The sequence below is a fragment of the Pelodiscus sinensis genome, chromosome 21 (assembly GCF_052426305.1).
Source record: "Pelodiscus sinensis isolate ZL-2025 chromosome 21, ASM5242630v1, whole genome shotgun sequence".
Taxonomy (NCBI): Eukaryota; Metazoa; Chordata; order Testudines; family Trionychidae; genus Pelodiscus; species Pelodiscus sinensis.
This window is the reverse complement of record NC_143072.1, coordinates 15,303,610-15,447,788: the sequence shown is the minus strand read 5'-3', so window position 1 is coordinate 15,447,788 and position 144,179 is coordinate 15,303,610. Positions and strand designations below refer to the sequence as shown.

The following is a 144,179-nucleotide window of genomic DNA, read 5'->3' as shown; positions in this document are numbered from 1 at the left end:
GAATGAGCTGGATCAAATATTGTGAAAACTTACCCGAAACCTGCCTCTTCTCCCATTCCCAGAAAGAAGGTTTTGCAGGGGCTTGGAAAAGTTGATTGTATTGATGCATCTACTGGTTCCAGCACAAGAGCCCAAAGTCATAGGAGGCCAAGTTCCATGAAAAAGACTACTCCTGTGACATTGCTAGCCCAGTTAGGGTACATCTACACTAGCCCCCTAGTTTGAACTAGGGAGGCTAATGAGGGCAACTGAAATTGCAAATGAAGCGCAGGATTTAAATATCCCATGCTTCATTAGCATGTTCCTGGGCAGTTGCCATTTTGGAAATTGACTAGCCCAGAGTAACTGCCCACATCAACACGCGGCACTGAAACGGGAGGTCGAAGTAAAGCCCTAACTCGAATTAGCTGTTATTCCTCCTGGAATGAGGTTTACCAGATAATTTGAGTTAAGGGCTTTACTTCGACTTCCCATTTCACTGCCGCGTGTAGACGCGGGCAGTTACTCCAGGCTAGTCAATTTCCAAAATGGCGACCGCCCAGGAACATGCTAATGAAGTGCGGGATATTTAAATCCTGCGCTTCATTTGCAATTTCGGTTGCCCTCATTAGCCTCCCTAGTTCGAACTAGGGGGCTAGTGTAGACATACCCTTACAGACAAGAGGTCCAGGTTAAAAAAAAAATGTTTGTCCCAGTGAAAATCCAATGTATTCCACAGACTCTGGTTTATCTAAACCACTAGGTTCTTATTCTAAATCTGTGCATCCAAGATCATCTAGCACTTACACAAATTCACTTAGGTTGCAGTTATATAGGCTGCTTTAGAAAGTCTCACAGTTGTACAACATTGTTTTATGCTTCATTTATCTGTTTTCCACTGTAGGGCATGAATAAATGAACCATGCGGATTGTTCTGTACTGGAACAGTGAAAACAAATAAATGAATTATATATTCTCATGGGAATGACTCCTAAAAACTCACAAGGCAACAAAGATAAATTATTGTAAAGCTAGTGCTTGTTTCTCTAGCGTACACCTCCAACACCCATAACTGAGCAAACTGTAAGTTTTTTGTTTGCATTGAACCACCACCAACTCCCCCCCACCCACACTTTAATTAACTAGCTAATGGTGTCTAAGTGTACGCTTGAATGATGAGACCCAGGAGAACAATCAATCGTTTGCTTAATCAGTCAGCGATGCTCTACTGGGCAGGTTTCACAGAGACACCTTGCAGCATCATACAATCATTCCAGTCAAGCACTTAAACACCAAGGTTAAAGAAATTGGCCTTTGAGATAGATTCACTCTGCTGTCCCCAACAACAAAAACATCATCTTCAGAGAGCTGAGGTGCATGAAACTTCCTCTCCACCCAGGGACTCAGACTAGTTAATGCAGCCTCCAAAGTGCATACCACCATAGCCGGATCCTATGTTTCAGGAGGCAGCCTTTATCTTGGGAGCTCTTGTAAGTATTAAAGGTGCCGACTATCTTTTATTAAATATCTGAGCACCTCACAATCATAACACTAGCCAGGGAAGTGTTATCATCACCATTACACAGACAGAGAATTGGAGCAGAGTAGCTAAGTAACTTGTAAGAGATCACACAGGAGAACTGGCTGAGCAGGCAATTGAATCCTGATCTCCTCTGTCCCATGTGAGGAATCTAACTCACAGGTAATCCTTCCTCCCAGGCCAACCAGGCACCCTAAGAGCTGGCATGTCCCTTGGTCCGTATCTTAAGTCAGTGACTATCCATGGAACACAGCACTCCAGAGTGGGACCAACTTTCAGATGAGAGACATGGATGAGGGCATGATCCATACTCTGATGACACTGCACCCTAAGACAGACAAGGCAATAATAGGCTAAGGCAACACTCTGGAAAACACTTCTGATAAAGGAAGTGTTTAGGCATTTTTGTTGTTAGAACAGAAAAACATAAGAACAGCCTTACAGACCAAAGGTCCATCTCTCCTGTCTTCCAGCAGTGGCCAGTGTTAGGTGCCCCCAGAGGGAATAATCAAGTGATGTTACCCATTCTCAGCCTCTGACAAGCAGAGGCTAAGAACACCATTTCTACCCATCCTGGCTAATAACCATTGATGGACTTATCCTCCATGAACTTATCTAGCTCTTTTTTTTAACCTTGTTAAAGGCTTGCCCTTCACAACATCCTGGGTGTGTCTAGACTACAGAGTTTTGTCGACAAAAGTGGACTTTTGTCGACAAAACTATACCTGCGTCCACACTACCGCTGAGTTCTGTCGACATAACGTCGACAGAACTCAGCAGTTTTGTCGATGTTGGTAAACCTCATTTTACGAGGCATAACACCTTCTGTCGACAGGAATAAGAGATCCTCCGGAAAAGGGCTTATTTTCCGGAGAATCACGTCTAGACTGGCGCTTTTCTCCGGCTTATCCCCAAGCCGGAAAAAAGCGGCAGCCATGTAAATGCAAATGCCACGGGGGATATTTAAATCCCCCGCGGATTTTGCTATTCTGATGTGTCTAATCCGGAAAAGGGGTGCAGTGTAGACACAGCCAACTTGTTTACACCATTCATTGAGCATTACTTGACTGGTGCTTTTGTATTTCTCAAATGACTATAGCTGGTCTGGCACACAAATGTTAACCATTTAAGCATATTTTGCAAAGAGATAACCACTCAAGTGGAGGTCACTGCCTGTTGTATGTACTGATCATGATTCTGCTTTCATATTAGTCTGACATTCATGTAACCTCATATGCATCTTTCACTCTTAAACCTGAGCACTTCAACGTCTGTACTGAATCCTCACAACTCTTTTGAGGGAGACAAGCATTATTATTATCTAGAGTTATCGGAAGACGAAAAGATTTGATTATGATCAAAGAAAATCTGTATCTGAGTTGGGATTTACACTCAGGGTGTGTCTAAACTACATGGCTCCGTAGCCGGAGCCATGTAGATTAGGCTGATCGGCAGAGGGAAACGAAGCCACGATTTAAATAATCGCGGCTTCATTTAAATTTAAATGGCTGCCGCGCTCTGCCTACCAACTGATGTTCAGCTGTTTGCTGGCAGATCGGGGAAGTCTGGACGCGCCGCAGTCGACAAAGAAGCCTTTGTCGACCGGCGCAGGTAAACCTGGTTTCATGAGGCATACCTGTGCCCGTCGACAAAGACTTCCTTGTTGACTGTGGCCCGTCCAGACTGCCCCGATCTGCCGACAAACAGTTGATCATCAGCTGGTCGGCAGAGGGTGGCAGCCATTTAAATTTAAATGAAGCCGTGATTATTTAAATCGTGGCTTCGTTTCCCTCTGCCGATCAGCCTAATCTACATGGCTCCGTCAATGGAGCCATGTAGTTTAGACACACCCTCAGTTTGAGCCCTAGGCTATGGAACCAACTACTGGAACACCCTTCTTCTCCCTCACCTATGCCTTTTTTATTACTTGTATAACTACATTCATAATCTTGTATAGTGTCATTTTGATGTCATGCCCAGGATATGGCTGACTTGAGTCTATAAGCACAACAGAGACTGGATTATGCAAAATACAATGTTTTCTGCCAAAAATCATTCCTTAAATTATTGAGTGTTATGCTACACTGAAATACAATGCTACCATTTTAGCTAGGAATAAATTAAAAATCATATCGAAGTAATTATTTCTGCTTTTGTAATTCACAAACCCCAGGGAATTTGTCAGCAGAACTGGTTTAGGGTACGTCTAGACTACCACGTTTTGTCGACAGAAGTTTTGTCGACAGTATCTGTCGACAAAACTTCTGTCGACAAAGAGCGTCCAGACACACTGAGTTCTGTCGACAAAGCAAGCTGCTTTGTCGACAGAACCCTGTAGTCTAGACGCAATGTTACAGGCAATAACACCTTCTGTCGACAGAGTTCTGTCGACAGAAGGTGTTATGCCTCGTAAAATGAGGTATACCAGCGTCGACAAAACTGCTGAGTTCTGTCAACGTTATGTCGACAGAACTCAGCGGTAGTGTAGACGCTGGTATAGTTTTGTCGACAAAAGTCCACTTTTGTTGACAAAACTCAGTAGTCTAGACACACCCTTAGTCAAAAGACACGTGTAGTCTGATATATTGTCAGATTATCAAGAAACAGGCTCAGATTTGATGGACAAATTCCATTGTCTTTAGGAATCAGAACCATAGAATGCTAGAACTGGAAGGGACCTCAAAAGGTCATCAAGTCCACTCACGGCAGGACCAAGCACCATTCCAATTAACGATGGGGCGAGTGGGACACTTGAATGGCTCTCCTTCATCTCAGTGGGCCTCAAGAGTGTCTTAACCAAGATGGACTTCCAGAATAGGGTAGTTTTGTAAGCTGTGCTTTCATACATAGAATTTGTGGAGTGTGCTGATTGAACTATAGCAGCGCTACCATTGGGTGCAGAGGCTCTTCTAGTCAATGTTATGTGCAATCAGCATGCACCTCATTTTATGTGCATGTCACTTTAGTAATACTGGTAGGGAAAAAAACTACATGGACAGAAACCAGTGGAATCTGGCAACCTTGTGCTTCGGCAATAGTAAACAAAATGTCTCACGGGCCACACCTAGAACCCTGATGGGCTGCATGTGACCCTTGGACTTCTAGTTGCGTATTACTGATCTAGATCACTCCTGAGAGATGTCTGTCTAACCTGCTCTTAAAAATCACCAAGGATGGAGATTCACAACCTCCCTTGGTTCTCTAACATATTTCCCCTCGCCTCTTCCTTTGGCTGAGATTGTATGTGAATATGAACAGTCAAGCCCACAGTCAGCCAGAAAGATGCAAAATAGGTGGTGGTGGGGGGGGGGGGGATTTGAATTGGAAAAGAATTTAAATAGATGATAACAAAACTTGGGTTATTTTCCCTTGACTTGAGCAATTACCACAGGATGAGTGCAGCAGAGACTGTCAGTATCTCAAGGGTAAGCTACTGCTGCATATAGTATTAAACGCACACAGAAAGCCTGCTTTCAGCATTTCCCACAAGGCAATCAGGCTTGCAGGAAGCAGGCATTTTTAGAAACACTTCCAATACTTCCCTTTTCTATATCACCTCATTTCTCTTCTAGAATGAAATTTATGTTCCTAACAGTGAAACTTCCTTGTCAAAGAATGCAGGTGTTAAAACATCATAGAAACTGTAGTGTAAGGATGACTCAAAGAGAGGTGTCAATGCGACTGAGACAGGCTGCTCTGAGAATGGAAGGACTCTACAGGCAGGCGAGGAGAAGGTTGGTTTTTTGAGTCGTGTGAAGGGATAGTCTGGGACACAGATGATGCAGTTTCCAATGCTGGCTTTCTCAGAGAGTTCCCGCATTACCTTTTCATCATTTTCATTCTCTGTGCTTCGCTCCAGCATTTGTATAATGAGGATGGTAATACTTACTTTATCTGTTTTGTCTGTTTAGCTTATAAGCACTGCAGGTCAGGGACTTTCTCTTGTAATGTGTGCAGTGTCTTACACAACACGGCCCTGATCTCCGTTGGAGGCTACTGCGCGTTGTCATATTAACTTCAGCTTTTCTGCCAAATAGCCAGTACATTGGAAAATTGTTCTCCCCATTTACAGGCTAAACAAACATACAGAGTACGTCTTGACTATAGGCTTTTGTCAACAGAAGTTTTGTCGACAGATAGGGTATGTCTAAACTACAGGGTTTTGTCAACAAAAGTGGACTTTTGTTGACAAAACTATATCTGCATCTACACTACCGCTGAGTTCTGTCGACATAACGTCGGCAGAACTCGGTTGTTTTGTCGACAGCAGTAAACCTCATTCTACAAGTAATAATGCCTTTTGACGACAGAGTTCTGTTGACAGAAGGCGTTATTGCATCTACACTGTCCTTTGCGTCTACACTGTCATGTCGACAAAGCGGCTTGCTTTGTTGACAGAACTGGAGGTAGTCTAGACGCTATTTGTCGACAGAAGCTTTGTTGACAGTATCTGTCGACAAAGCCTCTGTCAACAAAAGCCCGTAGTCTAGACGTACTCCATGCTGTCGACAAAGCTTCTGTCGACAAAGAGCATCTAGACTATATCCAGTTCTGTTGACAAAGCAAGCCGCTTTGTCGACATGACAGTGTCAACGCAAGGGACAGGGTAGATGCAATAACACTTTCTGTTGACAGAACTCTATCTACAAAAGGCGTTATTCCTCATCAAATGAGGTTTACAGCCGTCGACAAAACTGCTGAGTTCTGTCGACGTTATGTCAACAGAACTCAGCGGCAGTGTAGACACAGGTATAGTTTTGTTGACAAAAGTCCACTTTTGTCGACAAAACCCTGTAGTCTGGACACACCCACAGAGTGGGGCTGACAGACTCACTGGGACCCCAAGCAAGGGGTGTGCGTGGGAGCTGGCTCCACACCCTCCACAAGGAGCAGAGCTTCAGGTAGAAGGGGCGGTGCTGGAGCTAGATTCCCTGAGGCAGCTTCAGTGCCACCCAGAGTGTGCCACGTGGGGCTCTGGTTGCAATTTAAAAGGCCCAGGGTTCCGGTCGCGAAACGCCACAGTAGCAGTGGCCAGGAGCCCTGGGCCCTTTTCAATCACTGAGCCCCAGAGCAGTTGCCCTCTTTGCCCCCCACCTCCACCCCTACTGTCAGCGGGCCTGCACACACATGTACACACAAACACACATGTACACACATACACACACACCTGACTTTCCCTCAACCAAAGACAAAGGTAATGTCTAAAGCATCATTCAGTCAGGTTCTACAGAGCCAGAGCTCCGGCCTCAAAACCAACTTCCTCAGCTCTCCCAGCAAGTGTTAAGCCCAGCTCTTCCCCACACAATTCCCTTATCGCATGATCTGGAGTAGAATCCTCACCCTTGAAACCTTGCAGGGGAGAACCTGATCATGCAGGCTGTGCCACGGAGAAAGACAGATGCGGTGCTGTTCTAGATGTTAAAGGGGCTCTGTGTGCAATGTCCTGAGCTCAGCTCCTGAGACGAACAAGAGGTGGACAGGACGATGCGGGGGGAATGAGGGTTGTACAAGGTTGAGGACATTGTGGGTGTGTAGTCACTTGGGATGATAAAGCAGGTGTCTCGATGAATGTGATGATTCTTTGATTCAGTCAGTGTATGTGAACCTATGATTTTAAGCCTTTTAAGTGGTTGTAGGAACTCAGCACTACACTCGCTGGAAAGTGAAGTGTATTCTGACCTGATTTATGTGTGTTTTTTGTTTTGACTTGTGTGGTTTGCTCGAGGCCAGGACTTTCTTAGCCTTCCTTCCAATCCCAGAGCCCCAGTATCCGTAGGGACAGCCGGCATGCCTGTTAGTATCATTTTTCACATTAGAATTGTGACACCTCTGACACAGCATAGAGTTAAGTAATACAATCTCAGTGACATCATGAAATTACCATTCCCTCTGGCTTGTTAGGTAGCCCCGAGAAACCCTAAAGATCAAGATGGACAGAAGAACAGATTATCAGGTCCAATTCTGGCAAGCAGAATTGTCCCCAAAGGGGCCCCAAAACCCAGTCTAGGATTTTATGACCAAAATGTATTGATGTCTAAATTATTCCAAGAGAATTAGGAGACTATGAGATCCATACACCTGTCTTAAATGACAGGAGATTTTCTTGTTTGTTCAACCATAGATTCCCAGGCCAGATGGTATTATAGTAATCATCCAGTCTGACTTCCCCACAACACCGGTTAGAGAAGTTCCCCCAAATAACTTATAGGGCAAACTTGTTAGAAAAGCATCCCATCTTGATTTAAAAATGATCAGTGATGGATATTCCACCACAGTTCTTTGGTAAATAGCTCCAATAGTTAGTGGCTAGTGCTCTTCAGTGGTGGCAATCACTGTAAAGATGAAAATCAGCTTTTGTCCCCTTTTAAAAATACTTTGTGCCAGTTCCTGAGGTGCTATAATATGACCAGGCACCACTAACTTGCTACGAGTGGCACCAAATCATTTCAATAGGGAATCTGGCCCTCATTTGAATCAGAAGGGAAAAGGTTTAGGGATGAAAGGGGACATAAGAGTACTAAGCTAGTAGTACAGGTTGAACCTCTCTAGTATGGCAACATCCGTGGTCCAGCATGATTTTAAGTCAGCTGGATGTTCACTTATCATGGGCATGGTCCACTTTGCTGGGGTCCCATAAAGTTTATTTACAGCCACCAGTCCTGGCTCAGTGTTCTGTACTTCGATTTAGCTCTAATTAACCCCTAACTGTCTTCTAAGAGCCCAGAAAGCAGTAGAAGAGTTGGTAATCCTGCTAGACAATATTAGCCTCCCGTGGTTGGGCAAATTCTCTGGTTCAGCACCAGTCAGGTCCCAATGATTCCGGACTAGAGAGGTTCAACCTATAGTATTTATGGTTTGCATTACAGCAGCACTCTTAGAAGCCAATCAGAATAAAGACCTCATTGTGCTGCGAGACTTCCAAACACATTGTTTCTGCTTAAAGTGCTTTAAGTGTAGAGAAAAGGTGCACAACTGAGGGAGTAGGGGGAAGCTGAGGGTAACACATGTTTACATCCATAGGGCAGATCTAAAACCCAGTGAAGTCAGTGCAAAGCTTCCCATGGAATTTAGTGGCCTGCAGATTAGACTATACGTGCATTTCCTAACAACTACATACTAAGTTACGGGGCATTAGAAAATATACATTAAAATCGGGGGGGTTACTCTTGCACAAAATTGGTCTCAGAAGTCATCCCACTGACAGCTGCACAGATGAAGATGAATTTGTTGGTGCAGGCCCTGAAGTATCATGGAACACTAGAACTGGAAGGGACCTCAAGAGGTCATCAAGTCCAATCCCCTGCCCTCATAGCAGAACCAAGCGCCATCTAGATCAAGCCTGACAGGTGTCTGTCTAACCTGCTCTTAAATATCTCCAGTGATGGAGATTCCACAACCTCCGTAGGCAATAGATTCCAGTGCTTAACCACCCTGACAGTTAGGAAGTTTTTCCTAATGACCAACGTAAATAGTATTCTCAAAATATGCAATGGCCACTATTTAGGTCTGTGGGAACGAGATGCCTAATACCAACAGAAATCTGATTCTTAGGATTTGTCTGTCATCCAGTTGCTCAAAGAAGACCCTTGTCTTCTTAGCCTCCTCGTTCCTCTTCCCTAAAGATATTTCCTATCTGTAGCAGACTTGCCATTTCATTCATTCAGTCTCCCCAGCAAATTCCTTCTGACAGCCCTTTGGGCTGTTGTTCTTCTCATCCACTTCGGTTATAGGGATGGTTTCCGTTGAGATCATTGATGCCAAATGGAGTTGCACTCAATTCCCTGGAGATTTTCATCCACTGGACCTGGCTCTCTACTGTCTTTTACACCTATACTAAGTGGCTTATAAAACTGATTGGGGAATATTTCCCCATCAATTTCACATTGGATTTGCACACGTAAGGGAGAAAACAGACTTGCTGGGCCCTTGGACAAGGTGGGGGGAGCAGCTTCACACTTCCAGAAGGGGCGGGACTAGGAAGCCAGCTGTTAGCACCACCCAGAGTGCAGCACACTGCACTGGCACTTACCCACCCCCAGCCAGCCCTGAGCACTGACCAGAGCATGTCATGCAGTGCTTTGGCGGCAGCTTAAAGGGTCCAGGCCTCTGTCTGCCATTCCTTCTTCAGGAGTGGCAGCAGCAGCTGGGAGCCCCGGGACCTTTTGAATCAACGGGCCTTGGGACAACTGATCCATTTCCCCCCATCAGCAGGCCTGTGCACAAGTGCAGTCACCCACACTGGGTGCCAAGCAGTGGAGAACGAGCCCCGCTATTTGTTATACAGTTGTAAATGAGCAACCCAACCTACTTGCTCATTTTTTTTTAAAATCTGCATGTGACAAGTCCCCGTGCTGGCTAGTTCTGAAATGCTTTCATTTTAATGCCCAAGGAATTCAGTCTGAGATTTTCCAGCGTGGAACCATGAAGTACTGGAATCGTGTCCTTTCCCATTTGCATCACAGGAAAATGTACAGAAGGAACTGCTGAAGCAGTGGTTGAGCTTCAGGGAGGGAAAAATAATTCATGTGCAGTACGCCCGGATCCAGAGCCCACTGACTTTGGTGGAAAGCTCAGAAGGCAAGTGAAGTCCCACACAAAAAGACAGAGTCCAGCAATGCAACTATCAGCTAGATTTCTCCAGGTTAGCCCGAGTCAAAACGATTTGTGTTTCCTGGGCTGAGTAGGATTGGTGGTTGATAGGCCCTGCAATTGCCTTCTGACCTCCCCCTAGCTGTCGCTTTCATCCTTTCATCAAGTTTTGACTGTTTCTTCCTATGAGCTGGTCGTTGAAATGTGTTATTCTGTGGCCTGACTTTCCATCCGAGAGAAGATAAAGGAGATGAAAGGGGGTCTGACACTCAGCTGATCATGACTGTTGTCACTGTGCCTATGGCAACTGTCCCTGAGGAATGATGGAGATCCTTAGCATTTGAAACTTGAAAAAAAAATCCCTTTGTTTTCCCAGGATCACATCAGAACAAAAGAATAATGGGGAGAATTAATAGGAAATGTAACTGTTACACCAGAACAAAAGGTTTTATTTTTATTTATCTTCTGTGCTCTAGTCCTCATTAAAGGCGCAATATAAAATTGTACACAGCTCCTTCCAAAACTCATTAATGGCTTTTCTGTTAAAAGGCAGCAGCATCTGTATTAATCTGAGCGGGGCCGATGTTCCCTTGTTTCCTGAGGCTTGGATCTTGAAATAATGCCTAATTAAGGCAGCTGTGCTTGCTGGAATGTTGGCAGCTGAGTTACGGCCCACGGAGGCCAGGCCGGTGGGAGATGTTCTTCAACCATTGAAGCCAGTGATGGAAGGACCAGGCAGGAGTGCTGAGGGAGGCAGGGAAATTCACTGCAACAAAATGGCAACCATCAGGTCATTTAGGAGAGTTCTGAGGTGAACTTTATTGGCTATGGGAGACATCCTGCCTCCCACATTAAACACCATCGTAATCCACAAGTAGCCTCAGTGAAGGAGGGCAGAGGTCTCCTCCTAAAAGAGATGCTCTAGCCCAGGAGTCTCAAACTCCCGGCCCACGGGCCAGTCCTGGCCAGAGCAATTGCACAACCTAGCCCAGGACTCCTGGTGGGTTGGGGGATCCTGTCCATTACCGGCCCCCAAGCTCTGCCTCTTCCTGCCATTGCTCTGCCCTCCCCCCTATGGCACTCCATCCCCTGAGCATACAGCTTTGGGGACCCCCAGGAGGGTCTGGTGCCATGTGATGGTAGCGCTCGCACTCCTCCCCCTGTCATGGAGAAAGTGGAGCACAGCAGAGAGAGTTCGCGCACCCAGGATGTTCCGCTTCCCTTGCGACTCCTACCGCTGCAGGGAGTGCAGGGGGCGTGACTGCTGCCACCGTGTTTCACCAGGCCCCCTGGTGATCCCAAAGATGCATGCTCGGGGCACAGGGTACCACAGGGGAGAGATGGGGTGAAGGCAAAAAGGGGCAGGGCTTCAGGGGCCAGGCTGAATTGCGCAATTGCTCTAGCTGGGCCTGGCTCATAGACCAGGAGTCTGAGACCTCTGCTCTAGCACAACCATAAGTTACAGGCTCACTGCGGGAATTGCTTTGTGAAATTCCCTGGCAGTGATATGTGGGGGGGGGGGGGGGGTCAGACTACAGCATCATCATGGAACCTGCTGTACTTTAAGTCTCTGAATCTATGAAATCAGTGAGGTCTGATTCCATACTCCTTTACTCCAGTTTTACACAGAGTTGTTGGGACTCCCTCTCAGATCTTGACCTCTGCAAGGCCAAGAACTCAGCTTGACTCTGAATCCATCACTCATAAGAACACAAAAATGGCCATACTAGGTCAGACCAACGTCCATCTAGCTCAGGGTCCCGTCTGCTGACAGTGGCCAATGCCAGGTGCTCCAGAGGGACATTCAGGTTTCTTTATTGGCACACAATCAGACTAGTCTGCACTCAAAGGGTATGTCTACACTACCCCGCTAGTTCGAACTAGCGGGGTAGTGTAGACATACCCAAAGATACTTATATTCATGGGTGGGTGCCTTGATGCCAACATGATCGTTTCTACTTTTCAGTCCTGGAGAAAAATCTGTAGTTCACTGAAGACTAAAAATGTAGGGTCAGAGTAAGCTAAAATGAATTCAGTATCAGAACGATAACATAGGGAAGGCTGTCCTGAGTATTTGTTTTATTTTTTTATTTAACTAATAGAACCGAGTGTTTAAAGCCAGAGGAGACCATTAAACTCATCTCTCTTGACCTTCTGTATAACACCCCCAGAAATTCCTACTTTGAGCCTATAACTCAGTAATTCAATAAAAGCCTCTTACATGAAACTGCTGCAAAATCCATGAGACCTTGCCACAGAAATTGTCCATCTTTTCTGAGCAATCTAAGCATCCTTTAAGTCTGTCATCCTCTGCCACCATCTCTATAAAGTCAGTGGAAATGACGGGGTTTGGGGATTGCAGACAGATCTGCAGTTAGGTTTTTTAGAGCAGGAGACGCTGATACTTTGGGAAGCCAAACCCCTGAAGGGATGTAACCAAACAACCAACTGGGAAATAAGATGGACTATGAAAAAAGTACTTACACCACAGAATGATCTGCATTATACACTGCAGTCTGCCACTAGGCAGACAGCACACCATTATTCAAGGAAAACAAACAGGTGCTGATGATTAAAACTGACCATCCTTTAACAGGACAGACTCAACAGCTCGAAGTGCCAAAAAGAAATCCTTAAGTGCCAAGGGCAGAAAATATACAACTGCAGGACTAGCTCCTTAGCCAATGTAAATTGGCATCGCTCTATGGAAATCAGAATAGCATTGTTGATTTACACAAAGGCTACGTCTAGACTGCATTGCTTTTCCGGGATACCAGATGTATTCCAGAAAAGTAATGCCGCCTCCAAGGAACACGTACACTTTTTCGAAATTTTTTTTTGAAAAAGCAGCCATGCTCTTTCGCCATGTCTGTAAACCTCAGTGTGTCAAAAGAGCACTTTTTTGGCACCGTGTAGACGTGAGAAATTTTGGAAAAGCCTCTTTCTAAAGTAAATCGGAAAAAGATACGCAATGTGCGTACTATTGTGTATCTTTTTCTGATTTACCAGTGCAGTCTAGATGTAGCCAGCCTGCAATTTTGTATGGATTGCGCCTGACCAAAATGAGGGTTTTCCAGTGCTGCTTACATTTCCCTGTGTAAATCCTTCTAAAAATCTTATAGGGTGATGCTAGAATGAAATAATGGATAGACCAGGGCCTGTGAAAACTACCTGAATAATGAAAAAAAGGTCTTGCTGCCAATTACATTAAAGGAACTGTGGGAGGGATAAACACAGCTAGAGCACTTCAGTAAAGCCAGTGCTTGCTAGGTGGTGTCACAGGTTTTGTACGGCAGCTTCTTTTTACCAGTCTCTTCAGCAGCACATCTGGAGAACAGTGATTAAGCAGAACAGCAATTAAGCCCCCTGGTGCACATTAATGGTCCATATAGTAGCACTATAAATGCTCTTTCCCTTTTCAGTGTGTCAGGATTTTAGCTGTCCCTTCGAGCATTTGACCTGGGTTTTCATGAATCCAAAGACAAGCTGCTCTGCCACTTGAGCTAGAGCCGAATCTCTGGTAATTGTCAGCATTAGAAATTTGTAGACATTTTTATTCCAGTCCTCTTAGCTACTAGAAGCAAGAGTGTCACAATTTGCTGCTAAGTGAAGCCTTAGCAGTGCATTTTCCCACCACTTCAAATCTTAAATATTTCTTTTCCTCGGCACTTCAACTTAGGTACATAAGAGCCCCAGTGTAGATCTGTGTCCCATTCTTTGCATCTTCTCAGATGCTCTCAATGCAATGGTGACCCATTTCACTTATGTTGGTTCAGCGATTCAAAAGATTTTTCAGAATGCAAATTGTGCTGGGTCTACAGGCAGCTCAGGGGAAACATCCTTGGGTATCATTGTTTTTGGTTTCCAGCAGTGCCCACTATGTGCTAAGTGCTGTTCATTTTCACACCCTGGGGCTCACACTGTTCCTGCCATCATGGGAAAATCAATCAATGCATCTGAGTAGTGAGAGTTCAGAAGAGAGAACAGGAGGACAATTATCTCTAACTGGAAGACTTTCCTCTTGAAAAACTTCTCCTGCTTTAGGCAAAATCTCTATGACCTCTGTTGTGAACAGAAAGGTGAGCATCTAGGCTCTTTAGCAAGGGACCTCAACACATGGACTAACAGAATCATAGATGACTTGGAGAGGTCATCTAGTCCAGCCCCCTGTGCAGAGGTGGGATCAAAGTATACCTAGGTCATCTCTGATAGTTGTTTGTCTAGCCCAGGGGTCTCAAACTCATGGCTCACAGGCCACCTACAGCCCGAGAATTTTTGCAATCTGGTCTGTGAATCCCTGTGGCCTGTGTGTGTGTGTATCCATCCATAAACATCCACCAAGCCCCGTGATAGGATGCAATGGAGGAGGAGGGGGAGAAGGTGAAGTGGTAGAGGGACGGGGTAGAGCTTGGAGAACAGGTATGGACACACCCACCCTAGGCCACAGCAATACCCAGGCCAGATTGTGAAAATGTTCAGGCCATAGATGAGCCATGAGCTGTGAATCCTGGTCTGGCCCATTCTTAAAAACCTCTGATGATGGGGATTTCACAACCCCTTGGTAGTCTACCCCCAGTGCTTAAGTCTCCTTAAAGTTACAACATTTCTCCTAATATCTAACTTAAATCTTTCTTGTTGTAGATTAACTGATTATTTTTGTCCTACTCTTAATGGACATGGAGAAAAATGGATCATCGTCCTCTTTGTAACGGCTCTTAACATAACGGAAGTGTGTTATCAGGTTCCTCCTCAGTCTGCTTTTCTTAACATTAGGGGTATGTCTAGACTGCATGCCTCTGCTGACCGAAGCATGTAAATTAGACATACCGACATAGTCAATGAAGTGGAGATTTAAATATCCCCCGCTTCATTACAATAAAAATGGCTGCTGCGTTGTGCCGGCTCAGCTGTTTGTCGGCACAAAGCAGCAGTCAAGACGGGGATCGTCAGCAAGGAAAGCCTTTGCCGACCGATCCTGTAAACCTTGTTGCACGAGGCATAACGGATCGGTCGGCAAAGGCTTTCCTTGCTGACCGATTCTCGTCTTGACTGCCGCTTTGTGCTGACAAACAGCTGAGCCGGCACAACGCAGCAGCCATTTTTATTGTAATGAAGTGGGGGATATTTAAATCCCCGCTTCATTGACTATGTCGGTATGTCTAATGTACATACCTCAGTCGGCAGAGGCATGTAGTCTAGACATGGCATAGCTACAGGTGGGCCTGAGTGGGCCATGGACCATCCACATTCTATCCAGTCCTACCAGTACTGGGGCTGGGGAGTGAGGCCGGCACTTACCCCGATCCACACTGGTGCTCTGGTTGAGGAGTGGGGTCAGGGATTACTTCCTCCTGTCCTGCTCCTACACCTACACCATTCTTGCCCACCCATCTGAAGTTGAGGCCCTTTCTGGCTACATTACTGACCCTTTTTTTAACCTTTCATCATAGGTCAGGTTTTCTAAACCTCTTATTATTTTTGTTGCCTTCCTCTGGACTTTCTGCAGTCTGTGCACATCTTACTTGCCAGAACTGGCCACATTGCTCCTTCAGAGGTTTGACCATTGCTGAGTAGAACAAGACATTCGCTTCCTGTGCGTAGATACTGGAACCAGAGGTGCTGCAACACCCCTAGTAGGAAGTAGTGTTCCTTAGATACATGGTTTACAGTTTGGTGCAATAGCTTTCAGCACCCCTCCCCCCGCTATAAAAATTGTTCCAGCACCCCTGCTGCTGCATCTTACGTACAATACTTCTATTAATACACCCCAGCGTGATAGTAGCCTTTTCCACAACTGCCTCACATGTCTGACTTGTATTCGATTTCTGATCCATTATAACATCAGTATTAGCATCTAGCTAGTGAGTCCCTATTTTGTACTCGGGCACGTGATTTCTCCTTCCAAAGTGAAGTACTTTGCATTTGTCTTTATTGAATTGCCTCTTGTTGATTTCTGACCAGTTCTCCACTTGGCCAGGGTCATTATAAATTCCAGTCTTCTTCACGGGGCCTGCAGCCCTGCCCAATTTACTGTCTCCTGAAAATGTTATAAGCATACGCTCCAGTCCATTATCCAAGTCATTAATGATAGTGTGGAGTACTGGACCCACATACCACTAAAGTCATCAAGTCTTAAGCATATGCTTTAAATTAAGCACATATTTAAAAGCTTTGCTGGATAGGAATGGATTTAAGCGCCTGCATAAGTGATTTGCTGGATCAGGGCCATAAATACGGGAACACCATGGGCTACATACTAAGTGGGTGTAACCCTGTTAATTCATTAGCCTTAGGAGTGAAGTCAATGCATCAGTTTACGCCAGCTGAAGATATGCCCACATTTACAGAACCACTATAAAACATATTGTGGTTTAATTGCACTGAATTGCACTGCAATCATTCAGGTAAGGGGGAAATTAACCCTTTTGCAGAGGGCGAGTCCAAGATTTATGCACCACTTAAGTCCCACTTCAGCCCTCGGAAGTTAAGTGGTGCATAACTCTGGTGTTAATTTCACATTAGCGACTTAATCTTTCAATTGGGAACCGGAAAAACCGGAGTTAGGGCTACTGTGATGAAGTGGGATTTTTTGGTAATTTTTTTATGATGCCTGAGTTACCCTGTGTGCTGCCGACCCGAGACTGGGCCTGCACTGCAATTGGAGCCAGACTAGAGCTCCAGCTGAGACAAGAACCACAGCCAAGGCCAGGGACAAGACTAGAAGCTGAGAGTGGGAGATGCAGGCGGGAGTTGGCCCAGGACTAAGAGATAGGCCCCAGCTGGGTAGAGGGTGAGGGCCCAGGACTGAGAGCGATGCCCCAGTCGGGTTAAGGGTGAGGCCTGGAGACAAAATCAGTGCCTTAGCAGGGGGAGAGGCTGAGGTAGGAGTGGTAGCAGAGCTACCTCCCTCCTTTCAGGGTTAGGCTGGACTGTGTCCCTCCAGGCCCCCTGAATATTCCTCTGTGCCCCCAGTTTGGGGACCACTTCTCTAGAGGGGCTGTCCTCAGAGACCACTTCAAGACTGGCAGAACAGATCCTGGGGATCCATGACAGCTGCTCTCTCTGAAGAATCCATATGACTGCATCCCCGGAGGCTTTTATGTCCTGGCTCGACAAAGCTCTGGCTGGGATGATTTAGTTGGGATTGGTCCTGCTATTACATCCAGGGGCTGGACTTGATGACCTCCCCACTCCAGTTGAGATCCCAGACAAGCCCCAACTTGTAATCACCTGCAAGCAGAACCAAACCTGGGACCTCTGGGCTACGTCTACACTGGCACCCTTTTCCGGAAATGCTTAAAACGGAACAGTTTTCCGTTATAAGTATTTCCAGAAAAAACACGTCTACATTGGCAGGATGCTTTTCTGGAAAAGCACTTTTTCCGGAAAAGCGTCCGTGGCCAATGTAGACGCGCTTTTCCGGAAAAAAGCCCCGATCGTCATTTTCGCGATCGGGGCTTTTTTGCCGAAAAGACTACTGTGCTGTCTACACTGGCCCTTTTCCGGAACAGTTTTTCTGGAAAAGGACTTTTGCCCTAGCGGGAGCAGCATAGTTTTTCTGGAAAAACACTGACAATTTTACAGTAGATCATCATTGCTTTTCCGGAAAAGCAAGTGGCCAGTGTAGACAGCTGGCAAATTATTCCGGAAAAGCGACTGCTTTTCTGGAATAAGTGGCCCAGTGTAGACACAGCCCTGGAGCTTAGTGTAGGAGCCTCTACAGCTTGAGGTATAAAGCCAGCTGCTTTGGACTTGATGATTTCCTGAGGGCTCTTCCAATCCTATGATTCTGAGACTGCTAGTCAGGCAATGCATTGAGTACTTTGCAAATGCAATGTGTGTTATGTCATGCATCAGTAAGTAAGCCTAAAACAGAAGAGAATGTTACTTTGAATTATTTTTAGCAAGTATTGCACCATTTTAATTAGCCCCCTGATGAATACTGGACTGAGAGCAGGGACAATTAATTCTTTCACCCTGTGAATTCAGCAATTCAACAGTAAAAAAATACATTCTCTCAGGTCACGACGGGAGTTGACAATGTGCTGTGTCTATCAACAACTCTTCAAATATCCTGTCAGCTACACAGATGCAATACTCAAGCAGCCCTTAAAGGCTCACATAGTGAAATGGATTTGTTTATCATTCTGTTTTTGAAAGGATAGACCTAATGAGCAAGAGGTAATTAAATTCAAGTATTTTGAGTGCCTGGGTTTAGATGAAAATTCTCAGCTCACAACTACGCTAAAGGACCTTTGCATCAAGTTAAGTCACCAAAACAGCAAGTTTTATTTTCCAGTTTTCAGGAGCAAAGACATTCAACTTAACCTGTTTGTGTTTGGAGGTGGGGGTCCTGAAAAAGAAGCATGCTTGGGCCTGGATTGCCACAGCCTTTAGCAAAGCCTGGGCTGAACTTGGAGAGAAATTGAGTTGATTCATAATTTGAATGGAATTCATTCATGACTTCAGCTGGGATAATCTTGTATTGAAATCAATGGCACTGCCCATAGTGTTAAATTTAGACACACATTACATTCTCTTGCTGAATGGGATCATACAGGAAAAGTTATACACATGAGTATGTGATTGCATGATCAGACCCCTTAAGGACAATCCAAAATGAACTAAAATCAGTGAAAAGATAACCTCCTCCTACCCCTTCTCATGATGACTTCAATGGGCTTTGGATCAAGCCCTTGACCTCGATTCAGGAAAAAACTTAAGTACATTCTTAACTTGAAGTCCATGAGCGATCCCATGGATGAAACATGGCTAAGTGTTTCACTGAATTAGAACCTTAGGGTTCCCTTTGTATAATATATAGCTATAAAAAGAGAGTTAATAGTGACATGAATACTTATAAAACCACAAACCTTTTATAGATAGTGATACCCCCCCCTCAAAAAAATGCCCCACCCTAATGGCCTTTAGGCAAGTCTTTTGGATCAGAGCTTCTGCTGATGTAAATTTCCATAGATCCGCTGAAATAAATAGAGGTTAATTGATTAATACCAATGGAGGATCTATCTCAGAATTATGACTGATATCTTGCCTAACCCTAACCTACTATGGCTCTCAGCTTTCAACATGCAATTTTCCAAAATAAAAATTGATGGACTGGACTCTCATTTTAGAATTTTGAAAAGTGCTTGGTATTCACAACAGATTTCCAAGAGTTCTGCACTCTCGGTGCATGATAGGTGCTGAAGAGTCCTATGGAAAATCTAGCCATAAGTCTCACAATGGAAGCTGGTAGGTGCTAACTTTATTTGAAAATCTGGTCCCAGTTGCAGGTTCTGATCAACTTGAAAATCTGTCCTTAATCAGCTTTGAAATTTGGCCCCCAGTGAACTGTGGTGTTGTACCACAATTGTGCTTCTTTTAACCAGCTTTCTTTCTTCAGCAGCAGCTCACACTGAAGTATGTTCCACTGTGTTTGCAACCAACTCCAGTATATTTGGATCAATTTATATAGTACTGCAGTTATTCAATGAAGCAGCTATAATAATCTCCTTGACATTATGAGATCATCACAGTGTGGTTTGCTTGAGCTAAAACTGTTCTAAGAGGTGTTCAGGATTCATAATGCTAGATAGTGGTAAATGTAGAATAGCTTGAGACTTATTTAGATGTATGGTATTCTTCTCCTTTCATCACCGTGTCCCAATTTTACTGAATATGCAATATTTAGTTTGAGGATTTATCTTGCTTTCTGCACTAGTATTTTGTTCTCCCAGTAAATTGTACTTTATACAACATTATTAAAGAAGCAGAGTGAAACATTTACAAGTCAAAATTCAAAAGCATGCTGCAAACACAAAGGTCCCAGCAGAACCTAAGCTAATGGCCGTAAGAAAGCACAAGCTGTAGAAACAGAAATGCTGCTTAATTATTTAATTTACTCCTGTGGCCCACATATTTAAAAATCTATGTTTACCCCAAAGATAACTGAATTTCAGCAGGACTGGTCTTAATTTAACTCACTACCATAGCAGATTTACAATGTTACAAAAAGTGCTTAATGTATACTAAAACCACAATTTTCTGATTACTGTACTTTGCTGTGGGCATTACCTTGGCTTGTGAATTGATCTGACAAGTAATAGAATCACCATTGTATGATTGCATTTGTGAGATGATCAGTAAACCTAGGTTATACCCTGCCTAGAGGAACGCATTGATACCAAATGTTGTTGACAAATCAAAGCTCCTTCTTTATCTCTAACTTAAAATACTTAAATTTGACAGTTCTATGGGTGTGTCTAAACTACATGGCTCGGAGCCATGTAGATGAGGCAGGACAATAAAGGGAAATGAGGTGGCGATTTAAATAATCGCCGCTTCATTTAAATCAAAATGGCCACCGCGCTGTGCCAATCAGCTGTTTGTCAGCACAGCGCGGCAGTCTAGATGGGGATCTGTCGAACCCAGAACCCTTCATCGGCAGATCCTTGCTTACAGGATCCTTGCTTACAGGATATGCCAACGAAGGGTTCTGGGGTCGGCAGATCCCCGTCTAGACTGCCACGCTGTGCTGACAAACAGCTGATTGGCACAATGCGGCGACCATTTTGATTTAAACGAAGCGGCGATTATTTAAATCGCTTCTTCATTTCCCTTTGTCGTCCTGCCTTATCTACATGGCTCTGTCGATGGAGACATGTAGTTTAGACATACCCTATGATCCCACTTTTGTGTTCTGCACTTTCTCTTCTGTATTTTCTCACAGTCAGTTTACAAATACATTGGAAGCCATAGCCATTTGACTTGATGAATGTCTTTAAAAATAAGCACAAACAACAAAAAAGCAAGACAACATTCGATTTTGAATACAAAAATATAGATGAGTATTCTCAAGGAAAGATATTCCAGAAAAAAATGGATAAATGTCAGCAGAAATATCAAATGCTTCTGGGATGTCCATCAAAACTGATATCCAGGTGGGCCATTTTAGATTTTGGGAGGGGGAGAAATATTAATCATGATTCCAGGGGCTACTCTAGTTTTCTGGCAGATAATTTACCAGTTAGCTTCTAATTCCTATATAAAAGAAAGGCAAATAAATATTAGACCCATTCAGCTTTAATAATAGCATTTTCTGACATCTTGTGGTAAGTCACTTAAGGGAAAACTCTTAGATTTAGAATTGTAATATATATACTTACTTTGTTACTAACTTTGTGGACAGAGAGAGAGAGAGAGCCCATTAGAACACTTGGACTCTGTCTCAGATCTGGGAGGAGACTGGGATTACAGCTGAGGAGCAGATATTTCTGGGTTCTATGTAAGAACATCAGAATAGCCATTCTGGGTCAGACCAAAGATCCATCTAGCCCAGTATCTTATCTTCTGAAAGTAGCCAATGACAGGTGGTTCAGAGGGAATGAACACAACAGGCAAACACTGAGGGCACATCTACACAGCAGCATTATTTTGGAATAACGTTCGTTATTCCAAAATAACATAGTCCGTGTCCACATAGCAAGCAGTTATTTCGACATAATGTCGACATAATGTCTAGCTGAGGATTTCTTACTCGGAGTCCTGTAACGCTCATTGTACGAGGAGTAAGGGAAGTTGGAGGAAGAGTGCTCTTTCTCGGACTTCCTGCTGTGTAGAGTCGCACCAAAAGCTGAAATAAACTATTTCGATTTAAGCTACACAATTGACATAGCTCAAGTTGCGTAGCTTATTTCAGCTTTAGCCCTGCTCTGTAGACATGCCCCAAATGATTCATCCCATCACCCATTCCCAGTTTCAGGCAAAAAGAGTCAAGGAACATGCAGAACACAGTGCTGAATCTCTGCCCACCATGGCTAATAGCCTTTCAGCCGTTCATTCTCCATGAACTGATGTAGTTCTTTTTTGAAGCCTATTATAGTCTTAGTCTTCTGGCAAACATTTCCACAGGTTGACTGTGAAGAAATACTATATATTTTCTGTTTTATATCTGCTGCCTATTAATTTCATTGAGTGACTTCTAGTTCTTTTGTTATTTGGAAGAATAAATAATTTTTTCCACACCATTCATGATTTTATAGATCTCTGACATATCTCGCCTTTACTCATCTATTTTTCAAACTGAAGAGTCCCAGTCACTGTAATATCTTCTCTTATGGAATGTGGTCAGTACTCCTAATAATTTTTTTTGCTTTTCTCTATATCTCTTCCAAATCCAATATATCTTGATAACCCCTGGAAGTTGCTTTTAGTCCTGTTTTTATTATCTATTTAACAGATGGGAGGTTGAGGCAGAGAGAAACAAAGGGCCACTTTTTAAAAAAAGGTAATTATGCAACTAAAGATGAAGTGCTAGCACTTTGTGTGAGCACGTTTTCCAAACACTGTTTTGGTAAGTATTGTATGGCAAAACTGCAAAGCACTATTATGAAGAGCAGCAGAGAATGAATGAATTTGCACTTACTATAGTCAGAATAGGCCAAATCCTCTGCGCTGGTAAATCAGCAGAACTCCTGGGACTGGCCTGATATTCATGATGACAACTAAGGGTTATCATCATTTACCATGGAAACATAGAATTCTAGTCCCTTGCCCTCATGATAGAACCAAGCACCATCTATTATCCCTGATAGATGTTTATCCAACCTGCTCTTAAATATCTCCAGTGATGGAGATTCCACAATCTCCCTAGGGCATATGAAATATTGTACAGCGGTTTAAAGAAATTGCACTGAATTTTGTTATGGATTCTGTATTCTCTCTCTGGGAACAGGGTCAAAATCTTGTGGCATGGTCATATATAGGAACATAACCATACGTCATGTAAATAGCCTTAGCCCAGGCAGCGGAGCAAAGATGCACAAAACATTTTTCATTTTAAGGACCAAGCATGTTCCCAATTAGAGCTCCAAAAGGAAGCCTGAGTCCTTGATTCATCAACCGAAACAAATTGGAAGACTTCTGAGACAAAATATCTTAAGAAGAGCAAACACCCGGGTTAAAAACCAGGAGACAGAAAGATAAAAGAGAAGTAGACAGAATGATATTGCACAATGGACTTAAGGGCACTGTGGAACTATTTGTGTACTTAAAGCAAGTGTTTGCAGGAGTGTAATGGAGATGTAGGACAGGTGAATCCCAGAAGTTTAACACAGGTAAGGTCAACAAGATTTGACCCTCTAGGGCTCCTTTTTATTTGGGATTAGAAAATGTGTATACATAAGTCTTTTATACTGTCACATCATGTTTATTTTCAAAGGTAAATGTTTCTACTCCCTACTCTCCAGCTTGTTGCACTGTGATGGTCCTGCTTTTCTTGTTCTCTTCCCCCCTTTTTTCATATTTTATTCTTTTCTGCTCTTTTAACTCCAAATCCCCAGAAGTTTTAAATAACTTTGCCATAGAGAGTATGAAAGCTCACACTTTTCATTTGGTCAGGCATTATGTTTACATTTTTAACAAATGCCTCCAATATTTGCACTCAGAACTCTAAGTTCATGAGCCAATATGCCCTGGGATTTTTCAAGTTGGTCATCTGTGGGGAAACCAAATGCTACAATAAGATTAGTACAGTAGCATTACAATTATATTTCCCCCTATCTAACAAGTACAGCTATCTCTATGTATCTAGCGCCATAAGAACATAAATTGGCCTTGGTGGTTTTTGTTTACAAATGACAGTACAATTATCTTAAATCCTGATTCCATTGAAGTCAACAGTAAAATGCATAGTGACTTCAGTAGCACCAGGTCACATTTTCAGCCAATCTGGATGTAGCACCACTGTAAATTTGACCCAAAACTGATTGACATCATTGAGAATATTTCCACTGATTCCAATGGATGTAAGACCAGGTCCAAAGGGAAAGACTATGAAATGCCAGGCAAAAGGTAGAGAAAAAAGGAGACTTTTCATTGTCAGGGAGCAAGAGCAAGGTGCACAGATTGTCTGCCCCCTGCACTCCCCAACCAGAGTGAGGAATGCAGCAAACTGTGCACTTTCCCCTCCTTCCCTGACAAAGGGGAAAAGCCAGCAATGTCCTTGTATAGATTGGAGGGAGGGGGGTGAGATGGAACAGGGAGAGGGGAGCTTCAGCCCCCTTTGCCCTCCATAAAGGGAGTCTGGGGGTGGTAGGCTCGGGGCTGGGGCTGTCCCGGATGGGGGAGAGGTACACCCCTAGCCAGCCTGAATTCACACATTCACCTGACTTTCTTCTGTATGGTTTGATGAGAAGCAGTCCCATTCCAGGCACATCCCATTGCCCTATCATAATCAAGCCCTGATCTTGCTTTAGGTTATGGTAAGAGGAAGCAGTATACCCAATTTGGTGGCCCTAACTCTTGGCGCTTAGGAGGAGCTCTTGAACAGACCGACAGGCAAACAGCCCAACTCTCTAAAATATAAAAGCGGCGAGGAGTCCTGTGGCACCTTATAGACTAACTGAAGTGTAGGAGCATAAGCTTTCGTGGGCAAAGACCCACTTCATCAGATGCAAAGTGGGTCTTTGCCCACGAAAGCTTATGCTCCAACACTTCAGTTAGTCAATAAGGTGCCACAGGACTCCTCGCCGCTTTTGCAGATTTAGACTAACACGGCTACCCCTCTGATATCTCTCCAATATAGCGTAGATTACATCAGATACTTGTGTCTAGCCGAGTTTGTACAAACATTTCCAAAATTTGAAATTTTGATGAAATTTTTGAGGTGAAAGAAATGGGGCAAAATGTCTGTGAAACCCTAAACTCTACCTTGATAGGGTCAAGAATGATTAATTCTTACTTGCTGAGATAAATTGCTCTGCATCACTCGTATTTCAGTCCGAGTGGCATGATCATAAAGAAGCAGGAGTGGACCGCAAGGCATGTTCAGGAAAGGGTATTCATTATTATTATTATTATTATTATTATTATTATTATTATTATTTTATTTATGCCTAAATATCCAGCTAAGCTCAGACCCCCACTGAGCTACACACTATGAACACATAATAAGTGGCTGTTGCTGCCTCAAAGAGTTTATAGCCTAAATAGACAAGGCAGACAAAGGATTGGAGGAGAAACAGAAACACAGAGGGGTGACTAGCTCCAGGTCACACAGCAGGTCAGTGGAAGTGATTTCCACTGCACAAACTTTGTATATTAAACTTACAGCCTTTCCTAGCCACCACCTTGAGTGTTACCCTTTCTTAAAGCCAGAAGTAGACTTCCTCTAACAATGAAATCTTAAATACTACTTTTTCATTGCCCTTTTACTGAGTTTGATTTTCTAATCCCCTATTGTAACTGTAATAAAAATGCAGAATTATTTTATCGGCAAAGGAAGCTTTTGTATCTGGCCATGGTCATTTTCAGGGTTTCTTGCTCTCAGCACAGTTTAAAACTCTTGAAACAGATTAAAACCCCCCTATGGCAAAGCAATATTTAAACAGAAATACACTTGATTCTACGTCTGCATATTTGTCTCACTTTTTTCTGTGTATGTGTTTTATACCAATGGACATTTCAAATTGCCCTTCCAGGAAGGCAACAGGTAGCTTAAGCATCTATATATTGCAACTAGTTCCCTCAATGTCATCATTCAGTACACATTGAACCTCATTAGTGTGGCACCCTAGGTGTATGACCAGTGCCGAAGCAGAAAATTTGCCGAACCACAGGAGTTCAATATTGTCTAGCAGCATTACCAACACTTCCACTGCTTACTGGACTCTTAGAAGACATTTACTTAGGAGTAAATTCGAGCTAAATAACAGTACAGAACCCAGAGAGCCAGGACTGGTGGCTGTAAACAAACTTTATGGGACCGTGAGAAACTTGACCACACCCATGACAAGTGGACGTCCAGCTAACAAAAATCATGCCAGGCCACGATGTTGCAGGATCAGAGCGTTCCAGACTAGAGAGGTTCAACGTTTACAAAGATTCTTCTAAAGCTGTAGCAGCACAAAGAGGAGAAATTCTCACCCCTTTTGCAGAGGACCAGCGCAAGAGTGGAGCACCACTTATGACCTTCATAGAATCATAGAACACAAGAACTGGAAGGGACCTCAAGAGGTCATCGAGTCCAGTCCCTTGCCCTCATGGCAGGACCCAATACCATCTAGACAATCCCAGATAGATGTCTATCCAACCTGCTCTTAAATATCTGCAGAGATGGAGATTCCACAACCTCCCTAGGCAACTTATTCCAGTGCTTAACCACCCTCATAGTTAGGAAGTTTTTCCCAATGTCCAACCTAATCCTCCCTTGCTACAATTTAAGCCCATTGCATCTTCTCCTATCCTCAGAGGCCAAGGAGAACAATTTGTCTCCCTCCTCCTTGTGACTCACTTTTAGATAACTGAAAATCTCTATCATGGCCCCTCTCAGTCTTCTTTCCAAACTAATCAAGTTCCTGCATATAGGGTTTAAATAGGATGACTTTCATCCAATGGGAATACAGTTTCCTAAAAGCATTGCAAGAGGCGTGGTGGCATTCCAATTTCCATTATTAAAATCCATACTGCATGCTTTTGAAGGCATCATTTCATCCAGTGTTGTAGCCTGACACTTGTTCGGGACAATTTTCATAGTGTAAGTTTGCTGCAATGTATGGATTTGATGCTAAGCACTAAACATAAATAGTGCTTATCACTTTCAAGACATTTCCCAGGCACACACTAACTGAAGTGTGTCTCTACTGTGCTTGCTATTATTTATTTTATTTCGATAAGGAGCAACAAAATGTGCCTATATAGTTGCTATGGAGGCTGCCTGGCCAGATGTTTAAAATTGCAAAACCAATACAAATGTCAGTTGTTTCATGTTTTCCATAGAACATCAGCTCTCCCTCCATTCTCCCTTCATTGTCCTGAAAGTCCAGGTAGAGCAGGAGAGCAAAGTGCCTTAAAAGTCAGCAAATCTGTCCTTCTTACACCACGGCATTAAGGCATTCCAGTGCACTGAGCCTCCTACGGAGAATTCGACACTTCCAGTGCCTCTCTGTTATATCAAGGGACAGCTAGAGTGGCAGGGCCTCTGTTGATCATGCAATTGTAAGTTCATTGGGGCACAATGATGTACAGCACCTAGCACAAAGGGGGGCTAGGTAGATAAATGGAACCGTAGGCTCTACTGTAATACAAGCAAACAGCAGCCATGGTAGTGCCATTGGAAGAGATGCAGTCTTTCACATAGACCAGGGCTATTCAACTTTCTGTAAGCAGGGGAATGGTCACGCTATTGTGGGGACCTTTCCTGGCTTCTATACGACCCCGGTGAAATGGACCAGTGAAAGGATCTGAGTTCCCGCTTCCACTTCTTTTACCCAAAGGCCTCCCTGACCAGGAGGACTTCCCTTCCACTCCCTGCATAGCAGAGTCCTTGAAATCCCAACAAGACTGGGCCCAGGTTTTCTGGGGCTTAATCCCTGACCTTGTAGTCACTTAGGGCAGGGACTAGGGTGTCCTCACTCCGGGGTGCTCTCTTCACACTGGATTCTTTCTTGACCCACTGATCATTACACACAGTTCAAAGCAAATACAATTTATTAAACAGCAACTGATTACAAAGAAAAGAATAAGGAAAAAATGAAAAAGATTAAAAGAGAACACATAGCCCCACTCTATAGCATGGGAGCATCACCAACAGCAGTTTGCAGAATGTAAGGACAGTTCACAGTCTGTTCCTTTTACAGTAAAACTCCATTGGTCCAGCATCGGATTCTGGGAAGCCCAGGGCAGAGCAGCTGAAACTGACCAGCAGTGGCTGAATCGGGGATGCCTGGGGCAGAGCCGGACTGTCGGAAGGGGGGCTATGAAAGGTCTGGGGTGGCATTCCCCTCCACCCCACCCCACTCCAGACTCCTCATAGTCCCCCCTTCCGATAGTCCGGCATATTTGATAATCCGGCACCCCCTGGGTCCTAAAGGTGCCAGATTATCGGAAGTTTACTGGTCCCAGGGCTCTCAGGCCCTGGCTGTGCTGCAGGGGGGCTGCAGGTTGGACACGCTTGCTCTGGCAGTGACCACACGACTTGCTCTGGCAGGGCCCCTCTCCCAGTTGGAGTTACAATCCCTCTTCAAGTCTGGCCTGCAGGGCCTCTTGGCTGGTGGCATCTCCCTGCCCAGAGCCTCTCTTCCCCCCTTTGCTGGTCCCAGCTGCTCACCACACCCAGCTGCAAACTATGTTGCTTTGCCAGCCTCCAGCTTCTAGCATTGCTCCTCTGACCCCTTTGGCTCTGGTCACTGTAGGTCTGCCCCTCAGCACAGCTTGTGCTCCATGGGCTGTGTGTGTCTGGCTCTGTCGCTGCAGGTCTGCCTCTGTGGGCTGTATGGGCCTCTGGCTCTGTCACTGCACATCTGCTCCTCCGTACAGCCTGGACCTCTTGCAACTCTTCTTAACTCTCTCCCCCTTTGACTCAGACCCAGAAAATCCCAGCACACATGGAGGATGGGACCTAGTCTCCTAATTCCCCCATTGGCCTGTCCAACCTGTCAGTCAGGCTGACCCAGAGTATTGGCTTCTTCCCATTGTTCCTGGGGTTTTTCAGTCTCAGGACCTTGATTTCTCATGGACCCTTCCCCTTTTGGTACTTGGAGCTGGCCAACCAAAAACTCCCACTGAGTTTTAGTAAGGGGCTAACAGTCCCCTTACATTTGGAAGTCCCGGGGGCCATAGCACATGCCAAGGACCACAACTAAAATGTGGTTGCGTAGACATGCAAATATATATGCAAATTTATATGCCAATAGCTTCTTTCACACTGATAGGCATGAATACAAAGATTAAGGCAAAACTACACAACACATAGGCCTCATTTAAGTCAGTTCTGCTGATATTAATAAAATGCAATATTTACCTGATTTCCACCCATATGACAGCACTTTTAATGAGCAATGACTGTCCAGGAATTTAACTACTGAAACGCATCTCAACAGAAGACCATTTATATTGACTACTTTTTTGTTTTAGCTCCCACCTGTGGGCCACAAATAAATGGGCCGCGGCCGTATGTGGCCCACAAACTGCATGTTGAGTAGCCCTGACATAGACCCTTGTGTGTACTTTCTTTAGCACCCTTGTTACTATACAACAAACTGTATCCAAATAGCAGACAAATCTGTATATCTTTATAGTTCCTAGTTTTTCCTAGGTACCAGGAAGGTTCCTCTTTACAGCCCTTCAGTATACAAGTAAGCAGCTAGGAATGGACCATACATTGCTGACTGTCAGATACGAATTCAGACAATGAAATGTGAATACCACATTGTTCTGCTTCACAGAAACCATATGCATAAAACCAGAGAGGAAAACAGCTATGCCACATTTCTAATCTCTTTGCATAGCTTGTTGCCAAAATACAAGTTAAATTCCATTAAAAAAAAATTCCACTATACCATTCAAATGTGTTTCTCTGTGAATCCTGGAACATATATTAGAGACCTTGTATTAACCAGAAAATTCTTTGTTTTTTATCGGTAAACCTTTTGATTCAGCGTTGCCATGTTACAGTGAGCAGACGTTTTCTCCCCCATCAATATAAATAGACACTTAAATGGTTGTTGTGTTAATGAGTGTTGCCCAGGAGCTGGAATAATTTACATCACTCCTTAGTTGAAAATGATCTCTCTACCCTCCTTTTGGACAAATATGATTATTTTAAATAATAGCATTTGCAATGTATTCATCATCCCAGATATCCCGCTCTGTCAGATAAAAAGGCATGAGGAATCCATGAAAAAAGGTTCGGGGATTCTTCTGGGTGGGATCAGCAAAATGTGCCTATGCGATTCTGAAGAACCTATTGGATCCAGTAGAAACTGATACACAACCATTCTAGAACTCCAACATTCTTTAGCAGACAGGGACTTTTCCGCTTGTAAAGGAAATGAGTAAGAAGCATGTGCCAGAGGCCTATAAAATCATGACTGCTGTAGAGAAAGTGAATAAAGAAGAGTTATCTGCTCCTTCTCATAACACAAGGACCAGGTGTCACCAAATGAAAATTAATAAGTAACAGGATTAAAACAAACAAAAGAAAGTATTTCATACAATGTACAGTCAACCTGTGGAACTCCTTGCCAGGGGAAGTTGTGAAGACCAAGATTTTAACAGGGTTTAAAAAAGAACTAGATAAATTCATGAATGCTAAGTCCATTAATGGCTACCTGCCAGGATAGGCAAAGATGGTGTCTTTAACCTTCATTTGTCAGGGAATGGGTGACAGGGAATGGATCACTTGATGATGACTTGTTCTGTTCACTGCCTTTGGGGCCCCTGGCAGTGGCCATTGTCAGAAGACACGATACAGGACTAGATGGTCTTTTAGCCTGACCTTGTCTGGACATTCTTGTGTTCTTATAACCATACTGCATGGCCCTGGGATGGAATGCAGTAAGGACAAAGTTTATACCCTACCTATCTACACAGAAGATCCTTTAACATTACCTTATCCCCTTCCTCATAGAGAGGAAGAGAGCTCTACTGATTTAGTACATCAAATTGAGTTGAAATACGAGATTCTGTCTACCACAACACTCTTGAAACTTCTTTCTCTACAGTTCTCATATGAAATACTTATTAACAGTTTTCTTGTCAGGAATATTAAACCACTCCGATTTCATGAGCAATATGCCGACTCTTTCCTGAGCGTGAATGAAAGTCTTACAGCCATGTGACAATTTAATGACTTGATATGCAACAACATCCCCAAAATGAAAGAGAATCCATGGTCCATTATAGTGAGGAATCCAAATGTTTCTGATTTAGCCATAATGAGAATTACCTGAAACCACTAACTTTTTTGCTTAGTAATTTTAAGGTTAATACTAAGCACAACACCTTGATGTGAAATTTGACCTTATGCCCTCGGAACTGTGTTGACAGTTGTCTGATAGACAATATTTGGGAGGGGGAAACTCCTCTGTTGCACAACTGCCACATGAAAGTTTTGTGTTCTGGGTTCTAGTCATAGAGCTGTTCAGTGAATTTGGACAAGTCATTTCATTCAGAGCCTCAATTTCCCCTCTCACGTTTCCTCTGCCTTGAGTGGGATTTTCAAAAGTGCCTGAGAGTTTCAAATCTATTTAGGTGCCTAAAGCAGCACATTGTGGGGTATACAAACAAAATCACCTGTTGCAAGTTAGATGTCGAACTCCCATTGATTTTCAGGAGACCTAAGTGCGAAATCTGCCCAGGAGTTTTTGCAAATCTCACTAGGCACCTTATCTGCATATTTAAGCGCATAAGTACTTTTTGAAAAATCTGGCCCTAAGTGACTTACGACCTCATTGAAAGCCAATGGGACTTAGGATCCTGCATAACTTAGGTGCTTTTGAAATCCCCACTTCTTGTCAACTTAGATTGGCCTTATTTGGGATAGGCTGTGCCTATTTGACCATGCAGGATGGCTGAGGTGTTAAGCCCTGCCACAACCCTGTCTAATCTGAACTGCCTAGGACATTGGTGGGCCACATGCAGCCCTTTGGGGTTTTACGTGTGGCTTGCGAGACATTTTGTTTATTGTTGCCTGCACTCAGGGTTGTCAGACTCCATTGGTTTCTGTCCGCGTCATTTTTTTTCCTACCGGTATTGCTAAAGCAACAAGCATGTAACGCAAAGGTTTGTAAAGGGAGGTGGGTGCTCATTGCACACAGCATTGACTCTGGGAACTGTGCGCTCCCTCTGCATCCAATCAAAGCACTACTATGGTTCAATCGGCACCCCCTGCAAATTCTAAGTACACAAGCGCAGTAGCAAAACTTCCCCAATCCTGAGAGACTGTCTTGGTTATGGCGGTGAGGAATCCTGTGGCACCTAATAGACTAACTGAAGTGTAGGAGCATAAGCTTTCGTGGGCAAAGACCCACTTCGTCAGATGCATGGTGGGTGGGCAATAAGGCTACGTACATGCATCTGACGAAGTGGGTCTTTGCCCACGAAAGCTTATGCTCCTACACTTCAGTTAGTCTATAAGGTGCCACAGGACTCCTCGCCGCTTTTGCAGATTCAGACTAACATGGCTACCCCTCTGATACTTGTGTCTTGGTTATGACAATTTTCTGGTCCACTGAGATGATGGAGAACCATTCACGTGGCCCACTCAATAGCCTAGGTTGCCCATTTCTGGCTTAGGATGCATTGCTAAAACTGTGGCTTGGGGAGAGTACTGTTTGCTCAGGTGAGACCTCCCTGGGTGCGCAGTAAGGCTACGTCTACATTGCAGAGCTATTTCGGGATACCGGACTTATACCGAAATAACTATTCCGAGTCTTCTGAGCAAACCCGTTATTTCGAAATATAACAGGCTCGCTAGTCCGACATCCCTTTAAACCTCGCTCCACAGGGAATAAGGGACGTTTCGGAACAGCGCTCTGTTTCTAAATGAATTTCGACATAAGCTATTTTGAAATTATCTTGAAATAAGCTATGCAATTTGTGGAGTGCAAATTGCATCATAGCTTATTTCTAGATAAGGGTGCAGTATAGACCCACCCTAAGGGAGTGGAGTGTAAGAGCAGCCCTGACTGCTACTCAGCAGCCATAGCAGCTGACTGGACACACGGGAGTAGAGTAACGTGCTACATAAACAGGGGTGATGTATTTAACTCATTCCCCTTTCCCCTATGGGGGCTGTGAAGCCATTTGCTGCCTCTTCTGACCAATCAGCCTATCCCTTAGTGAGTAATCAGTTCAGAATGCATTGTTGTATCTGCCAGGGAAGCATTAAAAGGCACAAGGAGGGATATATAACACTCCTAGAGTGGATTTAACATCTTATGCTAAAACCTTTTTATCCTTTCCAGAGGACAATATTTAAATAGATACTATTAGCGGATGTATTTCAAAAACCAATGGGGGCTAAATAAATCTACCCGTTACTTACATTAAAAAAAGAAAGATGTTATGAGGCTAAACACATAACTTTTTCCTTAGGTGTTCAATTAGGCAAAACCACATAGATCTCAGAATTTAAGACTGTCACGGACAGGAAAGCTTTTTGGTTAAGCTTTCTTCCCTCTGAAAAGTAACAAATCAATGATTTTAAATAATTTACATTCTGGAAACAACTTTAAAAAATGGACCCAGTCAGAGTTAAAAGCATCATAAATATAATTTCCCATCAGGCTATATGAACAGCTCTGAAGAATGAATATCCCCCAAAGACCATTGAATGTGGACTTGGAATGTGTAACCCCAATTTTCTGAAAGTGCTGGTGTTTATGGGGATTTCATTCTGATTTACCTTTTGCTGATGTCGAACAAATCCTCAGAAGTACCTGTTTGTGTGTGGTTTTGCTTTTCTTTATTATTTGATGCATGTATTTTCAACATATTGTTCTATCTCGGTAGCAAGCAAAAACTAGCTTTCAAGACAGAATTTGAGCAGGGGAAAATGAAAACATGTTTCTGTTTAGAAACTGCATAAAGATCAGTTTGTTAACTGAATGTAAATTATGCTCACATTTATTTTCTGCAGAGGGGAAGAAGGAATCTGTGTGTGACCTCCAATTCTAGAATGCTGATTTTTTTTAAAAGCATCTCTCCAAGCTCTTCTTCCAAATCCTTTGAGGTTTTTAAATGATGATTGACATTTTTGAACCTCCTGCTGCCCATCTTGCTGAAATATTAATGCATTCCAAAGTTCAGGTGGCTGCAATCATTAGAACAGAGGCACCCAACAAACAAAAAGCAGACCAAAAATAGATCACCCCTCTTTGGTTTTGAACCTCAAAAAGGAACCCATCAGTGAGAGTACTGAGGGAAATGCCTGGCTCCTTACTCTTTTCAAGCTGGTTCCATCATCTTTATTAAAAATGTCGTGTCCAATGTTGGCCGACAGACAGTGAGGGAAGGAATGAGGGGAGGGTCTGCATAGTAAAGGAGTACCCATGTCTGCATCAGATTTGATTGCCTCCAAGGAAAGCTGGGAAGAACATAATTCAACACTTACTACACGTGCTGCATGTACTCTCACTGAAGTCTTGGCATTCTAGTCCTGGCCCATGCTAAATATGGGGGGAGGACACAAATTCCCCAGACTGCAAAGATATTTTCACCTCAGACTTTTACAGTGCTATTTGTACTCAGGATTGCAGCCATGACTTTGGTGTCTGTCGGTGGTGTCTAGGGTTGTATCTAATCTGGGTAGATATGGTTTTCCTGTCATGGGAGAATTTTCAAGGTTTGGAAAAATTTAGCTGAAAGTCAAAACCACTCTAAAAAAACTGTGAACCAAAAAGCCCCACGTCCCCAAACAAACCTCAGTTTGGCAGAGGCTAACCTAAGGGTACATCTACACTTATGGCAGTGTGTAGAGTACAGAGATTGCATGACCCACCTGCACAGGTATAAATCATAGAATCATAGAATACTAGAATTGGAAGGGACCTTGAAAGGTCATCAAGTCCAGTCCCCTACCTCACAGGAGGACCAAGTACCATCTAGATCATTCCTGATAGATGGATGTCTACTCTACTCTTAAATATCTCCAGTAATGGAAACTCCACAACCCCTCTAGGCAATTTAGTCCAGTGTTTAACCACCCTAACAGGTAAGAGGTTTTTCCTAATATCCAACCTAAACCTCCCTTGCTGCAATTTAAGCCCATTGCTTCTTATCCTATCCTCAGAGGCCAAGAAGAACAATTTCCCCCCTTCCTCTCTGTGACACCCTTATCTGAAAATAAATAGCAGTGTAGACAGGGTAGCATAATTTAGGCAAGTAGATAATGGTGAGTGGGTGAGATTCGGTGGCCTGCAACATGCAGGAGGTCAGAGTAGAAGATCATGATGGTCCCATCTGACTTTAGCAAGAGTATCTGAGGTATGTCTACACTACGGGGTTTTTCTGGGATAAAAACTCTGCTGCGTCCAGGGAACTTGTCTGCTCTTCCGCTTTTTTTTTCAGAAGAGCAGACGCGCTCTTTCGGAAGCCCTGTTTTCCTCATTCCATGAGGAAGAAGTGCTCTTCTGAAAGAGGAGGATTTTTTGAAATTTGACCCAGTGTAGATGGGCCAAATTTTGGTAAAGCCTCTTCCGAAAAAACTACCGGAAAAAGGTATGCAAATTGTGGAGCGCAATTTGCATACCCTTTTCCAATAAATCACTATAGTCTAGACATAGCCTGAGAAAGAATATACATTGCAATGTTAAGCCAACCAAGGGTCTCTTAAGTGACTTGCCCCAAGATGTCAGAACTGGTTAGTATGACAGCTGCAAGAGTTTAATATTTATTTAAACTTCTAACTTGATATAGGAATGTGATACAGTGCTCATGGCGGATAATTTTGAAGTTATTATCTCCATAAGAAATTAACCTGGAATCACAGTTAAAGTTGCCTTTGCCTCCTGAAAAAATCTGAAATGGTGTTCACAGAATTTGTCCCGCCCCATTGGCATGAATGGCGCTGCGCCCTGCTCCAAATGCACCTATAAAGAGCTGTACACACCCAGGCAATGCATGCCCAAATTATACTGCTATTTTGAGCAGTGTAATGTCCCACTGCATTCCTGCTGGAACCCACCACAGTGACATACTCTGGCAACAGCAACGTAGCTTTTATGCCATGTTGATCACTTTGATACATGAGCATCTGAACCACTGGACACGTGCTAATGCATATGACACCCATGTATCAATATATGTTTTTTATTGGGTGCCAGTTCTATTGTCTGTTGTTTCAACATTTTCCCACAGTTCACACAACTTGATTCTTTTGGATGTTTCTGGTTCTACAATAAAACAGGTGTGCTTTTGTTTCATTCTTTTTAAATGCTCACAGATTGTTCAAAATAACAGCTTGGCTTGTTTGACTGAAGGTAGCAAAGAGGAATACATCAGCGATACAGAATAAGATTTTTCTTGCTATGCCCAATTGACCCCGGCTAATACATTTGTGAACAAAAGGGAGAAAGGAAAAGCACAAAAGGAGATGTGGTCTTGAATGGCAGGTCTTGAACGGATATTAATTAGCGTGGAAATATGATTTTGTAATGCTGCCAAAGGCCCAGAGATCTGTGATGTGTCTCTCGGATTGTATAAAATAAAGCCAGGAAGGATGGGTAAACAGTAATAATAATGATGGTTGTTCTTGATAATAATAATACTATGAATACCGGTGATGTGGTCAGCACTATGCAAGACATAACAAAAGGTCTCTGCCTTAAGAATTGTACATACTCAGCGTCCAATCTAGGAACTAGTGAAATGAATATGGATTTTTTCATTGACTTTAATGGGGGTTGGATTGAGCCTGAAAGACAGATTTGAGTAAGACATGTTACTTTAGGACAGGGCCAGTGCCAGTCCTCAAATCCTTCTATCGGGTCAGCTGGCACCTCCCTCTGGTAGGGCTCCAGGAGGGGTGGTCTCCATGCATCCCCCCTCCCGCCTGTCTCCCGGCCATGTCTGCTGGCCCTCATGCTCCCTCTCCCTCTCCCCCCCCCCCCCCCGCACTTACCACAACCCCATCTGCTGTCCCAGGGTGATTAAAACCCTCCAGGAGACCCTGCTGCCACCACCAGCAGTGCAGTGGGGCTAGAGTGGCTCCCACCTGCTAGCTCCATGCTGCCTACGTCCCGGGGAAGCTGTGTGCACAGCCATCCCACCCATAGGTGTGAGCTGTAAAACTATTAACTCATTTGTGAAATGACTAGATATTAGGGATACCAACTATCCTGATTTGACCTCAAACCTCCTGATCATTGGGGCTTTTTTTTTTCTGGAACGCTCCAGCCACGGCCTCTTGCTGGGATCCCTGCCCCCCGAAAATGAAACTCATGGGCTCTGCCCTGATTTCTGCGGAAGCATGTCAGCTTGAGGGGCTCTCTGGCCACTGCTGTTCATATCACAGCAGAGGCAGACAACACAACTTCCCAGACCCGGCCTATGCAGGTGCTGAGGGTCTGGGTGCTCCTGGGAGCTCTCGGCGTGGATGAGTCCCTGCATATGGTCTGCCCCCCCTCCCCAGACTGGATTCCATGTGGGCCTGTTTAAATAACTTTTTTGAAATATTTTGTGGGGTGGTTTAGGGAAGTTCTCAAGCCCCTGGGCTGGGAGTTTGAGACTCCTGTTTTAGGCGATAATGTGCAATAACATTTGGAGGAAGGACTGAGACAATCCAGCACTCCTTCATGACTCCAGACTCCTACTACAGGGCTACGTCTAGACTGGCATGATTTTCCGGACATGCTTTTAACGGAAAAGTTTTCCGTTAAAAGCATTTTCAGAAAAGAGCGTCTAGATTGGCATGGACGCTTTTCCGCAAAAGCACTTTTTGCGGAAAAGTGTCCGTGGCCAATCTAGACGCGCTTTTCCGCAAAAAAGCCCCGATCGCCATTTTCGCAATCGGGGCTTTTTTGAGGAAAACAAATCTCAGCTGTTTACACTGGCCCTTTTGCGCAAAAATTTTGCTCAAAAGGGACTTTTGCCCGAAAGGGAGCAGAATAGTATTTCCGCAAAAAGCACTGATTTCTTACAGTAGCAAGTCAGTGCTTTTGCGGAAATTCAAGGGGCCAGTGTAGACAGCTGGCAAGTTTTTCCGGAAAAGCGGCTGATTTTCCGGAAAAACTGGCCAGTCTAGACACAGCCCACGATTGTAACATGGAACAATGTGTACGCTATGCACTTCTTTTCACATAAGCAGCTCTGTGAAAATTAGGATGAATTTAGCAAACAGATTATGCTGGATGCTACTTTCATGCACCTTAGGAAAGACTTTTGACAGGTGTTTGTAAATGTGTGAGCAATGTATACTGCTGCAATGCAGCAAGACCTCCTGAAAGTATTCTGACGTTTATAAAACTAGAACATTTATCCGGTGTTGCGTGGGTCCTTCAGGGCAGGTGGCTGGGAATATGAGGGGTGCAGGAGTCAAAGCAGAGGTGGGAGTGGTTGGTGACTGTTCCCAGGGCCATTCTGCTCAGCTGCCAGAATTTCTCCCCGGGGCCAGCCTATGGTGCTGGGGGCTGCATTGCCCAGCCATTGGCATTGCTTCCCACGGACGGTGTAGCAGGGCTGTGCAGCCCGATTACCTGCATTGCTCCCGTGGGCTGGGCCAGAGCAGTGGGGGCAGTGCTGGCTGGCCAGCAGCTTCTCCCCTGGGTCAGGCCAGGACTACAGAGGTTACGCTTGCCCAGCCAAAGGTTGCTCTGTCATGCTTGCTTGCTGCCCCCCGTGGTCATTCTGGAGTATAACTATCTCTGCTACTAGACCATTTCCTTTCTGTCTGATGAAAAACAATCACATTCCAGGCAGATCCCATTATCCCTGCACAATCAAAACCTAACCTTGCTTTAAGTTTTGATAAGAGGAAGCTGTATATCAAATTTGGTGGTCCTAGCTCTTACTGTTTAGGAGGAGTTCTTGAACAAATGGACTCACAGATGGATGGATGGTCAGATGGACAGACACACAAACTCAAATATATAGTAGTTTGTATTCATTTGTAATCAGATTATGGAAGAATATTTCAGTTTTATGTTTTGGCATCTTCTTATCTACTGGTTTTTATAAATTTTCTGTTCATTAGGTAAGAGCCACATAAAAATGTTAAAAAAAACCTGACCTACCGAGTGATGGCACAGTTTTCAGCTATTTGACCTAGAAAATCTCTTATTTCTCTGACCTCAGCATCTTTGAGACCATCAGGTTGATTTTGCACCAATACATTAACAGGGCATCTTCTCAGAGATAAGGACTACAGAGGCCAAAAAAGAGACTGTGCTGTCAATTGGATTTAGTAATCAGTTCAGCAAAGCACTGACACAGTAGAAACATTGGCTTCGAAGTTTGTGCTTTAAGTACTGTATTTCAGTGTGTCAGGGTCTTTGTGAATAAACTGTTGTTTCTCTAAGTCTGTAAATGTAAGGCTTTGGCTTGGTTCCAGCATTAATCTTTCATCCTCTGCTATTATCATCCCTCACAGGACCTGTCATTCGGGTGCCTATTCCCTCTATTCTCCTATTTTTGCGGGGCTTCTTGGCCACACTGCCTTTCTCAAGACGCACTGTGGTCAAGGGACTCCCATTTTACACCACAGCAAGTCAACCACTGCAGTGCATCATGGGAGATGTAGATGTTCTCTTTTTATACACCACTCAGCCCTTCAGCTGAGAAGTGGTTAGTCCAAACTCCCTCCAGGGTAACAACATTGTGAAGCCTCCGCCCCCCATGCTTTATGAAATGAACTTATGGACGTGAATATCCATAACTCAAAGGTGCTCTGAGCAAATTATTTCATGTAACCTATCAATCTGCATGTCATGATCCGCTGGTTCTGCTTCTTACCTTGGTGTATGTATCATTTTGGGGTGTAAAATTAGACATATGGCGTGGGGAATACTTTGTGGGTTTTAAATGCGTGAATGAGAGGCGTGGAGGGTGTTACCCTCAATGTCTTGATGAGCAACTGTCAAACAATCTCTTTTGTTCTTAAGTCTGAGCAGTTGTTGGTAGGGAGTGGCCTCAATTCTTTAACAAAGAACAGGAAAGCAGGAGCCTAGGTCTTTTGGTTGGGCTGCACCTGAAGGAAGGAGCCGAAGACTCCGGGAGCTGGGTGTGGGGGTGCGGGGAAAGACAGCCCTGGTCTGGAGGGGCAGCTGGAAAAGAGGCTTTAGTGGTTCCCAAACTTTTCGGCATCATGCCCCCTTTTTGATTTTTGAAACCCTCATGCCCACCCACCCCCAGCAAAACTTGTTGAGCAAAAAAAAAGAAAATGACTGGGGCTGTAAAACAAAAATAGCAGCAAAACTTGGGGGGGGGGGGGAAGAGGGAGACTGGTGAGGGGAAGGCTGGGTCGCCTCGAAACCCCCCCTGGAATTTCTTCACACACTCCCAGGGGGGCATGGCCCCCAGTGTGGGAACCCATGCTTTAGGGTGAGTTTGAAAAGTTTGTACTGAGGTTTCAGTGGAGAATTAGCCAAGTGTTTTTGTTTCTTTTGATTTGTAACCTATTTTGCTCTGCCTAGTCTCACTGATTGCCACTTGAATTCTACTGGTTGTACTTAATAAAATCACTTTTATTTTCTATCAGACCCAGTGTAAATAATTGTTACCTGGGGTGTCAACCAGTGTGTACACTCCCCCCTTAATTGCTAAAGGAGGCTGATCTAAATAATTCCTTTGGGGTTTGATCCCATGTCATGTGGAGAGTGGTATCCTAGGAAGCTGGGCCCAAAACTGCCCTTGCCTTGGACCTGAAGAGGTTTAGTGCCTGTACTGTTTCTCGTTGGGGACAGGGATCTCAGCCTGGGGCCTCAGCTGGGGCAAACCAGCAGATCTGGCTCAGCAGGAATGGGTGGTAAGGAGCCCCAGAGAGCAGGAAGGTGGCAGTGACCATGTCAGCACCCTGGGAGGCACCCCCAAAGGGTCTTCTGTGACCTTGCACAGTGGTGCAGTGATCAGGGTAAATATGCACAGAAGGTTGCTGTGGATGCCAGTAGTGATTTTAAGTGTGTTCTAAGTGTGGTTGCTAAAGGAGAGACAAAGGGGTTACCGGTTTGTTATTTTCTGTTTGCTTATTTCGGGTAAAGGAAACAGAGTCAGGAAAATGAATGAGAGGGGGGTTCAGAAGGAATGGGAGCTGTGCAGAATCCGAGAAGCAGCCTGGGAGGCAGAATACAAGAGACTAGTGGAGTTAAATTGGCTTGAGAGAGAAGCCATAAAACCCCAAGCTGCCCGGGAGCAAGCTGCCTGCGAGAAAACCCTAAAGCGAATACGAATTGAAATGGACAGAGAAGGAAGAGCTCGAAGAGCCGCTCCAGAAAAGAAGGAAAAAGAGAGGCTGCATGAACTGGTTGTACTGGCTGAGAACTTTGCACCAGGGAGGAACGGGAAACAACTATGTTGTTTCTTTAAGAAGTTGGCTAGCTGGCGCTCTCTCTTTCAGAGGGGGCAGGAGAGTGCCGGCTCCTCGCGGAACCCCTACTTTTGCTTCGCGGAACCCAGGGTTCTGAGGAGCATCAATTGGGAAACACTGCTGTGTTGAGTAGAGCTTAGGCAGATTAGACAATCTGGCTCCCACATCAAAGGCCATGTCTTCACTAAACGGGAGACTGATGCTGCCACGATCGATCTTCCGGTGTTCGATTTAGCGAGTCTAGTCCCCTCCCATTGTGGGGACGGTGGGGAAACTAAAAAAAAAAATACTTCGCCTCCAGGTACATCATTAACATAGCTGGAGTTGTATATCTTGATTCAACCTTCCCTTTTAGTGTAGACCTGTCCTATTCAATGTTGGTATCTGTCTGTGTGTTTGTGGAACATTTTCCAATCGTGCTGTGTACTCGAGATGTTGCTCAGATACGTGTTCTCTGCACCGTTAGCCATTTCTCATTTTGCAGCCATGCGTGTTCCTAGGTGATGGGACAGAAGTGGTGAAATAAAAAGTGACAGTCCGTGTCAAGTGTTGTTAAGGCTCTGTCATGTCAATTTTCAAACAGATTGAGTTGGCACAAAATGAATGCAGCTCTTCAGAAGCACTAAATGGCTTTAGCATGATTGGAGGAACTGATTGAAGCCCTGGGTGCGTGGTGCACAGCCCCATCTTTTGAAAACCCAGGAAGGACCTAACATTTCATATGACTCAGGCTGCCAGGCAGGGTGATGATCTGGGGACTGCTGTGTTCTGAGACGGGTTGGGCATGTGTGCTAAGGAGCTATTACGGTTAAGCACAAAGGCTACAGAAAGCTAAAATAGCTGGCTCATCTGCAATCTGATAGGATGAATAGCCCTGTGTTTGAACCCTCAGTTCATTGGGATTAAATTCCTGGTTCTGTCATAGACTCCTTGTGAGACCTCAGGCAAATTACTTAACTACTCAAGTCTCTCGCCAGGTCTACAGTGGACCTGGCAGCTTGACTTAAAGTACACAACTCCAGCTCTGTCCCCACAGAGGGAGTCCAATGGGGGAGCCTTCTGAATTTGATTTAGCAAGTCTGGACTAGTGTAGACAAGGCCTCTGATTCACACTATGGGGCTAACACTGCCGCACACGGTGCTATGTGAATACATTCCACACGGTGCTATGTGAATATTCTTTCTTTGACATCTATGAGATGAAAGCTACTGTTGTTGGCATCCTTTTGTCTACGAGAGACAGTGGGAAATTGCTGCCTATGGGGTAGATGGTTTGCAATGTCTCATGTGACCGAATAGCCCATTCTGAAATATGCATGATCTTCAGCGGTTGTTGCAAATGTATCTTTGTTGGGAGCTGCTTGCTTCCTATGGGCACCTTGTTCTCCAAGACGTAGCAGCAAGTTCCTGATGGAGACAATGGTGCCTCTTGTTATGATCATTTGCCAAAATGTCACATTGGTCAAGATTGATTCCAAATTCCTTCCTATCTCACTTACATGTGTCTTTTTAGAGACTCTTGGGCTGTCCAGTTGTTCTTGTTGCCTCTGATAGCTCCCTGTATAGCAGGTCCTTGGGTCGGCATCTGTCTTCCAACCTACTCAGATGGCCCAGACAGCACAGTCAGGTATAACTGTGATGAGAACTGGTTTGACATTTTCCTGGAGTTTGATATCACAGAATCAAGTTTGATATTGTGTGACTTTCCTGTAAAAATACCTAATAACCACGGTGTTCTGACCTTATCCTCTATTGGTTTGAATTTCATTCTGCCTGTTAGTGATTATTCAGCTTTAAACATCAAAAGTTAATTCCCCACAGCCATTGTTGCTAATGTTAACCGCCCCCCTTCATCATATTGGTCAATGACATTCTGTTGTGAAGACTAGACTGGATTTTTTTAAAATAGCTTTGATGTTTTCATAGGTAAGAAAATAGGAAAAGTGCCATGTGGACACTGTTAAAGAATATGACAACAGTTATAAGTGGTTAAAATCTGAATAACCTGCCTTGGCAAGAAACTACTGATCAGAACTCACTAATTCCTTACAAGAAAGAGATTTGTGGGTCTTTCTCAGTGCTACTCCTGTTCCCAAACAGTTTAAGGGAGATACAAATTTACTCCTCCCACATACATATATAATTTTGAGAAAGTTCATTAATCTGGGTACTTGAATAACCTGATCAGCACATGAACATATAGTAATAAATACTGTAATACATAGATAATTATGTGGAAAAGGCACAGATATTATGGTGATTGGCAGCAGTAGAAAATCCTAAGATAAGATAGATAAAAATAGGTATGCCATAATACCCACAAAAATAAATGTATAAATCACTGTAGTAATTTAACTGCTCAACTCCTTAGTATGTCTTCCCTTATCTCATTTGTAACAGATATGCTATATAGAAAGAAGTACAAATAATTAAAGTGAAAGGGACAGAAAATCTTGGATATTCACGCATAATTACACAGACTTCAAACAATATTCCAGGTGATCAGGAGGAACTTGGGCCATAGTGCTGAGCTGGCTATGCATTAGGAAAAGTGACAGAATTTTGCCAGTAGCTAAATGGGAGCAGGATCAGGCAGATTAATCTATTTATTTATTTATTTATTTATTTATTTTGCCTAGAGTTAATAACAAATGCCTTTCTTACCCTGACCTCAAAGATAGAAAGATCACTGAAATTCAGTCAAACGGCCTCAAGACTACACAGCACTATTTGTTCTTCCATAGATCTTACAGCATTGGGCAAATATCATTGCACACAATGAGCTGTCCTGTGGCAACTTAGGGTGTGTCTATGCTACAGGGCTTAACTCAAAATAAGCTATGTCAATTGTGTAGCTTATTTCAAAACAGGGAGCATCTACACAGCACTTATTTCAAAATAGAGCACTCTTCCTCTGACTTCCCATACTCCTCGTACAATGAGGCTACGTCTAGACTGGCATGATTTTCCACAAATGCTTTTAACGGAAAAGCTTTCCGTTAAAAGCATTTTTGGAACAGAGCGTCTAGATTGGCCCAGACGCTTTTCTGCAAAAGCACTGATTTCTTACCGTAGGAAGTCAGTGCTTTTGTGGAAATTCAAGCAGCCAGTGTAGACAGCTGGCAAGTTTTTCTGGAAAAGCGGCTGATTTTCCGGAAAAACTGGCCAGTCTAGACACAGCCTGAGGGTTACAGGAGTCGGAGTAAGAAGTCCTCCAGCTTGACAGCATTTTGACACTATTTCAAAATAAATGGCTGTTATGTAGACACGGACTAAGTTATTTCGGAATAGTGCTAGTTATTTCAGAATAGTGGTACAGTGTAGATGTACTCTGAGAGACTAACACATTTAGTAGGTCATGAGCTTTTGTGGGTAAAACTCACTTCATCAGATGAGTAAGTGGATTTTACCCATGAAAACTCATGACCTAATAAATTTGTTAGTTTCTAAGATGCTTGTTTTTAAAGTTACACACAAACATGGCTAATCCTCCGAGAATCATTACACCCAATATACAGAAAAGGAAAGGAAAGCGAAGTGCCTTTTGCCAGGTCATTCAGTAGGACATTTGGTAAGCGTATACAAGCCCAGTTTTCCTGGTTCCCAGTCAGTGCCTGGCCCACTACCTCATACTGCCTTCTATAATTAGAAGATAATTTCTTAAGGTTTACCACACAATTCTGATATTGATTTATGCATATATTCCTTACAGAAAAAAATAGCCTCCTAAAAGAACAGTGATACTAATGATAGCAATAATTAAAAATGGTACTTGGAAATATTAGTAGTTTCTTTCCATTCCGATTGGAATTCAGCAATGATAACATCTGAACTTTATGGGGAAAAAGATAAAAGGGTTTTTAGTTCGAAGTGGGCAAGGCCAGTGACACTGCTTGCCTTTGTGAAACCAGATGTGAAGAAATAGAATTGAGAAGAAAAGCAAAGTCTGAGCTGAAAGGAGGATTAAAAAAACCCAAAAAGAAAATAATCCTGAGAGAACAACTGTTCCTTTCAAAGCCAGTAAGTTTGGAAAGCTGGATTTAAAAGAGATGCATTTTTGAAGTGTTGGTGCTGGTTACCAAGCAACCACTCTGCCCCTGCCACATTGACAACAACAGCGTGCCTGAAAATTTGGGAGCCTGCACTGCACAAGAAGGAAGGGGAAGAGGAAAGGAAAAGAAAAGAATGCTGTTCTGATAAGCCTCCAAAATATTTGAGATGGCACAGGGGAGGGATTGTTCAGTCAAGCGACCCAGAGAACACAGACTCTTTCAATGTGCCTTTGTACATTAATAAAAAAGAAATGTGTAGTTAGGAACATTTTCAACCTATGACGTTCTTGTAAAGGAAAAACAAATATTTTACTTTGACAAGGGTAGGAAGATGGGTGAGGGGAAAAGAGCATTTAAAATAATGAAAACAGACAAGGAGAGGGAAAATGCTCAATATAACTAACATAAGAACATAGAAAAGGGCCAGACAAGTAGTCCTGCATCTGGTCACTGCCAGATATTTTTGAGGCAGTGCAAAAAACCTTGGACAGTTTTGAGATAATCTATAGAGAAACTGTTCTTTCCCTATCCACATCCTCCATCAGTTAGCATTTAGTTTGTATCCATCCCTTTTAAAATATTTCTAATATAACTGTTGTGATTGCCATCCTATAAATGTCTAATCCTCTTTGGAATACTGACAAGCTCTTGATCTTAATGTTCTTGTAGCAGGGAGTTCCACCGGCTAATTATGAATTGTACAAACAAGTGTTTCAGTTCAACGGTTCAAAATGTGATGTCTTTCAGTTGCATTTAATACTCCATTGTTCTTATTTTACAAGAGAGGCTAATTGAGATCCCTCAAAGTGAGGCTAATTGAGATTCCTCTTTGCCATTCGTTATTCTGTATTCCTCCACCTTGTTCTCTTTGGTTCTTATTTTATGAGCCCTACAGCTCTCGTCTTTCATCCTCTGGTTATCTTCATTTGTGCTGCGTGTTCTATTAAACACAGGGAAAACAAGTAACACAGCAAACCTAATTGGCCTAACTGGATAGAGCCCTACTATGACATGCTAATTCAGTGGAAGTTGAAGAAGATAGACTAATTGCCATGACTCAGCTATTCCTCTTTTCAAAAGCAGCAAAAGGTGGTGCATGTTAACTACAAAATCAACTTGAGCATTCTGTGGTATCCTCACTCTAATTTAAAGTCTGAGTCAGCGTGGTTTCTGAAATGCTAGGGGACTGGGGCCCGGTAATTGATGCTGTCAGTTCCTCATAATGAATAACCGAGTCAGCATGGGACAAAAGACCCCCGATTTAATGCTCCCACAATCTTACTTTTCTCTTCCGAATCTTTAAAGTGATGCTGCAAAGGTTCATGGGAGAAGCTGATGCTGTGATTTTATGATACAGGTTGACATCAGGGACTTCAGACTGTATTAGCCAGGTGAAAGTCTATCTACTCAAGTTTATTGTGGGCCATTAAAAACAAGAAGCAAGATATGATTTATACTTGTCAAAAGATGGCGCTTTCAAGCACCAGACAAATGCAGGCTGATTTTAATTGAGGGTATTAGCTGGTGTTGGTTTTGCGACTGACTCAGCACCAGGTCTTACAGACTGTATCATTCTTTCACACAGTGTAGCAGCACAGTCTCCAGGACAGCACTACTCCCAACTTTATCTGGGAAGGCAATATCGCCAAACCACAGGGAAGGGCGGGAATCTAGCGAGCATGGAGCTATGGCAGCAGTGCTGTAAGGTGCATAGTAAAATGTCACATATTTGCCATTCTTTTTCTCTGATGGGAAACTGGAATTGAAAAATTGTCCAGGTCAACCATATGAGATGGCCCCTTTGGGAAAACACTGATACTTAAATAGATTTTCATGTTGAGAGGGATCACCAAATAGCCAGGCTATGCAAAGATTTTAAGCCCATTGAGACCATCTTCTTGTTGTGTGTGGGCAGTGGCTAGCACAATAGGGCCCCAGTTCATGATGAGGACTCCTTGTTGCTATCAGAATGCAAAGAAATAAACATGTACATAATTACAGCGAAAGCTTTGTTATCCAGCACTCTGTTAACTGGAAACCTTTATTAACTTTGTTAAACCCCAGCCACAATACTGCTACATCTTCAGGCACACGCGCCTGACTCCCGCCTGTCTAGCCGGCCATTGTGGGGCTTCTGACAGCCGGCACTGCTGGCTGACGTCATCAGCAGGTGCCTCTTTGCCCCTGAGCCTGCCTCAAGCTGCCGGCAGCCAGATCTGCAGGTAGAAGGCAGGGGCAGAGCATATTCAATTAACCGGCAACCCCCATTGCCCATGTGTGCCACATAACAAAGCGTGTTACATTGTGTTACAATGATAATCTGGAAAAAAAAATCTAGCTGACAAGATTGAAATACTAGGGCACTGTTAAAGTGCATCACCAGAGCCCATGTGGACACTTAGCATACCCCAAGCTAGCGCTTGGTAGATTGACACCCTGGCTTGCTGTGAATGAAGAGCTTGTTTACACAAACCCGTGCACCAGCACACATAGCTTGTGACTACGCTAGAGCATATGTCATATCTCTAGAGTCTTGCGTGGATACAAAATTTTATATCTGCATCCACATCTGTATTCATGACAATTAGCCATGGATATCTGCATCCACATCTGTGGCTGTGGATACTGGCAGATATAAAGTGGATATCCATAGATTTGCAGTATTCTAGCTCCCAAATTTGTATCTGCACCCACAAGAGTGCCCCTGATATCCACACTGACATCTGTGGATAACCACAGTTAAAAAGCGATATCCATTGTATTAAAGGACTCTACATATCTAATTATGGGCTAGAAAACAGGGTTGCATAAACCATCTCAGATAAATCTAAAATTCCCCTGACCTTGAACTCTGATCCGAAATCCAAACTGAAGCTTCCTAGAGTTTTGAAAACATTACTAAATTTAATGAGCTGTGAGTGGTTCACACCACTGAAAATCTGAACACTTTTCTTTATGTGTCACAAGGAAACGTTTCTTTATGTGTCACAAGGAAACGTATCAGACTACTTCATTCCCTGGCAAACGTGAATATCTCAGCCTTTCATCTCCATCGGAGATGACCACAAAATATTGGAAGAAAATTCCAAATGTCACTCAGCTCTGTTCAACACTTTCATACTGAAATTTAATTCCTGGAGATTTTGACTCTCTGGGGAACAAGGTTGTATAGATGGGCACACAGCAATCGTAAAGGTAGTCTCTAAAGTGCCACAGGACTTCTCGCTGTCCTCACCTGACAAATATCTGGACAGCTAGGTGGTTAGGAAAATACCGATTCCACAGTAGTCTATAATTCGGAATGTTTAAGTATGGCTGTAACCAGACCGTCTGTCCCTTTAAGAGCTAGAAGCTTGGGACACTGTCAGCCCCATTCATTTATCAGGTGCAGCTGAAGACGGGACTGTGTTCTCTCTCAGGAGTCAGTAAGGAAGGGAAAAGCAGGAGCAGTAGGTATGTACCTGGGGGTATGTCTACACTACAAAGTTAGTTCGAACTAACGGACGTTAGTTCGAACTAACTTTAATAGGTGCTACACTAGCGCTCCGCTAGTTCGAATTTGAATCGAACTAGCGGAGCGCTTAGTTCGAACTAGGTAAACCTCATTTTACGAGGACTAACGCCTAGTTCGAACTAGCTAGTTCGAACTAAGGGCTGTGTAGCCCTTTAGTTCGAACTAGTGGGAGGCTAGCCCTCCCCAGGTTTCCCTGGTGGCCACTCTGGCCAACACCAGGGAAACTCTATGCCCGCCTCCCGGCCCCGGACCCCTTAAAGGGGCACGGGCTGGCTACGGTGCCCGTGCCAGGTGCAAGCCTGCCAGCACCCAGCTAGCAGACCCTGCACCTGGCACGGCACAGAGCCACCCACCCGATGCCCCCCAGCCCACCCCCTCTTGCCGGGACCAGGCTGGCGGCTCCCGGGAGCTTGCCCTGGACCGCAAGAGGCGGGCACCTTCCTGGGCTAGTGCGGACATCGTGGACCTCGTCCACGATCTCCGCACTAGGCACAGGAAAGTGGCCGTCTAGGGCAGGAGAGCTGCCAGCCTGGCCACCCAGGAGCAGGTGTGCATGAAAATCAAGGGGGTCCACTGAGACCCCCGACACTGAGCCCTGAGCTTACAATGGCCGTCCTGGGTCAGACCAAAGGTCCATCTAGCCCAGTAGCCTGTCTGCCGACAGCGGCCAACCCTAGGGACCCTGGAGGGGATGGACCGAAGACAGTGACCAAGCCATTTGTCTCGTGCCATCCCTCTCCAGCCTTCCACAAACTTTGGGCAGGGACACCACTCCTACCCTCTGGCTAATAGGACTCCATGGCCCCAACCTCCATGACTTTATCTCACTTCCCTTTAAACTCTGTTCTAGTTGTAGCCTTCACAGCCTCCTGCAGCAAGGAGTTCCACAGGTTAACTATTTGCTTTGGCAACAACAACAACAACTTTCTCTTACTAGTTTCAAGCCTGCTACCCATTCCTTTCCTTTGGTGTCCTCTAGTCCTTCTTTATGGGAACTCAGGAAGAACTTTTCTGAATGCACCCTCTCCACCCAATCCCTGCTTTTAGAGACCTCTATCCTGTCCCCTCTCCATCTCCTCTTTTCTAAGCTGAACAGTCCCAGTCTCTGTAGCCTTTCTTCATCTGGGACCTGTTCCCAACCCCTGATCATGTTAGTTGCCCTCCCCTCTCCCAGCCTCTCTCTTCCCCTCTCCCACCTCCTTTTCCCAGTCTCCCCCAGTTTTTTTCAATAAAGACAGAGTCAATGTTGGAAGAAACGTTATCTTTATTTTGTACATCAATAAGAAGGGGGGCTAGGGAAGGGTAAGTGGAAGGAGGTGAGGGAGGAATGGGGTACGAGCCCCCGATGGGGAGGACTGGGCTGGCTCTGCGGGCTTCTGGGGGTGGAAGCTCTCCTGCAGCCCCCCAATTACTCCCTCTCCCCAGATGGCAGCCTGCGGCAAGTGCAGCCGGGCTGATGGCCGAGTGGTGTGATGTGCCCAGTGTGGGCACTCAGGGCACTCCAAGCCAGAACTTCTTTGCAAGCGGGGCACCCCTTAGAACTGTGTGTCCGGGGTGGGGGTCGGGACCCTTTAAGCGCAGCCCTCGGCTAGCCTGAGACAGCATCTCCATGCTCTAAGTCCTCCTTTTATGCCCTGCCGGCACTGCTTCCGGCCATCCTTAAGCCCTGTTCAGAGTCCACTCAATGTGGACTTACTAGTTCGAACTAGCAAAACGCTAGTTCGAACTAGTTTTTAGTTCTAGATGCGTTAGTTCGAACTAGCTTAGTTCGAATTAACTAATTCGAACTAAGTTAGTTCGAACTAGCGCTGTAGTGTAGACGTACCCTGGGAGAGGCAGCCAGTGCCTTCTGGGAAGGGAGGCAGTGGGAAGCTGCTGCAGGAAAAAGGCAGGGCCATCCTTACCCATATGCCACATAGCAACTTTGTAGAGCACCCGAAAACTTGGGGCACCACTGGGTCTTAATGTCCACCCATCCACCTCTTCCTATCCCTGGTTTTACTGTGTTAGTCGACAGGATCTTAACTTAAAATTAGTGTGTGGCTGAAGATTATAAAATCACATCTCTAAAAAATCACCATCCCTGCTGGACTGATGTTGGGCAGTGCGATGCCAAGTTAAGGATACTGTGTAGGGCCCCATAAATCCTAAGGATGGCCCTGGAAAAGGGCCCTTATGGAGAAAAGCCCTGAGAGGTTGTGCTCAGCTAAACAGAGCAAGGAAAAGTCCTGCTGTAGGCTGTGAGGTGTGGGGACTGAGGGTATGTCTACACTGCCAGCCTAGTTCGAAATAGGGTGGCTAATGTAGGCATTCGAACTTGCAAATGAAGCCCGGGATTTAAATATCCCTGGCTTTATTTGCATGTTCCCGGGCACTGCCATTTTTAAACGCCCCATAGTTTGAACTCCCTGCCCGCGGCTACACGCGGCACGGACTAGGTAGTTCGAATTAAAGCTCCTAATTCGAACTACCGTTAAACCTCCTTGCAGGAGGAATAACAGTAGTTCGAATTAGGAGCTTTATTTCAAACTACCTAGTCCGTGCCGCGTGTAGCCGCGGGCAGGGAGTTCAAAGTATGGGGCATTTAAAAATGGCGCCCGCCCGGGAACATGCAAATAAAGCCCGGGATATTTAAATCCCGGGCTTCATTTGCAAGTTCGAATGCCTACATTAGCCACCCTACTTCGAACTAGGCTGGCAGTGTAGACATACCCTGAGAGAGGCAAAGTGAGTTGCAACCCAGGATGGACTGAGGAACCATTTCGGTGGGTTTAGTCTATGTTTGGAAAACAAAAAAACTGCCTGGAACGAGATACTAGTGTGGCTGTAAATCCTCTGGGGATTGGGGACAAGCCAGCCCCTTCGAGTGGCTCTCTCAGCAGCTCTAATTTTAGAAAGCACTTACAAATAATCCTTTTGCTTTTTCACCCTCTTGAAGAGCCTGATCCAAACACTCCACTCGACTGCAGCGCATTTTGTATAAAGCCCTAACTGCAAACACTGCTAATAGCAAAGAGATCAATACAGTGTGACTCTTCATGCCAAATTAGCCAAGGATTCCACAGAAGAAACAAAATGGGCAGTCTTCGGTTGTGAGTTGGGGAGCTGACTGCACACCAGGAAGTTAGTTCTCCCTCTCGAGTTTTCCAAAGAGATCTGGGTGTCTTTTTCCCAGTCGATTCTGCCGAAAGGCCACATTGTCATCTTGTTTCTGCCCCACCAGTTGTGCTTTTCCTAGAGATGCTCACCGTACCGCTGACGCCTGCCTGTGCAGCAGCCTGTGCAGTTGCCATCTGTGCTGCTGGCACCTCTTCAAAAAATACTTAAATATCTGCGGTGCTTATAAGGGTGTAAATGAAACATGACAAAGCCTGTAATACAACATTATGTATGAGTGCAGTAAGGGACCAACAACAAGTTCACAATATTTTTAATGGAAAAAAAAATCCAACAAGTGCTCCACAAACTCCCCTGCTAATTTTTGTGGGTTGCCAAGTTTTTGCAGCTTTGACCTTCCTCTGTCCTCTTTAAAGGACAACCATTCCCCCGGGGAGCACTTGGAAAGTCATTTTGCATGAGTCTCTGAGATGTCCACGTGGATGTCGTGCAGGCTTGTTGTACTGTTTTAGCAGGTGCCAAATTGTGTGAGTTTGAATTGTTCCCCCCTGTTCAGTGGCGGGGTTATGGGTTGATGAAATAGATTTTGCTAGACTGGTGGAGTTCAACTGCAGAGCAGAAATGGTGCGGTTGAGCCCCATGGCAGGTGAAGACTGCTCTCTCTTCAGTCAGTGCCCAATCTAGTGCCACCTGAAGTCTATGGAAGACTCCCAGTGACTTCCATGGACAGTCAACCGCTTAGGATACAGTCCTCAGAGCAACAGTGATCCTATGCCCTCTCTTCCTGCCAGAAAGTGAACCCTATGCAGTCAGAGCTTTTTAGAATGGATGAGGTGCTGTAGTGCCCCTTGCTCTCCCGTGAGGAGGGAGGCCGCTCAGTTGCGTTGCCTCAGGAGGGTTCAATGTTGCTCACCTCAGTGGAGCCGAGGCATCAGCAGTCTGTAATTCGAGGCCCATCTGGCAGAGACAAACTCACAGTAAGGGTACGTCTAAACTACATGCCTCTGTCGATGGAGGCATGTAGATTAGTTTATTCGAAAAAGGGAAATGAAGCCGCGATTATTTTAATCGCGGCTTCATTTCCCTTTGCCGATCTGTCTAATCTACATGCCTCCGTCGACGGAGGCATGTAGTCTAGACACACCCTAACAGTTTGAGGCCTGGGCTCCTGCCAATGGAAGGGCAAGGCCCTGTGGACACTCAGGCTCGTGGCTCCACAGTAGGGAGGACAACCAATAACGGGCTTTCAGGTAACTCCTGCCCCTTGGGCGGGTTTGGGCAGGGAGCAGGCATTAGCCTGGGCTTTTGGTCTCAGGCAGCCAGCAAGCAAACACAGTCTACTGGAAGCAGATAAAGGGGAGCACCAACACAGGGTAGGGGACTCCCACGGGGGTTGCACACCCAGCAAGCCATCGAGAGTATTAGGGAAGAGGGTTTCTCAAGGAGCCACAGGCAAAAGGTGGGGAATCCGCCACCCCGGGGCAAGGGGTAGGGGACGCAGGCTCACACTGCTACACAATTTCCCAGCCCAAGGCCCTAACAGTGGCAGGGTGGCCCAACACTGGTTTGGCTGGGATCAGCAGCAACACTCCGGCTGAAACACAGATAACTCTGCAGCTTGCAGTGGTCAACTGCCCTGGACTCCTTCCTGTCGCCCTGGGGTTTGCTACCTCTGGCTCACAGTGGTTCTCAGGCTCCTCGGGGCACACAGCCAAAGGTAGCCCTGGCAACTTCTAATTGGGATCTGTTTCCTCTGGGGCCAAGGGGTTTCCCTCCATGGGCTGCAGCTCAACTGAGCTGTGGTGCCTTCCTTTTATGCTTCTGGCCCTGCCCTAGTACTTCTGGTGAGGGGGGCAGGGCGAGTTTGGCTCCACCCACCATGGGGAATATAGTGTTCCCTTGCTTTCCAGTCCAGAGGGAAGTCTGCCTCACTACAGGTGCCCAGTCCAGGAGGGAAATATTGGATTGCAGGCCAATGGTTAGGAAGTTGTTAGGATCTGATCTGCACTGACATTTTTTTGATAGAGGTACAGGGGAGAGATAAAGTGTGGGCCTCAGAAAGATGCACTGTCAAGTTGTGCTAATGAAAATACAGACATCCAGCAGATTTGCATTGTCATGCCCGTGAATTCACTGAAGATCCTCTCTATCCTGTCAGCTTATTCTTTTCAGGTTGAGTCCTGCTTTCCTCACCTCAGGCAACGCTCACATGGAAGTCAATGGCTGCCATACCGAACGGAAATGTACCCAAGTAAAGGATTTGCTTTCCAGAGCAGTGGCTTTCCTGGTTGAAGAAAACTGCTGCTGTGTATGACCAAATGTAGCTGTATGTGTATGGTCAAATGTGAGTGGGGGCTCAGGGCTGGCATGAAGAGTTGGGGCCAGGAATGGGGGGTTCTGGGTTTGGGCAGGGGCCCTGGGCTGGAGCAGGTGTTTGGGGTATAGGTGGGGTCTGAGCTGTGGGCTGGGGGTGCAGGCTCTGGGGTGGGGTTGGGGATAAAGGGTTTGTGTGAAGGGGGTTCTAGGTTTGGGGGGGGCTCCAGGCTGGGGCAGGGGATTGGGCATGGGGTTACCCCCAGTGGCTCCTGATCAGCGGCGCAGCAGGGAGTGGAAGCAGAGGCAGGCATCTCACTTATCCCCGCACTGCTGACTGCGTTGTGCCCCAAAAGCAGCCAGCAGCAGGTCTGGCTCCTAGGCACTAGTAGCTCTGTGTGGCTCTCATCTGCCAGCACCGATCCCCCACCGGCTCTCATGGACTGATTCCCAGCCAATGGGAGTGTGAAGGTAGTGCTCAAGGCAGGGGCAGTGCGTGAAGCCCCTTCGCCCTCCTGCCTAGGAGCTGGACACAATGTTGGTGGTTTCCAGGGTACAACATAGTGTCAAAACAGGGACTACAGTGGGAAAATCAGTTTGGGGCACTTAGAGATCAGCACAAGCCTCTTCATTCCCCACAAGTCCTGGTCTGGGGACTCTGCACCAGAAAAAGGGAACCCAGTATGGCAAATTCTAGTCTCATTAACACCTATGTAAACATGAAAAACCAGTGGAGCTCTTCTGGGTCACACCAATGTAAATGAGGGTAGACTCTGATGCAGAAAAAGCAGATATTGGGAGCTAGGAGGAGGGGATGGTAAAGGCCTTACTAAGGCTTCATTGTTTGAGAAGTTAGAGGAGTAGTTTTTATCAATATGGCCTGTGTGATACAGGAGATCAGACCAGATGATCACAATACAGGTTAAACCTCTCTAGTCCAGCAGCCTCGAGAGCTGACCGGTGCCAAACCAGAGAATTTTCCAGACCATGCCAGGCCAACATTATCTAGCAGCATTATCAACATTCCTAGGGTATGTCTACACTACCCTCCTATTTTGAAATAGGAGGGTAATGTAGGCATACCGCACTTGCAAATGAAGCCCGGGATTTGAATTTCCCGGGCTTCATTTGCATAAGCTGGGCGCCGCCATTTTTAAATCCCTGCTGGTTCGAACCCCGTGCCGTGTGTAGCCGCGTGGCACGGGGTTCGAACCAGCCGGGATTTAAAAATGGCGGCTCCCCGCTTATGCAAATGAAACCCAGGAAATTCAAATCCCGGGCTTCATTTGCAAGTGCGGTATGCCTACATTACCCTCCTATTTTGAAATAGGAGGGTAGTGTAGACATACCCCTACTGGTTACTAGAAGACATATAGGGGTAAATTAGAGCTAAACAACAGCACAGAACACTGAGAGCCAGGACTGGTGGCTGTAAACAAACTTTATGGGACCCTGGCGACCATAGTGCACATCCAGCTAACTAAAATCATGCCGGACCACAGATGTTGCCGAATGAGAGAGGTTCAACCTGTAGTGCTATCTGGCTTTGGAATCCATGAATCAATACAGACATGAGCATGATCCCTGCATCCAAGGAAACAAACCCAACTCAAGCCCATATGCTCCACCTAGAGAAGGCTAGGTTGGAAATGGAAACAGAGGGTCAAATTCTCCAGTGGTGTACGCAGCATAGTTACAGGGTAGTTAGTGGAGGTAGGCTGATTCATAGCACCTCTGGATACAGCCCAGAGAATCACTGATGAATCAAAATGATAGGAAAGCACAATTCTCAATACATCCCATTTCATTTATCATTTATCATTAATTATTGGATTTTGTATGTGAATATCAGGGCCAAAATTCCAAAGGGATTTTCCGTCTTCATTCCATCTCTGACAGAGAACCGGCACTCACCAGTTTTCCCACTAATCAGATCTCGCAACATATTAATTAAAATGAGACCAGAAAGTTGATTTAAATTAAACTTTGTACAAATATTTAAGACTGGAGAGATGGAAAGTGATCGTCATAATTTGGATTACTCTAGCACTGAGAAGCACTCACCAAGATGGAATCTAAACTGTGGTAGGTACAACATTGAGACACAGTGAGAGACAAAGTGGAAAACAACTTAGAATAAAGTGTAACGCATTGGACCAGTAGAAAACGCTGGGTCTAATTTGTCACTAGAAAGAATCCACTACGTTATGGCCACCAGCTGTGTAACCTTCTTGCTGCTTTATAAAATAGCAAAGAAAATGACAATGATCAAGACTGAATGTTAAAGACAACAAACAATCAAAAACATTGAGGACCTTAATTCCAGCAGCATGAGGCATGAAGCTCATTTCAGGACATACTCTTCTCAGTAGGCTTCCATCTCCTTTTTTTTAATTAAGATCAAGTCAGGCAACAAAAGAAACGGGGAGAGCTGCCGTGATCCTGACTTATGCAGAAAGCTCAGTCTTCATCTTTCAGTTCTCTTAATTTGCTGGATGGTGGCCCTTGTTTGTGTGGCACTTACGTTTTGAGTGGTTATCATCTGTCCACTGAGCTGCTGTAAGAAAACGATCAAGATGTTCCTCTGTTTCATCTTTTCAATTCCATTGCCTTGCCTTCTAAGGACCAGTCTGTGCAAGCAGTCCTGCTGATGGGGGGCAGAGGGGAAGGGAAGGAGACACTTGCACAGGAGCTCGGTGATTCAAAGGGGACTGGTCCTCTGACCACCACCACTGGCGCGGTATCAGTGGTGGCAGTAGGAGTCCTGGCCCTTCTGAATCACCGCCTCAGTGCCTGAGCGCTGCTCTGTATGGCTCTGAAGGCTGGGGGAGGGAGGGAGGTGCGGCAGTATGGGCAGCACTGAGGGCAGACTACCTCAGCCCCACACCTTCCACCCAAAGCCCGGCCCATCTGAGTGTGAGAGCCACCCCCCCAAAAGGAGTTTGCTCCTGCTGGTGGCTGCCAGCCCTGCTGAGTGCAAGCCCTTCTTAACCTACACAGGTCCCTTGAGTTCACTCACAGGAACACTCTGTTGGTGAGTGTTCGTAGGACTGAACCCTGCTTTAGTAACAATAATACCAGGGTGGGTGAATCTCATGGAGTTTGAGCTTTTGAAAACCTTGTGGCTGTGTCTAGACTGCATAAACATCCCTTTTCCGTAAAAGGGATGCAAATTAGACACATCGCAATTGCAAATGAAGCAGGGATTTAAATCCCTACCGCTTCATTTGCATAAACATGGCTGCCACTTTTTTTCGGCTCGGAGCTTTGCTGGAAAAAGTGCCAGTCTAGATGCGCATCTTTCGGAAAATAAAGCCTTTTCCGAAAGATCCTTTATTCCTTTTTTTAAGAGGAATAAGGTATCTTTCAGAAAAGGCTTTATTTTCCGAAAGATCCCTATCTAGACTGGCACTTTTTTCCGGCAAAGCTCCAAGCCGGAAAAAAGCGGCAGCCATGTTTATGCAAATGAAGCGGGGGGGATTTAAATCCCCGCTTCATTTGCAATTGCGATGTGTCTAATTTGCATCCCTTTTACAGAAAAGGGATGCAGTCTAGACACAGCCTGTGTGTTACTTTTTGTTCTGGATATTTGAGTTTTCAAACTCCTAACATTTAAGTCCATATGTCCAGGGTCAATTTGACACCCTGGGACACATCTCCATCTGGTGTCAGACATTCAATGATGCAGCTGTTTGATACCTGGCCATTTTATAGCTAATGGGTATTTTATGGAGTGGGTTAGGGATTGAAGAATATTCATTATTTTCAGTAATAAGTGGATACCTTAGGTGGAATCCTTGAGGTTTGCCATGAACTTCAATGGACCAAGGAATTCACTGCAATGTAACTATACAGGTTGAACCTCTCTAGGTTGGCAACCTCAGGACCCAATTTGTGCTAAACTAGAGACTTTGATGGACCGCAAGAGCTCAATATTGTGCAGCAGCATTATCAACACTTCCACTGCTTCCTGGGCTCTTAGGAGACATTTAGGGGTAAATTAGAACTAAATAACAGCACAGAACACTGAGAGCCAGGACTGGTGACTGTAAACAAACTTTATGGGACTGCAGAAAACTTGGCCACACCCATGATAAGTGGACATTCAGCTAAATAAAATCATGGAGGACCATGGATGTTGCCAAGCCCGAGGGTGCCAGATTAAAGAGGTTCAACCTTTACTTTATTTTACCTCATTAGAATTTTCCCTCTCCCATCATCTGCTCATTTTCTGATGGTGTCATTATATTTCTTTTTCTCTCCGTTTTTAACCATTGCCCCTCCCTTCTCTCCTCTTTTTCTCCCTAAGTTTCCCCCAACTGGAACATGAACCCAATAATTTTTTAGCAGAACTTTCAAACCTTCTCTCATTTAGGGCCTGATTGTACTCCCCTTGAAATCTCTCCCCTTGAAATTCAATAGGAGCTGAAGCAGGCCATCCTTACCCACACACAGCATATGCAGCGGTGTAGGGCACTTGAAAATGTGGGGCATCACTGGGTCTTAATGTCCATCCACCTGCCTCTTCCTATCCCTTTTCTGTGGCTCTGCTTCCTCCCCACAGGCTTTGGTTAACTTAAAGTGAAAAAGCCTGCCTGAGCTATTAGCAAAACACTGAACCATGAAGCCATATAACAGGCATTTGCCAAAATCAGGTATATACTGTCAGTTTCTGAATTTAATGTATTAGTCTACAGGAGCTTAGTTTACATTTTTACTTTACAAATATATCAGTAGTGTGTTGCTGAAGATTATAAAATCACATCTCTAAAAAATCGGGCTGCCATTGGATGTACGGCACCAGTTTAATAGTACTGCGTAGGGCCCTGCATATCCTAAGGATGGTCCTGCAGGCTCCTGTATTTGCCTGTGTCGTGTGTAATGTCATGAGTGGAACAACACTGGTGCAAAAGCAATGCAAGTCAAGTCAGAAGCATGGTCTTTATGTATGAGTGGCTTTAGAAATTAAGCAAGACAAGCTCACCTGATCCTCCTAATAACAAACTGTACACATGACCTTCCTCACAAAATGCATCATAGTTTCAGCTTCTGATATTGAATAGTAGATTTTCCTCAAAGTCCTGGTTTAAGAGCAGTTCCAAGTGGTAATGCAGGAGAGCTAACGCAGAACCACCCTGAATGCCTTGTCAACTCACACTTACTTAGATTGCCTGCGTCATAATCTAATGACTTAAATGCTAGATCATCTTTTGTTTCTTGTTTAGAAATGAGAATCAAACCTGGGGTGGCCAATGGGATTTGGCCATCTCTCCATCACGCATTCAAGTCAGAATTCCCAATTCTTTCCAAGAAGTCATTTAAGTGTAGAAGGCCTGCAAAGCCTATTTCACCTTAATCGCAGTCAATATCCTGCCAGGATATGCCAGGCAATATCCTGCTGCATCTTGAAACTGTAAAATAAACCATTCTCCTAGATGTGCAAGCAGAATTAAATGAATAAAATAACGTTTTTTTCATAGGCATTAATTGAAATCCAGATGGCAGTGGACTGGCATCCTGCATAGTCCTGGATTAGACTATGGGTCCTGTTGATTTGCGTTGCTAAAAGACCTTCAGATTCTGACGGCCGACTCTGGTCTTTCCATCACAGCTTCTATGAAGAGGTTAATTTTCTTTTTCTCCAGCTTCCCTTCCACTTACCAGAAAATGCTGTATTTTCTTTAAAAGCTTTCATTACAACAAGGCTTTTCAAGCATCTAATTTTTTCTCTCTTCACAACTCCATGTTTTCAACATACACCCAACACTTTACTAGATACACTGGGCAGAATTCTGCTCTTATTTACTGCAGTGTAAATCTGGAGCAACTCCACGGCTTTCAGTGGGATCCCTTCAGCTTTACGCCAGTGTGCAGCAAAAGCAAGCTTCAGAATTCATCCTGCTATTTTTTGGACTACAACAGTTTATTGATTCTAACTTTTTCAGGATGATAGCATATTAGTCTCAAAAGATAGCCAGTACTGCTTCTGTTGAATGAAAGATCATTGGATCTTATAAAAGAATGAACTGTCTGAATGACAAAACAAAACAAGCAAAAAAGATTCAATCTATTTTTTAAAGTACCATCCTGATGATGTAATTGTATTGGGAGTAAAAGAGTTGCAGAGATCTGCACCAGTACAATGACCTTCACTGATGGAGAAAACATTGAGAGCTCTATGTACATGTATATAGTCTTCTGTTTTGCAAGGATTTGGGGGCTCGTCATGCCAGATGCTGAGTGTTTTGTGCCAGGTGCTAATAATAATAAATAATAATAGTAGCCAGCCAGCACTTTTCAGCAGTAGATCTTTAAACATGCTTTACAAGGGAAGTCAGTCATTGGGTAAGCACCTTTCACTACCACTGACCTTACAGAATCATGTAGGATTTGATCCTCATTTAACAACACCTATGCAAATTAGGAATGCCTTCCTTGACATCAGCTGAGTTCCATTGGGGTTAGAAAGTATTACATTAACATGAATTTATCAGGTGATGCTACCATAATGGGTGTCACTAGTTCTGTTTATCAGACTACATAAGTTGCAGTGGAGGAGGTCTAGGTTGGATATTGGGAAATACTATTTTACTAGGAGGCTGGTGAAGCACTGGAATAGGGTGCCTAGAGAGGTGGTGGACTCTCCATCCCTAGAGTTTTTTAGGTCTCGGCTTGATAAAGCCCTGGCTGGGATGGTTGAATTGGGGTGGTCCTGCTTTGGGCAGGGGGCTGGACTTAATGACCTCCTGAGGTCTCTTCCAACCTTAGGATTCTATGTTAAGCAGTTAGGTCTTGTACAAAATGCCTATTATCAGTTGTGGTGCAGGTCTTTCCAGGTGCTGAGTATGCCACTAGTAAAATCTCTTATCCCTACCTGAAGCCTTATCTACACACAAACTCATTAAACTGCTTTGGTTAAGCCCTTGCAAATCTCTGTATGGGCAGTCTCATTTTGGTTTAGCTCAAACCTGTCTCTATTTTCTATATTCATTGAGTTTATGGTCAGTAAAGGCCACTATGAGCCTCTAGTCTGACCAGTCTAATCAACTGCTGAGCTTGTCTAATTAACGCGAACTAAATGGAAACATACCTGATTTAAACTGAAACAAGAGTGTGTACATAACCCTGTTCACTGGCTCAACCCAATCAGTGCCCAGTCCCACCACATGTGAAACTGATGCTTTTAGACAAGCTCTGAGTAACTCTCTCAATCATTCTTAGTGCATGTCTACACTGCAGCTGGAAGTGTGATTGTACCATGGGGTGGCTGACAATGTGACAGATTTAACTAAGATGTCATAATCCTGCAGTGGTTGCACAGACTTCTGCAGCCTGAGCCAGCAATGCAAGTACATATGCAGGGGGACTGGATAGGCTAATATTTCCCATGCTGAAATGTTCGTCACAGCTGCTATGCAAGTGTAGATATGCCCTTAATAATAGTTAGTGCCCTCACGTGTACAGACAAAAGATCTTATTGTGCCCAAACCAGATTAGAAGCCATGCATGTGCAGGAGCAGACTATGAAAAGAGAAATTGTCCATGATTATGGAGTCTTCTGTCAATCAACCGCCTAAGTTCAGCAGTGAGTCTACAAAGTATGATGCTGAATGGGTCATGTAAAGTAACATTATTGGCCGATACCTTGGGGAGTTTTTCCTCCCAAAGCTTCATGGCAACACTGTTGCAAAAAAAGCAAACATCATTTTGGGATGCATTAACAGGAGTGCTATGAGCAAGACATGAGTAATTCTTCCACTCTACTTTGTGGTGATTAGCCCTCAACTGGGGTATTGTGACCAGGCATTGGCACCACATTTCAGAAAAATGTGGAGAAATTGGAGAAGATCCAGAAAAGAGCAACAAATATGATTAAAGGTCTAGAAAAAAAAAACCCATGACCTATGAGGGAAGATTGAAAGAACTGGGTTTCTTTAGTTTGGAACAGAGAAGACTGAGAAGGGACATGACAGCAGTTTTCAAGTACCTAAAAGGGTTAAAATTATTCTCCTCAACCTCCAACACTAGAACAAGAAGCAATGGGCTTAACAGCAGCAAAGTGTCAAGTATGGGTTCTCTTGGCCAGGCCTTGGGCGCATAGCTGAGATCTACCTCAGCAACCTCACCAGGTCACATGGATAGCAACAAGGCTTATCTACCAATAAAATGGAGTTTGCCAGAGTCCAGCACTCAGCACCATATATGGGCATCACACCACACCCAGACCACACCCACACCACTCCCAGAGCACAAACAATACCAAATATGGTAATAGGCAATAACATAAAAACCACTGAGCCCTAAGCTCCAAGAGGACTCCCGAATATTGGAAGACAGAATCTGAGTCTGGCTTAGGACTGATCACCCAAAGGCCGCCTCCCACCCACCGAATCTAAAAAGGGGTGTAGGAATCTCAAGCATGCTCGGATTCCTTGTATGTCTTTGTACTGTTGTTGTTGCTGAGTTGGTAAGTATTTAATTTACCCTCACTGTTGTTAAATGGTTTAAAAGAGACAGGTTAGAAAATATATTGCTCAGTTGTAACTTTTACCTTTGCTATTGTCAGTGTGTTTAAAGAAACAGTTTTTGAAATGTGTATATATTTGACTTAGCTGTAACTTAGATAGAGTTTTAAAAATTGTTGTGGTTCACTTGTTTTGTGGCAAATATTGGGTAATTGCTCATTTTAAGTTGTTCAGTTTAATAAATCATTCCTTCTTTGTTAAAACTTGTCTTGCCATCATTCAGTGTTTCCACTGGGTATTTGGCCTTAAGCCTCTGGGACTCCCGCCATTTTACCGAACCGAGCACCAACACAAGGGGGTTTAAATTGGACCCTAAGAAAAGCTTCCTAACTGCCAGAGTAGTTAAACACTGGACTAAATTACTTAGGAAGGTTGTGGAATCTCCATCACTGGAGATATTTAAAAGCAGTTTGGATAGACATCTATCAGGGATGGTCTAGACGGTGCTCGGTCCTGCCTTGAGTGCAGGGGACTGGACTTCATGACCTCTCAAGATCCCTTCCAGTTCTAGTATTCTATGGAAGGGCCACATGAGGCCAAATATAATTTTGTTATGACCTGTTTACCTGTGTCAGAAGAGAAATTAACAAAACTGAAGCCCAATATTGCAAAGACATCTACATGAGAAAATAAGAATGGCCATATTGGGTCAGACCGTCTAGCCCTGTATCCAGTCTTCCTACAGTGGCCAATGCCAGATTCCTCAGAGAGGGTGAACAGAACAGGTAATCATCAAGTGATCCCTCTCCTGTCATCCATTTCCAGCCTCTGACAAACAGAGGCCAGGGACACCATTCCTGCCCATCCAGAGTAGTAGCCATCTGTTTTAAGAGATTTAAGTCTGGCAACTTTGCAGGATCTCCAGTTATCCACATAGCTGAATTTCCCAAAGAAAAATCTGTATGTTTGCTACAAGTGACAGAATTCTGGACAGCCTGTGAAGAATGAACAGCTATGGATTACTTTAATCTCAAAGGTGATTCTGCAGTCATTGGGTATGTCTACACAGCAACATTATTTCAAAATATCTAGTATTATTTTGAAATAACATAGTCCGCATCTACACAGCAGGCGGTTATTTCGAAATAATGTCGAAATGCTGTCAAGCTGGAGGACTTCTTACTCTCACTCCTGTAACCCTCATTGTCTGAGGAGTAAGGGAAATTGGAGGAAGAGTGCTGTATTTTGAAATAAATGCTGTGTAGACACTCCCAATTTTGAAATAGCTTATTTCAAAATAAGCTACACAATTGATGTAGCTCAATTTGCATAGCTTATTTCGAGTTAAGCCGTGTTGTATAGATGCATCTATTGATACTGGAAAATGACAAAGGTCATTCATTCGGGATCCATGAAAGAGTAGCATGAAGGCAGGACGAGATTTGCAGTTTTGGCCTTGTATGAATGCACACAAGAAATCCTCTTGTGGAGGATTGGGCAACAAGAAATCTGATGAGGTTCAACAAGGACAAGTGTAGAGTCCTGCACTTGGGATGGAAGAATCCCAAGCATAGTTACAAGCTGGGGACCAACCAGTTAAGTAGTAGTTCTGCAGAAAAGGACCTGGGGATTACAGTGGATGAGAAGCTGGATATGAGTCAACAGTGTGCCCTTGTAGCCAAGAAGGCTAATAGCATATTAGGTTGCATTAAGAGGAGCATTGCCAGAAGATCCAGAGATGTCATTATTCCCCTTTATTCGGCTCTGGTGAGGCCACATTTGGAGTACTGTGTCCAGTTCTGGGCCCCTAACTACAAAAAGGATGTGGACGCGTTGGAGAGGGTCCAGCGGAGGGCAACCAAAATGATTAGGGGGCTGGAGCATATGACTTATGAGGAGAGGCTGAGGGACTTCGGTCTGTTTAGTCTGCAGAAGCGAAGAGTGAGGGGGGATTTGATAGCAGCCTTCAACTTCCTGAAGGGAGGTTCCAAAGAGGATGGAGAGCGGTTGTTCTCAGTAGTGACAGATGGCAGATCAAGGAGCAATAGTCTCAAGTTATGGTGGGAGAGGTCCAGGTTGGATATTAGGAAAACTATTTCACTAGGAGGGTAGTGAAGCACTGGAATGGGTTACCTAGGGAAGAAGTGGAGTCTCCATTCCTAGAGGTGTTTAAGTCTCGGCTTGACAAAGCCCTGGCCGGGTTGATTTAGTTGGGATTGGTCCTGCCTAGAGCAGGGGGCTGGACTTGATGACCTTCTGAGGTCTCTTCCAGTTCTATGATTCTGTGATTCTACACATTGAAGAACAGATTCACCAATCCAAATATTATATAAGGAACACTAAATTCATGCCTCGTCTTCAGGATGGAGAGGAAGGGATAGTGCAGGCAGAATTCTAATGGTCAAAGCCAAGCTTCACTAAGATCCTATGTGGTTGAAACATACCATGGAGGACCATGCAGATACAAGCAAAACATTTGATTAATTTTCAGGGATCTCATTTTAATCCAGTTGGTTCTGATTAGGACTCGGGAAACTGTGGGCAAGATCCTTTGCTCGTGTACCTCAACATAGCTTCACTGAAATCTATGGGGGTGTGTCTACACAGCAGTGCTTAACTCAAAATAAGCTACACAAATTGAGCTATGTCAATTGCGTACTTTATTTTGAAATCACTTATTTCGAAAATGGGAGCATCACTTATTTCAAAAAAGAGCACTCTTCCTCTGATTTCCCTTACTCCTCATACAATGAGTGTTACAGGAGTCAAAGTAAGAAGTCATCCAGCTTGGCAGTATTTCAACATTATTTTGAAATAACTAGTATTATTATTAGACATGGACTAAGTTATTTCACAATAACACTAGTTATTGTGAAATAATGTTGCTGTGTAGATATGTAGCCTGGGGCTGCATCAATTTATGGCACATGTGGATCTAGTCTCTGTTTCCAGACAGAGGTTTTGTTTAACCAAAGGACTATTTGATGCACCAAGAGAGTGATTCTCATTTACAGTAGGACCAAACTATGTTATCACAGGGGTGTCAAGGACCCTTAGTGTAAATGAGTCAGGGTTCATGTGTTACCCCATGTTGGCTGTATGGTATCACCATCTCAGTAATTTAAAATGTTAACATCAAAACAGACTCCTCACATGGTGCTGAGCTTTGGCACTGCAATAACTTGCATTGCGTGAAGCTTTCCTTTGAGTTTAGGGCTTGTCTGAATCCCAAACTCAAAGCACAAGAACCAAAAAACTTTCCAAGGATTGCAGGTAGATTTGACGAAACCATGTACAAAGCACATTTTCCATCAAAACAATAGCACATCCCTGGAATCCATTCAGAACGTGGTGCAGATGCAGATTTGTCTAGACGGTTTAAAAGCCATGGCACGTCTTTTGGGAAAACCACCAGAACAGGTTGAACCTCTCTAGTCCTGACTGATGCTAAACTAGAGAGTTTGCCAAACCATGGGAGGTCCATATTGTCTAGCAGCATTATCAACACTCCCACTGCTTCCTGGGCTATTAGAGGACATTTAAGGGTAAATGAAAGCTACATAACAGAACAGAACACTGAGAGCCAGGACTGGTGGCTGTAAATAAACTTTATGGGACTAAGGGAAACTTTGCCACATCCATTGATTTAGATCCTTAGGCGATGTCAGCTCTCTTTCAGGATACCAGAAGTATCCCGAAATAGCTTTTCTGTGTCTTTTAGTGTGCCTGTTATTTTGAAATATAACAGGATCACTAATCTGACATCCATGTAAATCTTGTCCATGAGGATTAAGGGCTATTTTGAAATAGAGGTGTATATAGAAATTTGGTGCTGTGTAGACAGCGCCAAATTATGAAATAAGCTATTTCAAAATTAACTCGAAATAAGCTGCGCAATTTACATAGCAGTGTAGACGCACCCTAAGACACTTAAGCATCAATGTAAGGGTTTGGTGAGTTAGAAAATTATATACCAGTTCATGATTTATGCTGGTGTAGATGAGAGAAGAACAGGCGTGATATCTCCATAGATTAGAATGTTATAGTTACATTGCTAATTAACTTTGCTAACCTGCAATGTCTGTAATTTGTTTTTTTAAAACTGGAGTGCTGTCTCCATATTTACAGTCAAGCATTAAGCACAAGACTGCAGTTAATTCTTGTTTCTAAGCCCTCAGAAAATTGGGTAGACTACTATGCAGCATTATAATAAAATAAAATTAAAATCAAACTAAAATTTCTCAGATCAAACAAGCACGTTTGCAATTCATCATGTTTCCCTTTTTTAAAATGTGCATTTATACTCTCTTAGGCTATGTCTACACTAGCTCAGTAGTTCGAGCGAGGTAGGCAAATGAGGGCAACCGGAGTTGCAAATGAAGCCCGGGATTTAAATATCCCGGGCTTCATTTGCATCTTCCCGGGTGCCACCATTTTTAAATCCCCCTTAGTCCAAACTCCGTGCCTGCGGCTACACGTGGCACGGAGTAGGTAGTTCGAATTAGGATCTCTAATTCGAACTACCATTACTCCTCGTGGAACGAGGTGTACCGGTAGTTCGAATTAGAGATCCTAATTCAAACTACCTACTCCGTGCTGCATGTAGCTGCGGGCACGGAGTCTGGACTAAGGGGGATTTAAAAATGGCGGCGCCTGGGAAGATGCAAATGAAGCCCGGGATATTTAAATCCCGGGCTTCATTTGCAACTCCGGTTGACCTCATTTGCCTACCTAGCTTGAACTACCGAGCTAGTGTAGACATACCCTCCCTTATTCCCACAATTTGCTATGTTACTGATCTTTACTGTGACAACCATGTTGAATGAGGGTTGGCAACACCCCCTCAGATATACAAGTGCACTTTGCTATTTATTTTATAAAATAAACCGTAGCAGAGGCTTTTTCCATGGTTTAATGTTTAAAAAAATACAGGATATTGTATGCTTGGACTATCCTGCATATACTTTGCTATTCAAAATCCTGAAACTCACTGTGAAATTGTATCCTTGTCACTATGCTAAACCTCAGCAAATGTTTGACATGTTAATATCAACAAATGAATCCTAGCAGTTCAGTTTCACATCTTTTCAAGACTGAAGGACTGTCAGACTTGGTGTGAATGGTATAACTGCTAGAAACCCTTAATCTTCACTTCTTGAGTTTCCACGTTTGGAAGCAGGTGTTTGTTGTAAAAAAAAAATGCAAATTTATTCATTGAGATAAAATGCAGCAACAATCTAAAGACTTTTATGGTTGGAAAAAATGGGCTCATCTTGTCATGGTAAACAGATGGATTTTGTCATTTTCATGGGCACTGCAAGTTATTTTTTGTATTACAATAGCCCTAAAGGATCCAACCACTATATTATATACAGTACCTACACATAGTGAGAGACAGGACCTGTCTTGAATGGCTTTTAATCAAAATAGATGAGACAGACTAAAGGTGAGAAGAGAATGAGGGGTTCAAAGAGGGGAAGTGACTTGTCCAAGGTCACATGGATACTCAGTGGCAGAGCTACGATGAGAAGCCAGATCTCCTGGATCCCAGTCCAGTTATCATGTGTGTGGCCAAGTTTCCTGCAGTCCCATAAAGGTAGTTGACAACCCCCAGTCCTGTCTCTCAGTGTTCTGTGCTATTATTAAGCTCTAATTTACCCCCAAATGTCTTCTAAGAGCCCAGCAAGCAGTGGAAGGGATGGTAATGTTGCAAAGTGTAAGCATGTAATTTATGCTTTATCTACTTATTTCCTGGTACCAACAAAGTAAAATGGTGTAACAACACTAATACTTTGTTATGAAGAGAGCTGATAAGCCTGGGCTAGGCAGAGGCTTACGTAGGATGTATCAATATAGCCATGCATTATTAAGCAGCACTGTAACCGTTGTTCCATTTATTCATCTTGCCAAAATACAAATAAAAAGAGACCCACTCGTTACAATATCGAACTTCTGTGGTCCAGCAAATTTTCTGGTTTGGCTCCCATCAGATCCCAAGGGTGCCAGTCTAGAGAGGTTCAACCTGCACAAACTCCTGAACCAGACCCTCTATTGCATGAGCTTATACTCAGCTCAGTGGAAGAGAGAGAAGAGGCCACTTTTCAACTTCCCCAACTCATAGGGAGCTGGAGCCTAAAAGAGCCTTGACATACATTTGAGCAGCCTTAAGGGCGCTCTAAGTTACGCTGCTGATAAAGGTTTTGCCACCAGGAAGGGGATAGCGGATGACAAAAATCCAACATAGCTGTTCTAATACCAAGAGGATTCACTCAGGCATCACCATTAACCCTGGGTTGAGGGTCATTTATGCCACTGTAGCTCTGTAATCGGACTCTAAGGATACGTCTACACTGCACACTTAGGCTATGTCTAGACTACGCTCAAGTTCTGAAAGAGGATATGCAAATCTTCGTCCGAAAGTGAAAGTAGTTGGGACGCGGGTTTTTTGGCAACCTCCCCCCTTTTTGAAAAAGCCGCTCTTCCTCAAAAAATGATGTTTACGAGGCTTTTCGAAAAAGGGGGGGTTGCCGAAAAAAACGTGTCCCTACTACTTTCACTTTCAAAAGTGCTGCTTTTGAAACTGAGATCGGAAGAAGCTATGCAAATTCCCACGGAATTTTCTTATCGTCTTTCGAAACTTCAGCGTAGTCTAGACGAGCCCTCATTTCAAAATAAGCTATTCCGGAGTAGTTATTCCGAAATAGCTAATTTCAAAATAGCATGTCTGCACTGTAGGGAAGCCTCAAAATTAGTCTGAGGCAGGATTCCCTAATGCAGATGTGCTATCTTGATTTAGAGCCCCAGGAGGCACTGGGCAGGAATAAGTTAGAATAGCCCTGGTGAGGGGTTATTACGAAATAGCATCAGCGAAGCGTCTACACGTGCCTTATTTGGAAATATTTTGACATAGGTGTTGTTCCTCGTAGAATGAGGTTTGCAGATTTTGGAATAAGCCATCTGTTATTTTGAAATTATTTCAAAGTAACAGAATGGCTGTGTAGACGCTCACATTGTTATTTCGAAATAACGTTAGTTATCTCGAAATCATGGTGCAGTGTAGACACACCCTAATGGGGCTGAGAGTCTGGCCCAGAAAGTGCAACCTGCTGAAATTTGGTTTTGCCTTTTCTGTACATGGTTTTCCTGAGTGCTGCGAGCAGTAGTAGAAATACCTGCATTTCTTTGCTTTAAAAACCAAAACGATCCCCAAACCTTTCGTCTGAAAATAAATATGAGTGAAGCAACATGAGATAATCACAGCACCAACCTTGTTTGTCTAGAAGTGACCCAACAAGAGAATTCCTGTGCTTAAATATTACAGCACACAGATGGTGAAATTCCCCATTGGTGCAGAGAGCCAATATAAAATCTGTGTACGCCTGGAACCGTTCTGGATAAAATCTTGCACTACACTGCACAGAGATGTTCCCAAGCCTTAGCTCCAAAATTCAGTTGTGTTTGAAATCCAGATCTGCCTCAGGCCTGGAAAAGTCTGCAAATGTTTAAAATAAAACAGTTCAAACCGTGGGTTTCACCGCCCTTGAATTGTCTGGTGACTGAAATACAAGTAGAATTTGACGGCTTGTGCCTCTCTCTAATTCAGAGACCCAGGCCTGGACTTCTGGGGTCTATTGCTAGAGTGCTTTCTATTCAAACAGTTCCACTGAAATTGATGGGGCTGGTCACAGAATCAGGTAATAAGCAACCTGAGGAAGAGTGACAGACTCCTACCCTAAGCAGCTGCTGAGCAGGCCTGCCCACCGGGGTGGGAGGCAAATTTCCTGTGGCCTGCTGATTCAATGACCTCCAGAGTCCCACATAATACATTCCAGATGGCTGGTAGGGCTGCTTGGGCAGGCAGGGACACCATGCCGCGCACTCCAGGCAGGGCTGAGGGTTGCCTGCAGGGGGTACGCCACCGTGTGGGTGCCTCAGTCCTGCTCTTCTGCCTGAGATCCCATCCCTTCTGGGAGCATGGGGCTACCACTCCCCACACCTTGCCTGAGGGCCCAGCATGGCTCCCAGTTCCCCTGCTGCTTAGATTCTGATTATCCTCCCTAATGAAAGTCACATGTAATGTTGTTCTTCTTTTGGTTCACAATGAGTGTGATCTAGTACAATAGTTACAAAAAAATTGGATCTAAATTTTGCTCATAACGTTCAATGGTCTGGTCCAATAGCACCGGAACAATGTAGGCCTCCTTTTGCCTGGCCACACCCCTCACCACCCCTGGCTGGGGCCACCACTGGGACTGGCAGCCAGAACCCCAGGGCCCACATCTGGAACGTAGGGCAGTGGGACTGGCAGTGGAGCCCAAGGGCACAGTGTCATGCTGGGTGCAAAACCTGGGGTGCTCAGGCCTGCAGACAAGGGGAGACAAAGAGGGCAATTGCCTCAGGGCCTGGTGTTTCAAAGGGGTCCAGAGTTCCTGGCCACCTCGGCTGCTACTGTGGCAGCAGCGGCGACCAGAGCTCTGGCCCCTTTGAATTGCTTCTGGAGTGTGGTAGCGTCATGCCAGGTGCTCGGTGCATCTTTGAGGGTTGGCGGGAGGAGGCCCAGTGTCACGCTCTGGGTGACGTTAAGGCCTCGGTGCCTGAGGCCCTGCCCCTTCCACTCAAACCCCACCCCTTCCGAGGGCACAGAGCTGACCCCCCACACCACGACTGTGGGCCTGCAGTAGCTGTTGGCCTTGTGGATGGTGCTGCAGTACACCTCCTTCCTGCACCTATGGGCTGATCCAAACATGCTAGAATTACAGACTGGTCCAAATCCAGGTGTAGAGCTGAATTTTAAACTCTCGTCCAATGTCTCAGATAACACAGGTGTTGTTTTGAGACCATTTGAACAAACTGGCCAAGGCACATCAAATACATCTTGAAGATGATATTGCTGATCAGTCCGTCTTACAGACAGTGAGTGAACTGTCTCTCAGCTCTCACATTTATAAATCATTTATTTCCATCCACCTGTGCCTGGAATAACAAGATGCTGTCTGAAACCTCGGAGCCTGCGTTGGAACCATTTCTGCACAACCATTTACCTGGATTTCTCTCCCCTCCGTTGGGAATGTGTCTGGGGGGAAACGGTGGTTCCAAAACCGATCTAATCCTAGGGGAAAAGAGGCATTAAAAAAGCCTCCCATCAGACAATAGCATTAGAACGTCTACGTTGGGGATGATTCAATTGATTTGCCTCTCTGGATGGGTCTATAGGTTGACGCCTGTAGCTGTGAACGGCTGCAAAGCCTTCCTTTAAAACAAACGTGAAGGAGGGGAACTTTTACAGCTCACTTGAAAAAGGAAAAGCAAAGCACACTGATTATGGCTGCTGATTTTGACACGCTGAGCGTGCCATGAGTTCCCCTCAATTTTACGTGCACAGGAGCACGGCTTCTTTCTCCCATTCAGCCCTCCCCAACCCCCTGCACCAAATGCAACACACTAAAACCACACAGCTCTGATCATTTCAAATCCTAGCTCCTGAGCACTGGTCTAGTGAGTCACTAGGACCCTGGAGATCTCCCAGCTTGGCAGCAGCAAAGACTGGTGAGCAGTGAGCATGTGCAGACAGGATATGATCTCTTGCTGCTTGGTTAGTTACTGATATAAACAGCTGGAGGTATTGAAGTGCAGAGCTTAGATACAGGCAGAGCAGTGAGGGGGTACCCCGGAGGATTATCGCTCTGTGTACTGAAATCTAGGAGACAGAAGAAGGATTAGCGGGGAAGGGCAAAAAGAACAGGATTTATCAGCTTTTCAAATATGCATTACAGCTTTTTCTAATATTCCACTGGATTGTCTAAGACTCTGCCTCACAATAATCGGAGTTCCTTGACCATAAAAGAAAGGTGAGTTTTTCTTCTTCTTTTATTTCTTATATACTTGTATTATCTTCTTCAGCAAGCTAGTCATCTGCCCGCCACCACACAAATAATAAGCAGACAACTTTTTGCAGCCACCGGGAGCATTAACATACCTTACGGACCCAAATGGCTGTTTGATTTATTAAATTTATCCCTGCTGTCTCAAGCTTGCAGGGCTTAACTGCATTGTTTGTGAAGACTGCAGTTTGCTGCTGAGATGCCCTTCCTAGACTACCTAATAAATAGACTTAAAAAGTAGGAATGGATAATATATGTGAGTGTGTGTGCTTTCAAGCATGGCAAAGCAAATTAGAAAGCACTGTTTCTTTAAGCAGTTTCAGGCGCTCCACTCCACAGAGTCAATAGAATCTAATAATTTTTGGTACGCGACTCTTGCAACACTTGGACTGGTTAGGGATTTGTCAGCTCAATGTATTTTATTGCACAAAGAAACTGCTCTCATGTTTAGTTTTTGTGGGCTGATGCAAATCAATCCATAGTGCATTTTTTACAACAGGCTCTTGGAAAACTTCAGCCTGTCGCAACAGAACCATATTGTTTTTCAGAAATTGCATATAAAGCATCGTTTGCTGTGGCTTCATTTCAGTTTCTAGCATCAAAGAGATGTATGTTACACTAATGTGATTTACGTTGTACTAAACGACTTTCTGGCCTCCAGATGACTGTTTACAGCTACGTCTCTTTCTGTTGTTGTTTTAAAAAGATACGTGGTAGGTTACATGCGTGCTATGTGTCTTCATGGTACACAGCACTCTGTATACACAGCGCATATGCTTATGCATGTCTGCATTTATTCCACAGTGGTGTGGGATCATTCTACTTAATAATCAAGTTATTTATCACTGACCTATAAAAGGTCTTGTGTGTTGTTTTTCATGAACCCAACATATCACTCCGGCATATTTAGTGTAACAGACCTGTCATTTTAACACTTGCCAAGTCACCCACTCTGTCTCAAGCTGAACGTGCTTTAACTTATTGTTACCTTGATCTCTCCCCAGGCCTTCCCACAGAGCAGGGTGATGCTCTGGAAATGATTGTCTTGACAGACGTTTACTTACAATAACAAATTAGCCTTGCGTAAATGCAGGATCCAATTAGAGATGCATTAGGATCCGATTTGCACAACTGGAATGCTGACTTCACAACGTAGTTGTGTTGTAAGAGCTCCCTGCTCTTTTGTAACATCACCATTTACTTTTAAGTAAATGAATTTGGTACCAATTCTAACACTGCTCATGTTGTATACTGTGTACCAATACTTCCATACAGCATGTAGAGTGTAAACACATGCATTTTAACACTGACATGACAGTGTGGAGGTTTTGTACATTTTTGCTGCCTGACATCTCTGCATAATTTTTTTCTGCTTTCCTTAGATCAGCGCTCATAATTGTACAAACACTTTAACATGATACCTGTGTGACAATAAACTTACTGGGCAGATTAAATTATATAGCCTATGCACTTCAAAGATAATAGTAAACTCATTTACGCATTGTTTGCCAGCTGCCAGGTTTGAAGTTTGGGGCGTAAAGAAACTGTTGCTCTCCTCTCGCTTCCAGTTTGCTGACTGACTTTATATTATGCTTAAAATACAGTGATTCATTTGAGAGCCATTACTCACAAGACTAGTGTGTGCATCAGTCTCCCGTTAGGGTATCAACAGGGCAATGTCACTTGGCAATTAAACTTCACTAATGACATGGGTTGGAGGGCCCTTTTACAAAAGGGGAAAGGAAGAAGTACAGTTAAAACAAAGGAGATGAGGTTAGCCCTGCACTGATATATCACATCTGCAGCTTCCATAGATTTCAGCTGGAGTTGGAGGCTCTCAGCATCTCAATATCTAGGGATGAGGGGCCAGATCCTTATCTGAGATAAACTGGCACAGATCAGTAGAGCGATACCATCTTACACCAGCTGATCTGGCTTTCTACATTTATATTAATTCCTCTTCCAAAAAAAGCAACTTTTTTTAATGATATCCTGCCCAAAAGCTTGCAATGGGAATTCATTGAGCATTCCTTATTATCATTAGTTCCTTACTGGCAATAGACTCTATGGAAATGGGACGGCAGAGTTAGAAATATGTATTTTATAACAATATTTAAAGTAACATTTTGTTTTTATCTCATGCATGCAACGGGAGGAGGGATTGGAACAGAACCCCAACCGTAATTTGAGCTCTAGTACAATTTTTAACAATACATAAATATTAAAGCAAAAACAAGTGAACATATGTAACAGCTTCACTGTATGCCGTGTTTGACAGAGCGTGGTCCTACGAGGCATGACAGAGCGTGGTCTTACGTGGTATGAATGGTGGACTGTTATAGTTTCACTGTGGTTTGCCAAATATTTTTTAAACTGAGATCATTGCTTGAGCCATAAGTAAAAAATGAGCTGGATTTTCTGCTATGAAAAAGGGAGGCAACGGGTGAGAAAACCCACAAACAATGCAACCAAAGAGACATAGAATGGGCTGAGGTGCATTGGTAGAGCTGTGTGTGGCAGATTTTATGGTACTTGTTTGTAACAAACTAGGCTCAGACCAATGCTATTATTCTGTCTCATGACCACTGGGATTGATTATATGGCCTTCCAGGGAAAGTAATGAGTCCAAGACCAACAGTCTTAACATAGGCAAAAATCCCTTTGATTTTAGGTGTGAACAGGAACAGTAGAATTTAGTTCTATGGAGCAACACAATTTTTTACCAACTAAAGATCTAGCCCTACGTTAGTTGATAAAGAAAGTTCTTTTGTCTCTGTATCACAATCCTTCCTTTTTATTTATTCAGATGTTTGGGTACAAAATTGGTCTCATCCACATCTGCAAAAATGATCCTGACATATCTGCAGCTACTTCCATGGATGCAGATACCCGCTGATATAAATAAAGCAGATATCTGCAAATTTGCAAGGCTCTAGATTCAAATTTTGTATCCACATCTGTATCTATATCCACAAAAATGAGCCGCAGATAACCGCATCTGTGGATGTGGATACCTGTGGATATAATGTGGATATCCGCAAATTTGCATGGTTCTAAATCCAAACTTTGTATCAACATCTGCAGCTACAAAAGTGAGCTGGAGATAAGGATATCCACATCCGGAGATGTGGATACCCGTGGATATAAAGCAGATATCCATGGCTCTACTTATGGGACATCTAATTTCTGAACTCCAAAGATATGATTACCCCATGAATTGTATACATATAGCTTCCATTGATTTCAGAGGGAGTTGTACCCAAAATTGACCAGACAGCTAAAGCCCTGGACTTTAATTTTGAAGTTGAGACATTTTATATTCCTCCCTATATCTCCGTTTTCTCTCTCCATCTGAACAAGTAAAAGCCCCCCTGAGACTCAACTTTGTTATTTTCTTAGTGTAGATATTTAGATTTGTACCTAAAACTGAGCCAATCACACAGCTTATCATTAATGATTTAAGCCACAGACTTGCTCCCATTGAAATGAATTGCAAAATGTTCATTATCATGAATGATGTAACACCCGTCTGTTACTGGACATTTTCCCTGACGTCAAACCTGCATGATACTTAACCTTTGTCATAAGTGCCCTGCCACCAGGTATACTGCACGGTTGATCAAGGATTCTAATTTTGCTGTAAGACATAACCATCACTTCCAGAGTGCCTATTCCCATCAGTCTAAACCAAGATACACTGTGAAAGCCAATCTACTGGATTCTAGATGAGTCATAATTGAAAATAATATTGTAACTGCCAGAAAAGTCAATTATCAGCTTGTCTCCCACAAACCTGTGTCTCAGTTTATTTCACGTAAAGGAACTTTTTTGATAACTCTTCTTTGAAACCCGTTTGTTTTTTAAATAATGGAAGGAGGAGTGCTGGAGAAACCACATGTTTTTCTTGCATTTGCATTGACCACCGGAGAACACTGGACAACAGCTGGGAGACCTACACTAAAATTTTCTTAAAAGACCTGATCCAAAGTCCATCTAAGTCAACGGGAGCCAATGGACTTTGGATCAGCCTCTGTAGCAATAGGATTTTTCTTATAGACTTTTTCTTGTTATGGTTTTCCACTTTAGCATGAAATTCTTCACTGCAGTATATTTCTTATCAGAGCCAACAAGTTTTTCCCCTTCTGTCACTGGACCAGTCAGTGAATATGGAATATTCCCATTGCCCCAAAATGGGAGGGTGGGGCAGTTGTAAACATCACCTTTGTGCTCTTCTTCATTTGATTTCCACCAGCTCAACTGGAAACCCTACCCATAGTGGAGCTCTTGGGGTGAGCTTGCTATTTATTCACTTTTGCAGTGGTGGTGCTGACAGATGTTCTGCGGAGTAATTCAGTCATTTGGAGCTTTCTATCTGATGCGAGCCACAAATTAAAGCTTAACTTTGGGTTTAAGGTTGAATCAACTTTGTGGCTTTTCCCTTTCATACTGGTTTGTTTTTGGCTTTCCATGCTCTGATTGAGCCTACACATTATTACATTAATCCTGACCCTTTCCTCTCCCCAACAATAAAGCCTCAAGAAAATGACCGTCTATATCCAAAAGACAGGCTGCAAGCCAAAATCTATTTTTGTTAGGTCTTGCAATCATTTCCAAGCTGACTGCATTTGTCTTCAAAGCGAGCTGACAAAGTAGAGGAGAAAGGTGGAAGACAGACAGATTTTTTTTCTAAAAATAATATTGTTCAAGCATCCCATTTCATTTAGTTTAGGATACAAAATAGAACCTCACCTTCATGCAAAGAACTCTGCATTGCAAAATCCTGTTCTTTTCCTACATTGTGGTAGTGACCTAAGTCTATGTTGCGCAATATGTTTAGTGACAGCCCTGAAAAGGGCACCAAATACACCTGTCAGTCAATGACTCCTCTTCCTCAGGTTGTCTTCTCAGAAGCCTGAGAAAAGTGAGTAGTATTCCCCAAAGGTTTCTGTGGTTACCACTTGGCTGGCAGGATAGACTCTCTGGTGTCTTTTTTTTTTTAATGGCATGAACGCAGCTGCCTAATGTGATTTTATTTTTTGTTTTGTGGTCAATAAGAAAAGTGACTAATGGCTGTCAGCCGAGGTCATTTCAGAAGCATATTATCAATCTGCCTTTCCTTGTATCAAGTTCTTTATGGCATGGCTATAAATCTGGCATTGTATATGTGCTGAAAGAAAATCAGAACTGTAAATGCCTCAGGTCTGATTTTTAGCACTGCCAATGCACAATGGGATGCTAAGTGCTGAATCTTTTAGAGACAGTGGGGATTAAATGTGCTCTCACATTTCTCGACATTATGTGTAACATATCAGTGTTGTGGAGACACTAACTACGAGGCAAATTTTCAAAGCTATTGAGGAGAAGCGGTACATACAAATCCTTAAAAACCCCCAACACCTCTCTGTGCACATATTAATGATGTATGGGTGTTAAAAATATATTACTCATGTCATTGCTATTCAACATTTAGGGTGTGTCTAAACTACATGGCTCCATCGATGGAGCCATGTAGATTAGGCTGATCGGCAAAGGGAAATGAAGCCGCGATTTAAATAATTGCGGCTTCATTTAAATTTAAATGGCTGCAGCGCTGAGCCGACAAACAGCTGATCAGCTGTTTGTCGGCTCAGTGCACTAGTCTGGATGTTCCCGCGCCGACCTGAAAGCCCTTTATCGACCTCCCCGTTATGCCTCGTAGGATGAGGTTTACTGGGGAGGTCGACAAAGGGCTTTCATGTCGGCAGGGGAGCGTCCAGACTGCCCCGATCTGCCGACAAACAGCTGATCGGCAGAGCGGGGCGGCCATTTAAATTTAAATGAAGCCGCAATTATTTAAATCACAGCTTCATTTCCCTTTGCCGAACAAACAAATCTACATGGCTCCGTCGACGAGCCATGTAATTTAGACATGCCCTTATAGAACACTATAGGACAATTTACAAGACAGAGGCCTACCGCTGTCATCATGAGGGAATTGGATTCCTAAGGCCAGATCCTCACTGTAGTAAATGGATCTACTTTGATTTGCACCATGGGTTGGCATTAAGTGGCCCATGAACTGGACTTGGTTGACCAGGGTTATCTAGCAGTGGTTTGCCATTCCTGGCCAGAGAGAGCTGTGGGAAGCAGTGTTCTTGTCCGCACCACTTCCCATAGTTCCCATTGGCTAGGAATGGTGACCCATGGCCAACAGGACCGGCAAGCAGCCATACCTGCAGACATACAGGCAAATAAAGTGTCCAGTTGCCGGCCACGGAGCAATTCTGACAAATTGCGTCTGGCCTGATTGACACCCATTAAAATTCTGGCCGATGGGTTGTACATTCCAAGGCAGGGATTGGCTGTCTCACACATCGCCGCAAGTAGCACCAAATCCAGTATATTATACTTTCTGGCATTTCAGCCCCAGAGACAAATCTTGCCTCCTCGTGGAAGGGCTATGGATGACTTGGAACTACATGAAAGGGAACCACGAGGAAGGGCAAAGGATTTCTGGTGAGTGGTCTAGGCTGGGGACAATAGCTCTTGACTGCTACAGAGCCGAGTAGAGCCGGATTTAGGGATGGGTATGGTGGTCAGCAGGAGCCAGAGGGCTGGTAATTCATTTTTTGCAAAATAGAAGTGTAACACCAGCTTCAATGGCTAATGTGACCTTCGGATTTCAACTTCCACCATTATGCTACTGATGCTAGAGCTTTGTATTTTGTAAGGTCTTTGAGTCAGGATCTTTTTATTACATGCATGTACAGCACCTAACACTTTATGCATTATTGTAAAATAATAAAAATTAATCCTCGTGTTTGGTGGCGGATTTCTTTCTATCATCACCACAAGCCCTCTTGTGCCAACCTAGACACATATCTCGTGTAATTTTGAGCCATATTCTTGAGTGACTATTTTCAGGCCGATGGAAAGAAATGTGACTTTACCAAGTTTAGGAACCAAATTTGAGCCATGTCTAGTTTAAGGTTCTGAATGTTCATATGCTTTCTCACCATTGTTCTGAAAGGGAATGCAGTGTGGTAAAGTTCTTGTGGCATTTCCACTGTGGCTAGAAGAAAAAACAAATTTTGCAAGAACAAAGATACACAACGTCTGGAATGTCTAAAGCCTTCTGGTACCTGTTGTCTATTCCAACGGCTTGTGGCTGCAGAATGTTAAAAAAAATTAAATATTTTTTTTTTTTTAACATTCTGCAGCCACAAGCCGTTGGAATAGACAACAGGTACCAGAAGGCATTAGACATTCCAGCACTTATCTGACCTAAATCCATGGGCGGCAGGTGAAGGCCCAGTCAGGGAAGGCAAGCCCCAACCCTGCCTCTTCTGCCTGAGGCCCCGCCCCTGGAGCCAAGCCCCACCCAACCCGATCCTTCCTGGCCACCTGGAGGGCTGGGGTTGCTGTGCTGCAGCTCCGCCCCCACCCTGGTGGCTGGGGGAGTTGGGCTGCCGTACAGTGTCCCCAGCCTTCCCCTGTGACTGTGGAAGCCGGGCTCCTGTACCACAGCCCAAGGCCTCCCCGGTGGCCAGGCATGTAGGCAGTTTTGTGCCTTCCCTCACCTATGTTACTGGCCGCCCATGTCTGAATCTGTCCTGTGAAAATTTGGAGGTACACCCATAGTTAATGCAGTAAGTAAGGCTATATATCAGGAACAGAGAAATTTTCCATTTTTGATCAGACCAAGGTTCCTTTGTCCAAAATCTTCTCTCTGACACCAAAATAGGACACTTTAGAGATATACAAGATACCCTATTCTGGAAGATCATGGACTACTATCCATAGGGGTAATTTCTTCCTAAACCAGGTCCTCATCCAAGCATTAACAAACAGAAATTGTGGGAGTATGTATCCCTTCCTTTTTCTTAACTATTGTTCAGCTGGATATCCTCATTAGCCATCAAAATGTTTATTGCTTTTTTCAATACTGCTGAAATCTTGCCTTCAAGGGTGGCAATGAATTTCTTTGGTTAGTTATGCTTTGGGTACAATGCATTTACTCCTTTAGACTGTACTGTCTTTCATTGTCATTGAGTGTCCCTTTGTTTTTGTATCATGAGAAATAAGAGTCCCCAATTTACCTTCTCTATGCCATTCACTGTTTTTATGCCTCTATTATGTCACCGTTTATTTGTTTTCTCTCTATCCTGAACAATTCCAGTTCTGTTCATTCTCTCTTCATTAGGAAGCATCTCCATCTCTTTAATCATTTTCAATGCCCATCTCTGCCTCCCTTTTGTTTCTACTGTGAGTTCTTTGGGGTTGGGGTTGTTAGAACAGATCCCAATGTTTTACGTGTGGATGTATTCCAAGTACATCATCACATTTTCAACATTATCCTCTGGTCCACCACTCATCAGACATCCTAACAGGCTAGTTTTTTTTTCTTTTCTGACTATCATGGGAATGGTAGCATTCCTAAACAGGAATCCCAAATCCATGTAACCTGTCTGTGTTGTCAATTAATCTGGGGCTAATAGGCATCTAAAATGATAAGTCCCCTATTACATGAGAATAGATATAATGTGGGGAAAGACTCTTCTCCCAGGGTATGTCTACACTACCCCCCTAGTTCGAACTAGGGGGGTAATGTATGCATACCGAACTTGCTAATGAAGCCCGGGATTTGAATTTCCCAGGCTTCATTAGCATAAAGCCGGCGCCGCCATTTTTAAAGCCGGCTAGTGCGAACCCCGTGCCGCGCGGCTACACGCGGCACGGACTAGATAGTTCAGATTAGGCTTCTAATCCAAACTATCTGTACGCCTCGTGGAACTGTACAGATAGTTCGGATTAGGAAGCCTAATCCGAACTATCTAGTCCGTGCCGCGTGTAGCCGCGCGGCACGGGGTTCGCACTAGCCGGCTTTTAAAAATGGCGGCGCCGACTTTATGCTAATGAAGCCCGGGAAATTCAAATCCCGGGCTTCATTAGCAAGTTCGGTATGCATACATTACCCCCCTAGTTCAAACTAGGGGGGTAGTGTAGACATACCCCCAGTAAGTAATGTCTTTTTCATAGTGATTTTAAAGTGAACACACGTCAAATTTCTGATTAGCAGAATTCATGTCTTTCTTGCTTCTTATGTTTAAGGTCATTGTCAAAAGTTATGTACTTTGATTTTCCTTGACTTATTCTGGCAATATTGAAATACACAGTTCATGGGAAAAACAAATGAATTTTTTTGTCAGTGGTTATCCTTGCTAGTGGTTCTCCTCTGTTTTCCCACTAAGACAAACACTTAATTGTTGTGAGTTGTACACTTGGGCTGTGTCTACACTGCACCCCTTTTCCGGAAAAGGGATGCAGATGAGACAAGTCGGAATTGCAAATGCAGCGGGGATTTAAATTTTCCCCGCTCTATTTGCATGAACATGGCTGCCGCTTTTTTCCGGCTCGGGGCTTTGCCGGAAAAAAGTGCCAGTCTAGACAGGGATCTTTCGGAAAATAAAGCCTTTCCCGAAAGGTCCCTTATTCCTGATTTTAAGAGGAATAAGGGACCTTTTGGAAAAGGCTTTCTTTTCTGAACAATCCCTGTCTAGACTGGCGCTTTTTTCCGGAAAAGCCCCAAGCCAGAAAAAAGCAGCAGCCATGTTCATGCAAATGGAGTGGGAAAAATTTAAATCCTTGCTGCATTTGCAATTCCAACTTGTCTCATCTGCATCCCTTTTCCGGAAAAGGGGTGCAGTGTAGACACAGCCTTGTAGTTTTGTTCCAGTGAAATATTTTTGAAAACCTACTGCAATGTATTTTTGGGACAGCTGTATTGAGGGACACTGTGTGACGTAGTGGGGGGTACCTTGCTGGTTGCTATGCTTGGCAGTGGGTTGTGAGTGACCTCCACTGGCTGCTGGCTGCAGCACGGCCCAGCAGGACAGGGGATGAGTCATTATTAGAGGGGGCTTCGAACCTGTCTGACGAGTTCTTCCCCAGGGAGCGGAACAATGGGAAGAAGGGGGAGTGGAGCCCTGGCTGGGGGCAGGGCTGGAAGTGAGTGAGTTAGTTTCTGTCTGGGAGCATGGAGGAGACAGCCGAGGGGAAGGGGCTGGAATTTAGGGGCCCAGTCTCCCCCATCTCAAGGGGGGCTGAGGCATCCTAGGCCTGCTCTGTAACCAGATTACATCTGTGCTGTGCTGTATCCTGGAGAAGCAATAAACACCCTCTATTCTACTGGCCGGTGGAGTCTGTCCGTGCCATTACGGGGGTGCAGGAGATGGGAGAACCCCAACGCGCCATCACACACTGGATTTGGGGATAATGTACATACATCGCACTGTGCTAAAATTCACTTATGACAAATGGACAGGATACATTCTTTATTCAGACCTATTAATAGTGGAAAGGAAGCTAAAACAGATAATATGTGAGTTTCCTGTTAATTAATCCAATCCTATTCAGGAAGATAAGATTTTAAGTTAAATTATTTTTCAGGAAATAATGACATATTATTGTACCTCTTTTCACCCCCTGCTCCTCTTTTGTGGAAAAGAAAGGAGCTTTCATACTGTTGTGTGTGTCAACAGATGGCTGGACACAAGCAGTGTTGTCAACCCCAAACTTTCAAAAATTGAGCCATTCCTCAGGGGAAAAAAATCAAAAGATTAGCTTAAAAATCATGAGAGTAGTGAATGTTGGGGTCCATTTTCTTTATCTCTTAGTTTTTAAGCTTTTAGAACTCATGTCATGTTTCCAAGATTTTCTCTACAGCTGTGAGGGCTAGAAACTGGCTTCTTTTTTAACGAAAGCTAAGATTTTTCTGTAATCACCAGACTTGAATTGAGGCTTTATGAAAAAATACAACACATTGAGAGGCTCACGATGAATTTGAGAGAGTTTGCAATAGTGCATGAGACTGGACATAATCAATATAGCTCTCCCTTACTTCTCACTGTTCCCATTCATTAAATGTTCGTGGAACTGAGGGAAAGTCCATCTGCAATAAATAAATGACAGCAACAACAACAACAAAAAGAGCTTCCCTCTCAGTCGGATGAGTGGGAGCTGTGCTACGTATCCTTCAGACGGGGGTTGTTAGATGTCTTGCATCTTCTTTGCAAGCTCAACAAACAGGTGGCAAATAGGAGGCTAATGCATAGCTTTCCATGCTGGTGGGTGGAAAGAGAGGCTGCCGGTATCCAATGTTCCCTCTAATCTTTTCCGTCCATTTATGGAATGATTTTTTTATGTACACTGACTGAGGCATGGGTGAATGTGCACCACCTGTAGAAACAAAAAACCTTGCTGTGGTAATCACCTGGGTGGCATTTGAATTTCTCCTGAGTGGCCGCAAAAGTGCACAGCTCACAGGGAACACTGCTGGTAGCCCTGTTCCAACACTGCCTTGACTCAGAAAGCAATCAGAATGTGGCTCTTAGTGCTCCCAGTGGAAAAGCAAGGCCTGTGAGTGCTACAGGCAGCACTGCATAGTCCAAAGGGATCAAGTCTGGGTGGGCTTGGAGGTGGAGTTTTGGCCAGACCCTTCTCTCTAGACACCAAGGAGCAAACATGACACCTTTTGGAGGCAGGTGTAGCAGGTATTGCTGTTCAGTGACCCACCCTCAGTGTCCCTGGACATATTAGACTTTGATCCTCTCTCCCTGTTTTATACTATTTACCTAAATATGGAATAACTCCATTGAAGTGTTGTCAGCAAGACGCAAAAGTCATTCTTCCATTCTACTCTGAGCTGATTAGGCCTCATCTGGACTATTGTGTCCAGTTCTGAGCACCACATTTCAAGAAAGATGTGGAGAAATTGGAGAGAGTCCAGAGCAACAAAAACGATTAAAGGTCTAGCAAACATGACCTCTGAGGGAACACTGAAAGAATTGGGTTTGCTTAGTCTTGGAAAGAGAAGACGGAGAGGAGACATGATAGCAGCTTTCAAGTACCTAAAAGGGTGTTACAAGGAGGAGGGAGAAAAATGGTTCTCCTTGACTTCTGTGGATGGGACAAGAAGCAATGGACTTAAATTGCAGCATGGGAAGTTGAGGTTGGATGTTAGGAAAAAACTTCGTAATTGTCAGGGTGGTTAAACGCTGGAATAAACTGCCTAGGGAGATTGTGGAATCTCCATCACTGGAGACATTTAAGAGCAGGTTAGATAAGCATCTATCAGGGACAGTCAGATGGTGCTTGATCTTGCCCTTAGGGCAGGAGACTGGACTTAATCACCTCTTGAGGCGCCTTCCAGTTCTAGTACTGTAGGATTCTATGATTCAGTGATTCTATGAAGCAAATGGAAATACAGCAGCATAAAATGGTTTTAAGTGAAAGCAGAATCAGGTGCATTATGCCTCATTTGGGCATAACGCCTCCACTCATTAGCACTCAGCTCCTACAGCTGCTTCTAGCCACAACAGTTTTCCACTGGTTCTCAGAGCCATAATTTTGCTCATAGTGTGTTGCATTATTGCGATACCACTGTCACACATCTGCAGGGAGGAAGGCTCAAAAAGAGAGGAGACTTTTCTGTGATCAGCTGACACAAAGAAATGCAGGTGTTTACAGTTCCTCTGCTAAGGGCAGAGGTAAGACAGCACTATTGCATTAAATATCATGTCCCCTCAATCCTTTACTAGTAATACCCTAACCTTTCTGTGCCACTGGTATTTAGCAGCATCTCTGCAAGTTCTGTTCTTCTTGATAGCCATGTAATGGATAAAGCTTACAGGGCTGGGAGTAGACCTGTGAATACCCCTGTGTAGATAGGACATTGTCCATGGAAGCCCTGGATTTTGCTCGTTTATCTACTATTGCTTTGTGGTCTTGGCAAGTTATTTTAGCCTAGGTCCACACAAGATACGTAAGTACCTAATTACCTTTTGAGATATGAATTAGGGATGTGAACAGGTAACTGGTTAACCTTAACGGGTCATGTTTACTGGGTACATGGTGCTGCAGCCTCAAGCACGGTGGGGAGGGAGGCTGACAGAAGCAGCAGCTGGCAGCCCCAAGAATGACAGCAGCGATAGCCAACAGCTACAAGAGCAGAGGGAGCTGGGAGCAGAAGCCGTTCCTCCCCTCACCGCACTTGGGGCTGCCGGTTCCTGCTGCCGCCCTCACCCCTGACTCAGGATCTGCTTTGTGCCTCAGTTTTCCCATCTGTATTCTAAACCAAGTGATGTACTTCTCAGAGTGATGCGTTTTAATTCTTTTCTACCCTGCAAGACTTTTTATGTCGTTTCCTTGAACAGACTTGAGAAGCTTGGTTTTAACCATTTCTTCCAATTATTACTGGATCTCTTTTGAGTACTCAAAAGAAAACCTTAAAATAATAAAAAAAGCAAAAGTATTGTGAATATAATAAATCTACCTGGTCATGTGTCAGCGTTAAAGAAAAAGTTCATAAAACAACTGAGTGTTTATGATTGCAATAACCATCACCTTAATAAAGAGATCATAGTATTGAATACTATAGCACATTAATAACTGCATCTATCAGAATCTATATTATGAATAAGCTTGGCAGGATTAGCTTTATTGGTAATGTTGGTGAACATTGATTTTGCTGTAAACACACACAGAGATGAAATATACTTCCATCAAAAATAATAAAAGCCTTAGAGTTTAATTTAAAGATATTTATTTGGAACATTTTGACATGTGATGTTGACAGCTTGAATTTTAACTGTTGAAAAGCTTTAACTTTATGAAACACAAAATCTATTGTCATTGGAAAGTTCTCCGACACTCCCCACCATGTCTCACTCCTCACAATTTCCTCTAACTGTGAAAATGTAAATAAATAACACTAGAGAAATGCTTATAAAACACTAGCAGACTTACCCCGCATTGCCCCGGTCCTTTAGGGCAGGGGGCTGATGGTGTGGTGTGGAGCGGGGGGTGCAGGAGTTAGGGCTGGGCCTTGAGGATGGGGGTGGGGGAGGAGGCTGGGGCAGGGAGGAGTGCGAGAGGGGGAGTGTTTCCTCTACCCCCCAGTACCCCTGGCCACAGGACATTTTCTCTCCTCCCAGTGTCCCCCTGGTCACCCAGGGGTGTTTTCTCGCACCAACCCCTATGGCCACCAGGGATGTTTTCTCTACCCTGCCACCACCACCCACAGCTGCCAGGGGCATTTTCTTTCCCCCCTGCCCTCCCAGGGGCTCTCCCCCAACTTCCAGGAGTATTTAATCTCTCCCCCCAGGCTGACCAGCAGTGGTGTTTTCATTCCCCCACGCCAGCCCCTAGGAGCATCTTCTCTCCCCTCCCCCCCTCAAGCCACTAGGGGTGTTTTTCCCCCCTTCCCCCTACCTGGCTGCCAGAAAAATTTCTCTCCCCTCAGGACTTGGGCCACCAGGGATCGTTTTTCTCCCTCTCCCCTCCCCGGGTGCTGTGACCAAGGACCGGGAGTGAGGCGAAAGGGTTTGGGGCAGAGGAGCGACATGCCTGTGTGCTGGCAGGAAAGATGGAAGAGCCTCAGCACTACTGGCCACTCCCATGGAGGTACGCCAACCCCCAATGACATGGGGCAAGTCGCTCTCCCCTGCAGGCTTGCTGCCCCCAGGAGCCACTTAGTATCATGTCCCTCCAAACAGCAGCCCCTCCCTTTGCACGTTATGGAAACCAGTCCTTTTCCAGGAGCCTCCTGTTGGCCTGGCACAACCAAACCCCGACCTTGCTTAAAGTCAGGAGATGAGGACCCTGCATACAAAATTTGGTGGCCCTCGCTCTTACTCTTTAGGGTGAGTCCTTGAACAAATTGACTTGCAGACAGACACACAGACAAACACTCTAGGGGTAAGTCTACACTACCCCGCTAATTCGAACTAGCGGGGTAATGTAGGCATACCGCACTTGCAAATGAAGCCCGGGATTTGAATTTCCCGGGCTTCATTTGCATAAGCCGGGCGCCGCCATTTTTAAATCCCGGCTGGTTCGAACCCCGTGCCGCGCGGCTACACGCGGCACGCACTAGGTAGTTCGAACTAGGCTTCCTAGTTCGAACTACCGTTACTCCTCATTCCACAAGGAGTAACGGTAGTTCGAACTAGGAAGCCTAGTTCGAACTACCTAGTGCGTGCCGCGTGTAGCCGCGCGGCACGGGGTTCGAACCAGCCGGGATTTAAAAATGGCGGCGCCCGGCTTATGCAAATGAAGCCCGGGAAATTCAAATCCCGGGCTTCATTTGCAAGTGCGGTATGCCTACATTACCCCGCTAGTTCGAACTAGCGGGGTAGTGTAGACATACCCTAGTATATAGAGATGGATAATTTTGCACAACTGTGAAAATTTAAATTGACCCAAAAAATCCTTAAATAAACACTGGTATTATCAATCAATTTTTTTAAAAAAAATTCTGTCACACATTATTATGAATGGGTTCCTAGATTATCATGCTCATCTAGTGTGACCTCCGATATGCCACAGAACCTCACCAGCTACTCCTGTAATGGGCCCATAATCTCTGGGGGTAAGTCTACACTACAGCACTAATTTGAACTAACTTAATTCTAATTAGTTAATTCGAACTAAGCTAATTCAAACTAGTGCATCTAGACCTAAAAACTAATTTGAATTAGCGTTTTGCTAATTCAAACTAGCATGTCCACATTGAGTGTACCCTGAACCAAAGTTAAGCCTGGCCGGAACCAGTGCGGTAGGGCATCAGGTTAGACCTTAGAGTGTGGAGCTGCTGCCTCAGGCTAGTCGAGGGCTGTGCTTAAAGGGACCCGACCCCCAACCCGAACAGACAGTTCTCAGGGTTCCCCGCTTGCTTGTCTACCTCGATGAGGGACAGCAAAGCAGTCCTGACTTGGAGTGCTCTGAGTGCCCACACTCGGCACATCACAGCACTCGGCCATCAGCCCGGCTGCACTTGCAGCAGGTTGCCATCTGGGGGAGTCAATCGGGGGGGCTGCAGGAGAGCTTCCACCCTGAGGAGCCCGCAGAGCCACCCCAATCCTCCCCATCGGGGGCTCATGCCCCATTCCTCCCTCACCTCCTTCCACTTACCCCTCCCTAGCCCCCCTTCCTGATGTAAAAAATAAAGGATACGTGTTCAAAAATAGAAACTCTCTTTATTTAACAAAACGGGGGGGATTAAATTCTGGGGAGACTGGGAAAAAGAGGAGGGAGAGGGGAAGAGAGAGGGTGGGAGAGGGGAGGGGGAAACCTGGGAGGAGGGAGCTGGAAGGGGGAAGCCAGGGGAAGAAGGAGATGGGGAAGTATAAAACTATGGTACGCCATATCTTCAGTACTGTGTACAGATGTGGTCTCCTCACCTCAAAAAAGATATTTTGGCCTTGGAAAGGGTTCAGAAAAGGGCAACTAACATGGTTAGGGGTTTGGAACAGGTCCCATATGAAGAGAGGCTAAAGAGACTGGGACTTTTCAGCTTAGAAAAGAGGAGACTGAGGGGGGATATGATTGAGGTCTATAAAAGCATGAGTGGTGTGGAGAGGGTGCATAAAGAAAAGTTCTTCATTAGTTCTCATAATAGAAGGACTAGAGGACACCAGATGAAATGAATGGCAGCAGGTTTAAAAATAATAAGCAAAAGTTCTTCTTCACACAGCACATAGTCAACCTGTGGAACTCCTTGCCACAGGAGGCTGTGAAGGCTAGAACTGTAACAGAGTTTAAAGAGAAGTTAGATAAATTCAGGGAGGTTGGGTCCATGGAGTGCTATTACCCAGGGGGTAGGAACGGTGTCAGTGGCCTCTGTGGAAGGCTGGAGATGGATGGCACAAGACAAATCGCTTGGTTATTGTCTTCGGTCCATCCCCTCTGAGGTACCTGTCAGCAGACAGGCTACTGGGCTCAGGGGCGGGGGTCTCACTGGACCAACTTGATTTTCATGCAAACCTGCTCCTAGGTTTGCATGTGGCCTTTGGTGGCCAGGCTGGCAGCTATCCTGGCCTAGACGGCCGCTTTCCTGTGCCTAGTGCGGAGGTCATGGACATTGGAGGCCTCCCCCCAAACCTCAACGAGGTCCACGATCTCTACACTAGACCAGGTGGGCGCTCGCCTCTTGTGGCCCTGGGCAGTCTCCTGTGAGCCGCCAGCCTGGTCCTGGGAAGAGGCGGAGGGCTGGGTGGCAGCGGGTGGCTGACGCATGCCGTGCCAGGTGCAGTGTCTGCTGGCTGCGTGCTGGCAGGCTTGCACCTGGCACGAGCACTGTAGCCGGACCGTGGCACTTTAAGGGCTTCAGGGCCAGAAGGGGGGCAGAAGAGTTTCCCTGGTTGTGCCCAGAGTGGCCACCAGGGCAAGCTGGGGAGGGCTAGCCTCCCACTAGTTCGAATTAAGTGGCTACACAGCCCTTAATTCGAACTACTTAATTCAAACTAGGCATTGGTCCTCGTAGAATGAGGTTTACCTAGTTCGAATTAAGCGCTCCGCTGGTTCGAATTAAGTTCAAACTAGCGGTTTGCATGTGTAGCACCTATTAAAGTTAATTCGAACTAACAGTTGTTAGTTCGAATTAACTTTGTAGTGTAGACATACCCTCTGTGACTTACCAGTACCCCCAAGTCTTTCTCCTTTTCTGTCACTTCCAACAAATAAATCCCCATTGTATATATCTTTTTATTAACCCCTAACTATTCACGTTCTCTATTAAATGTCATATCATTTGTATTACTCCAGTTTTCTAGATCATCTAAGTCTTCCTGTATAATATTCTGGTCCTCCTCTGCATTGGCAGTACCTCCCAACTTTGCATCAGCTGATTTTTTTTTAAATACACTCCCACTTTTTCTGCCATCATCATTACTGCAATTGTTAAATAAGATGGGTCACAAGTTTGATCCTGGGAATTTCCACCAGTAAACTCCCTCTAGTCTAACAGTTCGCCTTTCAGCATGACCTGTTGTAGTCCTCCCTTTAACAAATGGAAGACTGAGGTGTGCTATCTGACCACAAGGGTGTGCCTTAACTGATTCCTCTATCTGCAAAGCCTTTGTCTACACTACAAGGGCACGTCTATACTTACCTGTGGATTGACACTCCGGAGGTCGATCTTCCGGTGTTCAATTTACAGGTCGGCTGTGTCTGCACTGCACCCCTCTTCCGGAAAAGGGATGCAGATGAGACAAGTCGGAATTGCAAATGCAGCGGGGATTTAAATTTTCCCCGATCCATTTGCATGAACATGGCTGCCGCTTTTTTCCGGCTCGGGGCTTTGCCGGAAAAAAGCACCAGTCTAGACGGGGATCTTTCGGAAAATAAAGCCTTTTCCGAAAGGTCCCTTATTCCTGATTTTAAGAGGAATAAGGGACCTTTCGGAAAAGGCTTTCTTTTCTGAACGATCCCCGTCTAGACTGGCGCTTTTTTCCGGCAAAGCCCCGAGCCGGAAAAAAGCGGCAGCCATGTTCATGCAAATAGAGCGGGGAAAATTTAAATCCCCGCTGCATTTGCAATTCCGACTTGTCTCATCTGCATCCCTTTTCCGGAAAAGGGGTGCAGTTTAGACACAGCTGTCTAGTATAGACCTGTAAATTGAACACTAAGGGCAGCCCCAACTGGTTTGCAGTACTCCTCCTTTTGTGAGGAGTAAGGGAAGCCGATGGGAGTGTTTGCTCCTATCAGCCTCTCGCTCTGGCTACGTCTAGACTACATCCCTCTGTTGGCAGAGGGATGTAAATTAGACACATCGAATGTGCAAATGAAGTGGGGATTTCCAACAACAGGGCGATTTTTTGAAAGATCCTGTACTTCCCGGAAAAACCGTGTCAAAAAAAACCCGTGGTTTCAGTTTCAAAATGGCGCGTGTTCAAAACAGAGCCAGGGTGCTATTATGCAAAGGAAGTGAGGGATATTTAAATCCCCGCTTCATTTGCTCTTTTGTTGTGTCTAATTTACATCCCTCTGCCGACAGAGGGGCGTAGTTTAGACACACCCTCTGTGAACACCGCTATGGCTTGGTTTAAGGTAAGCTGACTCCAGCTATGCATTTTGCATCTTAAACCGACCGACTTTCCTGGTCTAGTATACAGTCATAATTTCCCCTCAGAAACTTGAATATTTAACATGTGTGACCAGCTTCCTTTTAGAGTTAGTCTATTTAGGGAACAACAGAGATGTTGGAAACAGGTGAATGTTATGCACAAATAGTGAATCAAATGGTTCTTATGTGATTTTTACAGTGTTCCTTCAGCAAAATTATAACTAGTAATCTGCAATATGTAATTATTATAAATAATCTTCTATTTGTTTATCTCAGTATTTTATAACCCCATTATTATCCTTTCTGAGCCTGAGCACTCAGTGTTGTTGATCAAAGATGTTAAATAACAAATACTAAGGATCGGATCTTCAGCTGGTCTCATTCAGCACTGTATGGTGCCATGCTGATTTGCACCAGTGGCAGATCAGGCCTTAAATGATTTCATACAATATGTCTTTTGGAGCACACTGAATCCATCAGAAGTTTGTCAGCTGAATTATGGATGTGAGCTGCAAAATTCCAGTTATTATAGGTGAGAAGATGAGAATTGCTTGTGAAGTTTAATATTTGGAAAAAATGGAGCAGTGGAGGGGAACACAGCAAAATCTTACCACATGTTTCAGATGCTACTCAGCCCTAGGGGATTTAAAATTGGATACTTTGGTTTTAAATTAAGAGCTCTCTGCGTCAGGTCATCAAAAACCACGTCAGACTGATCTGCTAAATTGGAATGTCTTGACCTTTTCTCCTAAGACCAATCTGCTAGGAAAAATGGACTACAAGGGGATTGGGCAAAGAGAATAGCTGGTCAAAGGAGCTGCAATATATTTTTGAATGAGAAAGGTTTTGCTTTTATTGATTGCTGATTATGAAGCAAGGTGATTACACAACTAAGGAAAAGGGAACCGTTAAACAGAATGAAGGCAGAATTTTACATAATCATATACATTTTAGCAAGAAGCATATAGAAGTATCCTCAAAGATTTAATCAAGAACTGTAAAGAATGATATGAAAAGAATGGCAGGTGAGTGGATAGCAAGTTTCCTTGCCCTAATGCTGGTTTCGAGGGTGCTCTGAATGCAAGTTAAACAAGAGCCATAACATTTTCTTTTCTGGAACAAACTGCATCTTTTCCCACTGCTTTCATGGTTCCACAGAGGAGTCATTGACCAGGAACTCAGGGAACATATGGCAAGATGCCAATTTTTATTTGTTCCAGGAGGTTAAAGGTTACGTAGAGTACAAAAGAGCTTTTTCTTGCTTGGATAATCCTGTCACGGTGTCGATCAAAATAACTTACAGCCTGGTAAAGCCCCAATATAGTCTAGAGATATATGGAAAACTTTAAAAGAAAATATAAAATTCCATTAATTTAAATCTATAGATTATCTACACATGCCCGTTCACAGCCAGTCACACAAATTACACAGAAACATACACTAGAATCAAATTAGTGGAATCTTTAGCTTACTTTTAAGTTTGGCGAGTATCTCAAGGCACAAAAATACACACACATATTCTATATGCTTTATATCTATATTGGAACTATCTTTCCAGCATAAAGCCTCATTTTACTGTGATTCGTGGAGATTAATAACTATTCTCTTTTCCTTTGAGAGCTGATGCCATTTCATTTTTCTTCGCCATACACCCACACTGCTGTTCTCTTCTGATCTAGATTTGTAGCTTAGCTACTGTAACATGGAAAAGAAAGTATCCAATAATACTTTCCTATAAAGATGTCTGTATTGTGACTACCGGTTCTAGTCAGTTACAAAGACCAGGGATGTCAGCTATTTGCAAAAGGAAATAAAAGGATTTACCATTCCAAACATCCCGAGGAGAATATTCTAATCATGAAAGTGTTTCTTGTACATTTCAAGTTACCATAAAGAAAAAGGTAGAATTGGAAATCTGTCACTGGGTCCTTTTTAAATCAATCATTCTACCGGGATTATTGTCTTTACATGTTTAGCTAAAATAAAAGAACTTAGCATCATAAGTGTTTGATAATAGGATCAAAACCAACTCTTTTTTTTTCATATTCCAGGTTTCTTTTCCTTTTGGAATCTGATTTTATGAAGAGCAGCTGGCCACAGTCATGGAACTGTTCATAAGGTCACCTGAACCAGATCAGCTGCCCAGAAGCCCCACAATTCCATGGATATAAAGCATGATGTGATTGTAGTTGCTGCTGTGATGGAAAATGACCATTTTTGTCGGGGAGGACACATTAAAGTGATGGGATGAACTTATGGGAGAAACTAATACAATTTCAAACGGTGATTCAGGGACCGTTTTGAAGGCGTGAATTGCCCAGCTTCCGGAAGGGCATGGCCAAACCCTTTTTCAGACTACAGAAATTTCTTCGGCGGACCCAGTTTCTGCTCTTCTTTCTCACAGCAGCTTACCTAATGGCTGGCAGCCTTCTCTTATTACAGCGATCCCGATTGGCTATCCAACAAGGCACACGTGGGACCTCAAATATTCAGGCCTCACCAATTTCAGACATGGTGGTAGGAGTTGGGATCCTAGATGCCCGGACGATGCAAAACCCTCGTTTGCGTGCTAAGCTTTTGATGGACATGGATGAGCTCCGTCACCCAACATCAGATCAGAGATATGGGCCACGGTGGCTAATATCTCGGAACTCAGAACTGAGACAGTTAAGAAGAAGATGGTTTCACAGGTTCATTAATGATCAAGAACCCATGCAAGCCATGGGGTCTAAGGTGATGCCACAGACAGGTGAAAACAAAGGTAAGAGCTTTTCCCAACTTCTAGTTTCTGTCATGTATGACCTTGTTTTAAGCAAAGATCGATACCTTGCATGAGCACCTGAGAAGTATTCTGACAGCTTACAGGAATGTACATCTATTTTGCTCTTGAGCATTTGCAAACCAATTTATACAAACTAAGTATCTGTAACCATCCAAAATATTTACGATTCTGCAAGCCACGCTCGTTTGAGTGGTCCTTTATTCCAAAATTAGGCTCACTGAATTTAATGGAACTTCATATAGAGAAAAATAATGCTTAATATGCGGTTAAGGATGTAAGTCAGTATCTGGCCATAAATGAGAATATGGTTACAAACAATTCACTTACCATATTGCTACTCTATGATTGAATGTTCCTTCACGTATGTAAAGCTGTGTATTCTCCTATGTTTGTATAAACAATTAGCAACCAATGCATCCTTCTAGGAATGGTTTCACAGTGGGTTGGACTGTATAGCCCAGATTTACTTTATTCTTCCTTCAAGCAAGCGAGATGAAAATTATTAAATTGGTTTCCCTCTCACGAAAGAACAGAAAATCCTGGAATGGATGGGACATTTCCTGGGCATTAGAAGAGTTTGCTGCAATATAATAATAGGAAAGCAAACTGAAAGGGGAATTACATTTTGGGGTTTCTGTGCCTTTTGCTCCACTCATCTGAAAAAGTGTGTTGTGCCCACAAAAGCTCATGATTCTCTCTCTCTCTCTCTCTCTCTCTCTCTCTGTATATATATAGTTAGTTAGTCTCTAAGATGCTACAGGACCACTCATTTTGTAAGATTTTTTTAAGTTACAGACTAACACTGCTACCCCTCTGAGACTTTGAAAGGGGAATGTACATCCATGCAACAATGCTATGAATTAGAAGCCAAAGTGCAGGGCGTAAGACTGGTGTGTTTCCACCTCACAAATTAATAATACTGTAAATGGAATGTCATCCAAATTGATAGAAACAAAATTCACCTCACGGTGATCCAGATTCTGCCACCTACTCCAGCTGAGAAACTCCTGAAGGCTATGTCTACACTCCATTGCTTTTTTGGGATACCTCCAGTATCTCAAAATAGCTATTCGGTGTCTTTTGAGTGCACCCATTATTTTGAAATATAACGGGTTTGCTATTCCGACATCCCTGTAAACCTCATTCCATGAGGCGTAAGGGATGTTTCGGAATAGCAGTTTATTTCAAAATGAGTGCTGTGTAGACTTATTTTGAGCTATGAGTGCAGTGTAGACACACCCTATATGTGCTGCCTCATTATCTATATACGTGCTGCCCCACTGAATTCAGTGGGGGAAACAGGCATGATCAAAGCATGAATTAACCCAGCAGAATCACTGGCTACTCTCCTGGGGCATGATTGTACCTGTAAGACCCAGCCTGGTGTTTGAGTCAGTGCAGAGCTACACCACTGCACCGAAGTTACTAGATACCATTCTGCATCTCCGGTGCATTCTGGAGAGAAGTTCAAACTGCTACTCTTCTTTAAGGGGTGCAGCATGCTCTCCCCATGGGACTTGTTTTACAGAGTTGTGTGACATGGGGAGGGGTAATGGAGTCTTGTCTTGCTGTACTCTGAGCCCTTTCTTCCCTACTTTGGGTCAAGGGATGTTAGCTATCATGTAATTGAGTAGTTGTGTAACTTCATGAAATCTTAGCAGTTACGTGACTATTCGACAGTCACCGGGGGTGGGGCTAGCAGCCAGTGTGCTCCGACCTTGCTCCCAGGGAGCCCTCCACCACCCTGCACTGCTGCCTGGGACACAGGATCACCCCGGGATCAGGGGCGAGCTTGGGCTTCTGCGGACAGAGGCTGCCATGACTTTTTTGTTTCAAATTTGTCCACAGTTATTTTTTTTAAGAAAAAGGTCAAAAAAAATCAAACAAACAAACAAATGAAAAACTGACTGCACCACAAAATGAAAACTGGGAGGAACTAAACAATGAGTTTGATTTAAACAAGCTTTTTTGTTTTGTTTTGTTCTGTAATTTTTTTTTGTTTCACTTACCAAACTGAAATAAAAACACCAGTTATCTCACTGCTCAGTAATTTGCACAGTCCTACTGAAAAGTCCTCTTGGGGAGAATAAGTGAGGCACTGTATAAAAGCACGGAGGCTGGGACAAGGGTGGATTATTTGAGAGAATAAATTGCACAGATTACGGTCCACCACAGTGAAGATAACCACCTGCCTAAGTAGCATTGTCAAAAATGTCTTAGCTAAGGCTAGAGGTGGACTGGCCCGGAGGGATACTGGGAATTTCCCGGTGGGCCGTCGTCCAGTGGACCGCTGGCTCTGCGTCCACGCTGTATGCGGCACACAGAGCCCAAGCCGCCACCTGCGCCACGTGCTGGGCATGATGCAGGGGGCGGGGCTTGAGGGGCACGCAGAGGTGACGTCATGGGGAGGGCCATTCTCAACCTATTTCCTGGGCCTGTTTTGATTTCCAGTACACTTTTGCCTAAGGCCCCTTGGTTTCAAAGGGAATTAATCTCTCACCCAGTGGTGGGTAACCTGTGGCCACAAGGGCCGCATGTGGGCCATTGGAGTTCTATGTGTGGCCCATGACACATTTTGTTTACCGTTGCCCTCACACAGGATTGCCAGATTCCACTTATTTCCATCTGTGGCCGTTTTTTCCTCCGGTATACAAAAGTGACACTCACTTAAAGCAAGGGCATGTGAAGTGAGGTGAGTGCTGATTGTACACAACCTTGTGAGAGCCACGTGCTCCCTCTGCAGCCAATCAAAGGGTGCGGAAGTGCAGTTAGCAAAGCTACCCTACCCCAGGAGACCATCTTGGTTATGACAATCTAGCAGCCCACTGAGATGAAGAAGGGCCACTCATGTAGCCCACTCATTCGCCTACATGGCCCCTCAGTGCCCTAATCTGCTGACGCACTTTTGAAAATCCCACATGATGCCCATCTGCATTTTCTGGTGCCTAAATATTGTTGAAAAGCCGGCCTTAAGAACCCTTGTGAGTAAATGGAAAGACTCCCATGGCTTTCAGTAGGAGTTAACTGCAACATAGCCTTTACCAAGCCACACGCTCAGATGTGTCCAGTCAGCCGCATTAAAGGCAATGAGCCTTAAGCGGATGTGGGGTGGGAGTAACGTGATCGAACATACTGCTTTGTACCAAACCCGCTGAGACAGGGGAGCCCTGCTCAAAAGCTCTACTATCAGGGAATTACAATAAACAGAAGGATTTGAGTGGCCATTGCCAGGTCATTACAGGGTGAAAAGCAGCATGTAACAGTACACCTAATGTAGTGTAGCCTCTCCCCAGGAGGCATATGGATATTGCGCAAAAAGGAGACGCCCATACTGCTTGTTTTTGTGCAAAAACCCCTTGCGCAGACACGGACCGAAAGAGATTATGCAAATGAAGTGCAAGAAAATGCTAATCCGTGCTTCATTTGCATTGCCTCTTTTGGCAAAACTCATAGGCTACGTCTACGCTGGCACCCTTTTCCGGAAATGCTTAAAACGGAACAGTTTTTCCGTTAAAAGTATTTCCGGAAAAGTGCATCTACATTGGCAGGATGCTTTTCCGGAAAAGCATCCATGGCCAATGTAGACACGCTTTTCCGGAAAAAAGCCCCGATCGTCATTGCAGAAAAGACTACTGTGCTGTCTACACTGGCCCTTTTCTGGAACAGTTTTTCCGGAAAAGGACTTTTGCCCGAACAGGAGCAGCATAGTTTTTCTGGAAAAACACTGACAATTTTACAGTAGATCGTCATTGCTTTTCCGGAAAAGCAAGCGGCCAGTGTAGACAGCTTGCAGCTTATTCCGGAAAAGCGGCTGCTTTTCCGGAATAAGTGGCCCAGTGTAGACACAGCCACTGTGTAGCTGTAGCCTAACAGAAACTCCTGGTCTAGCAAAGAACACACAACCAAGCTATATCTTATACACCTTGTGATTGACTCCAACTAGTGATTGGTCTGAAAATACGCTAAGACATGTTGACTCTTAGGAATCAAAAGATTTTTTTCAGCTAATAATTAATTCTTCCCTAACATTGGCTCCCACGTTCTTGAATTTACTTCTGTCCAAAGGATGATTGTTGGTAAGAACCAGCTGAGACACCTAGGAGATGGCTGGCTTTTCTACCTATGCTCTATTCAAGGTTAGTGTTTAATCAGTTCAAAGGATCTCTTTTATGATTATAAAGACAGTTCACCTTCTTCTTTTGCTGGCCCAATAGATGAGTGATAATTTAACAATTCCAGGGCACATACAGTGCATGGGCTTGACAAATTTTTTGTATCATGTGACAAGATTTCCAGGGAAGGGAAGAGACCTTCAGGAAACAAGTTCACATTATGTTCACTTCATCCAGATTCCCTTTGTACTTTCATGCTGCACATTTTTACACCCCATGTAGTTTTCATGAGTTTCAAGGTATCTTCTGAAATAAATCTGGCTTGCTGGCTTTGATAAATTCCCAGAAGCTCCACAACTTTAAGTCTGGATGGTGGAAGAAACTCTCAGGAGGTTAGCTCAGATTCTCCTGTCACTCACAACACCTGCATGCTCTTCTAGCTCTTTCAGCTTCAACTGAGTTGTTGCTGATTCATAGGTGAAGAGAGGGCAAGAGTGACTGGAAAACTGAGAAAGAATGGCCTGGTGTATTGGGAATTAGCTTGGTACTTGGGAAATACAGGTTTATTTCATTGTTCTACCATCCACTCCCTTGTGTGACCTTCCAGTGAGTCACTTAGGCCATGACTGTACTAGGAAACTATTTCAAAATTAGTAAATTCGACTTAACTCCTCATTTAACAAAATCGAACTAGTGTGTCCACATTATGGGGAAGCCTTGAAATTAGTCTGAGGCAGGATCCGTTGATGTGGACGCCCTACCTCAGACTTAAAGCCCCAGGAAGCACTGGGGAGTAGTTTGAATTACTCTGGGGAGTACTTATTTTGAAATAGCGGCACTGGAGTGTCCACACTACTGTTATTTCAAAATAACTATTTTGGAATTAGCAATACTCCCAATGAAAAGCAGAAGTACAGATTTTTAATTAAGTGGCCTGTTATTTCAAAATAACAGGTGTGGTAGTGTGGACACTCCTCTTATCTTTTTGACCTAAAGGGGGTTATTTCCAAATAAAGTCCTAATGTAGACCAGGGTTTAGTGGCCCAAATCCCCATTTTACAGATTAGTAAAATAGCATTGCCCTACCTCAGAGGGGTGCTGTGAGGATAAATACATTGAAGATTGTGAGGCTCTCAACTATTCTGTTGATGGGGGACAAAAAAGAACCGAACAGCGTTAAGTATCTCGGATCCAGTGATTCCACCTACGCTCACCAAGGATTTGACTTAGTAGCTGTTCAAACAGTGCTTGAGTGGTTGTGGGGTGGACACATCAGCTAAACCTATGAGCAGCCCACATGCTATCAGTATGAAGCTGAGAATGGAGGAGTATTCAAATAAAACAGCCACTTTAAGGCGATGAGACATTTTATTGAAAGGAAATCACTACGTGAAGTTAAAACTTCAGCAGGCATAATAATCACTGAGTATTTCATTATATCTTGGAAGGGATCCATAATGAAATAAAGAGCCAGTACGTTTACTAGGAGAGGGGAAAAAATAGCACTCTATATACATGGAAAGTTTAATTTTTAATGGAGTGTAATTTCCAAAGTCTTGTTAACAATGCTGTTATTAATATTGTCACTTCATGTTCATTTGAATAGTCAAATGATGCATATTCATATGTGCATAATCTAGTGAGATGCAGCAATAAATAATCTCTTGGCTCCTTTTCAGTTCGCAATTATAACATCAGCAAGGCACTAGATTAGTGGCTGGTTCTGGCATTGGCATTTATGAATTCTATGGATATTTTCAACATCAATGCATTTTAATATAATAACTTGAAGAGCTGATAGTTCAACAAGGCTAGAATTTACAAAGGATATCGGGTAGAATTTTCAAAAGCACCTAAGTCTCGTTTTTGACAGTGACCTAGGACCAGGGTTTCAAGGCTATTTTGCCCCTTAAAAATAAGATTTTTAGCACACCGAAGGATTTTCACAGGAACACTAGGCTATGGAAGTTAGCAGTTATACATCAGTGGGAAGTTACGCACATAACCTACTTAAGTAGGTTTTGGAGATAACATTAGACACCTAGCTGCATCTTTAAGCACCAGAATACCTTTGAAAATCTGGCCTTTAAGCCCTTTAAAACCCTAAGGAAAAAAGATGCTCAGGCCCAGATCCTCAAAAGAATGGACCTGGCTCCCAGATCTGGTCATAAGCCTCTGTTGAGATATGGGCCAAACCAACTTAAGCACCTTTAAAAACCTCAGACTGAGTTTCCTGAGCAACAGTTTGGCCATTTGGATTGTAAAGGAACCTCGATCTGGAAATACTGTCAACACAACACCTTCATTTAAAAAAAAAAAAAAAACCTCCGAGGGGAAAATTTTACTCTAGTGCAGAGAACCAGCAAAAGGTCTGCTTTCCATGGAGGTCATCACAGTATCCAGGATGGTCTGATGGTCTTATTCAAAGTATACATTCTACTCCACTTTGGTAGGCCTGGAAAAAAATTGATTTAAAAGAGGAAGGCTGTGTCATGTTGTATCTAGGGCACTAGACATGGTTTTAGAAGAGGCAACATTTTTCAATTAAACTTTTTTTTGGGGCAAAATATAGAGATTTATTTAGCATGCACACATTTTTTGTCAAAACTCCCCCCCCCCATTTCCTCCACAAAATCAAAATAGATGGCTTTTTTTAAATTCAAATTGACTTTGTTTACAAATTTTTGTTTAAAAAAAATTAAAAACTCAAAATTAAAATGAACTGTTTGGCTTTTATTTTCCCACACCAATAACAAAAATTTTGAAAAAAAAAATCATAGCAGAGTCAACTCAACAATTACCCCTACTCCCTATTTTTCTGTAATTTCCAGATAACTGAAAAAATCAGTTATTCACACTGCTGTAATTTCCAGCTTTGTCACTCACTTGATGCATGTCTTTGGACAAGTTATTTCTCCTTTGTTTCCTTTAACTTTCTTGTCTGTTAGGATTCTAGGCTCTTCAGGGCAGAGAATGTATTCTCCAGATAATTGTACAGCATCTAGCACAATGTGGCCCCCAAATACTACTTCTAATACAAATAATAATATATGGTGTATTGTCCAGCAACAGAGAATATTCCCAGTTAATAATAATGTATACTTACAGGATGCTTTTTAATAGCTCATAAGGCTTCATCAGAAATTACTGTCTCATTACATATTATTCCATGAAGTTATGTTGTCCTAGTGATCCTGTAACATTATGGTTAAGGCTGATATTGATAAATAGATAAGAGAATTAAAGGAGTTGACAGTGACGGAAATTGCCTCAGGGGCTAGAACCAGGTGCAATTTACATAACTTAGATTCTCTTACATTATCTCGTAGTTTGACATGAGCCCCACATGTGACACTTTCAATGGTAACTGAGTGGAATCAAGCCCGTGAACTCAAAAGGCTTCAGTGAAATACAGAACATTCTTACTGCAGGTGCATAACTCACATCTCATTAAGAGCTTATTGTGGAGATAGAGACACAGCTTGTGAATTTTCTAATTGCATGTTTGCAAATTACCAATGCAGTTCTTTGAAACAACTGTGGTGCTTGTGCCATTGAAATGTTGGGTTTATTTTCCTAGCCCTGAATTCACCATTAGCATGTGGAGCAGCTTTTTGTTTTTTTGTTTTCCTTTAGTTAGATTTATTACTCCCCAGTATGAATTTTATCAATTCTAATCTTATTTTCCCTTCCTGTCTACAGGTCACATGATACTTGCAGCCTCTAATATTCCCATTTTAATATTGATGCCTCCAGAATCAAATTTACTCTCATCCTTTATACCTTAATGCTTCCATGTACTTAAATACATGTTGCTGTACGTTATAAAGCATCTCCATATTTCTTCCAGCGGTGAATTCTTTTCAATATATCACGTCACAAAGGCTTTTCAAGGAGTCTGTTACTGACGTCTAAAAGACAAGATTCTCAATATTTGATGCAGTCTAACTGAGATATTTTGCTTTCGTATGCCAAGTAAAGCAAGATGCATATAAGATGTCTCAGTCATAGCGATATGGGGAGAGGGCATAGTGCAGTAGGTTAGACAGACAAATAGCTCTGTAGTTAAGGCTAAAGTTACCTTTCTGTTACAAACTCAGTCTACATCCCTACCTATTCTCCCGCCCCTGCCCCCCACCCCACCCCCCAAAAAAATCCCTATCTTCCTTAAACTTCTCATTTCATTCCAGGATGGAGTTTTTCAGGGAAGTTTTATGTTTTTTTCTAAGTCACAGGATTTGTAAAATATCCTTTCCCTTCACTCTGAACATTTTTCTTAACTCTTTTTGGGCGTGTCTATGCTTACCAGACTATCAACACTCTGGAGATCAATCTTCTAGCATTCGATTTAGCAGGTCTAGTATAGACCTGTAAATCGAATGCTGAGGGCAGCTCCTGCCAGCGTCCGATACTCCTCCTTCAAGAAGTAAGGGAAACCAATGGGAGCATTTGCTCCCATCAGCTTCCCACTGTGTGGACGCTGCCACAGCTTGGCTTAAGGTTAACTGACTCCAGCTATGCAAAATGCATTTTGCGTAGCTGGAGTTATGTACCTTAAGATGACCTGCCTGGTCTACTTTAGATCAGGCTTTTGTAGGATCATCATGGGCCAGATCTTGACCAATTGCTGCAGCTGCCCTGAAGATGGTTTGCTATCACAAAACTGTTAGAGCTAGGTGAGCTGGCTAGAGGGAAATCCCAGGATGGCATAGGGCCAGGATGACCAATGCTATTGCTTCATATAAGTGGGGTAGCTATAGAATCATAGAACACTAGAACTGGAAGGGGCCTTAAGAGATCATCGAGTCCAGTTCCCTGCCCTCACTGAAGGCCCAAGCACAGTCTAGAGAAAGAAGGGCATGAACTGCAGTGCTGCTTTACTTTGTGTCTATGAGAAGGGCTCTTGGCTAGAGGAGGCTGTTACAGGCAGGTGCAAGTTAGATGCTGCCATAACTTGTGCTGAGGGCTTACCTTGGTCCTGGCAGCATGGAAGAGGAGATAGGATGCTGGGAACATAGACAGGGGCAGGGGAAATAAATGCGGCAGTGTGGTGAGGACTCAGGACAGGATGACATGGAATGGTGCAACAGGGATGGCTGATGGAGGGCTCTGTTGCCATGGGTGATGGACAAAAGGAACTACAGAAGGGAGGAAAGGGGTGTGCAAGGGTCTCGGAACAACATCAGGCGGAGAAGGCAGGATCTTACATTTTAAAATAAATTATGTGGGTACGTTTCCTTTCCCTCTATATTTCCATCACCTGTCTATTCCCCACCTACCCAAATAACTCCAACTAGATATAACTCTCACTGGCACACACAGGTATCTCCTGGTCTTTCTGTGGGTCCCCCTCTCCCAATTTGGCCTCCCTATTGCCCAATCTTAACTTTGCCCCCCAATACCAAATATTCCTTAGGGGAGTTGAATGTCAAGATGACTAGTCTATGTATCAGCTCAGTCTACCAAACCTATTGTTATTACCTGAGCAAATATCAAAGTGCCATGTCTAACGAAGGACCTTGAATTTGCACTTGAATGTTCTAGAATGTAAGATTATCTCTAACTATTGTGCTATTTCATGTACTTTAGGCACTTATGTTGGATGCTTCAGTGATGATTCCAGGGAGAAGACACTGAAGGGAGCGGTGTTTTATGACTTAAGAAAAATGACAGTATCTCATTGTCAAGAAGCTTGTGCTGAGAGGTAAAGAGAGATTTTTCACTGCACTTTTATCTGTTCTCCGATAACAAAGGGAATTTAGAATTGCATTCAGAAGGGGGAAGAATGTGCATATATTAAAGAGGAGACAAACAGTATTGAAAACGGTGTTTACCTCATGCCTCCAAATAGAAGGTTGCTTGGCAACACTGCAAGAAGGGGACTTTTTCACCCCTGCCTAGCTACAGTGGCAAAGCCATTTTGGGTTAGTGTCCTTCCCCAGGATTACTGCTTGGATGAATGGAAATGAACAGATCATACAGGAAATGTTCACTGGACCAGTTTGAGGTCTAAACTGTAATGTGAACTACAGTTTGCACATGGGAAATAAGATGGACAGGAACATTGTGTCTGGGTGCAAAAATGACTCCCTGGTTTACCTCAACTTCGGAGCAGAGGTGTAAGATTAGCTGAACCGGCATGAGGGGTGGTGGTAAGAATTTATGGCAGGTACAGGTTTGTACTTCTACACCAGTCTCTCCGGTCCTAGGGGCAAGAGAAAGCAAAAGAAGAATGGAGACTCAGAAGTGTGTCTCAGGCACACTTGCTTCCTAAGTCCTTGTCTATACTTAACTGCAGAGCGGCTCAAAGAGATAGATCCTCTGGGGTTTGATTTAGCGGGTCTCGTAAGAACCCGCTAAATAGATTGCTGATGGCACTGCCGTCGATCCCAGTATTCAAGAAGTAAGGAAAGTCAATGGGAAAGTTTCTCCTGTTGACCTCCCGCAATGGGAACGCTGCAGAAGTTTGACTTAAAGTATGTCAACTCCAGCTACACTATTCTCGTAACCAGAATTGCTTATCTTAAGTTGACTTTCTCTCTAAGGCTCCATCTACACTGCAAGTTTTTGTGGCAGAAAATTTTCTAATGAGGGACTCATTAGCATGAGTCCTGATATCATTAGCATATTTTCTGCTGTTTCTTTGGTGCAAAGGGTTTTTGCGCAAAAAGAAGCAGTGTGGACATTTCCGTTTTGCGCAAAAACACTGTTTTGCACAAGATCCTTATGCCTAGATAAGGCAGACAAAGGGTGGGAGAAAGGAAAAGTTATTATCCCCATTTTACAGATGGAGAATTGAAGCACAGGGAGATTAAATGACTTGCCTAAAGTCCTAGAATCAATGGGTGGTAGAATTAGGAAATGAACCCCAGATGCCCTGAATACCCAGTCCAGTGGCACAACCACAAAGCCATCCTTCTTTGATTGCGATGAAAAGTATGAAAAGGTATTAGGTTACATTCAGACTGCAGTATAGCTGAAGCAGCAGATACCGTAAATAATACTGAAAGTAATAATGCAGCTCTGCTTGAACAACCATTGTGAATTAGCCATTAATTCTTACGTTTGTTTTTTTGTGGTGTACGTGGTAAGTCCCTTTACAAGCACTGCATTGATCCTTGTTTGAAATATATTTAAGGATAATCAGTCAAACCCTCAGCTGATGTTAGTCAGCATAGCTTCAGATCATACCCAATGGTCTCATAGCTGTGTGTGTGTGTGTGTCTGTCTAAAGCCACGTTGACACTAGGAGAAAAAAGTCAAACTAAGACAGCAGTTCCGGTTATGTGAATAGCATAGCTGGAATCAACATAATGTAGTTCGAATTTCCGCAGTGTCCTCACTGTGGCAGATCAACCAGAAAGTTTCTTCCATCGACTTCCCTTACTTCTTTTGACTAGTGGAGTACTGGAGTTGACAGGGATGCAATCAGCAGTTGATTAAGTGGGTCCTTACTAAACTTGCTAATTTGAATCCGAGGAGATGGATCTTCTCAGCATCGATTTTCCCAATAAGTGGAGACATGGCCTTGTTGTGTGCAAGAGACTTTGAGTGAGCGAGAGAGACTTCTTCACCTTAAGAGACAAAGGCTTTCTATTTGTAGTCCATCATTTTGCACTGCCAATTAGACTACATCCATGCAAATGTTAAGCTTACATACCCACCCCATATGTTCAAATCTTTAACAGACACCTCTCTAATCAAAGCAGATTGCCCGTTCATGCTTATTATTGGGTTTTCTTATTTTATATAGCAACTGTTTGCTGAAGCACACATTGGAACCAGGAATCAGAGAATAACTTTTGCACCTTGTAAGAGACAACGAGTCCTTAATCTAAAATTCAAGTAATACCAGGTGTTTGTTTTGACCATTTGAAAGTCACTTGATGTATCAAAGATGGCTTCTTTTAAAGGCTAGTTCAGAGAGCTTCAGAGATACACTTTTTGTGCCGCTCTAAATGGTCAAATACTTTACAAAAAGGAGCTGAAATGTTTTGCTTGGGCTGGGACCCATCTCGCTTGAGCTGCGATGCCATCGCATCTGCCATTCTAAACAGCCTCAGGCCTGATCAATGTTTAGATGCGAAACCTGCAACAGACACAGATGTTTCATGACATGGTGCTGTGATTCCGTGGATGACACTACTGAACTAATACCCAGCAAAGTCTTAAGGTCAATGTGCCATTGGGAGGTTACTTTCATAAGACATGAAAATGAAATCCTGGGAAAATATCAATGTTAATACGTCCTTAGAACGTCTTTGAAAAGCTGGGGTGTTAAAATAGAATCCATTGGTCAAACTGCCTCTTGGGATCATTCCATCCTTCCTCACAAAGTCCCCTGTTTACTTTCAACTGGAAATGTTATTCTGCTCTTCTTTCCTGTCCCTGACATGCCACATTAATATTGACTTTTTTTTAATGGTTGCCGCCTTATCCCCTAGTGTATATATACACTACAGAGTTTTGTCAGAGAAATGGACGTTTTTCTGACAAATCTTGAGGAACATCCACACTGCGATTGCGTTCTTTCCCAAGTAAATCGAAAGAACAGAGGAGTTTTTGTGGTATTGGTAATCCTCATTCTATGAGGAAGAACGCCTTTTTTGCGAAAGACCTCTTTCGCAAAAACGTGTGTGTGAACGGGGAAGAGGGAGTTTTTTTGGAAGAAGAGGGAAGAGGAAAAAGCACAGGTGCTCTGGTGGCCATTATGTCCATAGCAATCACTGCTTACATGCGAGATAACTTCCAGTCAGTCTGGACGCTATCTTTTGAAAAAGTGCATTGTTTTTTCAATGCGCTTTTGCAGTGTGGGTGCCGTCTTCCGCAAGAAGTTTTTTCAGAAGATCTTTTCCAAAAAAAGCTTCTTGCGCAAGAAGCCTGTAGTCTAGACGTAGCCCTAGAGACACATTTTGCGTGTGTTTGTGTGGGGACAGGGGAAAGCAGCACTGTGGATAGTTTGCATCTAAAAGATTTGTTTTTAAGTTTGCCAACTGGGCTGAGAAACTTTTGGAATGGGTCAGCTGTATTCAAGACATTGCTTTCTCCCTGCAGGGCTTACACCTATGCTGGCTTAGAGTATGGCGCAGAATGTTACTGTGGGAACACGCTCCCAGAAACTATTGCAAAGCAGGAAGAGTGCAACAATGAATGTAAAGGAGAAAAAGGTTCCATCTGTGGAGGGGTGAACAGGCTGTCTGTGTACAGGGTGGAGGAGCTCCGGGCTGGGGCCAAACGCAGTAAGTAGCAAAGCAATTTGATGAATATTTTCTCCCACTCGGGATAAGACATTCAGGCTATGTCTAGACTACATCCCTTTTTCGTAAAAGGGATGTAAATTAGATGTATCGCAATTGCTAATGAAGCGGGGATTTAAATCTCTCCCATTTCATTAGCATAAAAATGGCTGCCGTTTTTTTTTTGGCACGGAGCTTTGCCGGAGAAAAGCACCAGTCTAGACGCTGATCTTGCAGAAAATAAAGCCTTTTCTGAAAGATCCCTTATCCCTCTTGAAATAAGGGATAAGGGATCTTTCAGAAAAGGCTTTATTTTCCGCAAGATCAGTGTCTAGACTGGTGCTTTTCTCCTGCAAAGCTCCATGCCGAAAAAAGCGGCAGCCATTTTTATGCTAATGAACCAAGATTTAAATCCCCGCTTCATTAGCAATTGCAATACGTCTAATTTACATCCCTTTTACGAAAAAGGGATGTAGTCTAGACATAGCTATTGATTTTTAATAAGAGTGAGGTGCCTAATCAGTGTTGTTCCCTGTCAAGCTGAGCCCTTACGCAGCCACCGAAGAGAGAATCAAATGCCACCCAGTTGATTAGCAGACCACACAGCAGGTGTTTCTGCTGGTGGTGCACATCTGCACATGCCTCAGTGCAGAAAACAAAATTTATTCTGCATATGGTTGGCCAGAATTAGAGGGAACATTGCACCTAAACCTTTGAGGATCTGGGCCATGCTGTCCACTTGTGGCTTGGTAGAAGTATCTGCCTCAGCTAGGATGATAGCTCCACTGGCCAGTTAGGAGAAGCGTGAAGCATCTGACTCAGTTGCATCAGAGTTGCTCAATAAAGAGTTTGGGTTACCATGGGAACCAGTAAAATATAGTGCCTTATGACTGTCACCTCAACAAGATTTCATCGGCAAAAAAAAATCTGTGTTGCATTCATTATCACAGAGCAAAATGTAAGTATATTAGACATTTAGAAAACTTGGCCTTTCTTAAGCAAATGGCAGATGACATATATGTGCCATTCTTGCCCAGTGTCTCTCTCCAGCAAAATCAATACACTTCTGTTTCCAGGGGTAGAGCAATATGGCTCTGTCTCCTCTAGATGGGAGCTGGTAATGATATCACACAAAGATTTCTTAGTTCCTAAAGAACACCTATTTTCTTAGTAGATGGGGTTGGCGGTGCGGTTTCCTAATTTAGAGCCAATGCTTGTATTGTTTGCCATTCAGTTAGGATGTATCATGGGAGATAAGAGATAAAACACAAACCACATACATGTCTAAGCAGCTGAGCAGGCTTTGCTTTTACAAACTTTCTGATTCCCTAACGTGGATATTTGCCGAGGACAAAGCAATGAGAACCTCAGCATAGACGGTGAAAGAAAAGTCAAGATTTGTACAATAATGCACGTTGCTACACATTAATTATCCATCACAGGTACACAGACCTAAATTTGCTAATGTCGGGCTGAGAGGCACCTTGGCAGTCTTCCCAGGATTTGCATCACTTTTTAGTTCTGCAGGAAGTGTGTGTGTGTTTGTATGTGTGTGTGTGTTTGAGAGAGAGGGTATGTCTAGACTACACCTCTCTGTCGACAGAGAGATGTAGATTAGGCACATCCAAATTGCTAATGAAGCAGGGATTTAAATATCCCATGCCTTATTAGCATAAACATGGCTGTCGCTTTTTTTCGAAATGGAGGTTTTTCGAAAAAAACGGCAGTCTAGACACGGATCTGTTGAAAATAAAGCCTTTTCCGACAGATCCTGTAAACCTCATTTTTTTTGAAGAATACAGGCTCTGTTGAAAAAGGCTTTATTTTCGACAGATCTGCATCTAGACTGCTGTTTTTTTCCAAAAAAACTCCGTTTAAAAAAAAAGCAGCGGCCTTGTCTATGCTAATGAGGTGTGGGATATTTAAATCCCTGCTTTATTAGCAATTTTGATATGCTTGATTTGCATCCCTCTGTCGACAGAGGGATGCAGTTTAGACGTAGCCAGAGAGAGATTGTGTGTACATGTAGTGATATTTCACTGGAAAGGCTAGAATTACTTTTTAAAGTTTTTTTTTAAGCTTTAGTGAATTATGCATTGGCAACTGATGTCTAAAAGACAGATTGGGATGCCTTTGCTCACCTTAAGTAAGATCTTACTCTTTGAATGGTCCCATTGAAATCCTGCTGTGCTCCAGTCCCTTGAGAATCTAGGTATAAGCTCTGCTCCATATCAGATGTGATAGGATTCTCCAGAGATTCACAGAACTTTGGTTCCATGAATACAATATTAATGTGGGAATTGGTGGCAAGCAATGAGTCTTTCAAGAGCATCATGGGTGGTAAGGAATCTTCTGTAGTGGTGGGGATTGATTTTTTTGTTTGTTTGGGGTGTTTTGATGCTGTTTGTTACAGTCTGATTCTAGGGAGACTTCTTTCTCCCCCAGCTTGTATTATTTTGCTTGCACATGTCTTGAGTAGCCCCATATGTAAGATCTTCCTGCAATGTAGCTGGTGCGACATCCTGTGTTAAGGTTCCAGATAATCTTTAAGGGTATCACTGGTTAGAGGAACAAAGAACTATGGCAGAGAAGTGCACCGCTCTGCGTGGGAGTTGCTGTGATGCTTTCTAGGGAGGTCCAGAAATGTAAATTACCCCGTTACCCCTCTTTCTCTGTCTCAGCATAACAGGGATCAGCTGGTGCAAGACAGTGTGGCAGCCGCCTACCAGCCCAGTCAATTAACTGGCCAAGCAAACTCCTTACCAGTCCTATCTTTGGTTTTGCAAGTTAAGCCTTGCCCAGGCCCACTGATGGGAGGGCGGGGGGGGGGGGGGGGGGAGGGGGGGGGAGGAGAGGAGGCAAAAGGAGCAATTATCCCAAGGCCCAACAATTTAAAAGGGCCCAGTTCTAGCTTTGTAACATAGGCATGTACGAGGGGTGTTCTTCATAATCAGCTGGTGTGATGCACCTTGGCATGTTTGCATAGAGGGAAGCTGATTGAAAGCTCTGGGGAATCATCTGTTTTGTGCAGTGCTGAGCACAATGAAGCCACCAGGTGCTTTTCTAATGCTCCTAAGCAGTGCTTTTTTTGTTTATTAAAAAAAAAAAAAAAAGGTGTCGGTACTCTAGGGGAAAAGTTGTTGAGCCAAAAAAAACAACAACAAAAAAAGCCGGGGTGGAGCTGGCATTGCCCTTTTAAGAGATGCAGCCCCTTTAAGACATGCGGCCCAGCCAACTGTTGGACACTTGCATACAGAGATGACGGTACGCTTTGTTCTTACCAGGTAAACTCTGACTGGAGGTGCCGGGACCATCACAAAAAAGGCACTGCTCCTAAGAAATAGTTATGCTACTGCGGTAGGAGGAGAAACAGTTCATCTTTTAATTGGATTTTTGGAGGCATGTGGGAGGATTCAGTATGGAATCCCAGAACTTGCTGTCTTTACTGCTGTCGTTCTCTGGCGTCTCTGTTTTTCTTTTCCTGATGTTCTTTTTATTTTCCTCTTTCCACCTACCCTTTCCTCCCACCCCACATTTATGCACGTGCGAGTCTCAGTGCTACCATTCTATACTGCAATGGGACAATGTAATAGTGTTGGTGCATTGAGATCACACAATAAGATCGTCAACTAGGCTATTTCTACACTACAAGGTTTTTGTGCAAAAACTGATGGAGCGTCCACACCTCAAACGCTTTTTTGCGCAATAAAAAATACAGAAAATCGATAGGGCAGAAGGCTTTTGCCAGTAGACTTATTAATCTCCCTTCAAGGAATAACTCCTTTTTGTGCTACAGCTCTTGCGCAAAAAAGAATGTGTGGATGCTCTGCAGAGGTTTCTCACACAAAAAGAAAAAACACAGGTGCTCTGATGGCCATTCAGCGAATGGCCATCAGAGCTTTCTTGTGCAAGAGTGGCCATGCAGTGTGGACGCACTTTTGAGGTGTGGACATGCTTTTCCGCAAAAACTTCTTGCACAAGATCTCTTCTGCAAAAAGCTTCTTGCACAAAACCGCTGCAGTGTAGACAAAGCCCTACTGAGCACTGGTATCCTAGCAGCTTTCAAATATCTAAAAGAATGCTACAAGGAGAAGGGAGAAAAATTATTCTCCTTAATATCTGAGAATAGGACAAGAAGCAAGGGACTTCAATTGCAGCAAGAAAGATTTAGGTTGGACATCAGGAAAAGCTTCCTGTCAGGGTGGTTAAACACTGGAATAAATTGGCTGGGGAGGTTGTAGAATCTCCATCGTTGTAGATATTCAAGAGCAAGTTAGATAAACATATGTCAGGGATCTGGACCATGTTTGGTCCTGCCGTGACGGCAGGGGACTGAATTTGATGACCCTTTGAGGTCCCTTCCAGTCCTAGTGTTCTATGACTTTAAATAGCCAACCACACACAGCATATCAAGAACCATGGCATGCAGATGCAGCTTCTTTACTGGAATAAAATAAATTGCTCCTAGGAAACATTAGGCCAAGTCCACACTGGCACTTTACAGCACTGTAATTTTCTGAAAAACACACACACACCCCATGCTCGAGTACAGCAGGATACAGCATTGTGATCCAGGCTACAGCACTGAGAGCTGTAGCTCAGCTTCCAGTGCTGTTAGCTGTCCCCAGCATGGAGATGGTTTACATAGAGTTCTGGGAGAACTATCTCCCAGCAAATGTGCCATGGCTATAATTTCAGAATAAAGTGCAGCCACGACTTCACTTTAAACTGGTACAGCCATGTCTTCACTCAGCAGAAGATTTGGAAGATTGACGCTGCCACAATCAATCTTTTGGAGTTTGAATTAGCAAGTCTACTTAAGACCTGCTAAATCAAACTCAGAGGGTTCCCTTCCTTCCCCTCGGCATCCTGTACTCCTGCTCTCGTGAAGAGAAAGGTAAGAGTGTTTGTTCTCATTGGCCTCCTGCTGTGGGGATTGTGGGGAAACTTGAATCAAGGCACGTGGCCTTCAGCTATATAACTGACGTAGCTGGAGTTGTGTATCTTGATTTGACCTTTCCTGTTAGTGTGGACCTGGCCTAAGTGTTGACAAAGAGAGATCTAGCATAGGATATTGACTTGATTTGTCTTTAAATGCAGCAATGAAAACACGGAGTTAAAGACAAGACAAGTACCATGGGAGTGGTGAGAAATAAAGCCACTCACATGCATAAATGCTGGACCAGAACCTCTTGTCTTGGTGGTATAGATTATCAGTAATGTCACAAGTGGGATATAAGACCCTACACATATGTGAGTGAGGTCAAAATCCACCATAAGGGTACACACATCTCTGCAGAAGCCAGACTTTATCAGGGCCTGATTCCAGACTGAGGGTGAACACCCACAGAAGTGGGGAACCATCCCTAATCTCTCCATCTTCTACCCTAAGTGCAAAGTGTATTTCTTCAACCCACCCTCCCATGTATAAACACAGAGAAGTGTGGACATTTAAAAATAAACTCCAAAGCTGCACTACCTGTGCAGTTCTCTAGGGGCAAGGATAAGAGAGAAAATGAACCACACAACAGATCTTACTCATGTCACTTAATGCTCTAATGGAGAGGGCTCATATACTACAGTGCTATAAAAAGTCTACAGAGAATAGAATGGATCAAAACTCGCTGCCTCCTGTAATCTAATCATGTCCATGTATATCCTGCTTCCCACCTTCTACTCTTAAGTGCAAAGTATATTTCTTCAACTCACTTTCTGTTTTATTCCTTGGTTCCTTCTTCCTGTTGATTACATCTTTAGACTTAGGTTTTTTTTTTTTTTTTTTTTTTTTGTGGCATACTGAACTCATTTTGTTTCTTCCTGAAAAAAATATAAACAAAAAGATATGGTTTGCCCGGAAATTTTTCATCTGTCCTGTGCCATTTGGACACCCAGTTTTCCTATTCATTTCTAACAGTAGTTGGGCCTCCGTATCCTGTAGCTCACTTTGAAAATATCATCATTAAAAAAAAATCATTCAGTTCTTTGAACTTAGTGGTTTCCATTGCAAGATCAGTATGTGGTACCAGATATTTCAGAATGGTTTCTGGCGTAGGGATGTAAAATCCAGTTTAGTTTATTAACCAATTAAACAGGGGCAAATGGGGGAGGAGCAGGAGCTAGAGCGCCTCACCCACCCACTATAGATGGGGGCTACAACAGGCTGGAGCACACTCCTCCCCCAATCCACGGTAGGTCCTGCAGGGCTGGAGCAGTCTCCTGCCCACAATTTACTGTTTTCTAGTATTTAAAACAGGAGCTGGCTCAGTGTGATACCTGTTGATACATGATGCTTTTTAAGATGATCACTATATGCTGTTGAGATGCAACGCAACTGTTTAGCTTATCAAAAAGATCAAGAGGTGATTTGATTATGATGTAAAGCTACCATGGAGAAATAAGCTCATGGTGAGATAATACTGGATACTAAAGGGCTCTTTAATCTAATGGAGAAAGGCACATTAAGAACTAAAGGCTGGAAGATAAAGACAGACAAATTCACATTGGAAATAAAGAACACATTTTAAACAGAAGTATCAGAGGGGTAGCCGTGTTAGTCTGAATCTGCAAAAGCGACGAAGAGTCCTGTGGCACCTTATAGACTAACTGAAGTGTAGGAGCATAAGCTTTCGTGGGCAAAGACCCACTTCGTCAGATGCATGTAGTGGAAATTTCCAGAGGTAGGAATAAATATGCAGGCCAGGATCAGGCTGGAGATGACCAGGTGGTCATCTGGTCATCAGCCACCTGGTCATCTCCAGCCTGATCCTGGCCTGCATATTTATTCCTACCTCTGGAAATTTCCACTACATGCATCTGACGAAGTGGGTCTTTGCCCACGAAAGCTTATGCTCCTACACTTCAGTTAGTCTATAAGGTGCCACAGGACTCTTCGTCGCTATTTTAAACAGAGTGATTATCCTCTGAAGTGGTAGATTCTCCATATCTTAAATATTCAAATCAAGACTGAATGCTTATGGAAGAGATACTTTAGTCAGGCACAAGTTATTGGACTCAGTATAGGGTAACTGTATGAAATTCTTTGATCTGTGCTATATGGGTTAGATGGTTGAATGGTCTCTTTGGTCTTAAACATCTATGATTTTATGTGCAAAAGATTTGGGGTGAGTTAGATGATAAAGGCAAAGTGATCTCTTCAAATCTCTAATGGGAAACAAACACATCATCTTAAAAAGTATATCTCAGGGACTGAATATCTGATATCTTTCTCCCACTAAGAAATGTAAAATTCTAGGGTCCAGATTCTATTAAAATATACTCCTTTACCACTGTGGAGCAACTCCATGGAAATCTATAGATTTACTCTGAAATTGGAATTTAGGTCATGTTGTCATACAGTCATATGCATATAAATCTCTTCAGAGCCCCAAACTATAACTATTAGTTCAAGTTGACATTAACTAGATTTGTCCATTTACTGGCTGTTTTGCTAGACACATTATTGTGTAGTCAACAGAGCACTGGACTAGAACTCAGAGTTAAATTCCCAGGTCTTGCTGAATGAGCTTGTGCAAGTTGCTTCACTTCTCTGTGTCTCAGTTTCCCCATCAATAGAATGGGAAGAATGATATTTGCCTCCTTTTTAAAGTGAGTTGAGACCTAGGAATTAAAAGTGACGTAAAAATGTAGGTATTATCGTTAGATGACTGGGTTAGTCAGATACTACTTTCTGTATCATCATCACTGACCTTCTCCAAGAGTAGAAAAGCCACTTGTATAACTAGGCTAATGTATTTCCAGGACAACTTTTCAAGGGGACATTTGTCCTTGTACGGTAAGTAAGGAACACTGCATTGTAAGTGCTAGTCGGACTCAAGGCCAAATTCTGATCTCATTATTCAGCTGTTAATACAGAGAAACTCTACTGATCTTTGTAATTCCTAAGCATTTATATTGGTGCAATAGAGATCAGAATCTGGCCTTCAGGATTTGAGCAAAGAGCATGCATTTTCCCTGAATGACCTGTAAAAGCTAAGTTTAGATTTTGAAGGCTGCAATGAATTCCTCTGATCTGAAAAGAATGCAAGAGAATGGGAAGGGGGATGTCTTAGTAACTGAACAGATGGGCAGAAAGGTGGGTCCCTAAAGGTGGCTTCTGAAACTCATTTAAATTCCATTTCTTTTCTGGTGCAAATCATGGGAAGCTTTGTAGATTTTATCCGGGCTTTTAAGCCTTTCAGGGGGAAAATATCTTCAAAAGAAAACGGGCTCACAAACAATGGCAGAGCCCTCCACCAGCAGAATTTAATTTAAATTTTTCTCTGCAGCGCTACTTTCAATAGTTACTACAGGGCTAAAGGGATGGGTTCCTTTCTGTATAGCAGGATTTGCAGCACATTTTCCCAGGCTCTTTCTCTCTATGTCTCTCATTTCTAAAGTACTCTGAAAATACATATATATGGAGAATTTTTTTAAAGATTCAGAATGATTATTGTCCTTTGTGATAGAGGCAGGCTAATATGGATGCTGTTTTCTCAAGAGAAACCTATTTCATATCCCTGCAGGGAGGAATGTTATCTATCGAGGATGTTTTAGAGCTCCAGAAAATTTAACAGTCACCTTCCCAGCCTCTTTGATACAGTCCAATTTGACGGTGGAGAAGTGCTCTGAATTTTGCTCCAAGAAAGTAAGAACAGTTCTTATTTTACTTTTCACTCGCTCTCTCTCTCCCTCTCTCTCTCTCTCTCTCTGTGTGTGTGTGTTAATTTACAAAGTGAATAGAGAAGCTTAGTGCCTTTGAGCTGGGAATTCAAAAATTAGTTTCCAAAGGACATTTTTTTTTTCCAAAGGAAGCTCTCAGTGTCATATCTGGTCTAATTATTATGGGTTGTGGGTGTGTGGGGGAAGAAATCAGAATTCTGCTGCTAAATATGAACAGGGAAACCAGTCCCAAGTGACCATCCAGTGGGCCTATAGAAAGTCAGTATTGTATGTCACATTACTAGCAAGCACAGATCTGAAATAGATGCCAAAGGGGACAGAGTCTTCCCCTAGGGATTCAAGTTCAGCACCTTAGATGTTCAGGGGATACTGAATGGAAGAATTCTCTCCGGTTTGTACCTTGTGAGCAGATTCTGATCTCAGTTACGCTACTGTCAATTATCAGGACATTGCTAAGCTCACTGGAATTACAGCAGTATAACAAGTCTCAGAGGCGTCGCTGTATTAGTCTGTTTCTACAAAAACAACGCGGAGTCCTGTGACACCTGAAAGACTAATTGGTTGATTCAGTCATAAGCTTTTGTGGGCAAAGACCCACTTTGTCAGATGCACTGGAGTGGAAATTACAGAGGCAGCATGAATATTCTAGCAAAGGAGTGGCCAACTCATTCCGGACAGAATAGCAGTGGATACAGCGTGAAGTTGTTGAGCAAAACAAAACAAAACAAAAAAGACTGCCACTTTAAGAAATGTGTTTAAAGGCTTTTTTGGCCACATTAAGCTCCTTCTGGCCGCTGCCATTTTGAAGACGCCATTTTGAATGGCCATGCCGGATGGCTCCTCTGCCCCGGTGAGCACAGAGTGTTACCTTATCTAGTGGAGGATCAGTGCTAACTAGGCCAGTTTGGTCAGTGTGGATATGGCCCCCCACTCCCAACAATTGCTGAGGAGTGTGAATACCATGATGGCATAGATCATGCACATAGATGTGCAGGTGGATGAGCCTTTGATGGTGTGACGTGTGTGCTTAGACCATTTTTACAGCTGTCCCAGGCATCGAGAAAAGCTCTGATTCTCATTTACATTTGGGGCCTTATGTAATTATGTTTATTTCCATTGAAGGCCCGTTGGTACTGCCAGAGTGGTGTAAAAAACCCACGGTAGTTAATAAAGTGATTATGGGACTAGTTCTCATTTACACTAAAGATACTTTGCACAGCTCTGACCCCAGTGCATTTAGATTCACCGTAAAACCCCTTTCCACCGCAACCAGTCTTAGGGCACGTCTAGACAACAGGCTTTTGTCGACAGAAGTTTTGTCAGCAGATACTGTCGACAAAGCTTCTGTCGCCAAAGAGCGTCTAGACTACATCCAGTTCTGTCAACAAAGCAAGCCGCTTTGTCGACATGACAGTGCAGACGCAAAGGTCAGTGTAGATGCAATAATACCTTCTGTCAACAGAACTCTGTCGTCAAAAGGCTGACAGACCTTATGTCGACAAAACTCAGGGGCAGTGTAGATGCAGGTATAGTTTTGTCGACAAAAGTCCACTTTTGTTGACAAAACCCTGTAGTCTAGACACACCCTTAGTTTCAACTCAAGTTAAGTTCTACTTCTGTTATAATGCAGGTTTCACCCAGTTTTTGTGCCTGTATAAATAACAGGTTATGGATGCAGGGGTTTAGTTTTTCTCTGAAATAACTATACTGGTCCAACCCCAAGTGTGGATTCAGTTATACCACCGCAAAGAGTCCTTAGACCTGCAGCGCCTTCTCCTTTTCATATGGGGATAAGCTGTATTTTGTAGCATGTGCACCTTTATACTGATACAATTGTGCCCATGTTGCAAGCAGGAGGTGTGAATGCAGACATGCCGGCTTTGAGGTAGCTAGCTTGTTACATAGGAAGCCACATAGGGGTAATCAGTTATTTATTTTCAGAGTTCAAATTTCTTGGCCATAGCATTAGTCCAGGTCCTGACTTCAGAGAAAATAATACAAAAATAACGATACGTAAATAAGATTTTCTGATCCATTCATAAGCATGTGGAGGTCCAAATTTGACCCCCGGTCTGCCTATTGACTAGGCTGTCCCTGCCAGTGTTCCCTCTAATTTTTCCCACCCTGGAGTGGAATTATTTTTCTTATGTGGAGGGGCTGTGCAACACAGAGGTGATGTGTGACATAGCACCTGCATATTGGCGCACAGAACAACATTCATGAGGCAGGAGTGGGACCAAAGGGTTCTGAGTGCGGGCGGGAGTTCAAGGCTGGGGCAGAGACTTGGGTGCAGAAGTATGAGAGCACTGGCTGGGGGCAGTGTGGGCTCTAGGGTGGGGTTGGAGTTGAGCGATTCAAGGTTGGGCTAGCGAGTTGGTGTGAGAGATCTCTGGGGTGGCAGGGCATGAGGGGGTTGTGGTAGAGGAGGGGGCCTCCAGGTGTGAGGAAGGGCTCTGGTCTGGGGGTTAGGGTGTGAGTTCTGGGCCGGGGTGCAGGAAGGGATGCGGACGCTGGGCTGGGGTTGAGGGCTTTCGGAGGGCGTGTTGGAGGGTGCTCAAGGAGGGTCGGAGTTGGGGCAGCTTGGACTGCTCCTCAGCTCCCTTCTGGGGACAGAGAGGTGGGGATTAGCAGGGGGCTGCTGCCAGCAGCAGGGGTCAGGCCTGCCCCCGTATTCACTGGTGGCAGCAGGAAGCAGAGTGACCTTGCCCCAGCCCTCTCCACTCCCCTTCCCCTAACTCTCACTGTGGTTCCACCCCTGCCCCCGAGCCACGTGGCCGGGGGAGCGGGTGGGTCTGAGTTGCTCTGTTTCCAGCCATGGCTACTGAGTGTGGGGGCAGCACGACACCTGCTCTATCCCTGCCCGGTAGCCCTGCTCCTCCTCCCCTGCACCAGCTCCTTTCCCTCATGGCTCTTGAGCACAGCCAGCCCCCCATGGAGCGGGCCCTGTGTAGGGCACCAGAACGGCTAGGAAGGGCCCTTCCTGCCTGGCAGCATGGACTTTACAAGCCAGGCCTGGATTCTGACCAACATTCACCTGTGCTGCCGAAGCATTGTTCTCCCAGGTACCTAGATTAAAGCTGGCTCGGGTCTGCCTATGCGCTACAGTCACATGTCTGATTGTCATGCAGACATACCCTAAGGGAGCTGTACTTTCCCTCTCGTGGCACAGTTAAAGCGATTCCACTCCTGTGTCCACATAAACGTTGAGTGGAAAATTCCAACTTTTTACATTTTACGTCCATTTTGCACTGGGGCAAACGACCATGCAGGGTGCAAACCAGGGGCTAATGAAGTTCTGCTACTTATTTATTGGCCTGCAGATTGACACACAGGCATGCATCCTCCGTCGGCTGGGTTTACATCTACATAATTCACTCCACTGCTTTGAGCAGAGATGAGCTGGTGTAACGGACTGGAGCATTTGGCCCAGGCACATTCTATGGTGCGGAGGTCACTCCACCCCCAAAGTTGGCTTGTATCTTTGTGAAGAGAAAGGTTTGTTTTATGGGCAGATTTAGCCTAAAGCCACCCTCAGATGCCATGGAGTAAACCAAACATTCAATTAATTTGTCTTCTAGTAACACAAATTGATTAAAACTATTAAGGCATGAAAGACAAATCTTTGTAATCACTAGGTAGAGTAATTTTAGCAGCTTTTATCCCTTGATGGGGAGTGGGAAGTCTTTTTCCAGTCAACATATCCTTTATGCTTCCTCCTCAGTTCAGCATGTTTTGAGAAAATGCCATTGAAGCTTTGTTCTGTGTTAATTAATTACCATTGTACGTGTGTGTGCATTCATAGTACCGATACAGGGAGTGTGTGAGAATAAGTGATAGATGACTCCAGGCTTCTAGCTTTGCCCTTTTTACACAGGGACATACAGAGAAATAAATCTGAACTAACAAAAAGTGTGAATTTTAAATGGATTAATTAATCCACACTAAATATCTGCGTGGACACTTTTCTTCAGTATTAAAGTGGCCTTCATTCAGCTGAGTTTAACTCACTTTCACACTGAATTAAGGCTACTTTAAACCTCTGTGTGGATAGTCATAATTAGAATTAAAGTGGCCTTAATTCAGTTTATAAGTGAATTAAACTAAGCCATATTAAGACCACTTTAATTCAGAATAAAAGTGCTCACATATTTTATAAGTAATCCACTTGTGAGGTGGAATTGTTGCTTGCCAATAGCTGAGATGATTGTATGGAAAAGCCTGGAGAAAAAAAGTTAGCAGAATCAAATGCACTCAAAAAACTGGTGCCTATATTTTCACAGATGAGTGGTGATTTTGGATGCTTCTGGTTTTTGGGATACCCTAAAAGGGCCTGGTTTTCAGAAAAGCTAATTCACGAGTAGTTAATTAAGATAAGTCCCTTAAAGATTAGATACAGCTCTCACTGAAAGACTATGGAAAGCTTTCTGTTGACTTCATTGGGAATTGGCCCTTGTCTTATCTCAGTAAGGGTTCATCTACACAGCAACATTTCTCCGCGTCTACACAGCAGGCAGTTATTTTGAAATAACGTCAAAATACTGTCAAGCTGCAGGACTTCTTACTCTGACTCCTGTAACCCTCATTGAACAAGGAGTAAGGGAAGTCAGAGGAAGAGTGCTCTGTTTCAAAATAAGTGCTGTGTAGATGCTCCCAATTTTGAAATAAGCTATTTCAAAATAAGCTACACAATTGACGTGGCTCAATTTGCTTAGCTTATCTCGAGTTAAGCCCTGCTATGTAGATCATACAATCATAGGGCTGAAAGAGACCTCAGGAGGTCATTGAGTACAGACCACCCCCCGCAAAAGCAGGACCAACCCCCAACTACATGCACCAACCCCAACTAGATGCATTCTAAGGTTTTGTATATCATCATCCCTCCATTAGATTTATCTCTATTCCAGTGGCATCTACAGAACTCATTCAGGATCACAACCCCACTGTGTTGTATACTACATAAGCATAAGCATATAAGAACTGCAAGCTATTTTGGGCAGGGAACAATGTAAAATAAGAAGAGATTTTCATTTCAGGGGGAGAGCTGATTTCAAGATATTTTCCTTTTTTACTCATAGAACAGTCATGCTGATAGAAATTTGCAAAATGATGTATGACTTTGTTGCACAATGAACATGTTTATTTTCAAACAGCCCCCAAATCATTGTGGGATGAACTTTTTTTGATGCCTGGCACTGCCTTTTTTTTTTTGGCACATATTTGTGCCTCTCTGTGCTTTTGGGGTGGTTGACACTGTGTGTCCCTGTTTTAAAGAAAGCTGCATCAAAGTTTGAGCCCGGATCAGAGTTGAACTAATTAGATACGGTTTTGATCTCTTGGCAATTCATTATTATAATGCGTTCATAATAAAAGGACTTTTAGAGGCGAGGGTTGGGATGCATTTATATAAGTGTTGAAAATGCTGTGAGGAAAGCAAACAAAAATAATGAGAATTGTTTGTAGCCCTACATGATGTGTTTGCATTATTGAGAAGGCCAATTTTAAAGTACATGGGTGCTGACGTCAATGGGACTGCTGGTGCAAGGTAAAGAGTAGTGAGGGCTTGCAGGCCCTGAACCTCCAAATGCTTACACAAGTAGGAACTTAACATAAGCTGCCATTTTGGGGCATTTCTGGTAGTGACTTACTCCATTATGCAAGTGACATCCTGGCTCCGTTAAAATCAATGGTCCATCTCGCAGTGATATCAGTGGGGCCAGGATTTCACCCCATGAGTCCCGTTTGTTTCAGGACTGTGTGTGCAGTAAGGCTGGCTCTAACTGTGTACATGCCTAATTTTGAGCCCCACTCACTTCCGTGGATCTGCACTGCCACGGGACTGGAGATAAGCAGTAGAGAACTAAGCACTTTGAACCGTAGGACTGTTCACGTACTAAAGTTTAGGCACGTGCTTAGAACCCTTGCTAGATGGGGGCTGTGCCATTACTGAGGGTGAAATTGACAGAATGGGGATGGAGTGTCATTGTTGATTAAATAGTAAAGAGAAGTCAGAGCTGAATATATTATTTTGTAATCATTCTACTTTCTGCATAAGATATGCCCCAAATCTGAATAATCAGGGGAGGTGAACATAAAGAGTTGCAGCTCTTCGCACTCATGCTTGGACTCCTGCTGCGTTTCCCAGAACTGTTGCTGGGCTCTTACTGAGCACAGTACATTTGCTCAAAATGGTTCACTGATAAAGCCACAACTCTCTGTTTTATTCCTTCCCCAGCACATGTTGAAGCCAAACAGGAAGATACAGATATATATTTAATTTTTATGGAGATTAGCTCTTAGAAATTCCCTCCAGGATTGAAAATTGCTCTGCATTTTCAGAATCAAGTCATGTTGCTGAAACCTGAATGTTGTAAATAAAGTAACATTATTATCTGAAATTCTCCAGTCGTTTTGAGAATGTACAGAGATTTGACAGTTTAATATACTTGATGAAACAAAACAGTTCATGCAGTTGAAGGGGAGATCTTCCTTTGATTTAAAAATTGCCAACCTATTAAAGTTAGTGGCACTGAAGGAACAGGGAAGGAACTGAGCTTATCTTGGGTTCTCTTTGGGGCTGGTAAATGTGCAAAGATTTGAAATGTTAGTGAAATATGCCCGGTGTGCGCTGACATTGGCGATCCAGCCACATTTTCAGGTTGAGGCAAGGCAGCTGATATTTAGTGTTGTTAGGAGAGCATTTCCTGAGATGTGGTAATTGATTGGCTTGACAGTTACTCCACTTGCTTATAGGCCTCAGTAGGGCTGACACTCCAGCCCGCAGTATGGAATAGGATGGGAGAGTAAAATCCTTTTTGAGGTTTATTTGGGAAGAACCTTTACAGGGAGCCATATTCTACACCCGAAGTGTTAACTTCAAAACCCATGTTAAAATGCATGCGCCTCTGTATTCTGCCCATGGAAAAGCCCAGAATAGCCCATCCTCACGCATAGCGATGCAACCACGGAGAAATGTTGTGGCTACCAGGAGTGAAAATGCATTAACTCGACCGCTGCAATGGAGAATATCCCCATGATAATAAAAAGATTAGGGCCACTTCTATTATCTTCCCCAAGGTTGACACCTATGCTGTCACAGCACTGACTATTCCTGTTAGGAGCACAAATAACAGACATGGAGGCTTATATGTTGGTGCTGTATCTGGATCGAGTTAAGTAGGTGCATAAAGAGATCATGACTCAGTGAAACCCCTGCACTGCTCCAGATAGCTCCTCTGGTTGGAAGCCTTTAGAAAGATTTCTCCCTGAAGATCTAGTGTTTCCACCCTCTTTTCCCCTGCCTGGATGTGGATTCTCTGAAGGATGTTTACGCACAGCATATTGTTAGAATCTGTCCCATTCTTTAGACACATGTAGTGGAAGTACAGGATGAACTTCTTTAGTCTGGCACTCTCAGGACCTGACCAGTGCCAAACCAGAGAATTTGTCAAACCACCGGATACCAATATTGTCTAGCCGGATTACCAACCCTTCCACTGCTTCCTGGGCTCGTAGAAGCCAAATAGGGGTAAATCAGAACTACGTTACAGCATAGAACACTGAGGCTATGTCTACACTATGAGTTTTCTTGGCAAAAAATATGCTACTGAGGGACTCATTGGCATGAGTTGCAATCTCATTTGCATATTTTCTACCAATCCTTTTTTGCACTAGGGGTTTTTGCACAAAAACAAGCAGTGTGGATGTTTTCTTTTTGCACAAAAACCCCATTTTCCACAAGATGGGTATACCTCCTTTTTTGGGGCAAAAGGATCTTATGGAAAAAGGGGGTTTCCACACTGCTTGTTTTTGTGCAAAAATCCCTAGCACAAAAATGGATTGGCAGAAATTATGTAAATGACATTGTGACTCATGAAAATGAGTCCCTCATTATCATATTTTTTGCCAAGAAAACTCATAGTATAGATGTAGCTGGAGAGCCAGGACTTGTGTCTGTAAACAAACTTTATGGGACTGTGGGAAAGTTGGCCACACCCACGAAAAGTGGACATCTACTAACTAAAATCATGCCAGACCATGGATGGACCAGAAAGTGTTGAACTAGAGAGGTTCAACCTGTAGCAGATATGTTTAGCCACAGGATGTGGCTTTGCTTTTGTTTGCTGAGACCAGAGTTCCACTGATAGTAGAGAAAGGCACAGAGCTGCAGCTATAGAAAGAGCAATAAGAAATAACTCCTGAAGTCAGTGGAGTCTGAACAGAAGGATGCTTATGTTACCCAGAGGTGAGCTGGGCTTTTTGGGTCATGCACTAGTTTGAAACTCTGATCGTAGTTCACCATCACACAGCACCAGATCAGAGTGACAGCATTTCACGCTCACTTTGCGTTGGTGTCAATGGCTGCAAACAATACAGAGGATGAAGAATCAGGCATATTTGCTACTTTTGCAAGCTTTCCAGAGCTGCTGTTGTGCTGAGACATTTTATTCCAAGCCAAATTAGAATGGGAAATTTATTATTTGACCTATGCAGAAAAGCTGCAGCTCTGTTTGCGAATAGAAATGGGGCCATTGTACCCTTGGACCAAATCTGCAAATACTTTTTGACAATCTCATATCTCACTCAGTAAGCAAATGTTGGTAGTTTGGGCACAAATGGTGCACGCATCGTATTTGACTCCTTATCAGAGGGTAAGCACTGGGGAAGAGCAAGAGATAAGCCGCTCAACAGTTTTGTCACGCGCTTGCATAGATGAGAATCAAGAAGATTTTTAAAAGGCATTTGCTAAACGTGTAAAGATAGCGGCAGCTTAGCAAGCCTTTCAAATAGATTCTCTGGAATTTGACCCCTCTGTATGCTTGAACAACCCTTTGAACTTCTTATAAATGCTTGATCATGGGCATTTCACTTCCCTGCAAAGTGCACATGCAAATACACCCACACTTCATGCAAACATTTATGGGGACCCTGTCTTTAAAAGTCTCACATCGCCCCTTTTCAATGGCAAAAAGGAAAACAACTCTCAGCTTCAGGCATTTTGATTCTATATGTCCTGGTTCAGCAAAGCACTTAACCACATACTTCACTTTAACCACATAGGTCAAGGGTGGGGAAACATTTTTGGGTCAGGAGCTGCTGACCCACACAAAAAAATCAGTCGGGGTCCTCACACAAGTAAGAAGCCAAAAAACAAAACAAAAAAAACCACCCCAAAACCCTCAAAACCCTCACTAATGTGGCGTCCAGCTGAGGAGAAAGACACTCCCCTCATTCCCCTTGCACATCAGAGCCTGGGGGAAGGGAGAGGGGCTAACCTAGTAAATTTTGTGTGCTCCAGTGCCATGAGCGGTAATGGGGGAGGGGGCACTGGAGCATCAGTGCGGGCTCCCAATTCTGAGGGGGTTCCAAAGCCTTGGGGTCCATATCCAGGCAAGCCCCTGCCCCCTGAGCCTAAGGTTGCTCATCCTGTCATAAGTGACCACATGCTTATTCAGAAGAGAACATGAGCGTGTGTTTAACTTTAAGCCCCAGCTTTAGTCCCAGGCTGTGTCTACACTGGCGCAATCTTACGCAAAAGCGGCCGCTCTTGCACAATAACTTGCTGCCTGTCTACACTGGCCGCGTGTTCTTGCGCAAGTAAACTGAAGTTCTAATGTATGAAATCAGGGCTTCTTGTGCCAGAACTCTGACGCTCCCGCTCAGGAATAAACCCTTTTGCGCAACTGTTCTTGCGCAAGAGGCCAGTGTAGACAGGCAACATGAATTTCTTGCGCAAGAAAGCCCTGTGGTTAAAATGGCCATCAGAGCTTTCTTGCGCAAGAGAGCGTCTACACTGGCAAGGATGCTCTTGCGTAAAAGCACATCTCTTGCGCAAAAGCACATGCCAGTGTAGACGCTCTCTTGCGCAACTACTTTAATGCAAGAACTCTTGCACTTAAGAGTTTTTGTGCAAGATCACGCCAGTGTAGACGTAGCCCCACTGATTTCAACATGACAAACTGGGGTCTGTGATGGAAGGGGGGGACTAGGCTCCAAGCCCCCTGCTGGAGGCCTGTGGCCTTGACACACCCTGCCCCAGGGAAAAGAGCAGAGGAGAAGTCCTCCAGGCAAGCAAGAGCAACTGCTTCTGCTGCAGCCAATCAGAGCTCAGGAAGACTGTTAAAAAAGGCGGCTGGGCCAGGGCCTGGCAGTTCCTCTCTCAGTTCCACTCCCAGATGCAGGGACTGACTGACTGGAAAGGCAGTGTGGCACCTTGGGTAGCTCAGCGTGTAGGCTGGATTGTAGACCCGGCTGAAGCCCAGGTCCAGTGACCGAAGACTGGCCGGGGTGGGCTACAATGAATTGCAAAGCTCTGAACAGGGTGCTGTAAGGAACCTGAGATAAAGCCCTGAAAGAATGGAACAGATTCTTGGAGAACAGGCCCAGGGAGCAAGTAGCAGCGAACAGTAAAGATTTCAGCTGACAACTGCTATTTACAAAGTTCCTGGGCTGGGACCCAAAGGAGTGGGTGGCCTGCGTCCTCCCAACCCCCAGAAACTACTCAAGAGGGCAAGACGAAGCCTGATCCTAGGCAACCCAGAAGAAAGAGCTTCACTCCCAAAGTCAGTCACAGGAGCGGGAGCTTGTGGACACATGTCCTTAGCCAGAAGGGGGCGCTTGAGAGAGGGTGAGCCGTTTACAGCAGGAGTGGGCAACCTAAGCCTGAAAAGGAGCCAGAATTTACCAATGCACATTGCCAAAGAACAACAGTAAAATGTCACCAACTCTGATCATCTCCCCACCGCCCCCCGCAGCCCATGAAAGCTCATGATACCATCTACATGTTTTGTTAGTCTTTAAAGTGCTACCAGACCATTTCTTGTTTTTTAAGTTTTTCGGTAACAGACTAACTTGGCTACCCCCTGAAGCTTTTGAACTATACGAAGTTTTATCTTTTCATAATGCCTGTGATCTGAGGATCTCAAAGTGTATCACACTTGCTAATTATAGTAATATTGTCTCATAGTGCCCTATACAGCAAGCATTAGACCCATTTTACAAACGGGGCAAAGTAAATTTTCACAGATTTATATCTTGTAAGGATAAAAAGAGTCCATAATGAACATCAAGGCTAGCATCCTTTATAAATCAGAGCATAGAATTTCACCCATGCTGTTATTTACAGACATTACCACGGTGTATTGAAATGATGGAATCAGGATTAGAACCCCTATGGCTCTACCCTCAAACGTTATGCACCAGTTCCTGCACTGCAGTCCCTCTCTATAAAAATTCTTACCATTTCCTTCCCAAATGTGCATGCCAGAAGAAAAGCCTTTAAAGGGAACAAAATATCCAGGCTCAAGACGGAGGAGTTATTTAGTAAACAAGAGTCCAAAAGCATGTTATATTTAAAAGGACAGGAAACGGGGATGATGTTTAAATGGAGTCATACACTTACAATTAATTGTTCAAGCTCTCCCAATCCTTCTGCTGCAGTCACATGTCCGAAATTATGTTTTTATAACTCTGCCAAACTGCGTTCTTAAAACATGTAAAATATAACATCACTGTGCACCACTGGGTCTGTGCAGTGAAGAAAGCCCGTCTCATTTTAGAAACCACGTTGAAGTCTCAGGGCTTGTTTGAACGTTGAATCCAAACCAAGAGGTGCTGTCGCATCTAAGTGAAAGGAGACATCAAGTCCAGATTTCGAACAGACTGTTTAGGTGCTCAGCTCCGACAGCAAGGAACAGGTTCTCAAAGACCTGAATTCTTGAAAATGTTGTACATAAACATCACACCAGGAACTCCTGCGGGCTGAGAACTTTTGAAAATCTGACCCTTCTTTTGCTTTCAAAGTAGGAGCTGAGCTCCTGTGAAAATCTGCCCTCAATTACAATCTTGTCTGAACTCTTGAAAATCTGGTTCCCGGTATCTGGAGGTTTTGTTTAATTTTCTGTATCCAAAGTCATGCTCGGATAGCAACATGGTAGGTTTTGACCCATGTGGTCGATATAGTCTCATATTTTCAAAAATGTCCCAGTGACCTAGGTATCACAGCCCCATTTTTCAAAATGATTTAGGAGTCTGTGGTGTTTAGGTGCTCATAGGGCTAGACAGCAGCTGAGCAGGAGTTTTGTAAATGCCTGTGGTACCTAAATGTTTGACTTAGTCCCTCTTCTGAATCTCACCCTCAGTGCTTAGGTCTCTAACAATGAAATCCCCAAGTTGCCTACATTTCAATAGCTGATCACGTGCAGTCACCTAAGTCCTGACTATCAAGCAGCTCAATACTTAACTCATTGTAAGCCCCAATGGGATTCACAAACAAGGTGTTCCCCTACTCATCTTGCCTTTGTCACCCTGCTCTAGTAAATATACTTTAAGAGACCCATAAAGTAATATTGCAGTGTCAAGTATTGATTTGAATGGTTGGTCATAAGAACATAAGAACATAAGAACGGCCGTACTGGGTCAGACCAAAGATTCTTCTAGCCCAGTATCCTGTCTACCGACAGTGGCCAGCACCAGGTGCCCCAGAGAGGGTGGACCGAAGACAATGATCAAGCGATTTGTCTCCTGCCATCTCTCTCCAGCCTCTGACAAACAGAGGCCAAGGACACCATTTTATCCCCTGGCTAATAGCCTTTTATGGACCTAACCTCCATGAAATTATCTAGCTTCTCTTTAAACTCTATTATAGTCCTAGCCTTCACAGCCTCCTCTGGCAAGGAGTTCCACAGGTTGACTACACGCTGTGTGAAGAAGAACTTTCTTTTATTAGTTTTAAACCTGCTACCCATTACTTTCATTTGGTGACCTCTAGTTCTTCTATTTAGGGAACTAATAAATAACTTTTCTTTATTCGCCCTCTCCACACCATTCATGATTTTATAGACCTCTATCATATCCCCCCTCAGTCTCCTTTTTTCTAAACTTCCAGTTTAGTATGCTATGGTGAAGCTGACCTAACCCCCAGTGTAGACAGTGCTTGATCAAAGGAAGAACTCTTCCATCAATCTAGCTGTTGTCGGACAGGGGAGACAGATTATGGACACCAATAGGAGAACCTCTCCCATCACTGCAGTGTCTACACCAAGTGCTGCAGCAAGCCGACTGTGAACTGTGCTGCTGTAGAGTTTTAATTACAGATGTAGCCCAAGACACAAGGGAAGTGGGTGGTAACTCTTTAATTCACCCTTAGGTCTGGTCTACACTACAGCAGAAGGTCAAATTAAAATCTGCAACTCCATTTACATTAGTTACATAGCCAGGGTCGACATATCTTAAATCCCATTTCTGCACCGTCTACCCGGTAGAAGGCCGACAGGACCAAATGCTCCTGTTGGCTTGCCTTACTCCTCATAACTCGCTAAATTGATCCTAAGAAGATCGACCATAGCAATATCACTCTTCTGCATAGTGTAGACGTGCCCTGAGTGTCTGCCTTTTGCTGTGCATATGGTACTATAAATTTTCCACTGGCTTTGGAAACCCTGCTAGAGGTCCATATGTGCTGTTACTTCAGTCTCTTTGTCTACAATAGTGTAAACATTGCTTCCTACTATATTTTTAACAGTGTTTGGTGTAAAACTGATTGGCTTTGTTTTTAAATGACTGTTTTCTGCTCATGATTCATCAGTTTGGGAGATTCCCTCTGAAAGCTATACAAAATAAACACTGTTTGGGCACTCCCATTTGTGAATGAGTCAGAGGAGGAGATATTCAGTTCTTTGTGGACTTCCATTGTTTTTGTAAATGTATTGGGCATTTCATTCATCTAAATCTCTGCTTTTTCCCTGGTTCCCTTTCCTGAAAACAGAATTCTTGAAGTCCAAAGCCCTTTTCCTCTCTGTGGGCGCTATCCTGGCAATTACCGTATATACTCGAGTATAAGCCGACCCGAATATAAGCCGAGGCACCTAATTTTACCACAAAGAACTGGGAAAAAATATTGACTCGAGTATAAGCCTAGGGTAGGAAATGAGGCAGCTACTGGTAAATGTAAAAAATGAAGATAGATACCAATAAAATTACATGAATATTTATTTCAAAGAAAAACAATAACCTAGCTCTGTAAGTGGAAAAGGGGGTCAACAAAAACAATATGGTATCAAAAATACCGTAACTCCCGATCAAAGTCCTCCCGCCAATCCAATGAGCTCTTGAAGGGCCGCCTGCAAGAAAGCGCCTAGCGCCAGCACCAGTCACACACGGGAACAGACGCTCGGACACTCGGCCCAACCAGCTCAACCCCCGCCGCCCCCGCCCGGACCTTTCCCAGGCCAGAGCCCCTCTCGGCTGCTCCCCGAGCCTCCCTGCCGGCGGCCCCTGGGCGAGGCCGCTGGCTCCGAGCAGCACCTGCGGGCGCACCCACAACCCAAGCGGCCGGCAGAGGCTCCGAGTGCCCCACGCAGCGACGGCCCCCGACACACGGAGCCCAGCCCGCTCCCGGCAGCGCCCCCCGCCCCGAGCGCCTCGGTTACCGGGGCCGGAGCTCTGGGCTCACGCGGCTAGACCCGGCCGGCGGCAGAGACGCGCTGAGCCCGCCTGCCTCAGTTCTCGAGACGCTGACTCGAGTATAAGACGAGGGGGGCATTTTTCAGCACAAAAAATGTGCTGAAAAACTCGGCTTATACTCGAGTATGTACGGTATTCAGTTTTTTTCTTAGTCTGGACTACATCCTCAGCAGCTGAAAATCAGAATAAAGTTGCTGATGTCGATGTAGCTATGTTTATTTACAACACCTGAAGAGTTGGCCTTTGGCGTCTTTAAATTATTGTGATTAGGAATGTTGACTTTTATAGCAAAGAATAACAAATCCTCCACGCAGGAGTTCTCAGATGGAATTCTATGGTCTGTGTTCCATAGAAAGGTAGAGAGGTTGATCACAGAGGTTTCTTCTGTGCTTAAATTCCATGTATATTGGCCAAACTGGAGAGTCTCTGTGATAAAGGATTAAGGGATGCCAATCAGACATCAGGAATGGTAACACCCAGAAATCTATAGGGGAACTTTTTAACTTCCCTGGACATTCAATAATGAATTTAAAACTAGACATTCTTCTTCAAAGGAATTTTATCACTCAATTACAGAGGGAGACTGCTGAACTGGAATTCACTTATAGCTGCGACACTATCAACTTGGGCTTCAATAAAAACATTAACTGATTCACTCACTACATAGGCAATTTCCCCTGCCTTTGATAAACTCATTTACACATCAGAATCTATTAAGGGGACACATCCAGCCTTATTCAATTATCATTAACACTGGTCCTACAATTGACAGGTAACTGCTTTTCCTGTTATGTATACTCTGGAGTCTATAATTTTCACTCCAACTCATCTAATGAAGTGGGATTTACCCATGAAAGCTCGTGATATATTTGTTAGTCGGTAAGGTGCCACAGGTCTGCTCATTGTTTTTAAATTCCATGTTAGTAATAGATAAAAACTGTTTTGAATTGTTAAGTTCTGAGCCAAACAATCAGATAAAGACTCAAAAAATTGCCTCAAGAAATGGGCAACAGGTCCAATAGTGATACAGGTATGAGATTTTCTTCAATGAAAATAAATATCACTTTGATCCTGACAGTGTTCCCTTTGAAGATATACTTTTGCTTTTGTATTAGAAGCATCCTCTTAAGTTTGTTCATGCCATGGCATTTGCATTCTGATCTGTTTTCTCTCTTGGATAGGAATTTCCCTTGGCAGTCATTGGAGGGCCAGAATGCTACTGTGGCTATCCCACAATGCATTTCACTCTTCATGACAGCGTGGACAGGTTGTTTTGCAGCAGGCAGCAGAACGTCAGTACTGTGGCTGAGGTGCCAAGAGACGAGAATTACTATCAAGTCTATCAGACTCCAGTACAAGGTAAATGCTGCAACTCAACAAGAGGCGTCTAAAGGCAATGAAGCTATGCCCACTTCTACCAGGTGAACATTCAGCCAAAATGGTGTTTGCTCTCATGGCCAGGCCACATTCTGGTTTGAATCTTTTCAGACTATCTAGACCAAAATTCCTCCTGCTTTTTCATTTGTATGTGGTAGTCTTTCACTTCCTTTGCTACACTGATATCTGATTTTGTTAGGACCAGTTGAAAAATGGAGTGTTTTCTACCCTGGAGATGCCAGCATTTTAGTGGTAAATAAAATTTCTGTAGGATTCTTTGCTGCATATGTGTATATAAATGTATGTGTTAAGTAACCCAAACATAGAAAAATAACATAGAGAAAGTCCAGTGGAGGGCAACAAAAATAATTAAGAGGCTGGAGCACATGACTTATGAGGAGAGGCTGAGGGATTTGGGCTTATTTAATCCATGGAAGAGAAGAGTGAGGAGGGATTTGATAGCAGCCTTCAGCCACCTGAAGGGAGGGGGAGTCCAAAGAAGATGGAGAAAGGTTGTTTTCAGTGGTGACAGATGATAGGAGGAGGAGCAATGGTTTCAAGCTTCAGTGGCGGAGGTCTAGGTTGGCTATTAAGGAAAACAATTTCCCTAGGAGGGTAGTGATAACCAGTGAGGTGACGGAGTCTCCATCCCTAAACATTTAAATCCTGTCTGGACAATGCCCTGTCTGGGATGATTTAGTTGTGACTGGTCCTGCTTTTAGCAAGGGGTTGGACTCATGACTTCCTGAGGTCCCTTCCAACACTATGGGTATGTCTAGACTACATGGCTCTGTCGACGGAGCCACGTAGATGAGTTTACTAGACATAGGAAAATGAAGCAGTGATTTAAATAATCGCTGCCTCATTTACATCAAAATGTCCGCCGCGCTGTGCCGATCAGCTGTTTGGCTTCACAGCAGGGCAGTCTGGACATGCCACAGTCGACAAGGGAAGCCTTTGTCAACCGCTCCGGTATGCCTCGTGAAATGAGGTTTACTGGAGCAGTCAACAAAGGCTTCCCTTGTCAACCGTGGCGCGTCCAGACTGCCTCGCTGTGCCACCAAACAGCGGATCGGCACAGCGAGGCGGCCATTTTGATGTAAACGAAGCAGTGATTATTTCAATCATCGCTTCATTTTCCTATGTCTAGTAAACTCATCTACATGGCTCCGTCGACAGAACCATGTAGTCTAGACATACCCTATGATTATATGATTCTATATAATGATTCTATATATGATTCTGTTTTATATACACATATATACTTGTTGTTTAGTAATTAACACAAAATAAATATTTTATATGTGATGTTTACAAGAGTAAAATAGTCATGCAAGAAAGACAAGGGATTTGGGGTATGACATAATAAATAGTGGCTTTTGGAAATTCATGGGCAGTTTTATGGGCTTTAGATTTTTCAAATGACACAATTAAGCACTTTTCCTGCACCCTGTATTGAACGACATTGATAATGTGCTATAGGTCAATAAACCTGAAAGGAGACTTTCAAAGACTTTTTACAAACAATGATTTACAAACCAGAGCATCCAGTGAGATATCCTGTATATCATGGACCCACACCACCACCTGCACACTGAACCCAGTCCCACACACCCCGTTTCTCGGAGCCAAACAGCTACGTGACTATCAAAAACAGTACCTACGTGTCTAGTTCTGTGATTAAACCATAAACCATGCTCTTTCTGGCTCATACATACTGCAGTTACAGCTGCATTAAAACCAAGTGTTACCAGCATGTCTAATTTACTTTAGGCATCTTCCTCTAAATCCACACCCCCATCTAGAAGTAGGTTGGTCACATTGACAGTAAGGCCTCAATCCAGCAAATCACTTCAACTTAACGGCACACTTAAGTCTCTGAGTAATTTCACTGATCTCAGAGGGACATGCATGAAGTTAAGCAGAGCTCTAAGACTCCTCCTGGACAGAGGCCTAAACTTCTGCTCACAGCTCATTTTCACCACTATAGGTCAGACTCAAAGTAGGCCCACTTCTGCGCATTCACTGGTGCATGCACCTAATGGACTTCAGCCCTCTGAATGGCTTTGAAAATCCAGAGGTTTCACTGTGCATGTGTCAAGATGCTTGGAAGTTCAAATTAATTTGGGTAGGAATCCAGGAGTTCAAGCAGGGAATTTTCTCATTAACTTCAGCCTGGCCAGGATTGGGGCTCCAAATATGAACTGTGAATCCTTCAAAATGTAGTTTGATTTTAGAAATCAGTCATGTTGTGGAGGGCTACTGGGACACCCGCCAGGTGGAATCACATGCAGGCATTCTTCCACAGCGACTTTTAGATGGCTGGCATTGCATGCGCTGTGATAAGGAGCAATATGCAACATTTCTTTGTTTTGTTCATTAGGGATGACCCTTCATGGGTTATCTTCATTCCCCCCTCTGAGGTGAGGCAGGCGTTAATAGGTATACGTATAGAATACCAAGCTCTCGGCAAGCACTTTTCACCAGTACAGCTCGAAGTCCTTTGCAGAGGTCAGCATTATTATCCCTGTGTTACAGATGCAGAAGTGGGCATGGAGGAGCAAAGTGATTGTCCCAAGGTCACCCAACAGGCCAGTGGTGGAAATGGGACTAGATTCCAGGGCTCTCAAAACCCACTGTGGGTAATGCCCTGGGCAATGCCATTAAACTATTCTAATCAGTTCCACAGTGTAAGATGCCCATCCAGATTCTGAAATATAATGGGAGACAAGAACTGTGAGCCCACCCCTCTCTGTTTTAGAGTCAAGTCCATTTCATTTAAGCTATACATGGTCAGGGTTTGAGGCCTTCTTTTGCATGACAAAAGCTCCCACTAGTCGGCTGACCTGACCTTCTACAGCAGGGGTGGGCAACCTGCAGTCCAAGGGCCTTTTGTGGCCTATCGGGGTTCTATGTGCGGCCCGCGAGACATTTCGTTGACACAAGGTTGCCAGATTCCACTGGTTGTCATTTGTATCAAGTTTTTTCCTATCGTTATTACTAAAGTGACATGCATATCAAGCCAGGACATGAGGTGGGTGCTGATTGTGCATAATATTGACCATGAAAGCCGTGCGCTCCCTCTGCAGCCAGTCAGAGCACTGTTACAGGGTCAATCAGCACACCCCGCAAATTCTAGGTACACACGCGTACTTAGCAGAGTTGCCCAATCTTGGGAGACTTTGTTACAAATGAACTTGCAGCTCATTGAGATGAAAGAGGCCAGCCGTGCAGCCTACTCACTAGCCTAGGTTGCCCATCGCTGTTTCACACACTTTTTTTTAGGGATGCTTCTTTGCAAGAGGGGTTCCTGATTCCTCGCCCCTCCCCCAAAATGTACCTCCATGTTTTCTGTCTGTATGGAAATCAGTGGATTATTCTGTAAACAGACACACCCTAGTCAGAAATGGCCTTTTTAGAGGTACAAAGAGAATGATTTTGGCTCACATTCATGGCAATTCTATTTTTAAAACAGCACATGTAATCTGTCTTCTGTTTGCAATATTTTGGCAACCATGCAGGGCTTTAAAAGCATGGAATGTTGCTTTACTTTTGAAAATCCCAGCTTAAGAGGTTGCATTGAACTCTGACTCATTGTAGCAGGAGGGGTTTCCCATAAGACACTTGATTTGCAAATCTACTTGGCATATTCAGGCTTCAGTGAATGGCCAGCCTGCCACGCAAATAGCTGTTAAACATACATCAAGGGGCTTTATCAGAACCTGTAGGTAGGCACAATAATTCATTGCAGTTCTAATAATGAAGCACTGCCTAACATGACGTCAATTTCTTGAAAGGATTTTGTCTCCTCCAAGAATAAACTCGGTTCTCTTAAGGCTGAATTAATTTTAAGTATCTGAATCACAACTGGACTGAAACTGATATCCTAGGATATAAATAGAAGATGAAAGCATTAAACCTTGTAATCAGTAGCTGTCAGTAAAATGTATTAAGAAGCTGCAAAGCTTAAAATGAAATATCTTCTGTACTTACAGACACCCGATGCACAGATAGGAAATTCCTCACTACCAAATCCAAAGTGTTTGTTGCTTTGTCTAGTTTTCCTGGGGCTGGTAATACCTGGGCTCGCCATTTAATTGAACACGCCACTGGATACTACACTGGAAGCTATTACTTTGATGGAACCCTCTATAACAAAGGTATTGTCAGAGACACATGAAAACCTGAAATCATCTTGAAACATGAATGTTTATTTACTTGTCTTGACATTTGTCTCTGGAATGAATAAGTCTCTTTGTTATAAACATCCATGCTAAAATGGAAACATCGCTTTGGAATGTGAGTGTATTACTTCTTGTCCTACCTTTCAAACATATTGTACAGCGTGCAGAGACTGGTTGAATAGCATATGTAAACTGATGCACAAAAATTTTCATTTGTAAAATCTTGCTCTGATTTGTGGGGTCACATTAGGTAAACTATGCAAATTTAAGAATTGATTATTATTATCCTTGTATCTCTCTCTGTGTGTGTCTATGTCCCTAACCCCCATCTTTCTCTTTCTCTTACACACACACACACACACACACACACACACACACACACACACACTCGCCTCTTTCTCTCTCCCTCCCCGCCCCACTGCACCCTCAGAATTGGCCCATAAAGAATTTTGTAAATAAAAAGTGAGCTAGATTCTTAGGCTCAGATTTTCAAAGGCACCTCAAGAATTTGGGTCAAGATTTTCTAAACTGACTTGTGGCTGTGGGCCCAGTGAGAGACAAGTTAAAGGGTTCTGATTTTTTGAGAGCACTTGCCCTCTTAAAATCAGGCTTCTATAAGGTGTCTCAAGTTGGGCACCCAAAAATAATGGATCATGTAAGAAAATCATAGAATGACAGAAATGTAGCTCTGGAAGGGACCTGGAGAAATCATCAAGTCCTGATTTCTGTACTGAGGCAGGATCAAGTTTACCTAGATCTTTCCTTCAGGGTGTTTATCCAACCTGTTCTTAAAAATTTCCAGTAATGGGGATTCCATGAACTCCCTTGGAATCCTCTTTCAGAGCTTAACTGCCCATATCATTGGAAAGTTTTTCCTAATATTTAACCTACATCTCCCTTTCTGCATGTTAAGCCCATTACTGCTTGTCCAGCCTTCAGTGCATTTGGAGACCAATTGATCCCTGTTTTCTTTACTCCTGCCCTGAACATCTCCAGCTGAGGCCTCACTAGTCAGGAACCAAAACTGACTCTTATAGGACCCCACCGGATATATGAATAAGTGACAATTACTCTTTAAGTACTATCTTTCATGCAATTTCACATCTGTCTTGTAGTAATTCTATCTAGACCACATTTCCTTAATTTGCTTATGAGAATGTTATGTGGGACTGTGTCAAAAGCCTTACAAAAATCAAGACATGATGGCTACTACTTCCCCCCATCCACTAGGCCAGTAATCCTTTCAAAGAGGAAAATTAGGTTGGCTTGGCATGATTTGTTCTTGTCAAGTCCTGGTTGACTGTCCTTTATAGCCATATGATCTTCTAGATGCTGATAAATTGTTGAATAATTTGTTCCGGTATCTTTCCAATTATCAAAGTTAGGCTGAGTGGTTTATTATTCCCTGGGCTCCCTTTGCTCCCCTTTTTACAGATTGGCAAACACAGAACCTTTCTTCTCTTCTTTGGGGTCTACTTATCCTCCATGAGTTCTTGAAGATAATTGCTAACTATTCTGAGATTGCTTCCACTCTGTGATTGCTTCCAGTAATTCCTGGCCACCCAAATATAATTCATTTACAATTATTAATATTGTGGTAGCGCCTGGGAGTCCCAGTCAAAGACCAGGGTCCTATTGATCTAGGAGCTATACAAATCCAGGGGAAAAAAGGTGGTCCCTGCACCAAAGATCTTACTGGCCAACTAAAATTAAGAGTTAATATGGTCACATAGTTGGTCATTGAGAAAATCAGGAATAGCATTTCAGACATCCTGACTCCTAGCCCACTCTTCTAAGTTACTTCATCTCTTGTTGTAGTTAGAATTTTACACCATGGCTGTGTCTAGACTGGCCAGTTTTTCCGGAAAATCAGCCGCTTTTCCAAAAAAACTTGCCAGCTGTCTACACTGGCCGCTTGAATTTCCGCAAAAGCACTGACTTCCTACTGTACGAAATCAGTGCTTCTTGCGGAAATACTATTCTGCTCCCGTTCAGGCAAAAGTCCCTTTTGAGCAAAGCTTTTGCACAAAAGGGCCAGTGTAGACAGCTCAGATTTGTTTTCTGCAAAAAAGCCCCAATCGCGAAAATGGCGATCGGGGCTTTTTTTGGAAAAGTGTGTCTAGATTGGCATGGACGCTTTTCCGCAAAAAGTGCTTTTGCGGAAAAGCGTCCGTGCCAATCTAGACGCTCTGTTCCGAAAATGCTTTTAACGGAAAACTTTTCCGTTAAAAGCATTTCTGGAAAATCATGCCAATCTAGACACAGCCCATTAGAGGATCTTGTTTACAATAAGAAACCTGCATGACAAACAATGAATCCCTCCTATTTTTTTAAAAAAAACAGGCTTTAAAGGAGAAAAAGACCACTGGCGAAGCAGGAGGACGATCTGTGTGAAAACACATGAAAGTGGCAAAAGAGAGATTGAAATGTTTGACTCTGCCATCTTGCTGATACGGAACCCGTACAAATCGCTAATGGCGGAATTCAACAGGAAGTGTGCGGGCCACCTGGGATATGCAACAGATAGGAACTGGAAGAGTAAAGGTAACAGGCCGAGCCATTGCTACTCAATGGGTGCCTAAAATTGACTTCAAAAGGTTTGACAGTAGGGTGTGATCCGTAGTGCAAATGGGCCAGCATGGCCAGTACGCCACAACAGTGAGTTATTTTTAGCTGGTATGGAGTACCAGAAAGACCCTCTGCCAGCCATCCCCAACCCCTCCACTGCACAGCTGCAGCTCCGTGTACAGGGCTGGAGCCTGGGGTGCAGGGCTGGGAGCGTTGTGGCAGCTGGAGGAGCTGCTGGCAGTTTTGCTCCTTTCCACATGGCCCCTCCCAGTGGGGGAAGGAGCAGAATTCCCCGCCCTTCCTCCCCCACAAGCAGGGCAGCTCTGTGTAGAGGCAGGGGCTGAGGGTTCTGCTCCTTATCCTGCTGGGAAGGGCCACAGGGAAAGGAGCATAAAATGTACCGCCGCTGTACCACCACCAGCCCCCTGTCTCCCAGGTAACATGGGATGGGGAGGGGAAGATAGAAGTCCAGGGATGGGGGTGGGGAAGAGTCATGTAGAGGGGTCATATGGGGAGGTTACATGGCTCCCCATAGCTGGTGTGCCCTCCCTCCCTCCTACCCCCACACACAGGTATGAAATTGTGATTACTTGCTACAGGTGTTGTTGGTAGAGCAATGCAGTGAGGGCCTGACCCAACGCTCACTCAAGTCCATGAGAGTTTTGCCATTGAGGTTAATGAACTTTGCATCAGGCCCTTGAGCTGAAGGAGGCCCTTAGAAACCTCAGACCTGAATTCTGGAGGTGGTTCGTCTCCAACAGTCAGTGGAAGGGAGCCCAGCAGAAGGCTGATTTTCTAGCACCAGCAATGAGGAAACAGCATGGCAGAGTGAATTTCTCTTTGCAGAGAAACTCTGCACACAACCCATGTAACCAGGCGGTGTGCTGACCCCACCATATCTAACAGGTCAGGGCGATTAAAGGGATTAGTTTCAGATCAAGGATACGATGGAACAGGATTTGCTGGGGTCCGTTTTTATGCATTTTACAGACATTACTGTAGCACAGATTAGTAACAATCAGACTTGTTGACTGTTACTCAAACCTCCTGAACATGTTTAAAAATGCACCCACCGCAGTCTGCTTTTTCTTTTCAATTAGCAAAGCAAATGAGAGCTTTAAATGCTCCCCTGAATGCACTGCTGCCTTCATGCTAAATACAATACTAAAGAAGTCAGCAAGGGCTTCTCCATTTAGAGCTCCTAAGCATTAGAATTAGGGAAGGGCAAACTGCACAAACACTTTTTTGAGGGGGAAGAGGAGGAGGTTACAACAGTGTAGTACCCAGAGATTGGAGATCCTTATGCTAGGTGCTGGACAAACACATAGTAAGGAACAACAGAGATTCCAATCTCACAAACAAGACAAAGGATAGGAATAGAGTGGAGGAGTTGGGTGAAAGAGATGCCTAAAAAGGAGACACATCAGTGGTAGAACTGGAATTAGATTACATATCTTGTGACTTCCAGTCCAGTGCCGTTTTCATTAGAATCACTCCTCTCTTTGCAGCAACTGTGCTGCAGGTTTACACCAGGGCTACGTCTAGACTGGCATGATTTTCCGGAAATGCTTTTAACGGAAAAGTCTTCCGTTAAAAGCATTTGCGGAAAAGAGCATCTAGATTGGCACGGACGCTTTTCCGGAAAAGTACTTCTTGCGGAAAAGCGTCCGTGCCAATCTAGACACGCTTTTGCGCAAAAAAGCCCCGATCGCCATTTTCGCGATTGGGGCTTTTTTGCGGAAAACAAATCTGAACTGTCTACACTGGCCCTTTTGCACAAAAGGACTTTTGCCCGAATGGGAGCAGCATGGCATTTCCGCAAGAAGCACTGATTTCAGACAGTAGGAAGTCAGTGTTCTTGTGGAAATTCAAGCGGCCAGTGTAGACAGCTGGCAAGTTTTTCCGGAAAAACTTGCCAGTCTAGACACAGCCCAGTGGTTGCAAACTATCAGGGCATGTCTACACCACAGAGTTACATTGAAATAACAAGGCGAGCCTCCATACTGCGAGCCCGTTATTTCAAAAAATTTTCAAAAACGGGGTTCTTATTTCAAAACTCTCATTTAATGAGGAATAACACTTATTTTGAAATTGCTATTACAAAATAACTGTAGTGTGGATGCTACACTGGTGCTAATAGTTTCTCTCCAGGGCCATTCAAATGAATTACTCCCCAGTGCTTCCTCGGGCTCCAAACTGAGGTAATACATCCACATTAGGGGAGCCTGTCCCGGACTAATTTCAAGGCTTCCCTGGAGTTTGGGCACGCTATTTCAAAATAGTTATTTTGGGAGTTATTATTCCAAAGTAACTTATTTTGAAATACTCTTGGGCTATGTCTAGACTGGCAAGTTTTTCCGGAAAATCAGCCACTTTTCCGGAAAAACTTGCCAGCTGTCTACACTGGCCGCTTGAATTTCCGGAAAAGCACTGACGATCTCATGTAAGATCGTCAGTGATTTTCTGGAATTACTATGCTGCTCCCATTTGGGCAAAAGTCTTTTTCCGAAAGACTGCGCAAAAGGGCCAGTGTAGACAGCACAGTACTGTTTTCCGCAAAAAAGCCCCGATCCAGAAAAGCATCCTGCCAATCTATACATGCTTTTCCGAAAATGCTTTTAACGGAAAACTTTTCCGTTAAAAGCATTTCCGGAAAATCATGCCAGTGTAGACGTAGCCTTGTAGTGTAGACTTTCTCTCAATGTACTACTTGTGAAGACTTTGGCACAGGCTTTCTTGTTCAAGCAGAATTAATTCAGTGAAATCCTAGGTTGTACAGGATGTCAGACTAGATGATCATAATTATCCTTTCATTTATGAAAATCTTTTGTAGATTTCCTCCCCCCACGCAGCAACACGTCCCTTCTCTGCCTCTGTTTTTCAGTGAGTTTTCTAAACACCACACAAACTCAGCAACTTTCACATTCCAACCAAACACACAAGATTTAGTGTGGGTTTAAACTAGAGCTGATTTTAAAAACACTCAGAGGGGTAGCTGTGTTAGTCTGTAACTTTAAAAACAACGAGCAGTCCTGTGGCACCTTAGAAACTAACAGAAAATATATAGTATCATGAGTTTTCTTGGGCAAAACCCATGAGCTCATCTAAGGAAGTGGGTTTTGTCCATGAAAGCTCATGATACCCCTGATACTATATATATTTTTGCTAGTCTGTATTGGCCTGTCTAAATAACTGCCCTTATTTCAAAATAACAAGGAGAGCATGCACACTACAAAGCCTGTTATTTCAAAACAAGGGGCTGGCAATTTCAAAATAATAACTTCTGCTTGTGAAGAGAAATAAGCTTATTTTGAAATAATCTGGTAGTGTAGACATAGCCTAAGGTGCCACAAGATTACTCATTTTTAAGAACAATGAACATTTTCCACTAAAAAAATTAACATTTTGCATGGAAAAATATGCATTGAATTATCAACATTTTTTTAAAAAAAATCTCACCAGCTTTAAGTCAAACTTAGGCAAAAAGAAGTCAGCTGTCCCTAGCAAGCAGGAAAAATACTACTTCAGTTTGTAATTTTGCTGGGCCTTCAGCAAGATCTGGTTTGGCCTCATTCTGCTGCTGCCCCAGGAGACTAGGAAATTATTAAAACATAGTGTGGGTTGGATCATCTAATATTTCTCCTTCCCCATCTCTTTTCCCCAATGTTTAGAATGGCCAGACTTTGTAAACAGCTACGCCTCATGGTGGGCCTCTCACGTCATAGACTGGTTAAAATATGGAAAGCATCTTCTTGTTGTTCACTATGAAGACTTAAAACAGAATCTCATCCCCAAGCTGAAAGAAATGGTGGAATTCTTAAACATGACAGTGACAGAGGACCGACTGCTCTGTGTCGAAAACAACAGAGATGGGAATTTCAAGCGGTCAGGTGCTAGGCAGAAGGATTTTGAGCCGTTCACCCAGGAAATGAAAGATCTTATCAACAAATACATCCTGACAGTGGAAGAAGCACTGAAAAGAAGAAACCTCACAGGGCTGCCAAGAGAGTATCTTCCAAGATGATATGCCAGTAGCAGTTAGCTGTGTTTTTAATATAAAACAAAAATAAATAAAGACGAGACCAGAGCTTTATGGCTACAAAAGCAAAGATGTTCTTGGAGTCTGCTGAGGAATGCAAATTCTATCCTCTCTTGGATGTTCTTCAGGGGCACCAAGTGCTTCAAAAAGCAAGTGATGAAGGATGGAAACTGGGTTATAAATGAAGGAAAAAGCTATTAGTGTCCGCCTCTGTGTGTCCTTCCCTATTTAAATGGCTACAAATTTAAGAGTTGTGCACTGCTAATTAGGAAAAGGGTTCCTTCTTCTCATTCTTACTGCCTACTAGCAATACCTGTTAAGAATAGCTTGAGATTTTGCAGTGCTTGGAAATCCATCATTCATATGTATGGAAACTCCTCAAAGCCGATAAATGTTTTCACCCTAGCTTTTAAGACAGTTAATTGTTTTCTTCTTAATTCCCCCTCACATTAGACTTTTATTGGGGTTGCAAAGGAGAGAGAGAGAAATATCCCTGCAGTGAGCACTTTCACAGAGATATGAACTGTCAGACAAATCTGGTCTAAGGCTCACTTTAAAAACCTAGACTTGGACTGGTCAGTCCACTGACTTGTCGAAAATAACATTGTTGCATGGTAGAGCTGATTCAAGACTGACTTTGGGTTTTCATCATAACATGGACTCAAAACATGTGCCAAGAGAGGTATAAATCTCCATGTAGGAGGTGAATCCTGTCTCCAGCTTGCAGTCTCTTTGGGTTGGAATCAAGGAGAATGGTGGGTTTCCTTTGGTGATAGGATATATAGCCCCATGCAGAAGGGGCATGAACCAGGAAAAGAAGTAATTCCCAACAGCAAAAAATGGCAATTCTGGATAAAGAAATGGTCCAAAGGTTCATGCTCTCATCAAACTCAAACCAGCCCCAAATTCAGAGACATACCTCAGGTTTGGTGAAAGCCCCATTGTATATTATCTCCCCGCTGGGTTGGAAAAGGGTGATGAGAGCAAGAGAAGAACAAAGCATTTCATTTCTGTTACCAGTGACACTCAAGGCCTAAGCAAGAACCCTCTGTCTTTAAGGTTGGTTTCTACAATGAGTGCTGTCATCGGGCCTGGTGTGTCATTTGGGCCCAGCTGAGAGCTTAGCTGTACAGAATACTGAAGAGTCAGTAAAGTGTTTTGGATAATGGCCCCAGTTAGTTGATCAAACTAGTAAGTGTGAGGACTGGGAAACAGGGCACAGGCAGCCAGGGGAGAAGAGAAGCCTTATGGGAGGGAGATGCTGCCGGTAGAGATGGTGAATGACGAGGACCATGCAACGTGCTTGCTGGCCTCTTAACAGACAAAAAAATATTCCTACCTGGGTAGATTCACCCCTTCCAGATGTCTTAAGCGTTCTAGCTAAAGACATAAGCTACTCGTTGTCCTCAGTCGTCATCTCCAGCTTTCCCCCACCCCTTAAGGGCGGTTATTTAAGAGTTAAGGATTAAGTAACTTTTGAGAAAATGGAGGTCTAGTATGTGACTATGGTTGTTGAACACAGAGAGGTGGGTGACTGTCCAGGTTCAGGATGGGGTGAGGGGTAGTATTCCATTACACTTCCTTTCGATTTATTACATTCCATCCTTGAA

General features: G+C 43.8%; 1 protein-coding gene across 1 annotated transcript; it reads left to right on the top strand.

Moving 5' to 3' along the window:
- The first annotated feature begins 71,940 nt into the window (after window positions 1-71,940).
- On the top strand, window positions 71,941-142,617 carry WSCD1 (WSC domain sialate O sulfotransferase 1). Its single transcript, XM_006138563.5, has 9 exons — window positions 71,941-72,216; window positions 93,184-93,893; window positions 103,616-103,730; window positions 107,081-107,265; window positions 115,785-115,906; window positions 131,583-131,760; window positions 135,774-135,938; window positions 138,306-138,506; window positions 142,202-142,617. The coding sequence occupies exons 2-9, from the start codon at window positions 93,467-93,469 to the stop codon at window positions 142,552-142,554; spliced, it is 1,746 nt and encodes a 581-aa protein (XP_006138625.3). The 5' UTR covers window positions 71,941-72,216; window positions 93,184-93,466; the 3' UTR covers window positions 142,555-142,617.
- Window positions 142,618-144,179: the final 1,562 nt, after the last annotated feature.

Excerpts from the sequence above, each read along its gene's own strand:
- WSCD1 (XM_006138563.5), top strand. The coding sequence starts at position 93,467 with ATGGCCAAACCCTTTTTCAGACTACAGAAATTTCTTCGGCGGACCCAG. Across the intron at positions 107,266-115,784 it reads CCGGGCTGGGGCCAAACGCA|GGAGGAATGTTATCTATCGA; the intron begins GTAAGTAGCAAA and ends ATATCCCTGCAG. Across the intron at positions 115,907-131,582 it reads CTGAATTTTGCTCCAAGAAA|GAATTTCCCTTGGCAGTCAT; the intron begins GTAAGAACAGTT and ends TCTCTTGGATAG.